The sequence below is a fragment of the Rousettus aegyptiacus genome, unplaced genomic scaffold (assembly GCF_014176215.1).
Source record: "Rousettus aegyptiacus isolate mRouAeg1 unplaced genomic scaffold, mRouAeg1.p scaffold_m13_p_5, whole genome shotgun sequence".
NCBI classification, from domain to species: domain Eukaryota; kingdom Metazoa; phylum Chordata; class Mammalia; order Chiroptera; family Pteropodidae; genus Rousettus; species Rousettus aegyptiacus.
In genome coordinates, this window is record NW_023416308.1 from 101519431 (window position 1) to 101639145 (window position 119715).

At 45.2% G+C, this 119715-nt stretch overlaps 1 protein-coding gene across 10 annotated transcripts; it reads left to right on the plus strand.

Annotated features, from left to right (window-relative positions):
* The first annotated feature begins 46733 nt into the window (after positions 1-46733).
* PRR5L (proline rich 5 like) lies at positions 46734-111367 on the plus strand. 10 transcript variants are annotated; one of them, XM_016123235.2, is made up of 10 exons: positions 46760-46840; positions 64608-64792; positions 65709-65984; positions 67333-67413; positions 80502-80550; positions 91941-91998; positions 96463-96554; positions 99594-99734; positions 102672-102798; positions 108578-111367. In XM_016123235.2, exons 3-10 carry the CDS (start codon positions 65821-65823, stop codon positions 108970-108972), a joined length of 1107 nt encoding a protein of 368 aa, XP_015978721.1. In that variant the 5' UTR covers positions 46760-46840; positions 64608-64792; positions 65709-65820; the 3' UTR covers positions 108973-111367. The 10 variants fall into 10 exon arrangements, with proteins under 10 accessions (XP_015978720.1, XP_015978721.1, XP_015978728.1 ...); XM_036220384.1 differs by lacking the exon at positions 46760-46840 and adding an exon at positions 47025-47217; XM_016123234.2 differs by lacking the exon at positions 64608-64792 and having other exon boundaries at positions 46734-46840.
* The last annotated feature ends 8348 nt before the right edge of the window (positions 111368-119715 follow it).

Below are 119715 nucleotides of genomic sequence, written 5' to 3' on the forward strand. Positions count from 1 at the left end.
CCATTACAGATGCTCAGTAGCTTTTTGTGTTTATTTTTACTAGCTTAGTCATTTACTTTTGTGGTCAGGAGCACAGCCCCTGACTCAGTACTTAAGACAGAGAAGAATCTACATTTTGTCACCTGGGCAGGGCAACCTGTGCCTTCCTGACTCTGCTGGCTGATGTGGCCTTTCCACTCCAGCTTCTAAGGGCCCGGTGTGAGCCTCTCTGGAAGAGCTGCTCTGCTGGCAGACATGTCCTCTAAGACTCCAGAGGTGATGCCAGATGTTGACATGCAGCTGTGCTCACAGAACATCCTTTCAAAGTTTACTACCTGCATAATTGCAAAGTAAATGGCTTAAGTTATTGTGAAAATGACTCTAAAAGTTAATAGTTTCCCCAATAGAAGCACCCTTCTCCCATCTCCCGGCCACACCAGTTTGTTAGTTCTCTGTCTTCTTTCTGTCTCACAGAAAGAAACAATGGACCCTGACTATACCCTGGGCTAGAAACTTACTCGGCGTTCTGTCTGTGATGATCTTACCTTGGTCAGGGTGAGAAAAAGTAAAGCAGGTGTTAGCTGTGTAATTGGGGATTTCTAACTCTTAATATAATTATGTTTTTCTACCCCCTTTGTGGAAGAAGTTTTAAGCCACATCAATGTCCAAGGTTCAAAGAGTTAAGTATATTTCAGGTTTTAAAAATGCTTAATACATCAAAGATAGTTTTGTCCTGGTCCCCATGTCCTGGTTAGAGAAAAGCTTTGCTTTGTTGTGTTGCCAAATGCTGTCTCTAATAGAAGCAGCAGGTGAGCCAATGACAGACAAACCTGCCCTTCAGATGTAATCAGAGAAGGCTGTGCTCAGAGCAGGCAGGGACCTGGGGATCAGACATCTGGCTAGAGTCTTATCTCATTTCCAGTGTCTTTTCCTGTGTGAAAAAGCTGTACACCTCAAAATAGGAGCCCAGCAGCAGCAAGCATCGTTGCCCTTACCTGCAGAGCCAATTAAATCTACCAAGAGGAAGAATAGGAGATAGAGTATTGACACTGTCAACTCAGAAACTAGAGATTGGAGGTTAGAGGGCCCTGCAGTTACTACCCTAACTGAATTCTCCTCAGTGCACTCAGCTCGAGGCAACATGCATTGTGCGGTCTAATGTGTAGGCATACCTTGGAGATATTGCAGGTTCATTTCCAGACCATCTTAACAAAGCAAATATCGCAATAAAGCAAGTATCACAATAGAGTCATAATCTTTTTTCCAGTGGAGAGTCTTGCCTTCAATTAAAAAAAAAATGCAACATCTGTGAATCACAATAAAATGAGGTGTGCCTGTAGGCTTCAGACCATGGGCTTTGAGGCTGGACTGCCTGAGTTGAAATCCCAGCTATGTTTTTCACTAACAAATGTGTGGTTTTAGTTCAATTGCTTAACTTCTCTGTGCCTCAATTTCTCTTCTGTAAAACGGTCACAACAGCACCTACGTTATAGGGCCGTCGTGAGGGGTAAATGAGTTAATGTGGACAAAGTGCCTGTTTCATCATGGGTGATACAGAAGTTTAGTCTCAAATAGCCTGTTATGAGTCTTTCTTTTTCTTGTTTAGTACCTAGTGCTAAAGAGTACTTAATTCCATTGAATAGTGTGTTTGGCAAGAAAGAACTGAAATAAGCTCCATGTAAATAATTTACGTAGCTTGGATGAATCTCCTCACACATCAGTGAGCAAGATAGACTTTACTGACAATATTCTGGCAAGATTTGAGAAAGGGATATAAGGGTATATATGGTAGTGCGTACACACACACACACACACACATACACACGCACACGCGTACACATGACCAAACTTTTAACCCTTCTTTTGGATTTCTTCCCTCCAAAGTCCCTGCTTGGCTATGCTTTGGGGGCATCCTTCAGTATCCTTTGCCCCATGCCAGCCTCCAATGTTGCTCTTCTCCCTGCCCCTTCGGAAATTTGTATTCCTTGCTCTTTTTAGTAAGTAGAGCCATTTGGCCCCACCCCCACCCCCAGCTCCAGCACACTAACTTACCCAATCAAACGCATCATAGCCCAACATCTCCAACTTGATTTATTTGATGTGTCAAGAGGGTGCTTTCTTGAAGGGCATCAAAGAGCTTTGCGGTCGCCCATTCCTCTATTGAACACCTATTGATCTGTTGTTTACTAACTCTGTGATGGCGGGTAAATTACTCAACCTTTCTGAGCCCCGGGTTACTCATCTGAAAAGTGAAAATAATGATAAGACTGTTGGGGCTGTTATGGAGACAAAATGAGATATGCCTGAAAAACGCAAAACAGTGCTTGATGTTTAATAAGAATCCTTTCTGTGCTTTTTGAATAAATAGTAGCTAAATCTCTCAAAGAAACAAAAATGGGATTTTCCTCAATAGAAAATGGGCACTGATAACTTTTTATATGAAGTGTATAAGGCTCAATAAGGCACAAAGGAGTGAACAGGTAGATCTGTCTAGATGGCGATGAGAACTTTTGCAAGCTGCTTAATCACTCTGCACATTAGTTTTTTCCACTGTAAAATGGGGAGAATAATAGTATTTCTTTATATGACTGTTGAGAAGATTAAATGAGATAATGCATGTAAAAAAACAGAGCCAAGTCCAATTTAAAAGTTTAGAAAACCGTAGCTATTATTATTGGATAATAATGCCTTGAATCAAACTATTAGGAGAGGAAAATATATTTGCCTCCTTTCCAGGAATAAAATTCAAATTTGCAAAATTCAGATGTGTTTAGGAAACTTCAGTGTTATTTTAATGAAGACCTTAGTCAAGACAGAAATTATTTAATTTAAGCTGGTAGCTTCGGCTTTAGAAATTTTAAATTACTACACAATTCGTAAACCTACTAATGATTCTCTCTTGATATTTAGTTTAGGGAATCTTAACTTCTTTTTGGGCCGTTAACTTTGTAGCAATTTTCTTTCATCAGCTACACATTAAGAATTAATTTGGAGTATGAGCTAATAGCCCAGCACTTCTGACCAGTGTTCCCTTTGATTTTGTGTAAATCGTGAGCAATTGGCCATATTCCGTGAGCAACTAGTTATGACGATGGAATATGCGTGAGCAGAGTTTAGCGTTGGGATCAAATAAAGCTTGCAACGAATTTAATATGTACAGGTTATGCAAAATCAGTATTGTTATGGGGTGAGTACACACACATGCAGTGCACACAGATGACAGTAGTTTCCTTGCCCCAAACGAGTCCTTCCAGCATTAGCTCCCAGAGGAAGGGGGTGGGCCTGTTGGGAGCAGAAAGCATCCAGATGTTTCTCTTCTGGGATGGTGCCTAGGTGACCAGGAGACTTGTTGTGTAGGATCAGGACATGATGAAATCAACCTCCTCTTAATCCTTATAGAGGTTTGACTTCAGAGAAAGTTTATTAGTCTAGGCCAGGAATTGGCACTTTTTTTTTTATAAAGAGCAAGATAGTAAATATTTTAGGCACTGAAGGCCATATGGTCTGTGTTGCCCCTACTCGACTCTGACATTGTAGGGCAAAAGCAGCCATATACTATACATAGACTAATGGGTCTAGCTATGTTCCGATAAAACTTTATTTAAGAAAACGGGTGGTGGCCTGAATTGGCCCACGAGTTGTAGTTTGCACACTCAGTCTGGGCGAAGGTTCTGAATGGGAAACTAGCATCTGAGTTAATGGATGAAATAGAGATGAGGGGAATTGAGGTACAAGCGAGATTCAAACCCCCTTTTCTTCTGATTCTAACCTCGTTTACATGGTTCACCTATCTTTATGAAGGCAACTAGCTGGAAAGATGGTACACGATGGGTAAGAATGTGGGGACCAACAGATCAGGCTTAACCCCTAGAGCTCTTCCAATTTAGCCGTGTGATCTTTGGCAAGTTTTTCTACCCCTCTGAGCCCATCTATAAAATAAGGATGATAGAACCTGTCTCAGAAAGTTGTGAGGATTAGATGAACTTTGTTATATAAACTATTTAATACACATTGAATTGTGGACATAGTGTGTTATAGGCGATCTAAGGCAAGTTCAAGAGTAATTTTGCCTTTAAGATCTTTTTACCTCTCCTTCAGACTTTAGAATGCCACTCCCAATAAGCTGGGTCTGTGTTCAGATTTATTTGACTAGTTCCATGATAGACCCAGGAGTGGAATGGTTGAGTTATAGGTTTTGCATGTTCAGCTTTAGTAGCTACTAAACACTAAGTGGTTTTATAAAATGGTTATACCTATTTGCATTCCCATGAGCTATATTATGAGAGTCCCTCCTGTTTCATCATTCTGGTGTCTGGTGGTTTTCACTGGTGTCTTCGAAGGGAGTAATGAGTTTGTGCACTTCCTCATATGTTTATTAGCCATACGAATATTCTCTTCTGTGAAGTGCCTGTTCAAGTATCGAGTTTTTTTTTTTTAAATTGATTTGTAAAAGTTCTTTATATAATCTGGATATGAGAACTTAAGCTGTTATAGATGTTTTCTGATAAACAGAAGTCATGATTTTAATATATAGTTCCATTTATCTATCTTTGTTTTACTTTTTAAAGTTCAATGATTTAGTAAGTTATTTGATGTTATTTACACCTCACTGTTTGTTAACGCTTCACACAGCTGATCAGTTAGATCATTGGATTAGCTAATTTATTTTCTTCCAATCCTGAGATCTGATGAATCCATGAAACCCAGCCAACTGGTGCTCATTTGGGTTCATTTTTAGTGTGGAGGTGCTGTCAGCTATGAATGATTATGTAGGCTGAGGGTGGAAATTTTAGAGTGCATAAGCCTGCATTAGGTCAGGACTGCAGGGGCGAGGTTAAGTGGTATAGTGACATGGAGCTTTGAGTATAGCCAGGGAAGGTCCTGGATGTCTGGAAAAGGGAGCATGAGTTAAGAGTGGGTGGGTCACAGGTTAGGTTAGGAAAGAAAGAGAGAAGAGAAAAAGGCAGAAAGGTTTAAATTTGGTAGCAAATGTCAGAGACTCAAATATAACAAAAGAAAGTGTTTGTGGGAGTTTGCCCTGATGACAGCTAGTTTCCTTGACTTTATACATTTAAAAATTTTTTTACTGGAGAGCCCCTTATAGTTCAAATCCTGTAGCAATGATTTTTTAATAATAGAGGCACTTAATAACCGCCACATTTTTTTCTCCTGATGGGAAATAAAATAGGTTATTAACTTTCAAATAGGTACTGTGTGAAATAAAGGGAATAAAGGAAATTTAGAATCAGAAGAAAGCACTGTGAAAAGTATATACTCCGTGTCAAGATTATAGAACTGGCTCAGCCCGAATTCCTCCTCTTCTTTGAGGATTCTGTGTAGGTCATGTTGGCAGGCTCATTCAATCAGATAGAAATTTTGTTTGCAAGTGACCGAAAACCCCGTTTGGAGGCCTCAATGATAAAAAAAGTTTTTGACTCTCATAATTGAAAAGTCTAGAGTGAATATTAGCCTCAGGTGAGACTTTTTCCAGCAGCTCAAACAACATCACCAAGGATTGGGATTTTCTCCATATCTTCACTTTGCCTTCATTCCTACTTACCTCATCCTTTGCTTATACGCATGGTACACCTCTGTCTTTTGGTAGCTTCTCACTACTCCTTTATGGGAGCAAAATAACTAAAATATTTGTAGCCCTCATCCCATACTGGACACAGGAAGATGGGGCATCTCCTGCTGAAGACCTGGGGTTTATGACCTCTTATTGGCCCAGAATGGGTCACATGTCCGTGCCTCACCCAATCACATGGCCAAGAGTCTAAGGCAGGCTAACCATACTAGATAGTCGGAATCCAACATGGAGCTGAGTATGAGGTGGTCTTGCCAATCTACGTGGCTGAGAATGGGAGTGAAGTGAATTCTCCAATTAAGGGAAGGGTGTTGATTCCAGAGAGGGATCAAACAAGGCCATGATATCTAGCAAGGGAACTTGGAGCATCAGGGAATCTTTCATGAACAGTGTTATGATTTAGAAGCCAAAAGGCTAACAGAGTGTAGCTTCCTGAGGTAACTGCTGGGTCTGGAGACCTGGCTAGACTGGGGCTTCAATGCTTATTAAGTTTGCCAACATTTCTGAGTCTCAGATCCCTTACCTGTCTAGTGGGAAAATGATTCCAGGCCTCTAGTTATTGGAGAATATTTTCAGAAAGGCTTTGAACAATATAAAAAATAAAGGGTTATGAATTATAGTGTTTTTGCTACTGAAGACCATAGCAGGAATAAACAAATCCCAAATGCACTGTTTCCATTTAAAGATGGATTTCTGGAGCTAATATTCATGCAAAGTAAAATTTTAGTTGGATTATCAATAATAATCAGAATCATAATGTTGAGTATGATAAAAGTACTGAGCACTAATATCTATCAGGAGCTTATTATGTGCCAGGCACTGTTCTACATGTTCTTCATATATAATTTATTTAATCTTTAAACAACCTTATGAATTAAACACCATTATTATCTTAATTTTATAGATGAGGAAACTATGCCACAGAGGGGTTAAGAAACTTGCCCAATACCCCCAGCTAACAATGGTAGACTTGGGGTTCAAATCTAGGCAGCCTGTCTCTGGAACCTCAACTCAATCACTCTATTATCCATAGCTACAGTGTTAAATCTACTGTTTTGCAAGTCAAACGATGGAGCCAAATTTATCTCCACCATTTTGTGCACTAATGTATCTAATGAACGCAGAATACATTAATGAACTCATTCACCTGTGAAAATAAATAGCTAAATAGAAGCATTTATTATGTTGGTATTTTTTCTTGTAGTGACTTGGTTCTTTGGCTTTGGTCGTTGGGTGTGTGGACACAGCCCACGGCAAAAGCGTGTTATTTGTGGGATTACAGTTTGTATAGCAGAAAAAGTTTGGAATCAAAAGACCTGAATTACAGGCACAGCTCAATGAATTACCAGCTATAACTGCTTCACATTTCTATTTTCTCATTTGTAAAGTAGAGATGGTGTCTACTTCAGAGTGAGCGCAGGGCCAAAATCAAATGGTGCATAAAACTGTGCTTGGAGAGCTCAAGCACTATATAGATGTAAGACATGTATGAATTTCTTATTAATAATGCTCTCAGAGACCATTTGTGCTATTAATGAATTATGTTCCATAGGAACAGATTTTAATACTGTATTTCCATATTAATGGAACAGATTTTAATACTCTATTTCCATGGGATTGTGCTTTTAAATTTCCCTGGAGTCTGGCCCTCCTAAGTGGCCTGATTTCTTTCTATGGAGCTGCCTGGACCAGCCATCACTATGAGGTAAGAGATTACTTTCCCTACTTTGGGGTTCCCCTGAAATCAGCATAAACCAATGCCTCATGGAGGTCCTTGAGGGGTGATGGTAGCTTGTATAAGTACACAAATATCTAGCCTCTCGGGCCGAGACTCCTGGTTAACACCACTGCTGGATTCACGTATGGGTATCAATCTTTCATCCTCTGAAAACCACATGCTGTTTCCCATCTTACCTGGTTTATCAGTTGGTGTGTTCCATAGTGGATATTTGAGTAAGGTTTTGTTTGTGTTACCATCTAAATTCTGTTTATTTTTATTCTGGTAAAAGAAGTTCCCATAATGGTTTGGGAAAGTTTAACCCAGTGCTCTGCCAGACCTGGTGAGTAATAGCCATTAAGTTAAGTATAAGCCAGTTGTTAAACGTGGCCATTAGTAAAAATTAAATTACATAAGCACAGTTCAATAACATACTAAGAGAAAAACGTTGATGGCTTGAAATCAGCCATACTAGAAGTATTTACGCTAGAGAATTCAGCAAATGCAGCAAATCAGGGTTTTTCTTCCCAGAATCTTAGTTTAGCTCTCTCTCAGCTCCGGGGGTAAGTCCTGACTGAAACCAATCAGTAAGTTCCATCCCTCTGACCACAGTGAAAGGCTGATTTGGGCCAATGAGTATTTGAGCCAAGATTTTATTTGCCTGTGGGGAAGATGAAGCTGTTGTCCCCACTTGGGCTGTAACCACCAGGGCAAAGCCAGTCCTAGAATCGATCTAACACATGGAGAATCGCAGACAGAACCCGAGAGATGGGAGGCCTGGGTTTCGGACATGTCACTTGAGCCCCCTGGATCAAGCCGCACTTGACTGTCCTGCATGGTCAGGAATCCGAGAACTTTTCCTGTAGGGCCAATAGCAAAGGTTTTAAACTTTCTATGTCATATTGTTTGTCATAGCTACTCATCTCTGCTATTGCAGCACAGAAGCCATAAATGGTACATAAACCCATGGGCGAAGTTGTGTTCTAATAGAACTATTTACACAGGATTTGGCTCAAGAGCAATAGTTTACAGATTCCTCATTTAAGGCACTTAAAAAAGAAGAAACGTATTTGGCTTGGGTTTTCTAACACTTGTAACTGAAAAAGGCTTAATTGATCCAGTTGCTTGGGTTGTGGACAGTAGAAATTACCTCTGAATTCCTTAAGGAAAAACAGAGATTTATTATCATAATAAAGGGTAGCCAAAATTCAGATTCCTAGGACAGGGAGTCCCATTATACTAGCTCAGGTCATATGTCTAGGGGAGGGAGGTTTGCCAGTCCTTCTGAGATCATGTGCAGAGGGAAGGATTGTTTCTATAGGGAAAATGAGGGGCTATTATCTGAAGATCTGGCACTAGGGGCTGTATTTACCCCATGAAGACAGGGAAAAAAGTTCCCAAATCAAGTACATTCAGCAGATATCCTATACAAGAAGCTCATCAAAGCCAGTTTTGTGTGTTAGAGAAAAGCTCTCTTTGACAGAGGATCTGCATCCCAGTTGTTCCTGCCACAAACATGCTGTATTGCCCTGGGCAAGACAGGAAATTTCTCTGGGCCTTAGTCCTTTAAAAGAAGATGGTGAATCTTTAAGGCCCCCTTGAGCGGCAGGTTTTCAAGGTTGTTTCTGTATATTATTTATCTTGCCTGTTAATCTCTAAGATTTCTCACTCTGTGCCCTATGGTTCATCTTTCTGCATAATCACTGGCTAGGGAGCTCTCTCCCTCCTGGTACTTAATTTCAGTGAGTACGAATTTCCTCATCTGTTAATGGCCCTTTGTCTGGAAAGTGAGGATGAGAATTATGTTTTCTACATGCTTAGAAAGGCAGTGCGTGTACTGGTTCAGAGTAGGGGTTTTGGAGTTAGGTTAGAGGAACTCGATCTTTGTTTAACCTTTTTCTTCTGTATACCATTGAGCAGTTTATATAAACTCTTAGAATCTTTGTTTCCTTATCTGTAAAATGTAAATATTTATAGAACCCTCTCCATGGCATTTTCGTGTGAATTAAATGAGACACTGCATATAATATGCTGAGCATAGAGCCTGGCGCATTGTAGGTAATCTGTAAGGGGTAATCGTTTATTATAATTGCTTGTAATGATTTTATTTGGTTTTTAGAAATGGGGTTCCTGATAGAAAGTTTCTCCTGTTTTTTACTGTTCTTATTATGAAATATTTCAAAAGTAATTCTTTGGGTTTTGATGATTTTGATTGCTTTTAGTTATTTCTCTAAAACTGTAAAAGTAATAATGCCTATTTTAAAAAAAAAAATTTGATTTTCTAATCATTATAGTAGGATGCTTTCAGTTAAAGTGACAGATTTATATAAGAAAGGGCATTTATTGGCCTATATAATTGCAAAGTCATCTAAAGCTTAATACACCACTCGGTAATGTCACCAAAGATTGTTTTCTTCCTTCCTCGCTCCACTCTGCCTCCCAGGGGACCGTTTCATGGTAAAACCATCTCAAGGCATGGCCATCGATGGTTACCCGTAGATGCAGGGGCTGCCTGCTTCCTCTTTCACATCCTAAAGAAAGAAAAAACGTCTCTCCCAGTGGCTCTTTGAGAAAAGCAGAAAGCTTCTTTCCCATAAGCCTCCAACAAATGTCGTTACAAGCCTCATTTGCCTAGGTTAGGTCATGAATTCATTCCTGAAAGAAACTGTGCCCACAGAGGTTGTGTATCACCAATGTGATGAACTTTTTGAGTGTCCCCACTGTCTTGGAGAGTCATGGAAAGGACTATGACGGATATTCTCGAGTATAGTCCTCTGATGACATTGTCTAAATAACTTTAAGATCATACTTCTGGACTGAGTAAGGATTTCCAGAACTAATGAAGAAGCTGACAGATTTGCCACAGATGAAGCTGGAGTAATTGCTGGTTCTCTTAGAGGTGACTTTGACGTCTAGGGGGCAGAGAACAGTGGTTGAGAATATCCTCTGGCATTGAACGAGCCTGGGTCTGAGACCCAGATCCTCTCCAGTGTAACCTGAGTGATATTCTTAACCCTCCATACTTAATATATTGTAGATTCTAAATTCATTATCTCCTAAATATACTGCCAACCCATCCATTTCTCTCCATTGCCATTGCCCTTTCTTACTTTGATCCACCACCATCTCTCATCTAAACCACAAGAATCTTCTGACTGGTCTTTCTCCTTACGTTCTTGCTTTCTGTGTTCGATAGGATTAGCTTTGGTTGGGAGTGACAGAGCATACAAAATAACGTGGCTTAAACCCAACTAAGAAGGTAATTTTTTCTCTCATAAAATCTAGGTAGCCCACTGTACATCCATGAGAATACCTAAAATGTTAAACATTAACAACACCAAGTATTAGCAAGGATGTGGAGCAACTGACACCCTCATTCACTGCTCGTTGGAGTATAAAATGCTATACCCGCTTTGAAAAATTGGCTGTTTCTCATATGTTAAATAGACACCTACTGTATGACCCAGACATTCCACTCCTTGATATTTACCTAGAGAAATGAATCGTGTGTCTACACAAAGATTAGTACATAAATGTTCATAAAAACAGCTTTGTTCGTAATAGCCCCAAACAGTCAACAACACAAACGTTGACTGGTGAACGGATTAAACAAGGTGTGGTATATTCACAAAATGGAATACTACTCAGCAGTAAAAAGGAAAGAACCATTGATAACAACATGGATGAATCTCTAAATAATTATGCTGAATAAAAGAAGCTAGACAAAAAAAGTAAGTATATACTGTATGATTCCATTTATATAAAGTTCTAGAACATTAAAACTAGTCTATAGTGACAGAGAGCAGGTCTGTGGTTGTCTCATGCTGGGAGCAGAGGCAAAGGGCATGGAAATCATTTGGGGATGATAGAAGTGTTCTGAATCTTGGTTCTGTTGGTGGTTACACGGACATATACAACTGTCAGAACACACCGAATAGTATACTTTAAATGAATGCAGGTTGCTTTTTTTTTTCATATATAAAACTGTCTATAAATTATATCTCAATTAATTAGAAAGTCAAAGGAGCAGTCCAGGGCTGGTAAAGCTCTCCGCAGTGTCAGGAACCCAGGCTCCTTTTTTCTCCTTGCTCCATCATGCATGGCTTCTCCTTCATGGTCTAAGATGGCAGCATCTGGTTTCCAGGCTGCAGGGCGGAGGAAGAGAAAAGAAGGCGGCAAAGAACACATGCAGTTTGCTTCTTAAAAAGAGGGTCTTAAATGCTCCTCCCACTTGACAATTCTGCTTGCATGCGCATTGGCCATAATTTAGTCACATGGACATACCTAGTTGCAAAGGATGTTGCGAAAGATAGTCTTCGTCCCAGATGGTCCCATAGACAAAAGGAAAAGCAGATATTGAAAGACAATTAGCTAAGTCAAAACTGTTCAATGGCCTTTTCACTGCTCTCAGAGTGAAGTCCGAAGAGGTTCCTTGCCAGGGCCTCCCAAGTCCTATATGATCTGGTCCTTGCCTGCATTTGTACCTTACTCTCTTCTATTTTGGAACTCCAGCCTCTAGCTCCTCTAGCCCACCAGCAGGGTTTCATATGCCATTTCCCTCTGCGTGGAACACTTTGCCTTCCCTCTTGGCCTAGTTCGCTGCTCTTTATCCTTCAGCTCCCGGTTCATCCTGACTCCTGAGCTTAGGTCAGATTCCTTGTTCGTTTCACTCTTCCCTTCCTCACACAGCACTCCTCACAGCTGGGAATTTCGTATTCGTGTGACATTTTGATCACTATCTTTTCTCACACACTAGACTGTAAGCTTCTTTTTGCTCACCTTTGTATTTCAGTGTCTAACAAGGCAGAAGGAGTTAGATACACCTTCACTGAGTGAATGAATGAACTTTATCTAGTACCGTTGATTGAAGTGAGGATGCTAAGAAGTTTTGTGGTTCCATTGAGCCCTGTCTGCAAAACAGCTCAATCACCTTTGTTAGGGGTCGGTTTTGAAAGACTCAGCAGTTCTTAATTTAATCACTTACTCTGTCTCTCCACCTTAATTTTCATTTCAGTCACCATTTACATTTGAATGGAGATTTTTATGTAAATATTGTCTGCTTGGGTGGTAGGGTAGGGGTTTGGCAGCAATGTAAAATGAGTAAAATTTGTGGAAATAAAAGTTACTGTGCAGTTCATTAACTCCTGTTTCTCTATGGAGGAAATTTAAATTATTTAAGGTAGGAACAGAAGTGGTGTGAAAAAGGCTCAGGTGAAGGTAGCCACATGCTGTGATATATTTATGTTGTTCATTTAACTTGGAAGGCAGCTCTCTGTTGATTTATCTGAGGGACAAATTATTCTCAAGTACATGGTAGTCATTTAGATGCAGATACAGCATGGTCTACTTAAGTGAGAATTTTGCCAATATATTAATGGATTCAGAAAAACAGGTTTTTCATAATGTAACTTGTGGTTTGCCAACTATATAATAAGCAAAAGTGAAAAACACTCTTCTTTATAAATATTTTCTTATTCAGAGTTTCCTTAATTTACAAAGCTTTGTCACAGTTAACACAGTTAGTGGGTTTTCTTATCATTTCAGTAGAAATACCCTGATTTAATCTTGCATATTCCTCAGAACAAGGTCAGGAAATAAATAGAAGACTCGAGATATAAACAGAAGGGGAGAAGGGAGGGGGGGTTGGGGATGAGGCTGGGTGGTCCTTGGTGAGAGTGTCAGTCTGGAAACACCTTTCTGTGGGTGCTGGATAAGTCGCCACTGGCCCAGGGCCTCCCAGATGTGCATCCCAGATGTGGTTCACTTTGTACCACCTTCATCATTTTGGCCACGTCAGCCAACCAATCAGGCATCGTTAACTTCAATAAGATGGATTCTGGTTTTCAAACTTAAATTTGCTTAGAAAGGCAAACTAAATGTATTGTAAAGGAAAATGTATAATGCCAACTCCAGCAGGTCGGGAGACTTTCCTGTTCTGCTTTCTGCTGTATTCTCCCAGAGCATAATATAGTACCTCATAAGTACTCAAGGAATGTTTGTTGAATGAATAATTGTCATTATCATCAATAGGAACTCAAGTATTTCTCGAAGATAAGTTGTCAATATGTAGCTACTACAAACAATTAAAGTGGTCATCTACTTCCCACGTAGAGTCCTCTTGCATGCCACCAGCGCCATATGCTATGCACCACAGTTTTCTAGGCCACATAGCAAGTACACTGCAAAAATGATCTCATTTCACCATTTTCTTATGGTTTTTCTCACTCTCTAGATAGGTAACTCCATTCTTAAAAGTTTTGTCTACCTCAGTATCCTCAGCACTTAGCACAGTATCTATATGTATGTAATGGTATATATAATCATTATTATATTGCTTGACTACTCATGTATATATATATGTATATAAAATCTTGAACCTGCACACAGAACTTTCTCTTAAGTCCCGTTGGTCTTAACTAAATCAGAACCCAGTCACGTGGTTGCACCCGGCTACAAGTGAGGCTGAGAAGTATAGTCAATTCTGGGCAAATAAATTAGATGTTCTGTTAAAGAAGAAAGGAAGACATCTAGTAGTCTCTACTGTAACCTGACGATGAAGGCCTTTTTCAATCAAGTATCAACCTAGATTTCAAGATTTTCCTCACCTGCTAGCTGTTCTAAACACCTGGTCCCTCTGCTCACTGTGCCTGAAACGCACCTGCTGCTCGTCACCGTCTTCTCGTTTATTCAGCCCTCCTGGAATGCCTTTCTGCTTTCTATCCAAGCCACACCTATGTTTCCATGAGACCCACTGACCGCTGGCATCTGAGAGGATTCTTTCTAAAGCTGATCTCGTCCAGCCACGACCGTGTGTGTGATTTGTTCACATGGACACTCTCTTCTGCCTTGGACGGCTCTTCTTTCGGTGACTCAACTAGCGTAAATCTTTTGTTGTTAATTCCTTACACATTCGGGTCTTGTCCCCACCCCCACCCCACATTCTGGTTTCCCTGAGGACAGGAGCCCTTCACTCGACGCACATTCCTTGGCCTCTTACTTCACATTTGGCTCTGTGCCTGACGTTTGGGACTAGTAGTGACTAAGACACGGGGCCTCTCCTCAAAGTCCTAATATTTCCCATGGAATCTGGTTTTAAAACTTGCACGTGTTAACTGCTTTATACATTTCTGTTCCTTTGTTGAGCAAAAAGAGCTGACATTTATTTAAATGAATATCACATTCATAATAACATTATTTTGAGGAATTACTATGTGTTAGGCACTATGCTAGCCTTTCACATGTATCATTTCATTTCTTTCTTATGACAACTATGATATAGGCACAATTAATTTTTACAAATAAAAACCGAGGCACAGAGAGGTTATGTTACTTGTTCGAAGTCACACAGCTGGTAGGGGGTGGAGACAGGATTTAATCCAGGCAGCTTGACTCCTGAGCTATTAGTTATGGGAAGTAAGAAGTTATTGGAAAGTAGGGATCATCTCCTGATTAGAAGATTTAGTGGCATCATTCAAAACAGCCATGCACAATTCGGACTTTGCCTGCACTGTGTCTCAACAGGAAGCTTTCCTCGGCTGGGGTGCCCTTTCCCTGCGGAGTGCTCCCAGGCTGGGCACTGCCAACCTCCTGCTCCCCATTTGAATCTCGGCTGTGCTCCTTCTCTTCCCTTTTGATTAGTAGATCAGACTTTGGATACACCAAAGTCAGTTCACGCACCTCTGTATTTCATGGCAGCTGCGTAGCTTGGATCTCGTCCATTCTGCGGTGACAGGAGGGAGTATCGGAGCAGACACTGCAGTCTGGAGGCTCCCAGCTGGATCAGGATGACCGACTTCTGTTTTCCCCAGTGTTTAACATTTTAAAAAAATTTATTGTCGGTATTTACAAATTAGAAGATGTCATGCAAAATCTGGAATTTGGGCTTCTTCGGAAACACTGGAAGATCTGGCAGACACTGAGTCTGTATGTCTACAGGCTCAGGCTGCCAACTTCGATGGAGAATGTTCTGTCTGAAGGGACAGTGCCTTTTTCCCTGCTATCTGGGTAACTATAGTCACGTTCATTTTTCTTAACAGCTTGCAGCAAATAGTAATAGTGCAAAGTGCGCATGTCCATAGAGCTATGTGTCAGACACCATTCTAAGTGCTTTGGCTTTCATTGCCACAGCCACCTGTGGAAGAGGTGCTGTTACTGTCCTACCTTACAGGTGGGGAAATTAAAGTTCATACGAATAACAGTGGAAGGGCTGGGACTTTCACCCAGGTGCTCTGGCTTCACAGTCTTTGCTTTTAAGCACTGCCCAGCTACCTTTCAATGTGGTGCCGGAATTTGAGTCCCTGCCCTAAAGGAAGAGGAAAGGAGGGAGGAGACCTGGCTTTTCCCTTGTGCTGCCTAAAGCTGACTCATTGAAAACACAAAACTACAGAGCTGTTTTCCCATATGAATAGCATGCAAGCAGGGAAAGGACGCTTTTCCACATCTCTCTGAACAAAGTTGAACCTGCACCAGGGAAAATCGAGGCAGTGAAAGGACCCTGGGTGAACACCTGGCAGTGTCTTCGGGTCACCTCAGAGCCAGCTGTGGTGGAAGTTTTCCCTTTTCTCTCTTTCTCTTCCCTCTTGGAACAGAGGGAATTAATCCTACTGCATCTCCATCCAACTCTCACTTGAAACATTAGCCCATAAACAAGTGTAATCCATCTCCACCCTGATTCTCTCCCAGGGAGGTGGGTGGGGATGAAATACGGTGCCAGGCTGAGCGAGCATCTCAGGCTTCACCCTGGTGTCCAAGGTGGTCGTCCAGCCTGCCTGAGTCCCCCTTGGGCTGCGAAGCCTGAGCATGCGAGAGTGATTCATTTGGTCAGGTTACCTGTCTGCCAGCCTCTGGAAACGAAGCCCTCTCCATGCACTCTGAGGCAGAGGGAGTATAGCTAGTTCAGGCGGGAGACAGCTGTCGCAACACCCAATGGGGACAAGCGTCTCTAAAGCTATTCACTGAGCGCTTCAGTGTGCCAGGTGCTGCGGATGCTAAGGCAGATAAGCCTGCGGCATAGCTAAGAAAATCGGAAGATTCTAGACCAGGGCTCTTTGGAGGGTGAACACGGGCTTGAACTGAAACCGTCTGGGCCTAACTGGGGCATACGGTCACTATACGAGCGCTGATGGCTCTGAAACTGGCCAACTGACCTTGAACAAATTTACCTCCGAGCCTGTTTCCTTTTGTGTAAAATGGGGGTGCTAACAGTCCCAAGTTCTTACCTCTCAAGAATGCTGTGGGGATTATATCCAATAATGTACTGGCTGGAAGGGCTGAGAACCCCTTTCCCTCAAGGGACATGCTTGAGGCCAATTAGCAGGGACTACCTGGTGGGCTTTGCCAAGGTGAGAGATAGTGTTTAATGGCTCTGGGAAATCAGGAGAATTATGGAGGCTGAGGGTGGGGAAGAGAAAGAGGAGAAACAAAGAGACAACTGGAAGAAGAAATTTTAGGGGAGTGGCGGGAGGAGAAAAGTAATGGGGAATTTTAAGTTACTGGTTTGCGTTAAACACTATGATTTCAAGACTGCATGCCCACCTCTGCGTAAGGCCTTCGGCGGAAGAGCGATTGCTCAGGAATGCCTTCTAGAAGGGGGAGCTCTTGGAAGATGGAACAAGCTCAAGGTGTGTGGGTGGTGAGAGCTGAGACCTCGGGTGATGACAGCTCACTCCCTGTGCAGTTCATGAACGACAAGGACTTAGCCTCCTTCTGGTCCATGTGGAAGAGCTCCATAAATGTTAGCTCCTTCTGGTCCATGTGGAAGAGCTCCATAAATGTTAGCTCCTTCTGGTCCATGTGGAAGAGCTCCATAAATGTTAGCTCCTTCTGGTCCATGTGGAAGAGCTCCATAAATGTTAGCTCTTGTTACCCCAATCGTTCTTATGTAGGCCATGTTCTGTCTGTCAGCGCTAACCTGGAAATACAAAGCAGTGGGGCAGATGGGATGGGAAAAAATGGCCCATGAGAATGAAGGGGAGTTTTATGGCAATGCAGCATTCCTAGAGAAGCCTAGTGCTCAGCAGAACCGGCTTCAGGAAATCCTAGACCGGCCTTGAGCAGCTCCAAGACTGGGGAGGCCCACCTCGGTAAGAATCTGGTGGCACTCTTCCCAGATTGGCTGTTCGCAGAATGAGAAGAATGTTAATTAATCCTGTTATCTGAGCTGAATACTTTCTGGTTTAATTTCTGTGATAAAACCACCCTGAATGGAGAGCTCTCAGAATACCAAAGGAGCCCTTATTATGGGATTCCTGAGGTGCAATGAGACCTGGCCGGAGTGGGGGTGGGGAAGGTAAACACCCTGGGCCCAGGAACCTTGGGTTCAGCACTGACTCTTTCCTCTCAGTGTTCTGACTGGAGACCCTTTACCATTCAGTCTTCTTGCCCCATTCAACATGGCCACACTTCAAAAAAGAGTAGGAAAGTATAAATTCATTGAGAGAAAGAAAGAGAGAGAGAGAAAGAGAAGAAGGGAGGAAGGGAGGCAGGGAGAGAGGGAGGGAGGAAGGAAGGAAGGAAGGAAGGAAGGCAGGAAGGAAGGAAAGAAGGAAGGAAGGAAATAAAGAAAGAAAAAAACACTAGTTCAAAATCTGTAAGGACATACTTGTAGGAAATGCAAAATTTAGAACACGGAGTTACCTAGAATTTTTGCACCAGATTTAATAATCATGTAATTGGTGTGTGCGCATACACGTGCCAGGGACTATCTTTATTCTTTATAGCACTACGTCTGTAATTTACTCAAACACTTCAGCATAGACAGTGTGATTTTTATGTATATTATTCGAAGTGACACCCCTTGGCAGCTACCATTCTAATGATGCATCTGCTCACCTAGGGTGGTTAGCTAGAATTACATCAGAAAAGTCTCCCTCCAAAAGAGGCTTTGGCTATCTTGAACTCTGAGAAATGCCAAAGGTTTTACCAGTTAGTGAACTAAGTTTCAGAAATGGGTTTTTATTGGTGAAATTATTAGCATGTTGACAGGTGTAATGGATATTAGAAAAAGGACTCTCAATTACTATCAGTGAGTGCTATTCAAGATTTGTAGATTGCCTAAAATGTTTTATTATCGATACTCCCCCTTTGTGTGAAAAGTACTATATATAAGAATTTAACTCTTGACTCCTAACTGGTCCTCTATCTAACTATTTGGAGAATTTCTTCATTGTCTGAGGCTAACTATAAGCATTCCATAATCCTGCCTCTGAACTTTTGGGGACCCTTTCATGTGTTTAAAAACAAGACAACAGGCCCAAAATGGAGTTGCTTATGCTAAGCCCTGCATCACCATACCGAAACTTAATTATGGTTTTAGCTCTTCCAGAAATGGAACCTTAAAGCAGTCAATCAGGAATCACTTGATCAGCACTAGTTAGGTCATCTGCCTGATAGAACCCTGCATCCCCTAAAGGAACGTGACCTCGAAATCACGAACCCAATTTTTTGCCTAGTGTGACTTCTTTATTCCTGCTCCCTTCTGCCTATAAAAGTTTTTCATTTCATACAGCTCCTCATAGCTCCTTCCTATATGCTCAATTGGATTCAGCCTGATTCGAGTAAATTTTTGCTCAAATAAACTCTTAGAATTTTTAATATGTCTCAGTTTATCCTTTAACACATGCAAGGTGGCGGTTGGTCTGAGCAGGAGGGACATCATCTGAACATATATAGCACAGTTGTAGAAGCTCCATTATTCCTATTCACTAACAAGATTTTAGCAAATGTTGGTACTGTAGGGAAAGAAAACAATTTTCCTCTGTCTTGTTAGGCTCAGCATCTGGGACATGTAAATTAAATTGACCAAAGACAGATTAATAGGAAAAAAATGTTTGTTTTATATGCACGTAGGGCGTTTCACAGAAAAGGTTGGTCCTGGGAGCTCACACGCCGCCATTTTAACAATGGTTGATAAATCGTAGAGAAGCGACAAGACAAAGGAAAATGAGTTTGGGCTCTGAGGGGTGGTAAACTGTGAGGAGGTAAATATATGAAGGGGAACTCGTAGAACAGAAGGGTTGTTATGCAGACTCCAGTCTCACAATAATTCTGGGCCCAAGTGTTATTACTACCTCCTCTTACTGTTGAGGAAGCAGGTCTGGAGAGATTGAGTCTTTCATCCAAGGACACAGGGTCAGAATAAAATCTAGGTCACTTGGTTTTAAAGCCTGTGCTCTTTCTCCCATGCAAAAATAAGGTTTTTTGGCCTTTTCCCTTGATTTTACAAATATCTCATGCTCACAGAAAAATTGGAAAACATAAATGTGTAAAATAGCCGAATCCTGCTACTCAGAGAAAACTACACTAAGCTTTGGTGTACCACTTCCAGACCTGTTTCAATGCATATTTAGTTGAGATTGTATGGTGCTTATGGTTCTGCGTCCTGCTTACTTAATATTTCTTCATGTCTTTAACAGTTCTTCACTAACATCATTTTAAGGTGAACATAATATTCCATCCTATGGCTGTGTCATACCACCTGTTGTTGGAAATTTAACTTTGTTCTGATTTTCTTAACTACCATCAATAACAAGATGACCGTTTCTGAAGGTAATCTCTTGTTTACATTTCTTACTATTTCTCCAGAGCGGATTCCTGGAAAGGAAATTTCTGGGTCAACGGGCAGGAACTTTTAATGAACATTCTGAGGCATTAAAATAGATTGCAGTGTACTCCGCCTCTGTAAATAAGAAAAGGCACCATTACTTTCTAAGACAGATTAAAAATCAAGATAAATTAAAATAAGTGTTTTGACTAAAAATCGATTGACAAGCAATCAGGGTTTTTTTGAGCTACTTTTCTCACCAGTAGGGGGCAGCACAAATACCACTGGAGAGCTTCCTTGGCTATTGAACTTGACATTTCTGTAGCGATTTTTTCCCCCCAAACTTCCTTTATTAAAATTTAGCAGCGACAAAGTCATCAATTTACAGGCAAGGGCCAGAGAGAAAAATCTAGTTTGCTTGAAAGATTTACAGCTTTCTGAAATGTTCTGGAAGATTGATTCAGAAGGCAAAGGGCTAGAGAGAAAAGGGTCTTTCCAATGTGGGCTCGTGCTGGAGGCTAAGAAAGCAGGCCAGGGTGAAGCGGCAGCAGGAGAGTGGGGTTGATGGTGGCATTCGGTGCCCAGGGAGAGGTGCCCGAGGGCTGCGAATTGGGTTTCTCTTCCCAAACAGGATAGCCGGAGGAAGAAGGAAGCACATGGCAGCCAGCCTGAGGAAGACCTTTGTAATGACAGGCACAAGGTCGATGATGCAAGAAAGGGAAGTGTTAATGAATCACAGAGAAATATGCTGTGTCTTGAACTAACGACAAGGGGCTGGTAAGCCTTAGTAAGGAATATCACTGCATTTCACTGTACCTGGAGCCAGGGTTGCTGGCCTAAGGATTGTGTGCCATGGATAGCATCTAAGGGAGTCTGTGCATTCCCTGAATTTATGCAGAATTCATACAGAAAAATAAAAAGACACTCTTTTTTTTTTCTGTGAAAAAAAGATCTATAGTTTTCAGGAGTCTGTGACTCCAAAAAGATTAGGAAGAAGTGATCTGTGTATATTCCCTCGATCTCCAGGATCAAAAAATTCTCTCCCTGAGCAGAACTGTTTCTGTCCTGTTCCGAAGATACCTCTTGCCCTGCAAGTGGCAGAAAACCCTACCTGGATGGAGTGGCGGAGTGCCCCTGCCTAACGCCTGGGTGATGGTGGGCTTTGCAGGTGGTGCGGGTAGGCCAGGTAACAGAGCCCAATGCTCAGGGAGGAGCTCTAGGGCACAGCAGAAAGCTGGGAAGCATCCAGGTGAATTTATCAGACCGAGATTTTCACTTGGAGACATATTCTCTCTTCTAAAAGGTAAATTCCTCCCTCAAGAGCTGGGCAACTCCCAGGGCTGGCTGCAACAGTTGTTCAGAGAGGCTTACTGGCACAGTGGGAGCTTCTCTTTTGATCTCTTCTTTGACAAAATCAAGCCGATACTGGCTTGGCTGCTTGGTTTTTGCTGGGTCCCAGTTTTGTCATCTGTAAAACAGACTTCCTGTTGTCCTTATCGCATAAGGCAGATGATACACGAAAGACCCCAGGATGTGCCCTGGGAGAGTCAGTTCAATGCAGGATACAAACAGAAGGTGACATGGTACCCAAAGCCTGGAGCTCCCCATCTCACCTTTCTTTGTACCCAAAATCCTGCTCCTCCTCCAACCGACTCAAGTCCTGCTTCTTCTGACCACTTGGGTATCTGCCCTCTCAGAATTTTGGGGCACGTCTATCCACCTTGCCTGTTTAGGCTGCTAATGCTACACCATATGGTCTCTCATCACGTGCACATGTCACGGCTGCAACAGAGAGTGAGATCTGGAAGAGTTGGGACTTCACCTTATATATTTCCAAGTGAATAATTATTAATAAGAAATTAATTAAAAACTAGTAATAGATGCTCAATTCAAGGAGACTGTTGTGTATCAGAGAGGGTGCTGAATGTCTTCACATAGAATTAAAGTTTAATAATATCGGAACATCTTTATAAGGTGGGTATCAATGTTCCCAGTCTACTGGTGAAAAATGAGGTTCAGCAAAGTAAATAAGTAGCTCTAGTAATTAAGTAATTAAATACCGTCCAAATATATTAAGAGGCTGACTCCTAGTCTCTCAGTGCCAAGCAGAGTGCCAAGCACAGGATAAATATGAAGCAAAATACCTTTGGCACCCCAAGCTGATGAATTTTAGACTTTAAAAATTGTTGTTTCTAAAAGCGACAAAGTTTTAAAAGTAGCGAGAAAAAAAACCAAACTACATGAGCTTTCATTTGGCCCTTGCTGGCATCCGTTTACCAAACAAGCAGAGTGATCACCTGCAATTGAACCAGGGCCAGCGGGGGAGGGGTAGCAGGAGGCCCTGGTAGGTTTCCTGCGGGGAAATCCAGAGGCTGAGCGTCCTGCTTCCTTCTGGTCGATTGTTCATGAGAAGGAAAGCACGGGGCCTTCTGTTCTGTCTCCAGAATCCTGTGATACCCACTCTTTAAGCAAGCAAAAAAAAAAAAAAAAAAAAAAAAAGGAGCCTCCCTCCCCTCCCAAAGAACTCTCCACATCTTTCATCCCCCAGGGGGATCATGAAGGAGGGTGCCGGGAGGGTGGTGACTTCCTTTATTTCCTCCTTGAGAGCAAGCACGTGCTTTTAAAAAAGACATCTTGGTGCGGTCCACATGTAACCGGGCTCACTCTTTCATTTAATAACCAGACAAAAAGAAAAAAAAAAAAATACTCTGAGACTTTCTCAACCCCACAGAGGGTTCAGCAGAGGAGATCAACACCATCTCCGGCTCGGAGCCCCTGCCATCTGCTTTCTCTCCGACGTGGCGGGGAGATGCTGGGCGCTACTTTCAGCTCTCTGTACCATTTAAGCCCCCAGAGTAAAGAGGACATATTTTCTCTCCATGTTACTTCCCATATTTTTTTCTGGGCTAACAATATGCTATCAGAGAACAAGCACACTCACCTGTAAAGTGGTTAAAAGCACAGATTTTTAAGTCGGACTGCTCAGTTTCAAATTCCACCTATGCCTCCCCCTATGCCTCCCCCTGTGATGTTAAGAAAGTCACTTAACTTCTCTGTGCCTCAGTGTCCTCACCTGTAAAATGGAGATGGTAAGTAATACCCACGGGATTGTTGCGAGGTTTAAATGACCTGATACTTGTAAGGTGCTTAGACCCATGCCTGGCACATAGGAAGCACTGGATAAGCAATCGTTGAATTAGTACTATAGCATCCAAGACGTCTCTGCCTTTGACCTAGTCCGTTTCTGTGTTGTTGGTGCCTGTGCCCGCCCTTACCCTGAAGAGCAGCTACTTTCATTTCCTTTCCTTATTAGAATTTTTGGGCCTTTCCAATACACCTATGACTCAGTCTACAAGGGGGAAAACAGAGAATTCGTGTACTTTATTATGGAGAGCACTTTTAGCTTCTTTTCTTTCTGCTTTCTCATTCCAGTCTGAGGCAGAGAACATTTCTTGCCTAGAGGCCAAACATCATGTTTTTCCAAACAGAACATCAGTCCTCTCCTTTCCCCTCCCCACCATGGGAGTGATAGACAATGCCCCTAAATGCACTTATGATGCAGAAGGAGCTGCGGCCAGTAGTTCATTTAAGAATACTTTTTTGCCTTCGTGGGGGAAGAAAACCTTTTTCTCTACCCTCTTAGGTTCTGTGACTCAGGACAGTGAATTCAGCTGACAAACAACAGAGTAAAAAACACGCAAGTTTTATTCGATGTTAATAGTTTTACATGGCAGGGGGGCTTCATAGAAAAGAAGAGTGCTAATCTCAAAGGAGTTAGATTCAGGGGTTTAGATACCATTTTAATAAAGACGAGAAACTGCGGGGAAGTGACTAGGCAGAGGAAAGGGTTGTAGGGTTCTAGGGATGGAAAACTGTGGTAAAGTGACTAAGAAATACACAAGGGAAACTAATCAAGATGAAAGTTATTTCAGTGAGCTTTGTTGGTGCTGGCTCATCTTGGTGTCGACTCCCCGTCTTGAGTAATAAGAACGTTCATTCCTTCCTAGTACCAGGAGGGCACCTTGCTCACGAGAAATTTATGCCCTGCCTTTAGGCAGAAAGGGGTACTAGACTGTGAGCAAAGAGGCAATTCTGTTGACTTCGGGGGAACCTCCATGAAGAAGGATTCCGAAGCATCAGTCGCTCTCTGGGGAAGATGGGGAAAGCATGAGGAGGAGAGAGAACGGGCCTCAGGCCACATATTAGGGGCTGCTGGGAATCCAGGTCAAGCTCCTGAATCTCTCAAGGATTTAGCCCTGGCAAGAAGGAGGTAGATTAGGAATTTCATCCTGTAATTCAGGTGGTGATAATGAGGGCCTAGGTGGAGGAAGTGTGTGCGTGTGGGTTGGGGAGGAGGAGGTGGCAGAGGAGTGAGAGGGCAATTACAAGAGGTTCTTACTACTACGCGTAAAGCTCGACTTGAGATTGGAAATGAATCAGAAGGAGAAGGATGAGACGGGGCAGGGGGGAGACAGAGAGAGAGACAGAGAGAGAGACAGAGGGACAGACAGAGAAAGGAAAGTTCAACTCTCAAAATTCATCAAAACTAGAGAATTTTAGAGCTAAAAGGGGCTCACCCTTTCACGATAGACCTTTTATAGATGAATAGTTGAGCCCAACAGCAGCAAATCATGTTATTTCCAGGTTTCGGGGCCAGAATTTAGATCTCTAGATCCTCAAGCTGGATCCCTAACTTTCCCCTTTTCTGTCCATTCAAATAAGAAGGCAATGCTGACCCAGGGGTACAGTACTTGCCATTCAGTTAAACAGTAAATCTTTTCTTACTTGGTCCATCTCAGCCATCATACACCAGTTTTAGGAAGAACAAACCCTTATATCAGTTTTCTGAAACTTAACACTATTGACATTATGGGCCAGATAGTTCTTTGTTGTGGGTGACTATCCTATGCATTGTGGGATGTTTAGTGGCATCCTTGCCACGACATGTATTATGCCATTAGCATCCCCCCCGACTCCCAGTCATGAGAATCAAAAATGTTTCTAGACGTTGCTAAGCGCCCCTGGTGGGGAGAAGGTGGGGTTACAAAATCGCCCCTGGTTGAGAACTAATGCCTCACGATGAGCTCCAGCAACACATGAACCAAAAACCATAGTCTTAAAGGTTGAAGCTCTTAGGTCATTCAATGAGAATTAAATGATTGTTTTCAAATAATCTTTAGAAAGGTGATTTGTATTATTTATGAACTATGTACCAGGAGCTGCGGAAGTGTTTAGAGAGACAGGGGTGAACGAGAGGGCTTTCAATGGTTTAATAAAAGATCAGTGATGTGAAAATGAATGGTCACCCCTAGGATTTAAAGAGTCTCCCAGGGAATGGGGGAAGGGAGAGAAGTCAGAGAAGACATCCACGGTCAGACGTGGATGGAGAACCAGAGCAAACGTACTGCTGCCAAAGTCAACCCAGGAACTGGGCTGCAGAGAATAAGAACTTCAAAGTCAGATGCATCTGGGTCTGAATCTGGGCTTAATATGACTTGGCAGATTATTTTCTTAACCTCAGTTTCCTCATCTGTAGAATAGAGGCAATAACACTATTCTGCTCACGATTGTTTTATAGATTCAATAGGATAATGCATGTTAAGCTCTTAGCCCAGAACCTGGGATCTGGTAAACATTCAACGATCCTACAGGAGCTTCTCTAATGATCTTTTAGCTTATACTATTTTGTAGCTAGGAACACAGTCAGGCCCTGGACAAAAGCACACCTACTGCCACCAAAGAGAGGAGCAAGTCATTGGAGCAGTTACTTTAGTTTCGGTCATCTGATGGTCCCTTGTTTATGGCTTGTTGGTTGTGTGTGTGCTTGGTTTTGAGGTGTCTTCTGAGTATTACTGAATCCTTTATTTCCTATATGCACAAAAGCAGTGAGAGTGTTGAACATGCTACTTAAAAGAAATGTTTGTCATAATGGAAATGAAAGTAGAGGTCATTTTTTAAAATTGAAAGTGAGAAAATGCAGAATTCTGCGTGTGCCTGAAGCAAAGCATTGTACAGTGGGATGACAATACACTTAAAGTGTTTAGAAACAAGCTTGGCACATAGTGAGCACTCAAGAAATATCTTCCATCATCGGCATCATCACCCTCATCAGCCTCATCATTATGCAGAATAAAGAGGGAATCATAAAGTACGTGGAAAATGTTGAGCTTATACACTCTGCAGTTGCCAACATGAGGCAAGGAAAAGTGAAGAGTAAATTGGAAAAAATCTCGAATATGTGGCTAGAGCTGAGAATGAACCTCAGCAGCCTCATACCAATTTGGGAGCCAGCTGGGGATTGGAGGAGAAAAAGGCTTAGCTTGCAGAAAGTGGGAAGTGTCTCTTGGAGATGTTTGTTGCAAGTCACGGGTGTTTCATGAATTTAAGTTTCATTGGAATCTGTTCCTCATTAAAATGAATCTTGAGTGATTAGGTTATGGACCCCATTGATCTCTGAGATACTTATAGAGACCATCTGGGGAGGGAGTGTCATTTGCCTCAAACGATTTCCAAATTGATCTATTTTAAGGAAATATGCCCAAGTGTGACAGCAGGGAGGAGAAACATTAACCCCAGAGCATAAACTAACACCTTCTATTCAGTGGATATGTAGACAGGGTCTGCAAACTTAGACTCCTCTTGGTCACCTTAGATTTACAACTCATGTTTATTGAACATGTAATAAGTGTCAGTGTTCTAAGCATATTTCATGGACTTTCACCAAAACTCCGTGAGCCAGGTACTGTTATGTTCCCATTTTGCACCTACGGAGGCTGGGGCGCAACTTGCTTAACGGATCCAGCTAAGAAATTGTGCAAGTGATGAACCAGGCAGTCTGGCTCCGAAGCCCACGCTCTTAACTACCTAACTTACAAATAGCCCTTTAATACTAGACCTACTTTCCAGTATAAAAGCTTCTGTATTATCATGACGACTGTCACTATCAGGGAAGCATGGGCCTTGATGTCAGGGAGAATTAAGACCAAGTCAAAGCCATTTGATTTAGAAACAAGCACATCATTGACCCTTGAGTGGGTGGTTTCTGCAAAGCACCGGGATGGCAGCCAGATTGCAAGGGCTTACAGAAGTCGAGGGAGATGAGAAAAGGGAGGGGAGGCCTCCCTGTGCCTGTCATTTCCAAGAGTTTCACAGTAACGGGAGAGAAAGACATAGAATTATAACTCCATGGAGCAGCCAGCCACATGAAGGCTTGTGTTTTCTTCTCCTCAAGGTGATGAATAAACATCGGAAGGAAGGAAAAGGGGCTAGTGGAAGGAAAGTGAATGAAGATGCTGAAAAGGGAGGAAAGGTGTTTCAAAGAAACATCTGGGAAGGGATGGTACTCAGGGCGCGGGTGGAAGGTTTGATGTCTAACTGGATTTGGAGATGTTTTTGCACTTTACTTGTTAACGATCCCCTGACGAATCAGCGATTAAATTTTCAGTAATGTAGACCCACACAGAACTGAAAACCCACCTTCTCCTGGTGTGAATGGTTCGTTATCTAATGGTTAGGAGAACTGGATGTGTGTCCCAGAGCTGCTGTTAAATAGCTGTATGATCTTGGACAAATAAGTCACTTCTCGTCTCTGAGCCTCAATTTCCCAGTCTATAAATGGCAGATTTGAACTAAAGATCCTGGGCCCCTTGCAGTAGTGGTGACTTCTAATATGAATAAAAGAATGCCCTGCCATTTTAAGTGAAGGATTAATACCCTTATTGTGCGATTGTGGTCTAGAGTGGGAAAGAGGCCTCATTCACTTTCCTTTGTGCCGGGGAGAGAGGAGATTTGACCAGCATTACACACAGGCCTGCATTAAATTTATAAATGTGTATCATGTTCATTGAAAATGTCCAACTTGTCACCAGGATTCTAAGGACATTCTAAATATTGTAAAAACTTATGACCTTTATTAAGCCATACACATATCTGAGGAACATCGTGAAATATTGCTAGCTTGTTGCTGGAGGATTACGTGCTGTCATTTGACTAGACAAGTCCACCAATTAGCAGTGAGATCGCTGATTTCCCTAAGACTTTCAGTTCTCAGACCAAACGATGTATTTGCGTTGCCAACCATCGGTTGTTAACAGCATTTAATAAGTAGAATTTCCCCTAACCACTAGAACTGTAAGATTCAGCTCAGCAAATGCAGAGTACCTACTGTGTGTCAGGCACCAAACAGGAAAGTGGGGACTATAGATAACAGTTTTGCTGATCAAAGTCTGTAACCACAATAAAAACACAAAACAGGAAACCATGACAAGCACCTGACTATCTGATGTGCGGCCATTTGGAACACAAGGGGTGCAACCCGACGGCTAGAAGGATGTGTGTTTGTATGTGTGCGTATGTGGTGTGTGGTCAGTGGGGAATAATAGGCTGATAGGGTAGAAGGGTCTGTGGCAGGCGCCCACAGAGAAAACTGTGCAGGTTACGATTTTATCTTGTTATGGATATGTTATTGCTCAAGACCATTTACACCCGGTGTTCCAGCAGCTCAGATAACAGACACACACACTCGCTCTTGCCTCTGTAGTGCCTTGGTGGATACTAATGGCCCCAAGCTGGCCATTTGATTCAAGATGCAGGCCGTACGCTACAGTAGCAATTCTCAAAGCGTGGCACAGACGTTTGAAGTTGTCCTCGGAACCTGTGCGGTCACACAGGGCCCATGGCTCAGTTTAGTGCTCTGTGGTGGCTGCCTTTAAATTCTTGATAACTCTGGAACGAAGGACCCCACATTTTCAGTTTGCATTGCAAATTATGTAGCTGGTCTTAGTTGCTTGAGACCTTTTTATAGGGTCTTTGCGCTCAAAACTATTTTAATAATAATAATAGTTATGATTATTAATTAATTAATTAATTAATGGTCTTGAGCAATCACATATCCATAACAAGATAAAATCATAACTTGTATTATTATTATCATTTGCCTTTTCCATTCTCATTCTCACACGAGTACACCGTGGAGTTTCCCAGAGGTTACGCGACATTGGGATTGCAATGGATTGAATGCAGAAGCAGATAGATAGGAGAATCTAGCTATTTTTTCTTCAGCCAGGCATTAAAGAGATTTACAGAAATAAAAACAGTGCCATTCTTCTCACTGTATATATTTTGCTTCTAGAAAATAGAGTCAGTTTTCACAAAACTATGTTACTTATGTTAACATGAAATGGGTTTTAAGAATTGTTTTTAAATGAATTAATGCATAACCTGAAATTTTTTCCCAGTTCTCATTTTTAATACATTAAATATTGCTAGCTACAACTCACAAACACCCCAATTTTTTTTTTTTGGGAGGGGGTCATCGATGAGTTTTTAGGCGTATAAAAGGATGTTGAGTCCAAAAAGTATGAGAACCACTCTTTGAGAAATTGTAAATAGTATTTTTATTAGGGGAAAAAATCCATTAAGAGAATGCAATCAAAACATACAGCATGTTTGTTTACACTTATAGTAGTCCAGAGAAACAGAACCATTAGGATATGTATATAAATGGAGATATATTATAAGAATCAGCTCATGTGATTATGGAAGCTGAGGCGTCCCACGCTCTGCCATCTGCAAGCTGGAGACCCAGGAAAGCCAGTGGGGGTGATTTCATCTGAGTCTGAAGGCCGAGGACCAGGAGCACCAACATCCAAAGGCAGGAGAAGTTGGATGTTCCCACTTGAACAAAGAGCAAATCCACCCTTCCTTTGCCTTTTTGTTCTATTCGTGCCTTCAACACATTGGATGCCACCCACCCACCCTGGCGAAGGTGACTTCTTTACTCAGTGTACTAATTCAAATGCTGATCCTTTCTAGAACACCCCCCACAGACATACCCAGAAATCATGCGTTACTTGATTTCTGGGTATCCCACAGCCCAATATAGCTGACATAAAAATTAACGGCCATACCTGTTTATTTATGTAGGTAACTCTGTGTCTATTAAAAAATGAGGCAAAGACACAACCCTTTTCTTATCCTTGAACTTTGCAGGATTTCCTCAAGCGTCACCTAACACAAACCACTTGTCTTTCTCCTTCACAGACTTTTCAGAATGGCAGATTCTGGATTATACTTCGCCATTGGAGCTTTCCAAAATGAAATGACTGCTTCACGAGACAGTGAATACCTCTTCTCTCAAAGGGTTCAAACAGGAGCCAGCTGCTTACTTTCTGGAAGGGGTGCTGTCTGCTTTTGAAGGGGTTATTGGAGAGGATTCTGACATGAGGCAGTGAATTAGACAAAGTGACCTCAGAGGTTGCTGGCACTTCTGGAATGTTAGCAAATTAGTCTTTTCCCTTACCATGTTCAAACTCACGGGGCTGAAGCAATAATGAATGGCTACATACCTTAAAAGGAAAGGAAGAGAGAGAGAGAGAGAGAGAGACAGAGACAGAGAGACAGAGAGAGACAGAGACAGAGAGAGACAGAGACACAGAGAGACAGAGAGGGACAGAGATAGAGAGAGACAGAGAGACAGAGAGAGAGAGGCTATTCTGTCAGCGGAAGCAGTGGAGTAGACACTAGAGATTCTGGTCTTGCATATGAGAAGCGGGGCACCAGCCGGAGCCTGGAAAGAACCTTCTCCAAGGAATGTGCATGAAGGAGAAAGAGGCGGGCAGGGCAGGGCACGGTGGAAATGTGAATTGAGTGTTCCCATTCTTATGACTCTGACTCATTGAGATTGACATTTTTAAAAGTCACTGATCCCTCCCTTCCCTTTTGGGGGCCCCTTTCCTCTACATTTAGCATAGAAGTGCTGACATGCTTACCCCTCACTTGTATTTGAAAATCCATCTTGTAAAGGAATGCTGAGGTGTTTGGCTGTTGCTAGTTTAACACGTTACCCTTGGGAAAGACGCAAGGAGATCTGTGAGACAGTGTCTTTACCCCTAGGAACCACTTTCCCAAGGATGAAATTTTAGACACTGGGCAGGCAGAATAAACATGTTGGGGAGAGAACGTTTTTCTATCACTTCTCCAACCTCGACTATTCTGAATGAGTCATCCACTTTGTCTGCTCTCCCAGCCTCTTCGTATTTGTCTTTCCTTCTTCATTTCCACTTTTCCTCTTCCGTAAAAGCCTCTGTGGGTGGAGCTTCTTGTAACATCCCAGGCATCGCCCAGGTATCGGGGATTCAGAGACAGATAACACGGCGTCATTGATTTTGTAATCTGGGAACGAAGACAGACATGTGAACTGATGACAGCAACAGACTGAGCAGACACCCTAGGGAAAGGGGTACCCAGTGCTAGGGAAGCCTGCCTGGGATGGAGGACAAGGACGATCCTGACCTGACTCCTGGAAGGGGAAGTGGGTGCATTTAAGGAGAACAAACGAACAAGGCACTCCAGGCCCAGAGAAGTTAAATAATGCGTCCAAATTCACACCGGTATGTTGCTGAAACCGGGTCCCATAGTCTGCACCCTTGACCCCCAGACATAAGCACCTCAGCGTGACATGACATAGGTGAGGCGGAAGAAAAGAAAAGAGCGCAGGGAATGAGGCTTCGCATAGCGTCCCTTTCGTCACCCCGGTAAACAGAAAAGGGAGGCAAACATTTACGGACCAGAGCAAAGCGAAGTCTAATTCCTTGAGGTGCCCTTAACTTACATTCGAGTCACAAGGTGTTTGACGTATATATCCATGGAGCGCCTGCCCTGTGCCAGGACACACGTCACTCTCTTCCGGAGCTCACGTGTGTCCAGAGTAGCTGGGGGCAGACACTGTGCTGCGCAGGATTCGCTGGTAATGGCTCAACGTCATTTCTATAGATGCTGTGGTTGCAGTTTCCTACCACTTCCTTAGGAGACCTTCTGCCCCCTGTCTTACCAGAAAAAAACAAAAACAAAAACAAAAACAGCCTCACATCTTTTCTTTTCTCCCGTCCTTCCTCCAGCTCCCTCTGTAAGAGGTGCGGAAGAGCTGTGAACTGACCCCACAGCAGGTTTCCTGCAAAGAGGGAAGGAAGGGGGCAGCTCCTAGTTGAGCAGAATAAGCAAGAGTTGACTCATCTTTGAGAGGTTCGCGTGACAAAAGGGATTTGGTCCCCTACACCTATCAGCTTTTACCTGCCTGATGCTGGCCAACAGCTCACTCTTCTATAAACCACGGGCATAGGGAGAATGGCCCACCCTTCCTACAAGGATGCAAACAAAGAATTGGTTATTAATTTAATGTAGGGATGAACAGGAATCCATTCAGCCAGGGAATCTAAATTGAACAGTGATTAAGTCACTCAAGCTCCCTGGCCCCAGTTAACTTCCTGGACTTGCAGATGTCTCTGCATTTTCCTTAGAGACCATTTTAGCCACTTGTCTTGGGAAGCTATTTCATTTTTAAATGAGGTGCCTACTTATGCTTATCGGGCAGCTCTTTGTGGGGTTCAGCTAAGGACTAAGGAGCCAGACTACGTGGGTTCGAATCCCAGCTCTGCCGTGTGACTGTGGGCAAGTTAAATTTAACTCTCTGTGCCCCGGTTTCTTCATTAATGAAATGGAAACAATGGTATTGGCCTCATGCTGTTGTGCTGCGGTATGAGAATTACATGAATTGATAGGTATGCCATACTTTTAACTATGTAAACACTTTTAAGAGTTAAATTAACAAAATAAATATATTTAATCATCCAGCTGCAGGTAGTACTTGCTTCTGTCTTTTCCTTCTCCTAGGATCTCTGTCACTGGACGGAGAGAACAGATTTAGCAAAGAGGCCAGGAGCAGGAATTTTGAGGTCAAACTGCTTCAGTTCACATCCCGACTTCACTACATAATTAGAGGTTGTCAGCTAATCTGTAAAGTGCGGGCTTTACTTGTACCCATTTCTTAGGATGCTCACAGTTGAGTGCCTGGTACATAGGAAGTATTCACTAAATTTTAGTGAAAAATAAGGACTGTATAAAACACAAACATTTTGATTGCGCAAGCTACAATAATGCCAAAGCTAACGTCCTGAGCAAAAGTGACCAGAGCCGCGAGCCAGGTCCTAGAAGCTGGTTGTGTGCTGGTTAACAAAGAGCTTGGCAGCTCGGTGAGGAGGCGTGGAGGCGCCAAGCTGTTCTGCCTTTGAGTCCTGGCTCTCCTGCTTGCTGAAGGTGTCATGTCGTTGGGCAAGTTAACATCTGCAGACCTCAATTTGCTTCCTTCCTTCCACCCTTCCTTCCTTCACTAAAGATTTATTGAGTGTCTGCTCAGCGGAGGCATGGTGCCAGGCTCTGGGTCTTCCTCAGATGGACAGGTCAATGACACATCACAGGCGGGCTGTAAGGATGAACAGTCACTGCCTCCGGTTCTAGCCTGGGGCCTGGGACCTAGTGTCTGCCCTGCTCATGCTAATTTACTCTCAGATGTCCTTAGATCACGTCTATATTTGGTCTCATCATCCCTTCTCGTGAAGGAGGTGGCTGGTTCTTATTCTTTTCTTCAGCCCAGATGAGGTTTTTAAGAAGGTCAGGGGAAATAATTGTTCACGGTTACTTACTGTGTTTCTGCAGTGGAAAGTGAGCAGGGATATTTTTTTCCCTCAGTAAATTTAGGATACTATCAGTAGATTAGTCATCCAAGAAATTAAAAAGCAGAAAGCTCAGTCTATCGAGTAGACTCAATTAAGATCTCCCCTTGATCTTATTTAGTCCTGGACCCTTTTCAAAGTAAATTTGACTGACATGCAATTCTTCTGTCTGGGATAGCATTTCCCCATTTGTAGTCTGTTGAATACTGTATCTTAAACTGTAAATAGTATTCCATGGAAAGAAATTAAATTTTTGAATGTTTCTTTCCTGCAGACCACCTCCAAGTTCTTAGAGTCCTGATGCACATTATGCTATTATATACAGTTCTTCCAAAAATTATTTGACTAGGAGCTTTTCTTTAGTAACACTAGCCACATCTTGCGGTATCATCTTTCCTCAGAGAACAGTTTAAGAAATGTCCATCTAGGAGATAGATCTAAGCTAGACTTCATTGATGAAAGTCATGCTGAAACACCCAAACTCTGATAACGTGCATATCATATTTATGAAAAGTGAAAGAGGAGTTGAGTGATGGGCTGGTCTGTGTTCTTGTCGTACCAGAACTGCCCCAGTTAATACTAGGGGGCAGAACGGAGACTTCTTTATGAAGGGCAGCCATGTGCATGCTGGCTTGGCTTATCTTGACTGGGTGAGACACTCAAGCACTGCCAGGTACGGTCGTCCTAGGGGACAGGGCTTCGTTCTTCCACTCACTTCCTACCACTGCAGAATTCTCCTCATTTCGCACATCCAGCAGAAAACCTTCCTCTAGTTGGTGTTTTGAATGAGAATATTTATCTTCCCCAAACAGCTCTGCAACTTTCTCTTCCTAAATTGGGAGGTCGAGATGACTAAAAGTAGGGAAGAGCTTACAATGGAAAACAGAACCTTATAATTTGTGGTTATTTCTACCTCTGAAGAACTGTGTGACCTTGGGAAAGGACTAAACCATTTATTCCAGCCTTAATTTCTTTATCTGTAAAATGGAACTAAAAACAGCACCATGCCATCGTGTTGTCTGAGGAATAAGTGATACTGCTTGCAAAGCACCTGGTACAGAATCAACACATCATATGTGTGCAATTTAAATTAATGTTAGTTGTAATTGTTGTTATTATAGATTCCACATTTGTGTGAGGGAGGAGGAGAAGGGAACAGGGAGGCGCATGCAATGCTTAGGTATAATGGGAATTCTGTCTCCGAAGGAAGATTTAAATTAAAATGAAAAGTGAATGTATTTTCTATTAACGCTGACTTTTTCACCTAAAGAAATAATTTATAAATGTGATTCTAGGTAATAACCAATGTTATTGCTTATATGTTAATTAGTATCTTAGTTTATAAATCAGTCTCTGGAGAATTTAGTTAGCATGAGTCGATCCCCAAAAGCTTGCTTTATGTGAGTGTATCCTGGTGTCCAGGGGACTGAGTTGGTAGTTAGAGGTTGGTGTGGTAAGCATCGGCTCTGAGAAAAGGGGCCCAGATTGCCTCAAGGGATTTTTCATCCGACTTCTTTACCATAGCCTAGATGAACTGTCTTGACGAGAATTCTTTCAATGCCCGAACCTCCTATTTCTCCCTTTCTTTCTCTTCCCTCCCTTTCCCACCCTTTCAACAAAAATGAATAAACACATTCTTGCTTATTCCATTTGCCTTCGTGTATATTCAGTGAAGACTACCTTTCTCATGTCGTTATGTTTATATGATTAAGCTCCTTATTTTATTTTTGCTGGAGAGGGTATGAATGTCATACCTTTATTTTTAGATTTACCATTTTATTTACATATTCTTGGACTCATTATTGATGTCTCCTTTACATTCAACAGCATTTTTGAATATAAAAATATTTTTGTATATTTGTATTGCAATAATACAGTAAATATTAGAGTATAAAAGAAAGCTAAAACATATGTGAACCCAACTGGAAATCGAGCATAATACTAGGCTTTACCATAACTGGGATTAATTATATAGGGAAACAACCATTATGGACAATAGACACACAAAAATCTCTTATTTCGAATGTAATGCCTCATTACTTTTCTATTGCTACAAAAAACTTCACTGCAGTATGTCAAGCACTCTGCCAAATATTTCCCATAACTTTCATAAACCTCACTTAGACCTTATAAAATCCTGAACACCAAGTCGTGTCTCTGCAGCTGAGACTCTTATGGATAAAGGAGCTGCCCCAAACAGCACCACTAGGTTTAAACCAAAGTTGAGGCTTCCCTACAAGGAAATATTTCTTGACTGTGAGATTTGGGTTATACGAGAAGGGATGACTGTTCCGGTCAAGATTATCGTGGTGCAAAGGACAGCCTTACTCGTACCCCATACCCTGTACTCCACTATCTCAAATAAAAGGGGCCTCTCACAGAACGCAAAGCCGAGCTGAAGCCAGGAAGTTTTCTCTCTCCCTCTCCCTCTCCGTGCATGTGTCCGTGTGCGTCGCCTGTGTGTGCACGTGTGCACACATGTGGGGCTTTTCTATTATGAGAACCTCATTATCTGGGGATCATTCCTTCATTTCAACAAGTATTTTCTGAGTTCCTGTGTGACATGAGATCATCAGTAACACTGACAAGCAGTTTCAGCAGAATGGAGATGATGAAAGTCTGATTGGAGAGTCAAAGAAAGAAAAAGGGAAGAAATATGAAGGACAACAAAGATGGAAAACTCTTTCAAGGCGTTTTGCAGGACATGAACTGGAAGCGTAGGGGTGGGGGAATGTTCTACCTGCTCTCCTAGGAGATGGGGAGGTGAGGGAGGGACAGGATCCGTTTCCTAGTGGAGGAGGGTTTAGACCCAGTTCCCGCCCTGGAAGTTCATTCCCAGGAACAGGAGGGAGGCAGAAAAAGGCTACAGATTCCAGCAAACGGGTAGGCATGGCCATGGTAGTACACATTTCTTAGTCAGCTTAAACCGCTATAACAAATACCATAGACTGGGAGCATACACATCAGACATCCATTTTCTCACAGTTGTGGAGGCTGGCAAGTCCAAGATCGAGGTATCGGCAGATTTAGTTCTTGGTGCGGGCCCTCTTCACAGCTTGCTGATGCCACTTTCTTGCTGTGTGCTCACATGACCTTTCCTTGGGTGAGTGGTGGAGGGGAGGGAGAGAGAGAGAGAGAGATCTGCACCTCTTTCTTTTCTTATAGGGGCACTAATCCCATCATGAAGACCCCATCCTCATGACCCCATGTAGCCCTAATTACTTTCCAAAGGTCCTACCTCCAAATGCCACCCCACTGGGGACTAAGGGTTCAACATATGAGCTGAGGGAAGGAATGCTAATGCTCAGTCCATAGCATGATGGAAATTATTATTAGACGTTCCTATGTTCTCATGCAAAGAGGGAAGGAAAATTATCAGGTGAGAGTGAAAATGTAGGAAATTTTTAAAAAAATTTTATTCATTTTATTGAGGCAACATTGGTTAATACAATTATATAATTTTCAGGTGTACGTTATAATTTGACATTTGTATATTCTATTGTGTGTTTACCACTCAAAGTCCAGTTTCCTTCAGCTACCATATATTTGATCCTCTTTACTTACTTCACCCTTCCCCTACTCCCCTATATTTAACCACCTTTAAACACCTACCTACCCCCTCCTCCTCCACCCCGTACCTTCTGGTAACCACTAGTCTATAGTCCATGTCCATGAGTCTCTGTTTATTTGTCCTATTTTTGTGTTGTTGTTGCTTTTAGGTTTACACCCCACATATAAGTGATATCATGTAATTTTCAACTTTTCTGTCTGCCTTATTTCGCTTAGCATGATTATCTTGAGGTCCATCCACGTGGTCACAAATGGCAGCATTTCATCTCTTCTTATGGCTGAGTAATATTCCATTGTATATATGCATCACAGCTTCTTTAGCCAATCATCTATTGTAGGACACTTTGGTTGCTTCCATGTCTTGGCCATGGTGAATAATGTTGCTATGAACATCGGTGTGCAAATATCTTTTCGGATATGGGTTTTCAAGCCTTTGGAGTTAATACCCAATAGAGGGATTGCTGGATCATATGGTAGATCAATTCTTAGTTTTTTGAGGAATCTCCATACTGTTTTCCATAGTGGCTGTACTAATTGCAGTCCCACCAGCAGTGTATGAGGGTTCCTTTTTCTTCGCATCCTCTCCAACATTTGTTATTACTTTTCCTATTGATTATAGCTATCTTCACACATGTGAGATGTTATCTCATTGTGGTTTTGATTTGCATTTCCCTAATAGCTAGCGATGTTGAGCATCTTTTCAAATATTTGTTGGCCATTTGTATGTCCTCCAGGGGGAAGTGTCTGTTCAGATCCTCTGCCCAAATGATTGTATCATTTGCTTTTTTGTTGTTATTGAGTTGTATGAGTTCTTTGTATATTTTAGATATCAGGCCCTTATCAGAGGTGTTGCTTGCAGATACATTTTCCCATTCGGATGGTGTCTCTTTACCTTGTTGATGATTTCTTTTGCTGAGCAGCAGCTTTTTAGTTTAATGTAGTCCCATTCATTTATTTTAGCGTTTACTTGCCTTGCTTTTGAGGTCAAATTCATAAAATCCTCTTTAAGTCCAAGGTCCTTGAGTTTCATTCCTATGTTTTCTTCTATGCGTTTTATTGTTTCAGGTCTTATATTCAGGTCCTTAATCCATTTTGAGTTAATTTTGGTGTGTAGCGATAGACAACAGTCTAGTTTCATTCTTTTGCAGGTGGCTTTCCAGTTTCCCCACACTACTTATTGAAGAGGATTTCCTTGCCCCTCTGTCTGTTGTCGAAAATTATTTGCCCATAAAATATGAACCCATAAATATGGGTTTACTTCTGAGCTCTCGATTCTGTTGCACTGGTCTGTGTGTCTGGTTTGCTGCCAATACCATACCATATTGATTACTGTCACTTTGTAGTATAATTTAAAGTCAAGCAGAGTGATGCCTCCAGTCTCGTCTGTTTTCTCAGGATGGCTTTGGCAATTTGGGGTATTTTGTGCTTCCATACAAATCTGATGAATTTTTTGTTCTATTTCTTTAAAAAATGCTGATGGGATTTTGATGGGATTGCATTAAATCTGTATAATGCTTTAGGTAATATGGTCATTTTAACTATGTTGATTCTTCCAACCCAAGAACATGAAATATCTTTCCATTTCTTTGTATCTTTTTCGATTTCTTTTAATAGGGTCTTGTAGTTTTCATTATATAGGTCCTTCACATGTTTCATTAAACTTATTCCTAGGTATTTTATTCTTTTTGTTGCAATTGCAAAAGGCATTAATTTTTCCACTTCTTTTTCTGACACTTCATTATTAGAGTATAGGAACGCTATGGATTTTCTAACATTGATTTTGTATCCAGAGACTTTACTGTATTTGCTTATTGTTTCTAGTAGTGTTCTTGTAGAGTCGTTAGGGTAGAAAAAAATTTGGAATGTTGGAGATGGCAGGAGAATGAATAGACTAGAGACTTTTATTTGGTTTGGGTGGCAAGCAGCATGGTTGTATTTCTCCAGCCATGTTTCTACTGATGAACGACTGAGTCAGAGGAGAATCAGACTGAACGACTTTGACTTAGCAAAGCAATCACAGCGAAGTGAGAAAAGGACAAGGGAGTCCAGGATGTACGCAAGGAAGTTAACATAATAATAGAATCCAATCTGGGCGAGGAGGGAAATGAAGACGTGAAGGGAATGAGAGGCCATAAAAAGGCAGTATATCTCAGGGAGCTGAAGAATTATGCGAATCAGGCTACTGAAGGGAGAAAACTGGAAAATTAAGAGAGCAGAAGAGGATGGTAATAGGAAATGACAAGGCGAAGGCTGACCATGAGAGTGAGAGGCCCTGGTAGAGTGGAGGACAAGGTCATTGGAGCAGATGTCAAGGAACTGAGCTGCCAGGATATTGGACAGGATTTTTTTTCTATAGTCTTGAAATCACCAGGAATCATGACAGGAGCAGTAGCTCATAAAGTGACCGTGAACCAGGAATTAAAGCTTCAAAGAAAGATGGGGATAACTCAGGAGCCTGAGACGGTAGTCACAAGGAGTGGGAGTGAGTAGAAGAGTCTGATGACTTGATGGGGATTGTTAGGGAGGAACTGTGGTCTCAGAGTGACACAAAGGGCAAAGAAAACAACCACCCTGCCTCACAATCCAGTGATACAAGGAGTGTTGAGGAGAAACCACACCATCTGAGTGTTTTTCAGGGGAGGGAGGGTCCTTGGAGAGCCAGGGTTCAGTTAGAACAGTGATTTCCAAAGTGTGGTTTGGGAACCCCAGGGAGACTCCAAGACCCTGTCAGAGATCCACAAGTCTAAAAATATTTTCGTGGTAATACTAAGATATCATTTGCCTTCCATTCTCATTCTCCCACGAATGTACAGTGGAATTTTCCAGAGGCTACGCAATGTGATAACGCAACAGATTGAATGCAGAAGTGGATAGGAGAATCCAGCTGTCTTCTATTAAGCCAGAAGTTAAAGAGGCCTGCAGAAATGTAAAACAATGCCTTTCTTCCCATGACTTAAAAACACAGTTATAAATTAATTTTTGTTTAATTTCAAATCTACCAAGTATTGATAGATATAATCCACACAAACAAAAGCTCTTTGGAGTCTCCAATAATTTTTAAGCATACTCTGAGACCAAAATGTTTGAGAACCATTGAGTTAAAACATAAAGGCTAATGGAACATTCAGAAAAGAAGGTGAAGATATAGGAGATTTTGCTGATGATGGACTATGAGTTCCAGAACATACAACAGGTGGCTCTGGAGAATGGAGAAGGGCTGTGAGACAGATCAAAACTGGGAATTAAGAAGGCCACGTGGTGATGACAATCTGGATGGTGAAGGGTAACCTTGAACCGTGGCTTCTTGTGGGGAAGGCAGAGAGTGGAGTGCGTTGTCAGGAAGCCAGGAAAATCAGACTGAGCCAGCTCCTGCTGGGGAGGTATAAAGCCAGGACATTGGCCAACTTATATAGTAACTGGGTCCATTAGTTAGAACTCATAAAGGGCAGTCTGATTGGCACTGCTTATCTGCCTACTCCCAGGATCAGTCACCTGTCACAAGTCACAGGATGATCTGCTGCCCCATCCTTCAGAATTTGAGGTGTGTGATAGTTCCTAAAAAAGGGGATATGGTCTGGGCTACGATGACAAAGAAGAATAAAAAAAGTTTTTTTGGAACAACTGTGAGTATTTATTTGGAATGTTTCCCATTCGGCCCTCCCTTATGTGCAGAGATAAATTGAGTGTGTGCTTATCTTACATTATGACACAAAAATTGGGATACGTAGTTTGCCGTGAATGCTGTCCATCATTTCTGGAAGGAAAAGGCCTTCTGAGAGATGAATCAGGCAATGCAATGTCAACATCTTAGGATGTGGCAGTAGCAGGTGAGTTGATATATATAGCCAGATTCTTACATCAGTGAAGAAAGTCTGGAGATGGATCTGCACCAATAGTTGGTTGATGGAAGAGCTAGCCCCAAAAATCTTTTAGGCCAAATCCGCCATATTGCACAACTCCAGGAGATACCACTCACACTGTGATCCAAGTAGCTGGTGTTACTTGCAGTTATGTGATGCAGAAGCTCTAAAATGAGAACCTGCTCTGTATGTGTCAATATCTTACTTCCATGCTGTTTTGTGTAACATCTTTTTATCATAGTTTCGACATGTCAATTCGTTACATTTAAAAATGTGTTTAGATGTGCCACATTCGGGGAATGTGCTCAACGAGAGCACTTATTTCCTCCACCTCCTCCCACAAACTGTGAGTAGGTACATAAATCGACTTCTCTCTCTACTGAATAATTCCTACCAGGCTTCAACACATGCTTTATATTTACCACCCAATTAAAAATAATCAAGCAAATAATCAAATCGACAGATTTTCTCCTGACCTTGCGCTCCTCTCCAGGGATAGCCCCATTTCTCTGCTTCCCTTCACAGCAAAACTCTTGAAAGAGTTGTTTATATTTTTTGTCTCCATTTCTTCAACTCTCTTTCTCTTCTCAGCCCACCCTGGTGGATTTCCTCCCACACTACTCCACTGAAGAGACCTTTACCAAGTCATCAATGACCTACATTTTGCCAAAGAATAGTTAATTCTCTGTCCTCATTTTACTTGACCTTTTGACAGCTTTGGATATACTCGATCAATCCTCCGTTTTTGGAACACCTTCTTCTCTAGGTGTCTATATCTCACTCCCTTGGATTTCCCAGTCTCATTAGTAACTCTTTTCTTTTTATTCCTCTATTGGTTCCTCTTCTTTTATGAGACTCCTCTCTTCTTCCTGGTATCTCTTCCTCTTCATATTTATTGTCTAAGGCATCACACTTAGTCCCTTCATTTAAATACTATATCTATGTCTGAAATTTATCTCTGCACCCCTCAAGGTCATTTCGTATATTCAAATATCTATTTGACGTCTCTCATTGACTTTCAATCAGGCATTTGAGCTTAACATAGCTAAAGCAAACTATTGATTCTCCTCCTAACTTTACTTGTGAACCTATCTTTCCCATCTCAGTAAATGGCACCACTATCCATACCATTGCTCAAACAAAAAACACCACAGCATCATCCCTATCTTTTCTTAACACATCCAATTCATCAGAAAGTCTCATCATTTCTAGTTCCATAATGTTTTACAAGTATATTTGTTCCAAATACGATCCAAGCATCATCGACTCTTCCTTGCTCTTTTGCGGCCACCTCCTTAAAAGGACTGCCAGTCCTCACTTCTGCCCTTTTTCGAGTTCATCCACCACATATCAGCCAGAGAGATCTTTCTAACACAGAAATCAGATCACCTTACTTCCTACCTAAAACCCTCTGATTACTTCCCACCGTGACCAAACTCTTACCATGACTTATCATTTCTTGTATGATCTGACTTCGATCTATTTCTCGGACTTCATCTCGTTAGCCTCTCCACCTGTTTGCTGTCTTCAACCCCACTGGCTGCCTTTTTATCCCTCAAATTTGCTAAGCTTCTTCTTGCCTCAAGGCCTCTTCTTCCATTTGGAATTTTCCTCTGTTCCCACAGATGCCTCTTTTCATTATTTAAATCTCAACTCCTAAGCTATCTTCCCTGGGAGGCCATTCCTGATGACCCTAAATAAACCACTTCCCTTCTTCCCTCTGGTCACACTAGTGTCCCATTTTATCCTTGTCACAGTACAGATCAGTACTTTGAATTATCTCCTTTATGTTTATTAGTTTCCACGTTGATTGTTTGCCTGCTGCCTGTTGGTGCTAGAGACTCTGTCTTTCTTATTCATTGTGGCATCTCCATTACTTGACACCAATAAGTGACCAGTCAATAGTTGTCGACAGAGAAACAGACTTGAAATTCTGGGGAGGAATAATTGAAATCTGGATAATTCAGAGGAAATTCATAAGGATTGTTACAATTCTTTTCTTTTTGAGATTTGCTCATTCAAGTCACTCTCAAAATACTTTCATATTTAATTAAATACCAGCCCCTTTAGAGTGGAGGGCAGACACTTTCCAATACCAAAGACAAAAAAGAGTTAAAGACCAACATACCAGAAATACCCCCATTGCTAACAAGAAAAGGATGAAAAATATGAAGACGATGTTTTGTTTGTATTATCCAAAATTCTTCCAAAAAAAAAAAAAACCAACCTTCAAGTTTCTCCATTTTTTTCTATTGTGGAAGTTAGAGAGAAGAAGGAGGTTAAACTTTTTTTCATTTTGCGTATTAAGTCTTCCTGCTTTATCAAAGGTCACTGATTTTACACCCTGGTGTTAGATCAGATGCTGAGCTTATTTCTCAAATGGTTCTTTTTTTATGGATGGTGCAATACTGTTGATATATTGAGTGCTCATGCAAGTTTGATATCTAGATTAGTATTTCTCATGAGTAACTACATTAACTTATTTTATGACTGGCACTCTGAGAACCCGAAAAGCTGTGTATTTTAACACTGCACATTCCTATGAGGCCTACCTGTGCTCCTCACAATTTCTGTATCAGGCATTAGCAAAGGATCTTTTCAGGGCCTCCGTTTTACATCTATTAAAAGGAGAAAACTCATGGACATGATGCGTTTCCTCGTTAGAAAACTTTTATGCCGTGGTATGAGACATTGAAGTATCATGGAAGGAGGTGCAAACTGGAGGTTAGACCTTCAAAACCTAAATTCAACAGACATTTATTTCATACCCATTGGAGACCAGATCCTTAAGGCATTAAATGCTATGATTCTGTAAATGGAAGTGATTTTCATTAGTATTCAGAGATGGAAGCAGTTAATCAGACCAAGAGAGGGTATAGTGTGGTAAAAGAGCACTGAATTGGGATCATGAATCCTTGCCCCTTCCTTTCTTGCTTGTATATAACTTTAGCCAAGCACCTAACCCACCCGGAACTTAGTTTGATTAGGCTTTGGGTATAGAGACCAGCAATGGGATGGGGCGGGCAGGCGTTATGGGAACACAGGGAAAGTAGAACAGGCCTCTGGAAGAGCAGAAAGTGGATGGTGGTTTCCACCCCAACGTATCCCCGAGGAGGACCTCTGATTCTCCCTGTCCTGATGCCCACTTTGCCTCATTTCTTCCCAGTAGCTTCCTTTACCTCAGCAGTGCTCAAATATGTGAGGCCAAGCAAATTCTGATTAAAAAACCTGTTCCCATGGAGCTGGGGAGAAAAATGGTTTGAACCTATGCCATCCTATTGCAAAATTTCTGCTTACTCATATCTCCGGACCCTCCTAACTATGTGCCAGCATCCCTTCTCTAGCTGCATCAGCATGGCAGGGAAACGGGTGAAGCAGGCTGGGAACAGAAGAAGGGAGTAGGGAGTGGCTAGGATTGTGGCCAAACCCGGAAGCTACACGCACTAAGGGGAGAGAGCTCTAGCTAATTGTGGCTACGTGGGCCTGCAGCACCATCAGGGCCAGATTTTCCAGATTTTTCAAGGCGAGCTGAAAACCTGTAATTTTGCATGAAGTTTTCTGAATGTTACATGTTAGCACTTATTAATTTTTGAAATGTTGACAACATGGGGTTCAAACAATATACATCTAATATATATCGAGCTGGTCCATGGGGCAGCAGCCAATTTGCAGCTTCTAGAATCTAGAGTTCAGAGAAAGTCATGACCTTTCAAACTTTGTTCTGGATTTTTGCTACATGGTGTTTGTGTGCATGTGTGTGTGTGTGTGTGTGTGTGTGTGTGTGTGTGTGTTTTCATTCCTGAAATAGGATCTGATTGGCTCAGTGTACCTTTTTCGTGCCTGAGTTTGTCACAGAATTTGGCTGCGGTTGGGTCAGGTGTCAGCAGAGACCCTGACTGGGCCAACTTCTATTTCAGAGGCTGTGGCCTTGGTAAGCTGTATACCTGATATATCTACTGAAGACCTAGGATTTCCTCCTCCATAAATGAATGTTTCAGTAGAATGAACCTTATTGGTTTCTCCTAACACAATTCTGTTTCTTGATCAGAAAAGGCCATGTTCCATTGACATTTAGTTAGAATCTTGGTAAAAATTTGGGTGGTGACAAGTATACTATATTGGAATTAATGGCCCTCAGAAGGAAGCTTTGATTTATACCAAAATGTTGGCTACTTCTTATTAAAAAAAAAAAAAATTCTGTTTACATATTACAAGCCCCAGAGTTAGAAGAGGCTTTAACCTCTTTAAGCCTCCCTTTCTGTCCTTGAATACTCCTTTATGGCATCCCTAGCATGCTGGCATAGCCGATATTGTGAATGCTTCTCTTTACCAGGGAATGCACTTCTTCCAAAGGGAGCCTCTTATATCCTGAGATAGGCCTGGTGATTTCTTTTCTTTTTTTCTTTTCTTTTTTTTTTTTTTTTATCACACAGTAACCAATCCACCATAGGCCATCAATACAGCATACACTTGCGAAATGAATCCACTTACAGTTTCATTCTTATGATATTTACTGGGTGCATATGATGTGCCGGGCACTGCTCTTGAACTTGGGACAATATCAGTGAACAGAACAAATCCATGTTCTTGTAGAGCTCAGGTGGCCTGGAGGTAAGGTGTGGTGAGAGAGAGATAATCATTTTTTTAAGTAAATTATGTAACATGTTACAAGTGATAGAGGCAATGAAAAAAGAAAAAGTAGAGTTGAATGAAGGGGATTGGGAGGGAGGAGTGAGCAACAATTTTAAAAAGACCCAATAGGGTGGACCTCATTTTGAACAAAGACTTGATGTCAGCAGCATAAAATGTTTCCCAATACATCTTCCTACAGCCTGTAGAAATAGCTCCCTTTTCACCTCCCAGACCTGCATAATAACAGTAATAATAACAGCTTAACAGCTGTTGAATCCTAGCAGAGATTCTAAGCACTTTCTCTGTAGGAATTCATTAAATCCTCATAACAACTTTAAAAGATAGCTACTATGTTTATCCCATTTTCATAGGAGTAAAATGAATCATAGCAAAGTTAAGTTGGCTCCTATCCTAAAACTAGTAAGAGAAGGAGGTGGTACACAAACCTTGACCTTCTGACTCCAGGCTTTGGCTCTTAAGCTCTCAGCACAGCTGCCTTGAAGACTTAGCTCAAGCCCCCTTCCAGAAGACTGCCCTCACAAGCTTTTCTTTCCCAGGCACGTGCCTGGGCCCAGGTCCTTTCATTGTCTGTTGATTCCTAGGAGGAGAGTTAAAATCTCTTGATCGAGGCGTTTGTAGGAAGAATACTCTAGCTTTCTGTAATGTCACTGGACAATTGAGGCACCCAGAGCTTCGCCACCTCCCCCCCACCGCAAGCATTCTGACCAATGCCACTTACATAGGTTTTGTAAGGTTACAGTGATCAAAATACATGCGAATTTTTTTCTCAGTTTTGACATAAAAAGACATACATACCTCTTTTCTTCAGCAAATGTCACTGTGGTTTCAAAGCCTAAGTGTGATGTGTGAGCAGGCAGCATTTTTAAAGTATTTCCTGCTCAACCATAGGGTGAAATTATGCAAGCCAGTGAGTCCTGAAAACAGCTGCATCAAATTTTTAACACCTGCAAAAAAAAAGTTTTGAAAATAATTTTACATTGTTTTTAATTTGGGCATTGGTTGGTTTTCTGTTGTTTCAAACTCTGAAGGGCTATCCAATTCACGAAACCTTCGGTTGGAAAAAGAATTCGGGAGCTTTAAAAGAGTTTTGCAAATCTAAGGGAGAGACTTCACTGGAATTCTATTTCCTTGAACGCACTTAAAACAACTTCTCTCGGAACGGGCCTGGGGACTGTTCCTTAAAATAATAACAAAAGTCCGGGGCTCTAGTTCTCTAGTGAGCCTAAGAATCACCCCCTTGGCTTTTTGGTGGTTTCCCCGTTGTGGAGGGGTGGGGTGGGAGGGGAGGTAATCCCATTTGGGGTGGGGGTGGGGATTGTCTCGTCTTGGGTGAGGGAAACGCAGCCAAGAGCTCCCTTGACCTGTTGCATCCTCCCGGGCTTTTCAAGTTAAAGAGTTGGATTTCCTGAAATTGTTGAACTGGATGTAAGTGCAGGCGCCCCCTTCCCCTCCTTCCCGCTCCCCAGCAGCGTGAGGGTAGCTGCTGGGGAAGGGGAGTGGAATAGGGGGAGGTGGGATGGGGTGGGGGCCGCTGGAGAGATACCGAAGCTTTGAAAACAGGACAGGAAAAGTGGGAGGAGGAGGAGGGGAGGGAGGAGGAGGAGGCTGTAAGACGAGAGAGGAGGGAAACGTGTCACCAGCCCGACTCCGGGAGCTCCGCCGCCGCCTCGTTTGTTGACTCGCGCTGGAGAGGACTTGAGGCTGGACCCGACCCGTGGAGGGCAGAGCTGCGAGAGAACCGAGGAGGGACGGCTGGGCGGAGTGCGGTGGCGAGAGCCATCCAGGTCGCTCTTTTCTCTCGGGTGAGAAAACTTTCTCGGGAAGACCGGAAAGTTTTTCCTGCGCGCGCGGAGTCTGGGGAGGAGGCGAGCTGCGGGTGTGCACAACGCGAGGTGACTCACTCTCGGGACCCCAAGGGGGTGAGTGGGGAAGTCCCAGGGAGGGGCTGAAGTTGTCGGCTCAGCAGTGGTACAGGATTGAGAATAAAATCGCCAGGCAAGTCGGGGACAATCCGGTGGGGCACGGGAAGGGGTGGGGGGTGGGGCTTGACGAAAGTGTCACATCTTGGGGTAACCGGCTGGGGACCCCCGCGAAGTTGAAGATTCTAGGATCGGACGCTGCGGGCAGGAGTAGAGGACCGGACTTGAGACCCCCCCCCCCCACACACACACCCGGGCGGGGAGGGGTGTAGCCGCGCCCCGCGTCCGCGACTTAGGGTGGGCGAGGCCCCGCTGCAGGGTGGCATGTGGGATGCTGACGATGGTGGAACGCAGGCTGAACCAAGAGATCGAAAAAGAAAGTTTGCTTGTCTCTCTTGTTCTCCCTCCACCTGAGGGGCGAGTCTAAAGAGCTGCCCCACTCGGGCGAGGGGGATTCGGCACCCCGAAACAGCCCATCTTTCCCTGCCGTCCTCTTTCTCCGGAGGGAGGCGTGGGAGGGGACGGCAGGGAAGGCAGCCGCTTTGTCTCGCGCGCAGCTCCGCGGGCTGGGGCGGGCTGGCTGGGGCGCAGCCCGTGGGACAGCGGGCCGGGGCGGGCGGCTCTCCGCGCCTGCCGCATCTCCTTTCCGCTTCGTATTTCCCGCCCGCCCTCCATTTGGCAAGGCTTTCTCTCCTGCGCGCCTACTGTGCGCGCGGGGTGCTCACTGAGCACAGGGGGCGCTCTAGAGCGCCCCCTTCCCCCGTCTCCAACCCCTTCCCCCCCTCTCGCCTGCGGTCCTCCCACCCCAGCCCTTCTTCCTAAGGGAGCTGCCCCGAATCAAACCTGATTGTGTACTTGCAAACAGTGCTTTAGGAATCAGCCCTGGGGTTCCTCTCTGGTTGTCAGTAGGGTTTTCCCCCTGTTTTACCCAGCCCCTGCCCTCAGTCACATGCCGCCGCTCTTCCCCCGCGGTGCCGGGAGCCCGCGTTTTGTTCGTCAGCAGTAAGGCGGTGAGTATTTATAGATTGCCACTGTAATCTTGCGGCAGGCAAGGTTTCAATTACTGCGATGCGCCCTACGAGGCGGAGGGCTTGCGCGTCGGCTCAGTGGCACGTCTGTTGCGCGGACCCGCATGGAAAAAGCTCTGGGCTGGAGTCTCTGGGCATCTCTCCTGGGGCGGAGATCTGGGCCTGTTGCCCAGACGAGACGTGCAAATTCAAATGACCCATGCAAAGGATCAAAGCAGTCCAGGACACTCATGGTCCAGATTGTCCCCATCCCGTGCCACCCACCCACCAAAAGGTGCTCACTGATCAAGCCTTGGAGACTGCCCTTTTTGACCGAAGGGTAATCTTGCCCACCGCGTGTTGCGGTCTTGACATTTCATTAGCCTACATGCTCCAAATGTCACAGTGCCGCGCTCTGGTAAATTGTTCTCGGTATGGAAGGTGCTATTATTGACAACGTGAAGCAGGGGAAATGGAGCTTGCAGAAACCACCTTAGCCACATTTTAAATTTAGTGCCTAGTGAGCTTCCTAGTGCGACTGAGAACATTGCAGAGCTCCTGCATGGAACCTGGCTGCCCGGCCTTCTCTGGCTGCAGGCTTGGGCCCTAAAATTCGACCAACGGTGCTGTGCAGAGCGTTTTCTCTAGAATGTTGCAGATAAGGGAAACAATGTTCGGTCAGTCCACATAGTTGGCTTTGGTTTTTCCAACCCCAACCGTTGTCCTTTCTGTATTTTATTGATAGTTCTAACAGCCAGAATCATTAATGGTGTAAAAAAGAAAGGCATTAGAAATAAGCTAGTTTAATTGGCTTATTTCTCAAGGGCTTTGTTTAGACTAGCTTGTTTCTCAATCAGGAGACCTCATTTCTTTCAGATTCAATGGGTCATGGATGTATATTTATTTCAGTGGGTGAGATTTCAATAATGGTCTCTGTGTAAACATTACAAAAATGTTCCCTTTGTTTGATTTTATTATTATTTTTTACAGAGCTAGACCGATGCAGAATTGATTTGAGAAAATAGAACGTGAGCCCCTCTGAAAGTTCCCTAATATGTTTAACATTCATCATTAAAAAAGTTTGTTTCCTAGAGTTGCCACTCTATATGCTTGTTAAAAGCAATGCTTACAGAAACTATTGTTTGTTAACAAGTCAGTGTCAGTTAATATCTCAGTTGCTGAAAGCTGGAAATAAAATATTTGGGGGGTTTGTATGGGAGATGGTGTCAGGAATTTGGGAACAGAGAGAGTAGTGCCCTGTTAGGCAGAAAGCACTGTTTTACAAGGGAAGATTCCACTTTGGAGCCAAGAGGGAGAATGGGAATATAGGTGAGGCAAGGTGATGGGGCATCAGAGGTGAACTTGAGTTAATTCACATTTTGTTCAAGGGTTGGGATCAAGGTTTACTTTGAAAATTGTGCAGTTAAAACAAATGAGCCAACTTATTTATTTGGCAACTACTGTGAACCAGGTACAGCCGTGGTCATGTTATTTGAGTTTCCCAACAACCTGAGTAGGTAGATGTTCTCCTCTGTATTTTAAGATGTCAAAATGGAGGCTCAGAGAGGTTAATTACCTTCCTGATATCACACAGCCATGAACTTAAGTCCCTTGTTCTTTTTAGTACATTTCGATATCTAACCTGGAAGGCCTTCCATGAAGAACCCAGGGTCCCAAATACTCAAGAAGGTCCTAATGGTCCACGTGGAAGTTTCTAGATCAGAAGTTGGTACCAGAGCAGTGTCAACTAAAAGGAGTGGACAGGATGGAACCGAAGGGACTTTCTAGATAATTCTGACAGTAGTTATTTATTTCATGGAAGAAAAAGAGAAGCCCTGTAGATATTGTGAATGTAGAGAATTACTAGCATTGGTCTGGCCGGGGATGGCTATGATATTGCAGAGCGAGACCTGGTGAATGGCATGCCAGACCAGGTGCCCAGAGGGGATGAGTGAGTAGGAAGTACCTTCACCTCTCTCTGCATGCTTTCTGTTGTGATTCTATTAGAATCCCCAGGTTATAGTCGCTATAAATTAGGGATCCTGAGCTCATGAGACTTGTTTTTATTTTAATTGGACTTGGCCCTTTGAGGTAACATCTGCCCAATCTCTCTCTTTAAATATTTTCTTATGCTTTGCCAGTTTATGGTCTTTGTAGATTAGCCCTTATATTTCATTTAGAGGAGAGAGGGAGAGGGGGAGAGGGGGAGAGGGAGAGAGAGAGAAAGGGAGAGAGGGAGAGAGGGAAAGAGGGGGAGAGAGAGAGAGAGAGAGAGAGAGAGAGAGAGAGAGAGAGAGAGAGAGAGAGAGAGAGAGAGAGAGAGAGAGAGAGAGAGAGGTGGATGTGGGGGAGGGGCACGGAATGAGAACATGCAAAGGTTAATGATTACCTAAATTGGATTAAGTTCTGTCTAGCAAGGTTTAAAGAAATACTTGCTCTCTAATTACCATCAACTAGGAATTTAAATGGCCTATTAAATTTGACTTTTTTTTTTTTTTTTTTTTTTAACTCGGGATAGTTCCAGCTCTAACATTCTGGGATTTGAGAGGTTTTTTCCTATTCTTCAAATATGTAAAGAACATCCCCTGCCTCTCCTTCTCCCCTCTTTTAAAAATACTACAGGATAATTAATGATATTATTACATACTGACTTCATGGAAAAAAAGCAGAAGCTCACAGCCAGGTTCAGCCAGCTCTGTCAGCCTCTGAACCAAGTTCTTTATCAGAAATTTAGGGACACCTCGTGAAGCTTTTAGGATGGAGCAGGACTTGTTCCTTTTTCTCTGCAGTAGAAGGATAGGCCTATAATGAAAACCGGCCACCTTTACTCTTGTATGAATAAAAAATGAGTGTTCTTTATTAAAGTGGGTGGCGTGTGCACTGAAGGGATGAGACTAGGGGAAGGCAAGTTGAGCCTTCAAGGGTGTAAACCTTACGACCCTGAAAGGATGCCTCACTTGCCAAACCCCCTTCCCCACCCTGGCGTGCTTACAGATGAACTATGCCCAGAAGGGTTTTGGAGAGCAGTGGAACTCACCCAATGATTTCTCTCCCTCTTTTGGCTGGAACCTAGGGCAAAACCTGGTTGACATCTACCCCTGCTATTGGCTAGACAACCTATCATAATTATGTGTTTAATTAATTCTGCATATAATTGTATGTTAAATAAAAGCATGTATTTACCTCTCTAAGCTTTCATTCTCTTTCCCTCGCCTCAGTTTTGAGGTGTAAAGATTTCTGTCACGCACTCATCAGTGCTCTGGTTTCACTTTAGCTGGTTGCCAAATGCCAGCAACACCTCCAGTTTCTCACTTCTCTCTTTACTGGTTACAGGACTTTCTCCTAACTCTGCTGGTTCTTTTTGACACAGGCATCTGTGTCAGCAGTTAGGTTCCTAGCCAATACTAGGGTTAAGGGACCACTATGGGCTCCCTCAGCCATTTGAGAACTAGAATATGTGTCACCTTAAGCTGAGTCTGGGAGAATACCTGAGAGAATTTGTTTTTGCTTTTTTTTTTTTTTTGCCCCCAAGGACTAGGGCAAAAGTCCAGCAAGAGCTGTAATGTGTCTGTGTTATTCCAAACTAAGCCGCCTCAGACCCTGTCACAACCTGCTCATGACCTCAGTTACATAAATCCTCTGCATAAACCCTTTTGCACTTGCTAATTCTAAGTACTCCTTCGAAACTGGTTCTTCATCACTCCCCAGATGTCTTTTGGGGAGGCCACGTCAACTGCTGCTGCCATTTTGGAGAACTCAGCTACAGCTTGCCGGCTGCTGGAGTCCACCACTGTGGGAGCTGTATGGCTGCTTTTTTTTGGTAAAATCCCTGAAGGCAGAATTAATGGGCACCTATGGTAATCCTTTGTGGTGTTCTGAGATAATCCTTTAAAGAAATTTTTGACCAACAGGACAATCGATTCCTTTCAGGCTTCACACAAGACTCCCGAACGCGCCTCAAAGGGTGGTATCAACTTGGCAGTGAGGAGAGTTGTTGAAAGGGTTTGGGTGTTGGCCCCAACTGGCATCTTGGGGACAGCACAGATCTGGGAACTGAGATCTGGAATCTGATTTCATCTCTGCCATGGGCAAGCTGTGCGTCCAGGGGCGAGTTGCTCCGTTGTTCTGGGCCCGAGTTGTGTCATCTACAAAATAATGAGATTGGCTTGCTGCTCAAGTTCCCTTCTGTTCTAAAATTCTGTGATGGCCACGGAAGCATGATCTATAGCAGTGCTTCTCAAGGTGCATCTGAATCACTTTGGGATCTTGTTAAACCACAGAATCTCATTCAGTGGCTCTGGGTCGGGGCCTGAATCTCTAACAAGCTCTGAGGTGATGTGAACTCTGCTGATTCTCAGATCACAGTTTAAAGAGCCAGGCATAGAGTCAAGACCTTCTCCGCCTTGGCCCTGTTCATGTTTCTATCCTGATAATTTGTTGGGCGGCGCTGTCCTGTGTGTTGCAGAATGTTTAACAGCATCCGTGACCTCTTCCCACCAGCAGTCTATAGCATCTTCCATCCTCACTCCCTGCAGTTAGGACAACCAAAAATGTCTCCACACATGGCTGAGTGTCTCCTGCTGGGTGGGAGGGGGCAGAATCACACCTGGTTGAGAACGTGGGCCTAGACCTGTGTTCTCAGGCATGGTCGTACTTTGGAATCACTTAGAAGATGTCTAGAAAGTACAATAGCCTGGAGTTCTCTTTGAAATTCTGGAAAGGCACATGAGTCCTTGCGCTGTTTCTCATAGCTCTGAGACCAGAGGCAAGTTGCTTACATGCTCTGACTCAGAAATTCTCCACTTCTAAAATCGGGGTGATAATGATGCCTACTTCCTAGGGTTGTTGGGGAGACCAAATGAGATGACTTGAGCACGAGCTTTGGAAACTGTAAAGTGCTGTGGAGATGTTAGTGGTGAATGTTATACCACTGGCCTCTGTGGTTTTATTTTATTGGTTTAGTTACTTTAATTACCTTGTTTATTTTGTGCTGTCCTTCCTCCTCATTTCCTCCAGCCCTCTCGGTTACAAGCTATGCACATTTTCCTTCCAGTCACCCTAACGGAAGGGCCTCAGACCGACAGCCGGTGGGCCATACTTTGGAGTCAGATGCGTTTGGTTTGGTCTGAATCGTGTTTTTCAGTTTGCCACAGTGCGCACTCAGCCCTGTGGCCGGCGTTGTTTCTCTACCTCGACTGACCAGGCGTCGAGTTTGCCATCCCTGCTTTAGGCTTTCCTCTCATTTTCCTTAATCAGGTCCAGTTACTCTTCCCTTTTCATTTCTTCGTGGCCTTGCTGGCTCATCTTGGTGTCTAGGGTAGTAGGCGCTCACCAGATATTTGTTGGAATGTGATATTTTCATCCCGTCCCTGCCTGTCACTGATTTAAAAAACAAAAGCAAAAACAAATAGTTTTTGAGCTTTACTTATGAAATCTTGTTTTTCCCACCCCAGATTTTCTTTTCAGTCTTCAGTGTTCCCATGCTTTAGCAGAATGGACAAGAAAACGGAGAATTCTGCATGTTGCAGTTGACCTTCCATTAGCCTTGCCTTTGAACTGGAGAAGGTGATTTAACCTTTCTGTCTAGATCTTGTCTCAGCTGTTATCTTTGGTTACAGCCCATGGTGGTGTTGAGTTGCATTTATAACATTACTTCTGAGTATTTCCTGCTAGACCCTGAGCCTCTTGGGGGCAGATACTCTATTCTCTTTTGCCCCATAGGCTTCTTCCCCTTAGATCCTGGGGCAACATTTGGTGTTGACTGGACCTGAGTTGAATTCATGACCTCAGTGAAATGATCAGATCCTAGAGACCCTCAGGCTTTCTGACCCTCTATTCACGGCTCTTTTCACCTGACTACATGACATGGGGAGAAGTTTCCTTTCCCTTCATCTCCTTTTCTTATGAAAAAGTATTTCATCGTCTTCCTGCAACTGAGAAAGTGCAGCTAATTTTTAATAAGTAGCACATGTGGGTCTAGAACACATTTCCCCCTAGTTAAAACTCTTGCTAGCTTCCAGACAGTAGCTTCTGACCGCTCTTGGTCTTATATACATTACATGTCAGAAATACACTTGCCCCCATAGTGGTCAGTCTCAGCTACGGCTTGTGTCTAGACTTTTTGGTTTATCATCTGGGAGGCACTGCAGAATCACTCTGGATGGCATTTTCAGGTCACACCCAAACAATTTGCACTCCAAGTAACACGATACTTAAAGTGAGGCTTATAGATGAGTAAATAAGGTGTGCGGTTATTCCCCACAGTTTTGCTTGACTGGTACCAAAGGAGAGGATTTTTCTGATTACACAGTGGTTTGCAGTCCTGGGTGATGATGATGATGATGATGATGATGATACTGATGCTACAATGAAATAATTACTACTAGGTAGATCTAAATTGTCAGTGCTCTGAGTCTTCTCGGTGGACATTTAGCAAATACCGTTCATCAGAGATAAACACTTGAGTTTGCATCCTGTTTGTGCTGATAGTCACAAAATAGGACTTTTGTCCACACTCGTTTCCAGTGGAGTGCTGAGAAAGTTGTCTTGTTCTTCCTGTTGAGCCTTTTCCATTGTCCAAACTTGACACGACACAACATTTTCTGCTTCTGTAGGAGTGTCTCTGTCCCTTGGCCGGCTTTTGTTTCCTCAGAGTTGCGAAATTGAGTCCTTAGTCAAAACAAACGTGCTGCTATGCTACAGGCACCCCTCCTCTGCCATGTTTGTAGGCTCCACTGACCAACAAACAGACCCGGGGTCCCCTGCCCATGCGACCCCGCCCATGCGACCCTGTCCATGTCCAATAATGCTTATGGGGGCCTGAGTTCAATCAACTATGAAGGGAATATTTCTGGTCCCTCAGAAATGGGAAGACTGTCCTTCCCAATGGCTTGGAAGTCCACATTTCATTCCAGCGTTCAAGAACATTTCATGGGTGTCTTTTACCTGGTCAGTACTGCACTCGTGGGATACAGCAGTGAATGAGACAGGCAAAGTCTTTGACTTTGAGGAACTTACATGCCATCAGGGACTAGTCAGGCAGTGAACAAGTAAACAGATACGATGACTTCAGCTTGCTTGCTAAGCAGCATGAAGAAACAAAGTCTCCTTCCTGTAGGGACGGAGTGCATTCGCTCCCTGGTCAAGGTAAGAAGCTGTTGGTGATGTTCAAGAAAGGAAGCCAGGGCCAGTGTTCTGCTCTCATCTCTGCATTTGGCAGACGTGAGTGCTGTTTAACAGAGGGGTTATGAACTCAGGCACCAAAATCAGGTAGTATTTGACTCTGGATTTCTGACTTTGAGAAGGTTAATTCCCATGCTTTAGTTTCTTCATCTGCACAATGAGAATAATAAAACCAACCTTATTGGTTGAAGGTAGAAATGAACTGAGATGACAGATGCAAATACAGGCTTAACACTATGCTGGCCATCGTGGCCTGCCTCTGATGGTGGATGGTGTATTCTTATCAGCAATAAGTACAGTAAAATATTCATGATAAGCGTTTGATTTGCAAAATGGCCTCGCTGGTCTTCAAACCCGACTTCTGACTTGATTTCTATCCAGAGAGCAGGGTGGGATGTGTGGAGATCTGGTTTCCTAGATGGGTTCTGTTTGGTGGATTCTGTTTGCTGTGTGTTTCTTTGAGCCGTACCCTGAGTGCTTCTGGCTTTCCCTGTTTGATGAGTGGATCTGGGTGTCTATACAATGCAAAGGGGAATTGCAGGCTCAGTGATGGGGTAAGAGTGAGATAAGGCAGTTCTGTAGGGCTCTCAAGGTCGGGGCTGAATGCATAGCTGGCAGTGCTGAGAGAGAATTATGGCCATCAGCTAGGCCACACTCTTAACCGATAAGGCAGCGGACCTAGGGAAGTGACTTGCCTAAGCCCACAGTGGCCGGCTCGTGCAGACTTACATTACGCATGGCTTAGGTCCTGGGTAAAAGGTGTGATAAGGCTGGTGGCCATAGCTGTGATGAGATAAAACCAAGATCACAAACCTAAAGTACTAGTTGGCTTGATGAATTCGTTGCCAACACTTATGAATTCGGTGATTTCATATTTTTAAAAATCTGGATTTTTTGGTTTCTCTTGGAAAATTCAGGTCTAACAAAACTGATCTTATATCATGAGATAGTGGCAAAACCCAGACTGGATTGAGTGGCGACTGCCTTCTTTAGCCTGGGCAGGTTCCGCCTACGCTTCGAGATGTTCCAGGCCTGGACCTCTTGGCAAGGGTATGATGCACGGTGCAAAAAAGGAAAGAAACCAGGTCTTCCTTTCATCTTTTCTTCCCAGGGTTTCTTTTCTGGCCCATGTGTCACCACACAAGGCACCTCCTATTGTAGGATTAGTGTTGAAGAAAATAAATTTGTGTCGAATGCATGAATTTATTCTGTAATGGATAGAGCTTGACTGTGCTTGGAATCAGAAGCCAAGTCTGAATCCTGACTTCCTTTGACCAGCTTGAGTGACTTAGAACAAATCACATAACCTTTATTTTTTTTGTCTTTCCTTTTTGGGGGAGCGGGGAGGGTGTCCCTGCCGTTCTTGTTTAAAAAAGTAATACGTTTTCATATTTCAAAATTCAAAGGTACCGAAGGGTTAATAGAGACAAGTCTTCCCCACTGTGTCTCTGCCACCCAGCTCCCTCCGTGGGGGAAACTGGTGTGGTCAGTTTCAGGTGTGTCCCTTCAGAGGTGCTTTAGGCAGGTGCAGTGGAATATGTAAATGCTCTCTTTAATCTTTCGCATATAGATGGTAGCATCACATACACGTGATTCTGTGTGCAGCTTTTCAGCACACTTTCATCGAGAGTGTCCCCGGGAGAGCACCCCAGTCAGGGCATAGGGTTCGCCTCTCCTTTCTTAGAGCCGCATAGGATTCCAGAATATGGGACACTGTGGTTTGCATGGCCAGACCTCTGTCGCTCAGCGTGTCGGTTTTTTCCCAACCCGTTGCTGTTATAAAGAAGGCGGCAGTAAAAACCCTTGTTGCGTAAGTCACTTGACGTGCCTAAAGTAACATTCCTGGAAGTAGAATTACTGGGTCAGAGGCTATAGACTTTGTCATTTTGATTGGTCTTGTCAAATTTCCTTCTGGAGCAGCTGTTCTTCCAGAAATGTGTGAGAGTGCCCCTTGCCCCACACCCTGGTCATATGCCACCTTTTGGAGCATGAGGGTTTTGTGAAGAACACAGTGTTTTATAAAAACATTAATGCCAGCTGTAATTTTTTTTGGGCTCGTATAAATAGATGATCTAGGTCATCTATTTAATCTTAACGACATTGAGATAAGTATCACACTCATTTAACACATGAGGAAACTGAAGTTTAGAGAGTTTGAGTCATTTACCCAGGTCTCCCAGCTAACATATTGTAGAGGATGGATTTAAACCCAGGTTTGTCAGATTCCAGTACCAGGATGTTTTCGTATGGTAAAGCCCTACATGATTTAAGGTGTTGGTATTCTCAGGTGGCACTTGCTTACAGTTTCTGTGTCTCCCAATAATACTGCCTCTCAGATGGCTGGTTCATTTGCTCATTCATCAGATATCTGTGAATTCCTACACTAAGCCCTGGGAATGCACCTGAGAACAAGGTAGACATAGTCCCTGCCCTTATGGACCTCACAAAGACAATAAGAAATAATTCTGTAATCATGTATTGGGGTAGATTGTGACAGGACAACAAAGGAGGTGAGGAGGGTGCTCTGTGGGGTGATGTGATCTAATCAGGGGTGAGGTGGAAGGGCGAGCGAAGGATAGGCAGTAACGGGTGTGTGGGTTTGAGCCTAAAGAAGTGGGTGGGAAGTATTTTAAACAGAGGGAGCAGCACATGCAAAGGTCCTGGAGCAGGGAAGAGCAGGTGCTGTTTGAGGAAATGAAAAAAGGCCAGTGAGCGGGCATGCATTGGCGGGAAGTGAGATAGGGTTTGGGGATTTATTCTGAGAGCCATGGGGAGCCTTTGAAGGCATCGAAGCACAGGGCGGCGTGAGCGTGGTGGGCTCTGGACTGTGAGCTTCTGCCTCAGCACCACCTGCCGTAAACCGTGTGACCTCAGACGACTTAAACACGTGGCACCTCCATTTCCTTCTCTGTAAGCTGGGTAGGGTAATGGCATTTTGGAGGTTGTAAAGATCAGATCAGATGCTGGGGCTTTCACATGTTTTGACTGCCACATACAGTATGAAATTTGTGATACATTGCGACTTGGTACACATGAATAGACATGGAATATGTGTGTTTCCCCCAACTATGATACACTCTGATGTTTTTTGTTCTAATCTATTTCATTAAAGGTTCTCAGTCGAGAGCCCCTAAATTCATTTTAAAACACTGATAATACATGTCAAGTGCCCGTCCCACAGTCGGCACTCAGTAAATGGTGCTGTCATTACCATCATTGCCATTATAAGGATAATTCTGGCTGCAGTTAGAGAGTGGATGGGTCAAGTTAAATGACAGTGTCCAAGTCCTGACAGTGCTGAAGGATGCTGGTTTTCCATTTCCGGGTTCATGTCCCAAGGAAGAGTTCCAGGCTGGCCTCCCTGGCTGCTGGAGCTCCTAAAGGGGGCGTGCAAAAGGTTCAGGTCTCTCTGGTTTCCCTGGAAACTGGTGTCTCCTCCTTCGGGTAGGCCAATCAGGTTGTTGTGCTCAGTTTTCTCAGACTTCTTTGTTATTTATTCTCAGAATGGCTTTTTCCTGGAAGCCTCAGGGTCATTGCAAGCCACCCACTTCTTTAAGTTGTGCCATAATTCTACTTCCCTTTTCAGAGTCAAGGGTGTGTGCCTCAGTGGAATTCATTTGCATTTTCCACTAAGTACACCACCTTGGCCGGCCTAAAGGCTGTGGCCCCTCCCTGTGTCATTCCCTGGAAGCTGGAATGGGAGAGCAAGACCCCACCTTTTTTTTCTCCAGTAAACACAGCGTGGATCCTGAGTGTGGAGGTTCTCAAAGAAACCCCTGTGAGGTATACCTGGGAGAGTGAAGCCAGTGATAAGCCCCAATAACCCTGTAACTGCCACAACACTTCACGTATCCAGGACCCCAGCTTTCCAGATAATGGCAGTGAACCCTTTAAGCACCACAAACTTCACCATTTAAATCATTTTAGGAGCACATTTTTCTACATGTAAACCACATCGGTCCTTCAGAAGATAGCACCTCCTAAAACACAGTGGTTTCTGTAACTCAGGACCTTAGTCAGGCAAAGAACTTTTTGTGACGATGGTGGTGGTGGTGGTGGTGGTGGTTGTGATTGAATTGTATGCCTCTAAAATCATATGTGGAAGACCTAGTCCCCAGTACCTTAAAATGTGACTGCATTGGGACATAGGACCTTTAAAGAGGTGATTAAGTCAAAATGAGGTCATTATTGTGGGCCCTAATCCAGTCTGACTGGTGTCCTTATAAGAAGAGGAAATTTGGACGTATAGAGAGACACACCGGGATTGTTGGGGCACAGAGAAAAGGCCGTGTGAAGACACAGTGAGAAGGCGGCCACTTGCAAGCTAAGGAGAGGGGCCTCAGCAGAAGCCAAACCTGCTGACGCCTTGATCTTGAACTGCTAGCCTCCAGAACTGTGAGAAAATTAATGTCTGTCGTTTAAGTCATCTAGTTTGTAATGTTTGGTTATGGCAGTCTGAGCAGACTACATAGTGCTGATGGTGGTAATATAAATACTAGGTAGCATTTACCAAGCACTTACTGTATACCAGGACTATTTTAAACCTTACTTGGATCATCTCATCCAAGCCTTACACCAATCCTACATCACCTGCCCAGGTCACATACTAAGTGGTGACACCAAGCCTAACTCTGGCATCTTTGCTCTGAACCTCCACTGCACCTGTGTCTAGCAACTGCACAGTTCCAGGAACCATGCCAAGCACTTTGTAGGCAGTCTTTCTCATCACTGCAGCAACTTTCCTAGGTTACACTTCCTATTCCCATTTTTCAGAATTAGAGTCTGCAGTTCAGAGTGGCCCAAGGCCTCACAGTGAGTGTATTCATTTCTTGTGGCTGCAGTAACACATTCCCACAACTTTTGGTGCTTAAAAGCAATGGCGATTTATTCTCTCACAATTCTGGAGGTTAAAAGTCCAGAATCAGGGTGTCACAGGGCCATATCATCTCCAGAGGCTCTAGAGTAGAATGTATTTCTTTTTCTGTTTTCTTTTTTTCCCCCACCACATACCAGTTTGTAGCCGACATCGGGGTAGCTATTTCTTCTCTCTTCTGGCTTCTTCTGGCGGCCGAAGCTGTTCCTTGGCTTGTGGCCGCATCCTTCTGGTCTCTGCCTCCATCTTCGCGGCGCCTTCTCCTCTTCGTATATCTGTGTCTTCTCTTCTGTCTCCAGTCTCCTCCTGCATCCCTCTTACAGAGATGCATGTGATTGTATTTATTGTATTCGGGATTATGGATAATCCCGAATAAGCACCTTCCAGAAAAATCCTTAAATTAATCACATGTTTTGCCTTTTAAGATAACATTCAGAGGTTCTGGGGACTAAGAAGTGAATATATCTTTGGGGGCCAGTTTTTCTGCCTCTCACGGTCAGTGAATGGCAGAATGAGCATCGATGCCAGGGTCTGTCTGATTCCGAAGCCTCTCATGGCCACTCGTCCTTTGGAAGTACAGGCCTCATGCCCCTCCTTTCTGGAGTGCTCTGTCTGGGCTGCAGTGGGAGCTGGTGTTAGTCACAGAGTGAAGCTAGCTTAAAATTATCTGGCCCTTTTACCCGGTAGTTCCACTTCTGAAAATGCACCCTACACAAACAGTCATGCGGTTGCTAAGACGGGCAGATAAGCTCATTCTTTGTAGTAACAAAAACTACTGAAATTATCCAGCCGTGCAGGACCGGTTAAATCAAGTATGGTGTCCCTTAAACGGAAGTGTTAACAAACTGTTAAAAATAATGAAGTAGATAAATACATAGTGGTATGAGAAGACGTCCATGATACATTATTAAAAGAAAAGAACAAATTATCCATTTTTATTAAATAGTGCATGCGTATGGCTATTAAAAAATTAAATAATTAAATTAAAATTCAGTTCCTCAACCAAGAAAATCACTTTTCAAGGGCTCAGTAGCCACATGTGGCTCATGGCTACCATATTGGACAACCCAGATGGAGCATGTGACGGTCATCTCAGAGAGTTCCCAGCAGAGTGTCCCTCCCTTGTTAAGTGGCCAGGGGGAGGCCTTTCATTTTGTACGTTATAGACGTCTGTGAAAGTTTACATTTTTTTTTTTAATAATAAATAAGCAGGTATGCTCTTATCAGAAAAAAATAGAAGCACATGTGATTTCTAAGGTAACATTCTATTTTTTAAGCAGGTGGTAGTTTATTATTATTGAAGAGATGTGTTTGTATATATATATATATATATATAAACTCCTTTTTAAGTATGTGTCATATTGAAAATATTTTAAAACGTATTGGGAGAAAAAGAGAGCTGCCCGGCCGGGCATGCATGGGCCACGTGGCAGGCCAGGTTGAGGTTTCTCCTGAGTCCGGTTCCCTGACCCAAAGCTGTCCAGCTTTGGCCACTTCACTTAGCCTCTGTGAGATTCGGTTTCCTCACCTGACAGAGTTCCTGCCTGACCTGCCTTATAGGGTTAGAGTGCAATTTAGAAGTGCGAGGATGTGTGGGAAAACTCTGAAACCCAGGAACGTGCTGCATGGAGGTGAAGGGTCAGTAAACGACATCGTGAGCTACCGAAGGCCTAAGGAGGACAGGCCCCAATGCCCTGTGTGCCCCACCACTGGGACTAGAGACCTCGCCCGCTCCCAAGTATTTTCTGGGTGTTACTGAGGTCGTCATAAGCAGGAGCAGGGGTTGCTGTCTTCTTACCACTCTCCTCCTGGGTATTTATTTAACAAGCACTGATGTAGCATTTGCTGTTGCCATGCACTGTTCTAAGCGCTGTACAAATATGTGCTCATCTCATCCCCACGCAGCCCTGAGGTCGTCACTGTAGGCATGCTCATTTCATGCAGAAGGAAATCGAGCCTCAGGGAGGCCAAGTAACTCAGCTTAGGTCACACAGCCAGTGAGGAGTGGGGTGTCTTAAGGCAATCAGCCCATGCTTTCTCCTTCCATCTTGCTCGTTTTGTTCCCATCGAATGTGGCCAGAGAGCTCCTTATGTCAGTTTTTCTGTCTCAGGGGCATGAGATTTAAATTTTGGTATGAAATTTCATGACTGGATGTTCCTGACTAACTTGGTCGGTTCGATTCTAATTCTCTGCGTTTGGTAGCATGGTTAAAGGGGGATGGGCTGTAGAATAAGGCCAAACTGGGCACCTGTCAGTGATTTGCCACTTACTAGCTATTTGACTTCTGGCGGGTTACTTAACTTCTCTGATCTCCCAAATGGGGTTTGTGAGGGTCGAGTAAGTTTACCTACTGTGGCAGGCGGGCAGTCAATACCTCATTAGTTGCTATCTTTTCCCTCACTTTTATTTTAAGCAGTGAGCTCGGGCCTGAGGATACAGAGGTGAGTCCCTATGCCTGTTTTAAAGTTTACAGAATGACTTAGGTGGGGGCTGGAGAGCTTTCTAGATCAGGAGTCAGGGAACCTGAATTCTAGCCCGTACTGGCTCTCTCCTGCCTCGGTGACAAGTTTCTCTGCTCCTCTGGGCTTCACTTTTGTCGCCTGTAAATGGGGGCCTGGGTTGGCAACACTCCAAGGCCCCATCCATCTTGTTGTTTTCTGATTAGTCATATTTAGGTCAGGACAAGCCCGAGCCTGAGGGGCCGGCGCCGTAGCAGGTGGATGTGTCAGTGTTTCCCTTTAGGCCACGTCTTGTCAGCGCCGTGGCGGCTTCCTCTCTGTGCTGCTCTGTGGAGGCCTCCTGACTGTGCAGAAGTTGGAATGCTGGAAACGAAGATGGCTTTGGGTTGCCTCCAGACTGTCAGGATTTGAGGGTGGCAGATTCTGCAGGTGACAAATGAGTCAGAGGCAGCTCCTTGTTGTGTGTGTTCCTCTTCAGCCAATGCGAGGCCGTGGGAGCGGTAGTTACCATCCTTTTGGCTGAAAATTATTCTTCCGTGAATGGGGCGGCCCATGCACCTCGCTGGACATGCACATGGCTTGGAGTGGGAGGCCTGGGGGGCGCTGAGAAGTGGGGGGAGATGGGAGCCAGTCCCGTGATCTTCAGTGTCGCACAGACTCCTGGAGAAGTGGTTGTTTTGGCAGGGAGCCGGAAGGTAAACACCTGGAATGATCCATTCAGCTCACCTTTCTGCTTTCCCGTACAAAAGCCACTGAGTGGGAGGCAGCTCCATCACCTCGAGTTTAAGAACCTCATAAAAGGAGTTAATATCCTGTAATTACACAGATGAATTGCACTTTGCAGGCGCATTTAAAGAAGGGCAGCGAAATAGATCCTCTCTTAATGGTGACCCTTACCAGGCGAGTTAAATCCTAAAGCCAGCCTCTGAGGGGGCTTCTGTGGTTTTATTACTTCTTTGCCTCACTGATTGATTTGCATAGATCTTTCCAAATTCCGGTGGCACCGTGGAGTTAACTGAGACCCTCTGACGTTGAGCAGGCATGTTATGACTTCCCCGGCATTCATTGATAAGTTTTAGTTGCTGTTGACTCGTTCTGAGAATGGGGGGAAGAGGCAGAAGGCTAAAAGAAAATGGTACAAAACTCTGATTTCCTTTTAACATTTTTTCAGAGGTGTAGGACAAGCCATTCCTTTTTTGGCTCTTGGTCTTAGAAGTTCATTTTCACTGTGCCCACTGCCTGCAGACAGCTGCCGGCGCCTCCCAGGCCCCCTGCGTGGATGGCCTCAGTGCCTGCCTTACAGCCTCGGCTCCTCCTTCTTCAAACGCTATAGCTGGGGTTGCAAAACCCACTCCCCCTCTCATCGTGAGGATGGACATTTATGGCGGGAGTAGCTTTTTCTTTCAACGTTGTTTTTTGGGACATAGCAGAATTAGCAGGTGGCAGTGAGAGGTGGCAGTGAGGATACTCCTGGGCCGACCTGTAAATCCTGGAGAAAGACGCGACTGTAACCTCCGTGGTGTTTCCTTTTGTTCTTCACTCTCGCCAGCTCCGAAACTCACTTTAAGTCAGTGACTGAATCTTTAGGTTCACTGAAGAGTAAGAGACTGAAATGGCAGGGCCAGAGGTGCCGAGGAAAGAGTGCAATCGGCAAGCATGGGAACGGGCATCGCCTTGCTGGGGTGGGGGTGCGGTCGCCTGTCTGCTGTTCCGCTGAGCATGCCACATAGTTGTGTTTCTTGTCTCATCAGTGCTGTGAAGTTGGCAGTGCTGACAGGCAGCTGAGGACTCAGTGTGCCCAAAGTCACACGACTTGGGAGTGGCCTCGTTAAGACTCGACCAAGTTTCACTCCAAAGCTATTGCTATTAACCAGGAAGCCATAAAGTGTCCCAGGAACTGCTCATAGGACAGTATACTTGAACCCAATCCTGCAGGGTAAGTCAGATTTAAATAAGGGGAGAGGAAAAGAAAGGGAATTCTGGGAAAGGAAAGCAGTAGATACTATCAAAAAGCCTGAGAGAAGGCTTTTTGTGGAACAGTGTCTGCTGGTCGTAAGCTCCACAGGATGGGGACCACATTCTCTAGGGCTGCTGTTATATATCCCCAATGCCTGAGTGAGTGCCTGGTGCACAGTAGGTGCTCAACAGATATTTATTATGAGAATGAATACACAACAGACAGTTGTCTTCATAGACCATGAGCCTCTTAAGGGCAGAGACTAGGTCTTAGAAATCTTTGCATGCCGTGTAGCTTCCAGTAGTTAATAAATAGTAAACGCTCATTAAATCTTCTGAGGGAATGAATGAGTGAATGGCATGGCAGGTAAGTGATGGTGGGGAGCTGTGTCTACGTGAAGAGGCGCTGATACCGTCGGGAAATATGGGCAATATGCATGGGCCGGTGTGGGAAGCGCGTATTGTGGAAGGTCTTCAGTGTCAGGACTAGACGCTGTTGGGTTCTCCATGAGGCTTTTTTTTTTTTTTTTTAACTAAAAAAAGAGAGGCTCTTAATGCACAACATTGCAGGGTCTACAGAAACCCAGCCAGTGCCCAGACTTTGATGGGTGAGCTCGGGAACCACGGTCAAGCACAGCTGAGAAGTTACTTTTCTGTAGGGCTGGCCTCAACCAGTCCCATTGTCACTGGGTTTCCCACTTCGGGGTGACCATACTGTTTAAACCAAAAAGAGACCTGTAAAAACTTGTGCATGGCAACCCACAGAATAGAAATGTTATTGCGGGGCCTTGGAGTTGTTTTTAAGATGGTTTGGCTAGAAAGTCCCAGCCAACTTCCTCCAATGTGTGGTCCGCTCAGCCTAGGTGTTTTTAATAAAACCTGCTCTCTCTTTTCAGGTGTCGGCTAAATTTGTGGTTTTAAGAAAGCCTGAGAGCTCTGGGAGAAGCCCTTCCGTGGGCAGTCGGAACCTTCTGGTCCAGAGGAGAAGCTGCCCCCTCACCTGGACTTATGACCCGCGGCTTCGCTCCCAGCCTGCCTGTCGAGCTCCACAAGATGGGCTCCTTCCGCAGGCCTAGGCCGCGCTTCATGAGCTCCCCAGTGCTCAGCGACCTGCCCCGGTTCCAAGCTGCCCGGCAGGCTTTGCAGCTGAGCTCCAACTCAGCCTGGAACAGGTAAAGGAGGCTAGGTGTGCAGTGAGGGGCTGCCAAAGGCCAGAGCAGGTCAGGGGACTGGCTTAGCTTCTCCCGCTTCTGAGATCTCTGCTTCAGAAGGTCATGATTACAGCGACCATTGATGAAGAGAGGATGTTTTCCTATAGAGAATGTATTTGTGAGCTTCCCCTGTTTTAGTGGAGGCAGAGGAGACCACTAGGGAGGCCTCTGGGCTATCAGAATCAGTTAACCAGCCCAGGACAGTTGGATTGGAACTCATAGTTACTGTTTGTGCTCAAAGTACCCAAAGGTGAGATATATAAGTAACCTCAAGTCACCTTCTACCTATTTGGGAAGATAAGGCATGCATCTGTGGAAAGCTAAATGAGCAGCATAAACCAGGGATTATCACATGACCAGTGAGCCACAGGTGGTTGGGAGAGGAGACGCTGAACTTCTGTAACATGTCTTGCCAACCTTTTACGCACCAAGCACTGAGTAGAGACTGAATCAATATTGTCTTGTGCTTCTATGGGCCACTGTTTTTCCAATCTGGGCACTTACTCTTCGGATAAATTAAATGCATCATTGTTTGCAAGCATTACTGAATTCTTTGTAGTTTGGATCATTATGAATTTTCTTAATGAATGCACAACTCTTATGGGGAGGGAGAGGGGGCTCTGAAATGTTTTGATGTTAATTGGATCCTTAGTAAAGACAAGATGTAATCAGCTTCTTGCTGAAATATTGGGTTGGGGTCCCAGAGAAGATAGAATCAAGACTTAACTGTGGCCCCTCAAGGGACTAACTTTATTTGCCTGTGAACCTCTCAGGAGTGAGAATGGAAGGGGCAAGTGAGACCAGCCCCAGTGAAATTCTTCCAAGGAAAGTACTGTTGAAAAGAAGACAATGGGTTATCATTTTCTATTAGCCCCAGGCTGCCTTCTGAAGACAGGGCCTGTAGGTGGAAGAACCCCAGGCCAAGGTCAGCTGCTGCTTGTAGTAAACACCATTTCCGATGCTTCTAGGCCAGTGATGCTGGCCTGGCTGTTTCCTCAGAGCAGATCCCGTTGCCTGCCCTTTATTATTGCTACTCAGCAGCAGGGTTGCCAGGGAGGTAGAGGAAGACCACCAGCCTGTGAGAAAGTGTGGGGGAGAGGGGCTGCTTTGGGTCCTCTTGACCCCATTCATTCTTCCTTCCTCTCCAAGGACCATGAGAAAGAAACGATGGGTTCTGGGGATGGAAAACATTGTCGTGTTCGCGCCATGTTCTTGGCCCTTCCAGCTGCCTTCAGCCCCGAGCCATTTATTGAGGTGGCCCTGGAGAGGCGGATCTTCTAACGAGGGGTTGTTTTCTGTCTCCTGACAGCGTTCAGACTGCTGTGATCAACGTCTTCAAAGGTGGAGGCTTGCAAAGCAACGAGCTCTATGTGCTGAACGAAAGCATCAGGTGTGTGCAGGCCAGCCCCGGGGCCTGAGCCGGGCAGGGGAGGCTACCCCACCAGGAGCCTTATTTTATGTTCTGTTTTCTGCTTGGTTCTTGTTGCACTTCTGTTGGCTTTTATGTGCCTCCTACAGCTATTAAGTTCCAAGACCGTTATCTGTCTAGACTTCTGCTCCAGAGGGGATGCATCCATTTGTTCACGCATGTAGTTTGCGTGTGATGGGGGTAGGGAGATGGTAGTTGTCATCCATTCTGTAAGCATTGATCGTGCCTTGCTTAACCATTGGGAACCATACTAGGCAAAATGCCTAGATGTCGGAACCAGTCCGCTTGAGATTTTATTGCTATTACCCTCTTTACTGACTGACTCACCAACTTCTTTGTGCCTCAGTTTCCTCTTACGTGAAGGAATGTGTCTACTTCCATAGGAGTCTTGGGTAGGTGAAATTGAGTTGTTACAGAAATGATCTGTTTGTACAGATTTGGGGCACGATAAGTGCTTGGTCCTTGTAGCTCTTTACACTGTTATCAGTATTGTCACTATCATTCCTGTTAGGTTTTAGAGATGCAGCCCTCAATAAGACATGGTCCTTGAGGAGCTAATTATCTTTCAGGATCTTCCCAGTAGAGTGGTGTCAGCTTTCCATTCATTCATCAAATATTTGAGTTTCCCTATTGGCCAGGCACTGGAGAGACAAGCATGGACCCTGCTCTCCTGGAATTTGTATTCAGTCAGGGAGGTAATTGTTAATCAACTAATTACACTTGTAAAATGTAGAGCACAGCTGGACAGCACAGCCAGTGTGATGAAAGCATGGAGCTGACCTTGCCAGGGAGGCCGGGAATGGCGGCGCGATGCTTATACTGTGTCCTGAAGCATCAGCGAGGATTTCCTAGGTGAAGAGGGCTCCAGGTGGTGGAGACTGCAGGCGCAAAGGTCCTGTGGTGGCAATGAGCAGAGAACTGAAAGAAGGCCCACGAGCATAGAGCACCAGAGGTTGGGTGGTGGCATGAAGTGAAGGTGGAAAGGCAGGCAGGGCCTTGAGCCCTGGGAACAGGAGGTTAAACATCAGGTGTTTTGATGCCCTGGTGTTCATTCCTTTCTGGTGTGTTAAGTGCAAAACATCAAGGCTAAAGACCTAACCTTGGAGTGGGCAGAACAATAAACAAGGCCATTATTTGAATCCTGTTTACTTTTAGTCAAGACCTGTGTTAGGGCTCAATGAGGTGTTTTAAGAGCTCTGCTTTCGTTAAAACCTTTGGAGCTCAGAAGTAAACAGAGTTGTTAAATTTCTACCCAGGTGCTTGAATGTCACATAATAACTACACAAATATGGAAAGAGACAATAGAGATCATTTAGCCCAAGGCCTCTTTTGACAGAGGAAGAAACTGAAGCCCCAGGAAGTTAAGTGACAGGGGCAAAGCTAGGTCAGCCACACCCACACCCCCCAGTTGCAAGAGCTCAATTCTATTCTAAAAATTAGGCCCCTGGCCTCTCCATGAGGGTTCTTTAGCTCACAGTAGAAGTATAAATAAATAAAATGGTGACTCAGGAACATGCTAATTGTTCCTCACTTCAGGAGGCCAGTCCTGAAATTGTATGTAAAATCTTTGTTAGCGGGCAGCTAGGAAAAGTACAGGCCACGCCAGATTTCACCAGCCTTGTTAGCTCAGGGGCTGCTGAGTCAGAAGCCTTCAGGTGCTCAGCACTTCTTCTCAGTGGGTGACCCTCGCCTGGGTGCACAGAGGCGAGAGCTCACCCTCCACAGAAAGGGGGTTATCCCGGCAGACTACAGGTCCAAGGACATGTCTTATTTCTCAAGAACAGGAAATTGAGATTTTTATGTGAAATTTCCTGGCTTTTTAATGTTGATAAATAATCCACATTTCCCCAAACATTGGGACAGGCCAAACAAAACACATCTGTGGGCTGAATTTGACCAACAGGCTACCTATTTTTAAGGTCAGCTGTAACACGCTTGGGCGAAGCACTGCTAACGGGTGGTGTTGCAGCCCAGATTTTAGCACTAAGGCCCTACGAGTGGGGGCCATGGGAGCCAGGAAAAGCTCCAGGCACTTTTGACATACATCCACGCATGTATTTATGCCTCCTCGCAGCCCTGTGAGGCAACCATTGTCATCAGTAGTTTATCTACAAAATTGTGGACAAGAAAAATGAAATCACTTGTCCAGGGTCATGCAGCTATGAACGGTGGAATCAGGATTTGAAGTCCTGTCCGGCTTAGACACCTGTATTAGTTTGCTCAGGCTTCCATAGCAAATACCACGGACTGCTTGGCCTAAACAATAGACATTTTTTCTCACTGTTCTGCAAGCTGGGAAGTGTGAGATCAGGGTGCCCACAAATTTGGTTCCTGGTGAGAGCTCTCTTACTGGCCGCCATCTTGCTGTGTTCTCATGTGGCCTCTTCTCTGTGTACGTGAAAGGACAGAGCAAGCTCTCCGGTGTCCCTTCTTATGAGGACACTAATCCCTCATCACGGGGGAAGGGAAGGGCTCATGACCTCATCTAAACCTAATTACTTTCCAAAGACCCCATCTCCAATACCATCATGTTGGGGTGGGGGGTAGGGCTTCAACATATGAATTGGGGGGGACACAATTCAATTTATAGCAACGTCTATGCTCTCTGTGCTATATTGCAGTGTCAGAGGGCGAGGTTTTAGGTTGGAGGAAGGCTTAAGGCAATGGCCTTGGTCTCTTTCTGCCAATTTCCCTTTCATGAACCTCTGAGCCCATCTCTTATCATGTGCTGTGATTCTTAACACCCCTCAGAGGAACAGGACACTCCCCCAATCCTCCTTTCCAGTGCTGGGTTTTAGGGGGCTGCTGGATGTTCCTTTCTATGTTTCGAGTGATTTTTCAGGCTAATGGGAAATACATATGATTGGGGTTTGAAACTGATTTCTCAGATATGAATTGAACCCAGAATAAGTCAAAGCTGTCAAAAACCAGAGCTTCTGTTACCCATGTTCTGTACCGTCCATCTGGCTTTCTCTGAGGGTGGTAGTCAGAATGGAGATGGGCTTTCACGTCGCAGAGACAGCTCAGAGTGTAACTGAGAACATGGACCACGTCCCAGGAATGTATGTGATCTGGTCGTCCACATGGAATAAAGGGGACGGACCTGCACGTGCTCCCACATCTGCAAGCGCCTGCGTGGAAATAAACACAGCTGCCCTTGTTTCAGTAATTAAAGGCCAAAGCAGGCATGGACCCTCTGATTACATTAGGAGAGACAATTGGGTTTTGATTCACCTTTTTCTATTTTGGACAACCTGTTTGCAGAATAGATCCATGCACTCCACAGAGCTGAGGCATGGCCAGTGGGGGTGGGTGTGCAGGAAGTAGGTCACAGGACGGTAGGGATATAAGATGTGGAAGGAGAGGAGTTATTTTCAAGCCCATTTTCCAATCAGTGTGACAGTTTTATGTGCACGAAGACCCGTGCCAGGTTCAATAGAATTTTTTAACTTGTTAAGAGAGTAGCTTTTGGATTTGGAGAAATGGGGGATCAAAAAGACTAGCTGTGGGACCTTGAGCCAAACACTTTGTTTTTCTAAGTCTGTTTTTTCTTTCATAAAATGTGGGTAATAATAGCATCAATCTCATGGGGGTTGGGAGGATTGAGATAATGCTAAAAATGTCATTAGTATAGCATCCAACGCATAACGAACGTCAGTCATTATTATCCTGTTATTGTGAAAGTTTAGCAATACTAACGTGAGAAACGATGGTGAGTACCATGCTTGGGAGCACAGGGCAATGTTATGTATTTGTCCATGAACGGTTTACAGATTTTCCTAGCAGTTTGGATGAGATGAGCTCACTTTGAACTAGAGAAGACCAGGACGGGTCTTATAAGAATGTGCTGGACTTGACATTTGGGTGAGGCCCGGTTATTGCAAGGAGAGCCAGCTGTCCGTCTCCTTTCCGCAAAGAAAACAAGAGGAAATGACTCTTCTAGTACTTCATTCTACTCAAGCCAAATAGTAATAAACGTTGTTGGATTGTCCAAGTCCAGTGTCAAAAGCTTCAGTCAGCCAGCTTCTCTGGATCACCCCAGCCAGCACTGACCATCTTCCTAACTGCAGGATTAGTGTATTCTCTGGGAAATGTGACTTCATTTAAATATTAGCCAACCCAAAGGATGATCTGGAAGGTAGAAGTTTTTTGTAACTGGGTCCTGAAACATAGTTGTTATAAACAATTTGTCCTTTCTTTTAAGACATGTCACTGAAAAGGAACCCCAGTTTAAATTTTAGCAGGTAGACTTAGGGGTAGCTATGAGGAAGAACTTTGAACTAAGGACAGTTGAGTTCTAAAGCACGTTATTATCAAGAGACCTTTTAGGAACAAATTCATCAGAAATATCACCCTTGATCAAGTAGCAAATTTTCCCCACATAAAAATCAGGATACGTGGTTTGTCAATACGAAGACCATAAATCCAAATATTTTCTATTGAAACTGCCTTAGAAAGTGGGGCTTACACATGGTTATGCCCTCAAAGGCAAGAGAAAAAATGACCTTTCAGAATAGGTATAGTCTAGCGAGACCCCTAGTCATCACAGTCTACCGGAATTTCTTGCCCTGAATTTCCATCTGCCCTGGCCTGGCCTGGTCCCGTGGGTCTTCCAGGTTTAAATTCTCTAAGGGAGGCTGATGTGGTTTCTAATGACCCTCTCCAGCCTCGGTCCTGACATGGCTGTGTTCTGGCAGTGGGGATGAGTCTCGGTCAGAGGTTTGGGTTTCATTTCCTCCAGGAACAGGAATGGCCAAACTCTGTGACACGGGAGCGCGCTCTTCCTGAACGTTGTTTCAGCCAACACTTCTGCTGATTGTCTGCTGATTGTATGTAACCAAGAAGAGTTAGAAAAGTGTGAGAAACCTATGGTTTATGTTTACCGGTTCCTGTAAGAACCTGTGCATGTAGGTCCTGGAAAGTGCTTTCGCTTTTTCGATTGGCTGGAGTGTGTGTGTAGAGGGAGAGGTCATTGATTCTTTTGTTCGTTTCTTCAATGAATATTTGTGGAGCCCTCCGCCAGGTGCTGGGCCAGGTTCTGGGGGAGCCGTTTGAGATAGGTGATTCCAGCACTTGGAGAGCTTACTGCACCGTGAGAGAGGGGAACTGAGCAAGCGGTTCTCATGTGATGCGATAAGTGGGGTGATGGCCGAATCCAGAGTGCCGGGGAAGTATAGAGGGCAGGCCCACATTTAGATTTGGGAGGATGTGATGCCTCCGTTGAAATCTTAAGGACGAGCAGGTGAGAGTCAGGTGGAGAAGGTAGGTGAGGCTGTAGCTATCTTGCCACCCCTCTCTCCATCCCCTCCCACCCCCTGCTTCTTTCTAGCAGGATTTTGTTTCTCTGCAGAAATAAATGCTCAGAGACGAGGTTTCCGGAAACCAGAGATGAGTTATCTGCAGCTGGCCTGAGGCAGGAAACTCACATTTTCCTTCTCTCTCCAACCACCCTGCTTCTGTTCTTGTTGGGAGGGAGGTGTAGTGAAGGAAACCCCAGAGATTTTCAAGGAAAGAGGAGGTTCCCAGAATCGATCGTTGACAAGTCTGAGTTGAAACGGCCTCCTTCTGAGTCAGTTGGTTACCTGAGCCCCCGAAGGGAAATCCACCCCAGATTTTCCCATCTCTGTAAGGGAGCCTACGGGACCCACAGCTGGGGGAAGGGCTGGGAGGAGAGGAGAAGGAGAGCATGGATGCAGCCCACAGGCTGACGGAGTAGACCTGTCTGGGGCGCGATTCTGTGAGGTAATGACAATAGCAGGCACTGTGTAGCACTCAGGGGGACACAGGTTCCGTTCTAAATGCTCTGTATATGTTAACTCTTTTAAAACCCACCGTGCCTCTATGAGACAGTTACTACATCCCCGTCTTACAGATGAGGAAGTAGAGGCACAGAGAGGTGAACTAAGTTGCCCAGAGTTGTATAGCCAGTTAGTAGCTGAGCTGAGATTTGAACTGGAGCCCGCTGTTTCTTAAACACACAGTAAGTAGGCTGCAAGGGGTACACAGAGCTGGCGTTGTCCGTATTTAGGCCTGACGGGCCCAGATGTCGAGGCATTAATGAGATACATGGAGCATTGTCTTCTGAGGACCCTATTTCGGGAAGGCCGAAGTGAGGTCTTCTTTTATTTTGGCCTAGCTGACTATGTGTTGACACCTTTTGTCTGCTCTGGTCAAGAAACAGACTTGACTTTGGGGGTGAGCCGAGTAGTTAGAGGGAAGTGGCAAATCTGAAACCTCCAGGGCTGGCCCATGTGGTGGTTGGCCTGCGTGGTGTTTAGAAATCTGGATGTCCTCCCTAAAAATCCAGACGTCTCTGGGAAGTTCACACCGGGCAACTCTGGACCCATAGTCTGGCCTGGAACTGGTCAGTGGGAGCCGAAGCCTGGTTGCTGGTTGTAGAGGAGTTTGCCACAGCCCCCAGTGTCGTGCCCACCTGTCCCCGTAGTATTGGGGTACTCCTGGCTAATGTTCAGGTTGGCCTCAGTTCGAGTTGGGATCTTCCAGCATCTGGCCACAGGCAAGGCTCTGAGCATCGGTCTCCTTACCTGCAAAACAAGGATAAATCTCTCTCTAAAGGCTGTTGGAGGACTCGAGATGCTGTGTGCCAATGGCTTGGCATCGCATCTGCGATATAATTAGGAGCTCAGTAAATGCTCTTTGTTGTTTTTCTCCATCTTTTTCACTGTCCTCCACTGCTACCCACCGAGGTACAGGAAATAGAGAGGTGTCCTAGCATTTTACCTGAGTTATGGATACCAACTCCAATAGATCCTCAGAGGATGGACTCAAGGAAGAAAGAGGCATTTCCATATGTTAACTGCTTAAACGATGTCCTGCTGAAGAAGTGAGGTGGGTCATCTTCGGAGGGTTTAACGATCAGGTTGGGCAGGTACTGACCAGCTACAGATCAGACACTGGGTCCCAGAGGCCCCTTGCTGTTCCTGGATTTGTGAGGAAGTCTGGCAGGATGCTACCAAGGGGTCAGGGCAGAGGGTCTGGGTACTTGTAGCAGCCCCTAACTGCCAAATGGCACAGAAATATTTAACAGCACCGGTAGGCTGTCCCAACTCATGCTGGCTAAACGTTAGCTCTGTGGCACCCGTCTCCAAGCCACTTCATCATCCTTTGAGGTTTTGCTGCCTTGGGTCTTTCTCTGTGCAAAGGAGATCGTGGTTCGTGTCCAAGGTGATTTCTCTACGTCATTTCTGCCATTCCTGTCAGCCCTGTGCCTCTCAACCAGCTAGACTCCAGCTCCTGCAGTGCCTTCATTAGCTTCAGGCCCACAGAAGTGGGAAGTTGAGCCGACAAGACGGTGAGGGGCGAGATGATGGGTCTGTGTAATAACAGGAAATCCTGTCATCTGGGGTGGTGGCTCACCCGGTCAGCCTGGGAGGGAGAGGGGCTGAGATACTACAGAGCAGTGACTGCTTCCCCATTTTTTTCTCTTATGGCTCTTTTGGCTTCTGACTGAACTTCATGCCCCATTTCCCTTTTTGGCTAGGTCCCATATAAGCGTTCCCTTCCCATTCCTCTCAGGTCCCGGCTTCCTTCTCCTAGTTCAATGGCTGTTGCCAGTGCTGCTTGTGGTGATTAGCAGCAGATTGGCTTTCAAAGGAAACCTGGCGTGGGGATCCAACACGTGAAACAGACAAAGCGGGAGCTGCTTTAGCTGGAATATTACTTCCATCACGGTCTTCCTTCAAGTCCTTGCAAACTTTTCCCCAAGCCCTGCCTCTGTTGTCTTAACCTCCACCTTTTATCGGGGTGCTGTGGTCCTACTCTGTGGCCCCCTTCACTGGGGTCTTTCATAATGCCATGTTCAATGCTCGACTGGTGGTACTTTTAAGAAGATGCCGCGAAGCTTAGAATGGAGTTCTTAGCAGAGTGTGGGCTTCGGGGTCAGACGACCCGGGTAGGATCGTAGTAACTGACACTTGTTGAGCCTTGCCGTGTGCCAGGCACTGTTCTAGGAACTCATCATTCTAGGATTAACACCTTTAGCCCTTGGAATGATCCCGTGGGATAGTATGTTGTTATCCCCAAATTCCACCTGAGGAAATAGGTATGAGGGACTCACCTGTAAAGTAAACTTGCAAAGGTTATCACTCACAGCAGCTCCTAAGCATCATGGTCAGATGTCAGACCCAGGCAGCTGCCTCCAGACCCTTGCACTCAGTGAGGCTCCTTTTTTGTCATGTGCTTGTTGCGCGTCCTCCTCAGTGACCGTGAGGGTCCATTTCCTTCAGTAAGAAAAGTGGAGATATACTACTACCTTATCGTTTTGTGTTAGGCGTAGATGAGGAGACACATGCATGTTGTTGACAACAGTGCCCGCTACTTAGTAAGTGCTCAGTAAACCTTAACTGGAAAAAGAAAGTCTGTCTCCATCCTAAGAGCAATTCATTATTCGTTTCCTCTATCTATCCATCTATCTCTATTTATCATCTATCATCTCTATACCTACCTACCTATTATCTGTCTATCAATCATCTATCGTCTATCTATCTTTGCTCTAGTAAGTCATTCCTCTCCTACTTCTTGGGAAGAACCCTGAGGTAAGGGTGAAAGAGTGGAAGGGAGCCTGCAGGACCCTAGGCCTCTGTGAACACGTCCTAGGTCGTGGGAATCAGGATTATCATCTATTCACATCTCAGGAGCCACAAACCACAGGCTTTTTAATTCTGTTGTGTTTCTCCTGCTTTTCTCTTCCTTGTGCTTTACAAGCTAAACCCACAAACTTAATGAGGAACGTTGCAGGGTGAGTTGTCCCTCTGTGAATTTTGGTCTGCGTATCTCCAGTGCCTGGCTACTTTCACTCCCAGTTTTTGGAGAAGACGGTGCTCCTGTGCCTCCTGAGACAGTGGCCACCATGGGAAGAAGTCATCGTCTGAGCTCTGTTTCATCCCTTTCCTCTAGCACATCACAGGTTTTTAGTACAGGGCTGTGATTTGATGAATTAGTTCACAGGGTCCTTCTTCTCTGTCAGTCACTCTTTGCTTTTTCGGAGGGAAGTTACTGCCCAGTTCCCCTTGGAGATGGTGCATCAAGACAGAGGGGTAGAAAATCCCTCTTCTCTCAGTTCAGCTAAGACCAGTGTAGAAAGGTAGCATTTTTCAGAAGTACCCTTTCCTTTTAAGCCAAGTGCAAGCAGAATAAACACAGAGCATTATAGAAGTAGAAAGTGGATTTTACAGTATGACTCAGCTGCAGTCTGTTCTCAGCGTGGCTTGGCCAGCTCTGCCCTCTCCTCGCCCCTTCCCTCTCTGAGGTAAATTCTTAGGTAACCAGCCTGAGGGGGTTTTGGGCTGGCAGGTTCTCAGGCTTGTAGGATTCTCTGATACCCCAGGATGATCTGCTTCAGATAGTGGGAACTCACTCCCACAACGTCTTCTCAGCTTCAAGCCATCCAAGTAACCTTGGTGGTGGTTATTATTTGTTAAAAACAATTTTTAAAATAGTTTAAAATAGGATTGTGGCCACAGTGTACAAAACTTTTAAATACATAATGAGATAATGCAATGAAGAATCACCCTTTCCTGTACCCCAGAAACCCAGTTCCCATTTGCCCCCACAAAGATAGTAAAACAATAGATTGTTGTCTATTCTTCAAGAGCTTCTTTATGCCTATATAAGGAATATTTATGAAAAAGCAGCTGGGGGTCCTCAACACGTTCTACAAGGTCTGAGGTCTGACCAGGTGGTACGACAGCTGCAGGCCAGGGACTCCTAACTTCAGGGCATAAAGTTCGCGCTGGGGTTTTGTTGGCCTCCCTCGTTTTCAGCAGCAGCTACGAACTTCTCCAGCCTCTTACTTGGGGAGATGGCGAGGAGGAGACAAAACCCAGTGCATTTAAACATATAATTTTTAAAGTGCGTGTGCGTTGCATGTGTTTAAAAATCAGGGTGCTATATGTATCGGTTCCAAGGGCCTCCTGGGAACCAAATCTTGGCTCTTACAGATCAGCAGGTGAGAGTAGATTTGACAGATGAATTTGTTAGTATTGTGTAAATAAAAGTGTTTTTTTTTTCTCTTCTTTACAAGGTACCATGTTATATACACTGTTCTGCATCTTGCATTTTTCTTTTTACCTCATCTAATTTATATTTTTTTCATAGCAATCCTTAGGGTACTTCATTTCCTTTTGTTTTTGTTTTTTTTTTAAGTTACAGATGACAGTCAGTATTATTTTATATTATTTACAGGTGTACAGCCTAGTGGTTAGACATTTATATCATTTCTTTTGTTTTCTTACAATTGCATAGAATTCCATTGTCGAAATGAACCATAATTTTTCTGTGAGCACTTTATCGATGCACATTTATGTTAATTCCTGTATTTCGCTGCAGCAAAAACTACACTTTGCCTCCCACTGACATAAGACAGGATTTGGTTAGGAATGGAGGAGCTTACTGATTTGCCCACCCAAGACAAGAGAGTAGTGACTTAAATGATCAGATCAGATCAACGCTGTTCAGATGATTCTATGTGACGACACCTAGGGGAGAGGGTTTTGAACTCAGGACTTAATAGAAGGACAAATAAATGTACGGTTTTCTTACCAAACCTGGTTATAGTCCACTGCATCTGAAGTATGTGAAGCAGATGCCCACACCTGTGTCTGGTCCCTTTTCAGTAAGAGATGAGGCTCACCCTATCTTTGAGGTGGAAGCATCTCTGTTTTCCTGCTCGATTGTTATCCCACCATCTCGCCACCCCAGGTGTGGCTGCTTCTACTTCAGAGTCCTTTTTTTCATGCCTCTGTTTGGCCAGTTGCATCAGGTTTGCTCGTTAGCCTCTGTTCCTTTATCAAGCTGGTTTCTACCTCAAGCTTAGTCTTCCTATAACACTCGGCAGAATTCTGGCCATGGCCGTGGCTTGCTGCAGCTCTGGCTGTACCGTAACAGTGCCATACCTTTCCCCTTGGCCTTTCCACCCTTCCTGAGAGGTAGGAGAGGAGAGCTTTTGGATTTTTCAGTTGGGTAGGATCATGATGCTCTCAGAGTGCCACTGTGAAATGTCCCTGGGCAATAACTATCTGTGTAATCATGTCCTGCTCCACTTAACAATCGCTACACTTATAGATCCCTCCTCCACCTTGTTCCAAGAGGGTCTCCATAGTTCTCGACCTTGAAGTCTGACCTTGCCACTGACCTCTTTCTCTTTCCATTTCACCTGAAGCATCTTCATGAGCAGTGTTTTCCCAATGTAGGTTCCTCGAGACACCAGATCCACAGTGTGTCATTTGGCCCCAGAGCTGTGTGAGTCCCTCCGTGTCGTGAGTACCCAAGATACGCTGGGGAAACTGTTTGAAGTAGCTCATGAAAAAGATTAGTTTTTCCACTTTTTGATGAAGCTTGGCTTCTTTACCTCTGGTTTTGAGACTTCCCAATGGCCGTGAAGTCTTTGTTGGGAGGTGTTTTTCCTCCAACAGCAGAAGCAGCCTCCGTTTGGGGCTGCCCACTAGGTTTCTGTTTCTTTTCTGAGAGAAGCCTCTAGACTCAAAAAGCCCCGATGCCCTACTCATTCTTGGTCCAGTGGCTGATGAAGTCTTCTAGCTCTGTCAGACCCGCACACATCTGGGGGAACCTCTGGGTTACACAGATGAGGTGGCCTTCCAGGAGCCTGCCACTGAATTGGATCTCAAAACGTGATACCCACCACAGACACATCTTCTGTCACAAGAAAAGGAAGGTATTTTCCTTGCTCAGCACGTGTGTGCAGCTCTCTAGGGCTCTTTCTGGTACAGAAATTTAGATCATGGATGTCTCTTCTATTCCTGTCTCATTCCTATCATGTCTGTTCTGCGGAGAATGGTATCTTGCTGCAACTTCCTACTTATCCTACAGCAACATGTGAGAACACATTTTTGGGGGGCAGTTAATACTCAGCAGGCGTTGTCAAAAGCTGGAGTGTTTTGCTCCATAATAACCATTGCTGGTGAGATGAGTAAAGGAAATTATTCAAAATCACGAAGAGTGTACTCCCCAGGGGACTCACTGGACCTGGGAACCGGTTCTTCTTGTTTTTAGCTCCCTTGTCTTCTTTGGGTCAAATTAAAGAAAGAGCGGTAGGGATGGTGATTTGTCACAGGGAAAAGAGAGATCTGGTGCCCAAATCCCTATTGTTAATTTTCTTTCTTTCTTTCTTTTTTTTTTTTTTAGCACTTAAGACTCTTTAAACTTATCTTGTGACCATCTATTGACATGCTGTCTTTCCACACCCTTCCCCCCAAGAGTAGAAGCTCCATGAGAACAGAGGCCTCATCTGTCTCATTCACTCAGGTGCACCTTGTACTAGGACAGCCTCTAGCACATAAGAGACAGCTCAGCAAACTGCTGACCCAGGCAAACAAACTCCGTCCTCTCCATTGTGGTCCCCTTTGGAGGACTGCCTCAGTCCCTGGAGGATGGGTGGTAAGACCACCCAAACCATGGTACCAAATTGAATGTCTGTGATGGATTTGGAAGAGAGACGGGGTGGGGTGATGGGAAAAGATGTTGAATTTGCAGAAGGGCTCTGGGTTTGGATCTTAACTGACTGACTTAGGGAATGCCTCTCAGCTTCAATTTTTTTTATCTGCATAGAAAGGATAATAATTGCCCCCCAATACATATATACTAAGAATGTATGAGAAATGTGTTTTAAACCATAACATCTGCAAATGTAAGGGATTACAATATTAAGGTCTTTCTCTTCCTTGCTTTTTTTTGTTTGTTTGTTTTCGGTTTTTGGCTTCACATGAAACCAGGTGCCCTGGTCTGCCTCCACCAACTCTATTGGAAGTAGGATCTCTGGTGGCTGCCCCTTTGAGATGGTTGTCTTTGTAGAATGAACTAAGGAGTGGTTTCCCCTCTAGGATTTCCATCACCCCAATTCCCTAATAACATTGGTGGAGGGATATTACAAGGGCCGAGGAAAGTGCACCCTTCTGAGGCCTGGCCTCAGTCCCTGTCATTGGTCAGCACTCCATCATTGTCATGTGTCCGTGAACTGGACACCAGGAGCTGTACCATCGAGGGCTGCTTGACGGATGTTTCTCTCTCCCCAGGCGGCTGCTGAAGAGTGAACTTGGATCATTCATTACGGACTATTTCCAGGTGAGCTGTGTGGTTCTGAGCATCATCATTATTGAGCATGTGGGGACAGGTATCTAAAGGGACGGCTGATGCTATACACTTGGGCATTCCTTCCACATTTAAATGATGTATACCCAGTTCCTATGGTGTGCTGGGCATACCGAGGAGCAGAAGGCAAGTGTGGTCCCTGTCCTACAGAGATTATGGTCTTCCATAGGCTTTTTGGTCTCAGGACACCTTTCTGCTCTAAAAAATTATATCTTATTTGGATTATCTCTATCTTCACCATATTGGAAATTAAACCTGAGAAACTTTAAAATATGTCTTAATTTGTTTTAGTAATAAACCTATTATATGTCAACATAAACAACATTTTTATGAAAAATAACTTTCAGAATAAAAAAAAAAATAGAAGAATGGCATTGTTTTATATGTTTGCAAAACCTCTGCATGATTTGGCTTCTTGGAATGATAGCTAAGTCCTCAGATATGCTTCCCATTCAATCTGCTGTGATGTCACACGTCATGTCATTTCTGGAAAACTCCACAGAACACTCATGGAGGACGCAAGGTAAATAGCAATCTGGGGTCATTAAGGGAATGGTTTTGACCATGTGGAAAAGGTCTGGTGGATCCCTAAACCACACTGTGAGAACTGCTTCTCTAGCGACATTCCCTCCCACCTCTATGAATGCAGGGTATGTAATTGATATAATTATATGTACCCTTCAGCCAAGTTATTTCTTGTCCATAGCCTTTTGGCCTATTCTGTTAAAGATAGAATTGTATCAGATGAACTAACATGCCTAAACACTATTGTTATGAGGCGAATGAGTGCAAGGTTCCAGGTTTAATTAGAGGACAGTTTCTAACCCACTGACAAAGCTGCCTTGCTGACTCTGTCCAAAGGCATGTGGGGGGAGGGCGTGGGGAGGTGTCTTATAACACCTTGGTGACGGCTATGCCCACTTTTCACTTACTAGCTGAGTGGTCTTGGACAATCTCCTTTCACCTCTCTGTGCTTTGGTTTCCCCATCTATAAAATGGGAATAAAAATATGACCTACATTATAGGTCATTGTGTGGTTTACATGAAATAACACATGTAAAGTACTTAGCACATAATGTGTGTGTGCGTGCATGCATGCGTGCGTGCTCACACACACGTGAGAGAGTATAGGGTAGTGGTCAAGAGTGTGGTCCTCATAGTCAGACTACATGGGTTCAACTGCTACCATAGCCACTTAACGAGCTGTGTGACCTTGAGCAAGTTGCTTCACCTTTGCATTTTAGTTTCTGTTCTGTAAAAATAGGGGTTATTGGGTTGCTGCGAGGACTAAATAATTATTTGTAAAGTGCTTAGAATAGTGACTAGCACAGAGTACGAAAGCGATGTGTTCATTAAATTTATATATATGCATGTTTGTTACTCTGAAGTATAATCTATGTCTTTTAATGAGAAAGTAACATAAAAATACATAATATCTTGGTTTCAGGTTGGTGGTATTATTCTGTATCCAAGGAGAACATACTTTTAAGACAGTATAAAGAATTTTTAGGTTATAAAAACAATACTGGCATCCTTATATTTTTTTCTTTACATGATCCAAGAAGCTTAAACTTTTATAGGCACTTTAAAAGAATGACAAATGTCAGTCATTTAAAACACACACACACACACACACACACGCACGCACGCACGCACGAAAACAACCACTTAAGTGTGGACAAAGCAAGACCCTACAGAAGCCAGGAATTCAGCTCCTGTCCAGGGAGAGATGAACAGAAAGATTAAGAAAGAGATAATTAGTCACAAATGTGAATCATTTCAGTTGCCCTTGATTCAAAGGTTAGTCTTGTCCTCACTTCCTTCTCTTGCTGCCTCTAATGATTGATTTTTAAATCCAGCTACAGAGAAGTGGTTTTTCAATCAGTCTTGGAGAAGCCTGACTGCCCAGCTGCCTTCCTCATTGACATTTAAAATAGACAGGGTTTGGTGTGGTTTCAATAAGGTTTTAAATGTCGATTGTCTTTTGGCATTGGGGGCTACCCTTATGACGGGTGAGGAAGGGCATTTGGGTGGGGACTTGTTTACCTGAGAGGCCCTGAGGTTTTTGGGGGTGGTTAATGCTGCTTGCAAAGTATGTCAGACACTTAACAACTAATAATAACTACATGCCATTTTCTACTGAGAGCTTAATCAGAGAAACTGCTTGGTGAATACTGAATCTCTTCTGAGGGTGTGGATTGGGAACTGGTTTTCACAATTTCAAACTTGGGTTTTTTTCTTAGCTTAAGGTACTAGACTGAAGAGAATCCTGTCCTAGATTATTTAAATGAAGGTTTTATGTCAGTGCAAAGCCTTTAAAAATATATATATATATATTTATATATATAAAAATATATATAAATATATATTTATATATTTATATATGGTTTTTTATATATATATATATATATATATGGTTCTTAAGTCCTTAGGAAGTACCCGGTACATAATAGATGCCCAATAAACCTTCTTAGGGGTGAGGGAGGAGTTGTCCACCACAGATATGTGAGAAATTTTAGGTGGTACATGAAAACATCAGCCCTCGTGGTCATTTTTTAACTAAATGGATTGAGGTGACATTGGTTAATAAAATTATATAGGTTTCAAGTATATAATTCAATAATGCAGCTTATGTACATTGCATTGTGTGTTCACCGCCCAAAGTTAAACCTTGTGGTTAGAAAGTGTTTCCCTCCCTTATTTCCCTTGAGCGCTTCTGTTTGCGCCAGGGAGAGTCTCGGTTTGTGCCACTGTCCTTCCCACTTCTGCAGGACTAGGCAGAGAGCAGGCGTCAAGCTTACTGTCTCCAGCTGGGCACACTGTCTAATTAGGATTTCATAACACCTTGTCGTCTGCATTGAGTTGATCATTGAGGTGAATTTTATTTATGGCAAATGATGTTGCTATAGTTTAATTTTTAAATATTAATGCTCCAAAAAAGTAGATCAATTTAAGAAAAAATAGCACGCAAAGAATAATAGTGTAAGTGGCCCTGCCTATGGCCACATTGTGAAGGTAGTTGAAGAGAAACTCGGGTTTGGAAAGCCCCGTGCTAGGTAGGCGTTATTTGAAAATGGGCTGGTTCCAAAGCTGTGTGAAAAAGCAAAACAAAACAAACTATCCACATGAACAGGAAATCCAGGAGAGAAGGCTTATAGAAACCAGGCTTCACATTCAACTACCAGATGTAGTTTCAAGAAGGAAAGTCGGCGGGTTCCAAAAAGTACATTCCTCCTCAAGGAGGAGGGAAGATGGTCTGGGGACAAATGAGGAGCAGAACTCAGGGTGGACAGGTAAGACCCCAGAGCCGTGGACGTGGTTGTTAGACAAGGTCATGAGTGGACTGCTTGGCACTGGGCTTCTCAAATCAGGGCGAGGGTCAGACGGTGGCTTCCCGCCATCTGTATTCAGCGGCAAAGTCTGTCTCCTCCCAGACCTCCAACCCGATACCACCCAGCATTTGTAAAACCATCTCTGTGTCTGCTTGTGAAGGCGAACATGTTATTTTTGCAGCTTTACAGAAAGACTCACAGAAAGAATATCTTCATAGAAGAATAATGAAAATGCCCCGAGGCGAGGGCAGGGGGTGAGCAGGTGGAAACAGTGCTTATCTCCTGTCAGCACACAGAGGAGACAGACTGTTTGATCCGCAGAAGCACAGAGAGGTTCTGTAAGATGCTGGCCAGAAAAATCTTTGACATTTCCAACACTGATTTTTCTTTTCCCTCTGTCTGTTTTGAATTGTGCCCGGAAGGAAAATTGGTGTTTCTAAGAGGAACTCTATTATCCTGGCGGACAGCTCTGAGGGATAATTGGTTCCTTATAACTTTGGAAACTGATGATATGAAATGCTCTACATTTTTCTGTCGCCTAATTAAATATCTTGGTGGTTCACAGCCTGGGTATAGGAGGGGCTGCATTTCTGTCCTTCTGCATCTGCTGGCTGCATTGCATTTGTTAAAAATTTTTCCCTGAACCCAGAAAGTTAAATTCCTTTTGGTTGGAACTAGAGTTTTGCTTGATACAGAAACTCAGTCTATAGTCAATGGTTCTGAACAAGCTAGTACTTACAAAAAGGGAAGATCAGTCACCATGATTGCCAATAGGTCATGGATGGCCTGGTAGGGTTTGATATAAATACTTCCATTAGCTGTTCATATCTTTGAGAGTTCCAGGAGGTCAGTATACCCTTAACTCATCGTTGTCAGAGAAGATTCATTATGCTTATGACATATGGCAGAAAGCCAAAGGAGGAGACCCATGAAAGTGTCCTGGTCACCATGGAGTTTGAAATTAAAGATAGTGCAGAGATACAGATGCATCCATATGGGAAACACACAGTGTAGTGTTAGCTGAATGGATGGTAAAAACAAGCCCAGAATAAATGTATTTTGTAGGGACAAAGATGAGACTTATAAGAATCCAGAGGAAGTTGCATAGAGAGATGATAAAGAGTGGGGGAATTTTTTTTTTTTTTGCATTTTCCAAATCCAAATTAAGTAGGGGAGAAAACTTCCTGCTCTACTTTGATCAGCCCAGGAAGGCTTCTAAAACGAGTAGAATCCCCGCAAAAGGGATAATTTGGTGGACAGAAGGTAGCAAAGGGCAATCCATATATACTCTGCTTTGAAAATAAAGTTGGGGCAGTTTACAAAGGGGCTTTGAACAAGTGAGGCTGGGAAAAGACAAGAAAGAGGATAAAGGATGATGGATTTTAGGGAGAAGGTCATTTAGAGATTGTATTTCGGATTTGACCAGTAGTCAGAAGAAAGGCATTGCGGGCTTTGTAAACATTGTGGTGGCCTGGAAGCATCTCTTGACCGCGATGAGGAGAGGGAACAGGGTGGGGCTTGTCTGGGGGCTGCGAGCAGGACCCCTGGATTTTTCAGGCTCCAGTCTGTGGGACTGCTCACCAGCCAAGTGGTTACCTTTCAGCGGCTTTGCCACACTGAATCTCCCTGGCAATTCTATACAATTTGAGTATTTTTATTGTACCCTTCTCAGATTTTATGAAGATAAATTGAGAAACGAATCTTGAAATTGATAACCATAAGGCTTAATATAATCAAGATCAAGATGAAAATCCATCGGCATGCTGAAATGGCAGATCTTTAGCCTCGTTGGACTTAGGTTATTGCACATTCAGTTGTTAAAGAGGGAACATGAAGGTACCAAATGCTGAACATACATCACCCAAAGATGAGGTTAATTAGGGATTTTATAATCCTTAGCATTATGGGAACAGAACACCTCCATATATCCTGGAAGCATGTTGTTCCACATGAGTACGTGTTTTCAGGAACCCATTATGTGTGAAATTGGGTGACTTCCTATAGACTAGGTGAGGAATCCAGGAGCCAGGTTTACGGCCCCTGGGGGAGGGGTGGAAGGTAGGGTAGATGCTTAAAACGTGATATTCAAATAAATGTAAACATGCAGCGGCTCAGTGGCCACGAGAAGTAAAGATTGAATGGGGAGGGCTGAGAAGTATTTGTTAGACATGAAAAGCAACAGGACAGCTTTTTCTGAGGTGGTTTAGGAGCTATAAAGAGGACCAAAATAAGGATAACAGTAACAGTGGCTAACACTTGGGAGCATTTATGTGCCAGGCGTTGTTCTCAGCCGGCGGCTTTCAAAGTGTGGTCCCTGAACCGGCATCTTCAGCATTACCCAGAAACGTGTCAGAAAAGCAGACTCTCAGACTCCACCTCAGACTAATGGAATCAGAAACACTGTGGGCTCAGGGCCTAGCAGTTGGTTTCAGTAAGTCCTCCATGGTTGGTTCTGATGCACACTCAAGTCAAAGAATCGCTCCGAGCATTTTTCCTGTGCTAAGTCATTTATTCCTCCTGACAGCCCATGGGAAAGGTTTTCTTAATACCATTTCTGCAGATACTGTAACTGAAGCTCGGAGAAGAGAGGTTATTCAAGATCATATAGCTGATAAAAGATAGAACAAAGATCAAACCCTGGTCATCTGGCCACAGAAGGAAAATTTTTGGATTCTACTTTAAACATTAAAATGCCCTTAAGATATCCCCTGAAAACCCCTAGAGGAGAATGATTCAGTGTTTTTCTTTTTTTGAAGGGGGTGGTGGGGAGGGAGTCCAGCAAGAGACATGGATCATTTTCTTGCTACCTTGTAAAGTAATTTTTAAAAAGCTGATGTTCACCGTTTAATTATGACTGAGATGGTGCTAACTGAAGAATTAGCATTCATACCAAGTTTCCAGTCTTCTTCATTCTCCATCTGGGGATTTCTCTCTGGTCTCATCACACCCCCACACATACACCAGGACCGGTTTATTAGGGACTCTCTGGGCCTGGGGGTGAGTTGTATTTTTAAGACTTTTTGTTGCTCATCCAGGAAGGCTTCCAAGTTCACAGGAAATGCAGACGTTCTTAGAAATGATGATTGTACTTTCAAAGTCACAGAGGGGAAAAAAATGGAGGTGGCCCATGATTTTCATCACTGGCTTGGTGCCAACAACAGGAACCTTTGTAGACACTGATTTCCCTGGAGACAATTGCCTGGAGTTGTCGGTTCATACAAGTCCTTGGTGGGCAGGAAGACATGCTGCTGTACCCCTCGGCAGGAAAGAATGTCTCATTTGGGAATAGAATCTGCCTAGGAACAAGGTCTTCACCTTGCTAGACACTGACCGTGGATAGTGGAGAGGAAGGCCCCGGAAAAGTACTTTTGGAGAGCTGCAAGTTGGGAAGCTGGTAGCTGGATTGGGCAGCAGAAATGACCCAGCTGGATGGAAGGTTGGTGGTAGAACGCAGTTACATGGCCTGAGATTGCCAAGCCAGCTGCCCCAGTGTCTGTGACCGTGAAATGGATCTCATCTACTTTCCCCAGTGGGCAAGGAACTAAGAAAGCTCTCCAATTGACAGGGTGGGAGAGCACTGTGGCTAAAAGCACCAGCCCTTCTGCTGGGTAGGGCTGGATTCCACTCGTTGTTAGAACACTTATTGGCTGTGTGACTATAGGCATGTTGCTTAACCTCTCTGAGCCTGTTTTCTTAGTAATCTAAGTATAATCCTGGAACCTCCTTCAAAAGGTTGATGTGGTTACTAGATTAGATAACATATGCAAAGTGCTGGGTACATAGTGAGCAGTCAACAAATGATAGCTGTTCATACCTTGGTATTTATTATTATTATTATTATTATTATTATCATTATTCTTCCTCCTCCTCCTCCTCCTCCTCCTCCTCCTCCTCCTCCTCCTCCTCCTCCTCCTCCTCCTCCTCCTCCTCCTCAAGTCAGTCTATAGTCAATGTGGGTGCAAATTCTCACATGTGCTTGTTGCTTCTCTGAGCATCAGTTTCTTCATTTGTAAAAAGGAGATAGGAACGTGGCAAATGTACAATGAGACAATGCATGAACAGGATATAATTCAGTGGCTGACAAAGAGTCAAAACACGTACGTCTACTGTCATTCTTACTATCGTTATCGTCATTAGTGCGAAAGCATTAGAAGCGACAGGAGGCTAGCAGCTTGGCATTACAGAATGCCTGCCGTGTGGAAAGCACTTTTTTGGGGGAAGATGGAGGTGGGTGGCATCTCTCTCTGCCCCTAGCTCGTTGGTTCCCTGTTCCCCTGAGTCCCTGTGGCTGGGTTTGAGGAGGTGCCTGCTTGATAAGAGGCGAGTGCTGTTGACAGGCCCTTGCCCTACAACCACACCCCCTCTCTGCTGGTCTCCCCTGCCTCCTCCTGCCCACCCTCTGTGATTACCCAGGAAGAACTGGGTCTTTCCAACCCACTGAAGACTGGGTGGTTTTGGATGCTTTCCCCAGACATCCTTGTTTTTTTGCATTTTTTCCTAGCTGAACCTCATTTTTCTGTTGGCAGCCCATTTTTCGATGTCTTAGAAAAAGTAGATATGTCAGCTGTTTTTCATTTCCACGCTCCTCTGCCACTTCATAAAAGTGCTGTGTATTCCATGTCTAAGTTCATTTATGGGGTGGGGGGGGGTACTGCCTTAAGTAACAACGGGCCAGGTCCAAGTCCCAAATCATTTTCTAGGTGGCTGCTACTTAATGTAACTGTTTTTTTTTGGTTTGAAGCCTTCAAGTTGGGGAGGTGATGGGGTTGATACCATCGGGCAGGAAGTGGGACAAGAAAAAAGTCATTTCTTCTCCAGCTCTGTTAGAATACAGCCCCGTCCCCTCTGGCCCACAGCAGGCATTGTCCGGCCCCATCCAGAGTCAGGCATTTGCTGGGCTGGGATACTGTGAGATGAGGTCTGGAGAGAACGGATGCCTAGAAAGACGATGCAAAATAGGTGCTTGAGCCAAGGCTGGTTTTCTTTCTTCTTTCTTTTTTTTAGGTTTCAGCAGCCTTAAGTCCCCGAGATATCCAGTTGGTATGTCCTTAGGTGAAGTGACCAGCAGGCAGGGCCCGGTGCAAAACGAAAATGTGGCCCCTTCCCATGGGCCTGCTTCCCACTCCCCACGGTGAATGGGAAACCCCCCAGGAGAGTGTAACTTCCACACTCTGGGTACATAGATTGGGTGGTCGAGAAGCCCCCACTGAAGGACCAGCACATGCACCAGGGTACTCTCAGTCCAGGGTGGGGGGGGGGCTGCACCACGCCTTTCCCCAGGAAGCTCAGGGCTCACGCCCAAACCCCTCCCTCCCCCACCCCCACCCCGCTCTAGAGCCTGCCCGCCCCCCACTCCCCACCCCCGCCAACACAACCCTGTCACCACCTCGGGATTAGGATGACTGCAGTAGTAGGCCAAGATGGGGGAGACCCCACAGAGCCAGGCATCAGGGGGTGTGGAACAGGTGCCTGAAAACCTTCCTGGGGAGGGGGTGGGAGGCATGCCCATGAGTAAACTGAGGCCCCAAGCCCACAGTGCATGTTCTCTTGCCCCATCAGACTTACAAAACATAAAGTCAGAGGCAGTACTAAGACGTGAAGATGGCAGCTGCAGAACATTAAACCCCACATGCAGGGCCCTTAGGAATGCAGGACCTTTTGGAACATAGTGACTGTTGATTCCTAGGAGGGAAGATTATTGGCTCTGTTTGAGAACCAGGTCAGTAGCAGGTAGGAACCAGGCCAATCAGCTAAGAGGGGAAAGGCAGTCAAGGGTTTGAGCATGCAAGAAGGGGCACAGCTCCATTGGGTAGATGGTGGGGCTGTGGGCTCAGCTGACCCAAAAGATCCTTCTCTGACAGTATGTGCTCCATCAATAAGACAGAGACCCCACTTCTAGCCATAGTTTATTCACCTGTAAAATAAGAACAAAATCTACAAAATCCCAGGAGTCTTAAGAATTTTCAAGATGCTTTTGAAAGGTGCCGTAGCTCCTTGGAAAATGGGTTCACCCAGGTATCACCAAAACTGTGAGTGACCATTTAATTTTGACCATAGGACTGGGGAGAGGGGAGAAGGACTAGATGATCATTAAGGGCCCTTTTAACCCCAAGTTTTCGTTACTCTTACTTTGGTCCAAGCTATAGAATTTTGATGCTGTGTATCATGAGAACTTTAAAAAGAATGTTTTCTTTTTTATTTCTCCATAATACACAAATATCTCCTCTTCTTTGAAAAAAAATTTTTCCCCAAATGTCTCCTTGAAGTGGGAAGAACTAGAAAGAAGGAAGAAGAGCCTAGGCCATTTTTTAAAGCTTACCCCTTAAGATATATACAAAGTAATTTTTGTCAAATGAAGAAAATGTCAACGGATTTCGAAACTCTCAACGTCTTGATTTCGATAGTCTAAATTGGATGCTGTGGTGTTTTCTTGCTTTCTGAGCCAGAAGCTGCTGCAATTCATTCGCTTGGCCAGATGGTGGAAAACACAGGGTTCCACCTTAATTACTTGTCCATTCCATAATTCTTTGTAAAGGAATTGATTTTTCTTTAACCAAGTTAGTGTACTCCTATGAGATGTCATTCTCACTTTGATTTGAGATTCCGTCTGCCATCTTGAAACTAAATGATGACCATTATTTAAAAATAGATCATATCTTGTGAATTTTAGTAGGACCTATGAAATTTGCTTTACGTGTATTAGTCACAGAAATGTGACAGTACATTTGACGAAATATGTTAATATTTTTGATGTAGGCCCATGCGTTACAAGTTCTACCTCCCACTCCTTTTATGAAGATAGGCAAAGAGAGTAGCTATTGTCATCAGTACCCACCACCACTGATCACCGAGGACATACAATACTGTGTGTGGTTATAATGACTAATTCTTTTAAGAACTTTGTGATATTGCTGGTATGATACCATTTTACAAATGAGGAACTCAAGATGCAGGGAAATTAAGTTCGAGATCACACAGCTAGAATGTGGCTGAACTGGGGACTTGAACCCCTCTCCCCTGTCTGATACCCAGTTTTTTCCACTCTACAAAACATGCTCTGTTCATCACTGCATAACAGGGTTTTAGGGTTTTATAAAGGAGAACACTAAGAAATGCATAGAATACTTTTGTAGGATATATATCACCTTAGCCTCCCTACCCCATAAGCATAGGCCTTTGATAATCTAACGGTGTGAGGTGAGTGAAGAGGCACTCGTGTTCTCTGAGCTTCTGTGACTCACAGAGGGGCTGCTCTGTGCCTTGTGGGACCAGATGTAGCCTTTCGAGGGAAGGAAGGGGACTGGGTGGGAAGACTTGTCAGAGGGCAGCAAAGGAGTATAGAAAGAACATGGCTTCTGGAGTCATGAAGACCTGCTCTGTCTCCTGTGAGCAAAACTCTTCACTGAGCATCACTAAAGTAAGGGTAATGGCATCGACCTGATAGGATTATTGGGAGGTTTGGGATTAAATGAGATGAAGAATATAAACCCTCGGATATCCGCAGAGTGCTTACAATCATGAGCTGCAGTTGCGGAAGGACTTAATCTTGCTGTTCCCATGTCTTTCATGTGCACAGGCCACTGACTGACACATGCTCACTGCTGCTTACGGTTTTGCACGCAATCTCTTACATGCCAGTGTGAGGAACCCTGAATTTATCTTTAAAAAAAAAAAAAATCTATTATTTCTGTATAATTTCCCATCTCCTCAGCGCTTCCACTTCTGAGTTTAGATTAAGGGCTTAAAGGAATCAGGTATCAATGTCCATCCAATGTTCATGCGTCTTCCATGGCTGGGGACCCGGGGGTGAGTGCCGGGTTTGGCTCTTGTCTCACTCTTTTCCTATGGGTTGTCTCGCTGTCTTCTCCTGAAGCTGGCCTTCCAAGAGGACAAACATCTTCTTACGCTCGGAGGCATGACGAGCCTGCGAGTGCCCAGAACTCTGTGCTCTCTCCCGCTGGAAGTGGAATTGGGTTGTCACGCTGTGAAGTGGCCCAACTCTTGTGTTTTTTTTTTGTTCTCTTTTGGCAGAACCAGCTTCTTGCAAAAGGACTGCTCTTTGTGGAGGAGAAGATTAAGCTGTGTGAAGGCAAGTACGAGGCTGCCCTCACAGAACGGGGTCCCTGTGACTCAGCCTTTGATGTTTGGGCAGCTGAAGTGCTTCTGTCCTAAAGCGACAGGCTCCAAGTGGCTGATTCACCCCGTCCGTTTCTTCTCCAGCTAGGCGGCGGCATTTCGATTTGAGTCGGCCGTTCACGGCATTGCAAGTTATAATTGTATTTTGAAAAGCGAAGTGGAATTGGGGTGGTTTTTTTGGAGACCTCACTAAGGGTTTCCCCCCGCCATGGGGTATATGCTGGTGGTCTCCTTCACAGGGATAAATTATATTGCAGATCCTGCCATGGTATTATTCCCTCTGGTCTGTTCAGATCCAGGCTGTTTCCTCCTGGCCTCTGTCATATTCTTGTGGTCATACATGACAGGGGAACATTAGGCTAAGCAGACACCCACTTAAGAGTGTATGATTTGATAGGCAAAGGAAAATTTCCTGGCTTTAAAAGATCTTAGAGCCCATACGACAAGATAAAAAGGCAATGAGTGGAGATGGGAGATGGACCAGAGGCCAGAATCAGCCAACCTTGTGAGTCTATCAGGGGCTACTGTCAGCTCCCATCCAAGTGGATCCTGATCTGAGCTGCTGCCTAACTTCCTCAGTGACTTTGGTCAAGTTTCTAGTTTCTCTGAGTCTTGGTTTTTATCATCTTTAAAGTAATAAAATGAGGGTAGGGATTATAGGGAGGGTAAAGTGTATAAGTGACATAGCACCATACCCAGCACGTAGTAGGTCTGCAAACTGGTTCTGTCTTTATGTTTTTCTACTCTGGCCTAGAGACCTCTCTATCTGTAGGTCAAACTTACTTCTAGACTGAGACTTAACAGGCATTAGGTCATCCCTTTCTAACTGCATTCCCTGGGAAAGAGACTGGCGTCTAGTGAAGTGGCTTCTAGAAAGACAAAGTCAGAAGAAAAAGGAGAAACTGACCCCGGAAAGTTCAGCAGCACACAGTAAGTGCTCACCAAACCTTTGGGAGAATACAGGTTAGACATTAACCTCTATTTGAGAGCTGACTGAACCTGTAGTCTTGTTTCCTTGGAATAGATCTATGCTTAGACTTTCCAACCTTATAAGTGTCCACTAACTCGAGGCCTTATTTGTAAGTAATTTGCTTTGGTGAGAACTAAGTGGCCCTTTTGCTTTTGGTGGTAGGCTAAGATGGTGGTAGACGGCGGTGGCCCAGGAAAGGGAACAAAAAGAAAAGAAACTTGGTCCCTGGCTACATGATTTGTCTGTAAGTCATTTGGGCAATTATTACATGTTCCTGGAAATGTGGGAAAAAATCAGCTTTATGAAAAAGATACTGAGCAAAGCCAGAGATTCGAATGCCCTTAAAAAGGGAAGTTGAATGTCTCTCACCCAAGTGACACGCAGCATACATACATACACTCAGAGCGAAAACTCAGAAATGGAGCTAGATGGGTAAACAGGGGTTGTCCAAGATTCTGTGCCTTGGCGCCCAGATGTGGCTGGAGCGTGTGGGGCTGGGCGTTGTCTCTGGTCCCTCTAGTTCTGGGGTCTGGGTGTCAGGGCCCTTTGTGCACAGTGGAGGGGCATGTAGGGAACCTTTAAGCGTCTTTCATGTCTTCAGCCAGAACATTAGTACTTTATTTTGTGTATTACAGCTCCAAGGAAGATTTTGTTTGGATAAAAGCATTCTTTTGCTATAAAATCTAGTTTGGAAACAACTGATATGATCCATCCTTTCGCTGAACAAACTTTATTGACCTGTTTGCTGATGTACACACCCCTCCCCCCATGTCACCTTTATGGCTGCAGAAAAGGCAGAGGCAGCTCATATCCATGCGCTGCTCTTTTGTGGGATGTGCCATGTGCTCTCAGTCATCTTTTCTATAGCTTTAGTGACCTTGACTTTAAAGAAGTTTCTTGTACCTAATCTATATACTTCTAGTGATCTAAACTCTCACGGCACAGTAGTGGAGAGTTTTATAAGATAGTCATCTAGAGCCTTCCATCCAAACTGCCTTTGTCTTTGCAGGGAGCTTCATCTTCTGGAAGTGAAGTCACCTCCTTCCTTTAACTCTTCCTTCCCTGGGGTTACCCTGTTTTGTTAGCCTATGTCTGTCTGATGTTCTTCTCTGAACATGTTCCAAACCTCCATCACTCTCTGAAGTTCGCAGCCAGCAATTAGACCTCGGTTCCCAGGGGAGGCGCCTTCCTGCTGCCCGGTTGAAGAATTACCTCATGTGCCAATGATCTTTCTATCTTGGTAGTGAAAGGGAGTACATAGGTACCAGCACTGCCCTGCAGAATTCTCCTTCCCTTCCTTCAGGCCCCTTGGGCCTCTGCTTATCTTTATAATAGAAGACTTAGGCTAAGGGCCATCAATAAAGGAGCTGGAATAGCCTTTTCTCCTTTGAGGTCCATTATCCAAGTGTCAGGGTTCACCTTAGTTTGAGGTCTCAGGATGACCTAACATGTCAGATGGTCCTTTTGACTCTCCCAACTCCTCCCTGCAGTGAATTAGCATAGCCTGCGTTTGAAAACAGGATGGTGAATGATTCATTCAAACATTTATTCCCTACTGTATATCAGGTACTTTGTTAGGTGCTAGGGACACAGTGGTGAACAAAACCATCATAGAAGTAAAAGCCCTTGTGGAGCTTGACACCTGGTAGTAGGGACAGATATCAATCAAATCATCACCCAATATACAACTGCAAAGAGGACACATACTAAGAATACCATCCATAGTAGGAGGAGACTTTCCTGTGGAAGTGATGCTGGAGCTGAAATAGGAAAGATAAACAGATTTAGGTAGGCAAAGAGGGGAGGCAAATTACAGTCTGGGCGAAGGGACTAGCACATGAAAAGGCCCTGTGGCATGGATAAGCATTGCGAGTGCGAGGGACTGAAATAAAATTCACATGATGAGGTCCCGAAAGCTGAGGGGAACACAGAATAAGATGAAGACATAGAAGGAAACAGACTTTCACTGGCCAGTTTGCCCTCATTATGGAGGTTTTCATTATCTAAACAAAAGAGAATGTGAGAACTAACTGTTAAGTCCTGCTCTGTCTGTCCTGTCCCGTATTTGGATTAAGTGGTAACCTCCTTCCACTCCCCAGCCCTAGCATCTGCAAAAACCTATACACTTAATACTTGCCATTCATTCACTCAGAGAGCTCCAAAAATTTATTTAGCAATGTGTCTGGCACCCTGCTAAGCACTAGAGATGTAATGATGAGCAGGACAGACAGAGCTCATGCACTCACTGCCGTTCGAGTGGAGACGGAGAAGTAAAATAAACAATTCCAACAAAGTGTAATTAGTGTTTTATGGGGGAAAGGAGAGGATGCTATGGGTTCGCCCTTTCCTCCAGTGTATTTTACTCTGATCTTTCAAAATCTGCCAGTCATGCCCTTGCTCTGTTCTCTCTCCCAGCCACTGCTTTTAGCGTCCATTAAATTAACGGAAGATGCTAAATGAATCTTTCTGTGTCCATTCGGCAGAACAGACGCTGCTCTGCGAGATGCGTTGCTCAGTGTCTGCTCTATGCTGACCCAGTTTCTCTGCCTCAGATGAGCACAGTGCCCGATCAGCTCTGTTATCTAGGTCATTACACAGGAGCCACCGTGTGGGCCCCTCTCTGCCAGCGCCTGCCTTTGCTGCCGCTGCAGAGTCCCTCACACAGCCTTTGGGGGGGCATTGGGTGACCCCTGCACATCTAGCCTGAGGGTGACGCTTAGCCATGGCTCCCGATTCTAGAGGTGCCTGATCCTCAGCACCGCGTCGGGAGATGGGTCCTGTGTTTTGCAGGTGCCATGTCAGAGGAGGCTGCCTTCGCCGTTACCATAAAGAAGTGGGTAGAGGTGACAAGTTTCCAGGCTCTCTTTCCACCTCCCTCAACAGACAGCTCAAATCCAGAATAAAAAGCAAGTGTCATCGTGATTTAAAAAAAAAAAAAAAAAAAAAAAAAAAGAAACCAATACATAACTGTGCACATGATCTTCCTGGATTATGTTGGTCAAGAGCATGGGTTCTGGAATCCCAGCTCTGACTTCTAGCTATGTGACTTTGAGCCAGATACTGGGCCTCTCTGAGCCTGTCCTGGGGTAATAGTCTACACATGAGGTGTCTTACAGATAAGTAGTTTAGCACAGTGACTGATCATGCTGTAGCCATCCTCGTGATGATAGCAATTATGTGATTTTCAAAATTCAGCTTCCTTTTCTGGATTGGGGGATAGCAAGCATATTTTCAGCTGAGTCTTCTCATCCAATTCCATTTTTCCTGTAGTAACACCTTACAGACCAAACAAATGTAGATGTCGAGCTTCCTTCGCCTGCACCGCTCCCCCCAGCTCCCCCCTCCCCCATGACCCATTTGACATGGAACTGCCTTCTGGCCTTTCCTGCAAGTAATGACAAGTTCTTTTCTTTCTTTCTCCCCTCCCACCTTTTCGCCCTTGTGTAGGTGAAAATCGCATTGAGGTTCTGGCTGAAGTCTGGGACCACTTCTTCACTGAGACTCTCCCCACCCTGCAGGCAATATTTTATCCAGTTCAGGTCAGTCTCACTGGAATGGCTTTCTGCCAGCCTCAGCAATCTGTCTTACCGCTTGCCCTGTGCCACCTGGGGCTTCCTGGTGAATGGGGGAGAACCAAGAGGTTGGGCACTTGAGTTGGCTAAGGACCTCAGAGATCTTTGGGGGGCTCTCTGGTTCTACATTTAGCGTCTAATCTCAAGTCAAGAAGAGGCCCCACATAAGTAACACTTTGTAGGCCCTCATCACACTCTTGGTTTAGAGCATGTCTGTATATTCTCGGAGTGGTTTGTTTCTTACTTTTTGGAAGTAGAGAAGGCGGGGGAAGGAGACCTCCTTCTTTTCCTTTTCTTCTCCCTCCCCCTTTCTTTGTCAGTTTTTAAGTAAACACAGTTTTTAAGTAAGTTTCCTGTTGCTCCAAGATTGTGGGAAAGGGAAAATGTCCCTTGCCTTCCATAAGGGATTCTCGAAGACAGTGTAGCAGAGTCCTGGACTTGGAATCCATAGCTGGGTTTGGATAAACTCATCTCGCTTCTCTGAGTGTAGCTCCCATTCATCTCCTGCAAAATGAGGGATTTAGACTAAAAGGTGAGCGGCATCTCTTTTGTGTCTGTGACCTCAGCTCATCCTACCACTTGTGTTGATTTCCTTCTACCCTCCTGCAGGACTGGTCAGCGCCAGGTCAGAATGGGCACCCCCTACGGCAGGTTGACCAGGAGGCCTTTCTCTCCAAACTATGTGTGTCAGTCACACACCTGTGCTGCCGTGTGCTCCCTGTCCCCCGGCTCTGTCTGGGGTTAAGGTCTTGTATCTAATCGGGCTTTGTTGAAGTGTGGGCATGGGGCACAGCAGTAACAGTCATTAGCAACTGTAGGAATTCCCTTGTATGGAGGGACTTTGTTTACTCTGAATGGTGTTTTAAAGGAATTCAGAATTCTTTTAAATATATGTCCAAGGTTTGAAAATTGGGAGCTTATGCCTACAGAGTTCATTTTCCATTTCAGGTCTGCCCCGAACAATTCTGGTAGAAGCCCCTGGTCTGTGGCCCACTGCTCTTTTTGTCCCATCCTCAGCTCCATCCTGCATCCCTGCGAGAGGACCGATAGCGCGTATGTGGACAGTGCAGCCCCCGGGCCCACAGGCTTCTCCCTGCCCTATTATAGTCATTCCTCAGCCAGCAGTGTGTCTCAAGAAGACAGGCCTGGGAGGTAGGGTTGCCAGATTTAGCAAATGAAAATACAGGATGCTGAGTTAAATTTGGATTTCAGATAAACATGAATAATGCAGTATTTGGGACCTAAACTTTAAAATGATTTAAATTTAACTGGCTATCTTGTGTTTTATTTGGCAACCCTGCTGGAGGAGGGTGTGCAGTGCCCGGTCTCTCGTAAGACCATTCGGGCAGGGAATTCCCAGGTGTGGGTACCTAGATGGGTTTAGAATGGGGAGTAGGGGTCTGGGTGGGACAGTCATCGGAGGGATAAGAGGGGCCCTCTTAGGCTCTGGTCCAGGCATAAGCCCATGCAGGTCTGAGGATGGTGCTGCCTGGCTCCCCTTGAAACACTGTAAAATCTGACAATAATCGTTATCACGCCTGTCCACTCCCACCCCAATTTCCCAAGTGCTGTTGCCGCTGCCGGTCCAGACACCTCACACTGAGAACCCCTGACTTAGGAGGAGTTCTCGCTACTGCTGGTAACATCCCCTGAGGTGTCTGTTAGTCCGGCTTGATCCATCTCACAGCTCCTCGCGTGTTTAAGCGTCTATGTGAGACCTACTTCCTTGTTGGACAGATGTGGTTTTGAGCGCCTCCTGTGTTCAGGGGATGGAACTTCTGCCTTTATTTTTCTGCCTTATACAATGAGATGAAGTGAGGGCATAGATTCTTATGAGATGGGCAGTCAGTGCCAAGAGCTGCGGCGTGGTGCGAAAACTAGAAACTGTAGGACCTTGGAAAATTCGGAATGGCAGAGGAACCACTGACACTGGAGGCGGCCACGGAAGGCACACAGGGGGACGGGTTGAACTGAGCCCGAAAGGTGTAGGTTGTACTGTGTGCGCCTCTTGGGACTGGAGGGGTGGGGAGGACGCAGAGATGGCCGAGCCATTCTTGCCCTTGTTTCTAAGGAGTTATAGGAAAGGCAAGACTTCTTTAAATCTTGGTAGCCGTGAAGGATGGGAACCTGAGTCCTATTTGGTAGGGTATTCCCTGATGATATCTTTGACTCTGCCAAGAGCATCCTATTTTTGGCGCGTGCAAAGGAAGGTCTGGGAAATGGCCCTCCTTTCCATTTCTGTTTTGGGGAACTTTGGGAGCTCTAAAATCAAATAGTTTAAGTTTCCAATCCGGCTCTACCTTGGGCAAAATACTGTCACTCCGGGCTTCTGAGTTTTCACCTGTGAAGTGCATTTCATAATAGCACCCTCTCAAAAGGTGGCTGTGGGGACTCAATGTGTTACATCGAGAGTGTTTAAGATCATGCGTAGCACATAGTCAGAGCTTAATAAGTGTCAGCTCTTAAGATTATTGGTTATTCTTTTCTTTGTCCCTACCCTACGTGGTTGAACGATCTACTTTCCTTCTACTTTCCCAGCTATTTTCCTTCCTAACTTACTTGCGTTTATCTGAGAGTCTAACAGGTCCCATGTTTTCCTCCTTTGCCTGGCACGTGATAGGTGCTCAACTATTTAAAGGATGAAGTGAGGAAGCAGCCTTGAATGTGGGGCGGTGGAGTTGATCTTTTCTCCTGTTTCTCCCCATCTTCCTCTCTCTTCCTTTTTCCTGACCACTCACGGCACTCGTGACAGCCTTGCCCCCATTGTATAAGTTTTGTATCATCTTTGGTTCATTCAGGCAGGTTGAGTTACACCTCATCTTAAATGAAGCTGTCATTCTCAAAGATAGTGGCCAAGTCTTTGACTCTGACAGCCTCCCCGCCCCATCCCCGCCCCAGGCCTCGAGACTCCTCGTCCTGTCCCGTCCTAGGTGCTCTGAACCCTATGTGCTTGGCGGCAGATCCAGTGAACTCTTGCCTCTCGACCCTGCCTCTTCTGTCCTCCAGGGCCAGGAGCTCACCATCCGCCAGATCTCCCTGCTGGGCTTCCGTGACCTGGTCCTGCTGAAGGTGAGGCTGGGCGACTTGCTGCTGCTGGCCCAGTCCCAGCTGCCCTCATCCATTGTCCAGATGTTGCTCATCCTGCAGGTAAGGCCACAGTAGAGACATGACCCCAAGGCCAAGGGAAGAAAAGAGGGAGATGCCACTGTGGGATGAGGGGGAAGGGACCAAATGACCAGAGCACCTTCGCTTAGTTGAGTCGTCTATGTTTCTTAGTTCATTTGTTCACCTGCTGTATGTCCACTGAGGTCCTTTCAGGTCCCTAGTGCCATGCTTGGTCCTGGTGTCCCAGAGGAGGGTGAGAGAAGCAAAGTCCTGTCATTCAGGGTGTGGACACCCATCTCTCTTCTCCCGTTCTGTCAGGGAGTCACAAGTTAAAGTAACAGTAACCTATTGCGGCCTAGCTCAAGCCAGACCAGGAACTCTCTGGAAGGTTCCCAGGGCAGATGGGCTTCCTAAAGGACGACAGCCAGAAGGGAGACCGTTTCAGACCACGAGGCCACCAGCCTTTCTCCGCATATTGGTCTCTACTTTTATCTGCTTTGGTTCTCCCTGATGCTGCCTCTCTTGGCCTTGCCTGGTCTTTCTTGGACTTGGTCTCCCTCTTTCTTTTTCTCTCTCCGCAGAATTTCATTCAGAACTGCTTTGATTTGCACCTAATCAAACATGGCATCTCATAGCTCATGTATTTCCGCCAAGAGATGACCCCGAATGGTTGCCTAGTGTCTCTTCATCCCAATCCAAATTCAACAATAGGAAGATGAGCTAACATTTACTGGGTCCTGCCAGGCATGGACCAAAGACTTGAAGTGTGTTGCTTTCTGAATCAGATAATCCAAGCAACCACATGATGAGGTGGGCACTGTCGTTCCCATTTTGCAGGTGAAGAAACTGAAACCCAGGAAGCTTATGTGCTTGCCCGAAGTCCCTCAGCAAGAAGTAGTAAGATTCAGAACCATGTACACTCAAGGGGAGCACCTTGATTGGTCCAGCTTGGGCTCCATGACTCCCCTCTACCCAATCAACTGTGACCTAGAATGGGATCAAGGAGTGTAAGCATGGCCTCAGTGATCCCAGTGCAGTAGATGTAGGTACACAATTCTCAAGAAACAGGGCCTGTTGGCTAGGGACACTCCCATAAGGAGGCTGCTGCACATCCCTCACCTCTGTTCCAAGCTCAGATCCCGCAGTATCAGCTGTGAGCTTGTCGCCAGCTTGTCAGGGAAGATCCTTCGGTCCTCAATCAGGCTGGCGGTGACCCCAGGCTGCCCTCTCAGCAGCGGGGAGAATGTCAGGCTTGGGGCCCTGGTCTCTCCCTCCCCTAGATGGCGGTTCAGAGAGGTGGCTGACCAGCTCGGGGTCATGCACTGATTTGTAAGAGATCTGGATTTGTCACCCATTCCTCGGCTCTTGCTTTTTCTACCTTCCCGCTCAGCTTGGTGCTTATAAATTGTAATGGGAGAAAGGCTTAAGGTAGAAGTCAGAAGAAAAAAAATACCATGGAGGAAAAAAAATTGAAAAAAAACAATTCCCTTGGCTCTGAAACCCAATCAGGGCGGTTGGGGCTGAAACTGTTCCACTCTGGAGGCCTGGGGTGGATCCTGGGGGTGTGAACAAGGCTCTTCGCTCCCTTCTCCGGCCTGCAGATTCCCTTCCCTTTGGGCAGAGGTGTGCGCTTCTTCCTCAGAGAAGCACCCCCTCAGCTTTCCCCCTTTATTTCTGCTGCCAGCTTTTCCGATGCTTTGGCTTGGGCTGAGCAGAATTAGAGCCTGGGGCCATGAAGAACAATCGTGCCTCTCCCCATCGCCTCCTTCAAGCACCAGGCAGCCTCAGCCGAAGCGCCGTGCAGGCCACTCGCATTCTCTCTGCACCTCCTCCCTTCCGACCCCCTCCCGGCTCCAACCTGCACGTCTTCTGCACCATAGCCCCCTCCTCAGCCTCCCCGGCGTTTCCTTAGGTGACCCCCTCTCTCCCAGCACCCCAACCACCCCATCTCAGTGTGATGGAGCTTTCTCAGGAGTGTCCATCTCATCCAGTGACCCCCAAGTGGGGTTGGGCCTTCCGGCTTCATTGCCCGACCGTCTTCCCTTTCAATCCCCCAAAACTCCAGTGCATGGTGGAAAGATTCAACTTTTAAGTGTAGGTGATTTAAGATCTATTTTGTTTGGAGAATTTGACAGGACAGCCTTCTCTCGGCTCCCCTGCAGCCGCCCAACCCAAGGGCATGGCTTGGAGTCCTTTCCAGTGGTAAATTGAGTCCCCTAGGCAGCTGCTGGTTTTTTAGAAAACTTTGGTTACTTCCTGGCTCCTTTCCGGTGTTGACTGTTGTGGTCATTGTTTTAGTTGCTGTGTGTTCTGGGCTTGGCTCTGAGGATGCCGGTCATGCTGGGCTTTTGAACTGATGCTTCATTTTGTTGCTGAACAGATATCTCATTGCAGGATGAGTCTCCCTTTCTTCTGCTGTTCTGGACTTTTTCATATTCTGTCCTTCTTTCTTTTCTAGCATGCTCACAAGTGGCAGTAAAATGTGCGTGGAGCCAGAAAGTCTGGGTCCGAGTCCCAAATTTTTGCCACTTACCAAAGCTGTGTTTTCCTGGGCCAGTTGCTTAAGTTCTCTGGGTCTTAATTTCCTCGTCTGTCTAAGGGAGATGATGAGAATGTCACCTTCCTTGGGATGCTGGGAGGCCTCCGTGCTTCGACACATTATAGGGCTTGTATAAAGTGACTGCATGCTGAGTATGAAGCAGTCATTGTGACAGTGGTTGTGTCCGATCAGACCTCAACCCTGGAGCTGGACAGTCCCACTTGCACTGCATCAGCAGGGCCCACGGGAGAGGCAGCCGCCGTACACAGTTCTGATCACGGTGACCCACGACAAATGACTCGGGCTTCAGGCCTCAGTTTCCTTTGCTCCAGCCATGAAGATGCCGCCTTCCCATATTAACTGCCTCGAACATAGTAGGAGGGCCAGCTGGCCATGGTGACCTTGACTGACCTTTGCTTCTCTTGGCTGCTTGTTTCCAGAGTGTTCATGAGCCCACAGGCCCAAGTGAGGGTTATCTGCAGCTGGAGGAGCTGGTGAAGCAGGTGGTTTCTCCTTTCCTGGGCGTCAGCGAGGACCGAGGCGTGTCAGGCCCCACGTACACACTGGGTAAGGGGCACAGCTCGTGAGCTGCCAGGAACCTAGACGATAACGCTACCAGCTACGTTTTACTGAGCCCCAATTTGTACCAAGCCTTTTGCTTCCAACGCAGGTCTTTGCAAACGTGTGCATGTTAATCGCACGTTTCCCAGCTGGCCCGTGTCTTGGAAAGCTTCTCCCCACTCTGTGACTCCTCCCCGGGGCCTGATACTGTGTCTCTGTGGTGGTGCTTGTCGGATCCACATCTTTGATCAGTGGCTTTGATCTTTTGCTTGTGCCTGCGATGTTAATTTTCCTGTATCTGATACCAGAAACTGCGTAACACACTTCCCATCCCCCTTCCCCCCTTGAGAGGAAAAAGTCCCGTGGTGGATTTCCTTTTGAAAGCAGCTGGACATGCGAAGCCAACTTTTTATGTGTGTGGCCAGATGAGAGGCAGCTGCCGCTGCTCCCCACTCTGTTTCTGTAGATACTGCCAGGGCCTTCACACCAAGGAAAGGGGCTCCTGGATTTGGGGACAAGTCCCGCTTGGGGGCCTGTTGTCGATGGCTGTACAGCCTAGCATTAGCGAGTGTCAGGCTCTGTACCAGACACCTGGAGAGTCTAGACATGACTAGGATCTGCCCTCCTCTCAGTGAGGCCTCTGTCTAGATGGGGAAATAGCTCTATAATGAGGCTTATCCTAAAAGATATTCCTCAGTGACCCTCTGAAATGAAAGCCCCCCAAATGCAGGAATTTTTTACTTGTTATTCTGCCTCCGGCAGCTGGAACGGTGCCTGGCATACGGTAGGGACGCAAACATATCTGTTAGATGGATGACAGGCATCTGTACCCGGAGGCCAGGGTGACCAGCCCCCATGGAGAGGTGCAGGGATGGAAACGGAGTCCCTGCGTTTAGAAACCTTTGCCCACGCCCCCCTTTGCTTGAATGGAGTTGGAGCTGAACTTCAAAGAAAGAGGGAGAAGAACAGCCTGCAGCGAGGGTCCGCCCCTTCCTGGGCCTCTGTGCTGCAGGAGAGGGCAGGGCCGGCCACAGTCTTCGCGGCCCCTTCATGTTTCTCTGGAGACATCAGCTTAACCACAGCCACCACAAATCTGAGGGTGCTGGCCCCAGCCTGCTGCCTGCCAGGTCCTCCCCTCTCACTCATTCCACCCGGGAGCTGGAACGAGCCAGAGTAGAAACAACAGCCGGAGGAAAGCAGTCTCCTGCCCTCCCCGGCTGTGAGCGGGGCGCCATGGTGCCGTGCCCTCCCCGCAGCCCACTGGCCACCTCGCTGAGGCTCACAGAGTGTGGGGCGGGAGGATCCAGGCAGTTGTTAGGACGCTAGCAGGTTAGCTGGGTCTCAGGAGGGACTCCTCCATCATTGGGCTAGAGCCAGGAACAAGGGTAGATATGAGGACAAACTCTAGGAGGGGTACCTTCAGCTCTCCAGCTAACATGAGAAGAATACATACTTTTGTCAAATGATAAAGCAAAGGCCTGAGGTTTTATTCTTGTACCAAGGACAATCCTTGCCTCTGGGGCGTTGGGGCAGAGAGGAAAGGAAATGACCCTGTTTCGATTATTGTTTTAATTATTAGTTCAGCAATGCGTGCTGAGACCCTGTCCTGGGCATCTCGTGAGGTGCTGCAAGTGCCTCCTTGGACTGCCCTGACCTGTCCCTGCCCTCTGCCACGCATGGTTCTCTGAGGAAGCCACAAACGACAGTGAATGACTCACTGGGGTGCAAGTGCTCTGAGCGGGGAAGTATGGGGGCCACAGGCTCTCATGACAGGGGAACTTCACCTGAACTGGGAAATCAGAGAAGGCTCCCTGGAGGAAGTGATACTCTGTGGTGGGACCAGTAAAATGAATGGCAGACTGACCCAGAAGCAAAGGGAAAGATCCTTGGGAGGGCTTTGGAGCAGGGGGAGTGGTAAACAGGAGGGCGAGGCGTTTGAGGAGCTGAAGGAGTGTCAGAGTTGCAAAGTGATTGGCGGCAAGGGAAGCCGGACACACGGCGTCCTGGGCACTGTGCTGGGTGGGCCGGATGTCATGCCGCCACGCCGCGGAGTAGGCACCGTCGTTCCCGTTTCACAGGTGAGGAGAACGTGGATTGCGGTCACTCGGCCATCGGAGCCAGGCTTCCAAGGCCCCACGCTGTTCGCACTGTACCCCCCTGCTCCACCCTCTCCCCACCCGACCCCTGTCAACTCCTGGGAGGTGACTGTGACTTTTGCTGAGGGACAGCTGGGGAAGGGGGGTGGTCCTTCCCTCTTATTTCTTAGCCCGAGAGGTATCTGAGGCCAGACATTTCCCCCTCAACCCTCTGGATACTAAAAATCTAAAATTGCCCCAATAGCACCCTTTCTTATCAAGGACACTTCTTTCTAGATTAAGACGGGACTCTCTGAGCCTCGGTCTTCCCGTCAGTAAAATGGGGACAGTAACATTTATGCAGCCCATGGGAGAGGAACGTCGAAATGACCGTCTGTCATAAAGACTATGGAGATGCCGCGGGCGTGAGAAACCCCTGTGCCCACGAGAGGGCTTCGCCATGGTCCACTGGGGCCTGACCAGGGGCGGGAGTGCTCAGAGCAGCTGGGACGAACACCTCAAAAGCCAGCGCTTATCCAGTGACCATCACATTCCAGGTGCTGACCAGGCCTTGGTGTGCATTCGTTTTATCCTGGCACAGCCAGAGTCCTGCTGGGGATGGGCACTGTGGTGCCTACCACACCGTCCCCTGAGGGGTCGCAGGAGGGGTGTAGGTGACCAGAGCCAGAGAAGTGGTTTTTCTAGGAAGCATCTCATCTGTTTGACCCTAGGATCCATGGAGACTCTCTCTCTCTCTCCCCCTGCCAACCAGGCGTGTGGGCTTGAGGAATAAGCCTCCTTCCCTGGATATGCAAGGCTTGCTTCGGAAAGAAAAGATGAGTCTGAGGCCGAGATGGAGTGAGCGTGTGCATGTCCCCTCCAAAGCCGTCACTTTTCTAGGGCAGTGGGGGTGAGGAGGAAGATAATGAAATCTGAAATAGGCAGATTTGTCAGAGGCCTGGCCCACTTCCTACCTTTCTAGTTCCCATAGTTTCCAAGCCACCACCTCGGCTGCTTACAAGGCCCTGCAGGCGAACAGTGGGCACGCTCGCTGTCTCCCACACAGAAGCCCCGGCCTCCCACACCCCACACGTCTCTCCCCATTGTGTATCCCGGGGGAGGGTCTTTCGCCTCTAGATACTGTAACTCCTCCTCCTGACAAGTAGGTATTCATGGGCTTTCAGGTGCTGGAGCCTGGACAGAGACACCCACAAAGGGCTCGGTGTGAGGGGCCACAATGCCCGCACTATGGCGGCCACTCCGGTGGAGCCCGGCCGGTGAGCCTGGGAGATCAAAGGCCTGGGAACTGAGTCCCCCAACAAAAGGCCAGAGGACTGCCTCACCCAGGCTTTCTTCTCTCTGGAGGTTTGAAAAGAGCTGCCATTGCTGGCCGCACTGCAGGCGCATGGATGAGTGCCAGAGCTCAGCAGGCCGCCCGGGGAGTGAGGAAGGGACAAAGGCCCCCCTCACCCCACACCGTGTGAAAGGCAGGAGGAGGCCTTGAAGGTAGGCGCCAGCTGAGGGGGCAGGGCCCAGCCCCTCTCCCCGCTCAAAGGGCAAAGGAGGGACCAGTTTTTAGGCCCACAGCTTAATCAGTCTCGTATTGGGAGGTTTCCTCTCTGAGTGGCAGGACTCAGCCTTCCCTGGTGTGAAGAAGAGTGGGGAGCTGACTGTCAGCTCCAGGCCTGGCCCCAGTTTTAAGGCCTCCCAGAGGGGGCTGACCACACTGGGGACGGAGCCGACATGCTTGTCTGGGGGTTGTCTGGAGTCCTGTGGAAGCTTAGTGAGGAAATACTGTCTGCCCAGGGGACCTGACACTGCCCGCCCCTGTGGTCTTGGCTCTGCCCACACCCAGCCTTGGGAACCAAAACATTCTGCCCAGAAAGCAGAAGGAAGAGCTGTAGGCCTCTCCTGTGAGATGAGTCATTGCAGGGAAGGCAGGGAACGGCCGTAAGGAGAGAGGCAGGGCCAGCCTTAGAAGAGGCTTGGAAACTGCAAGGTCCCAGCTTCAGCTGTGTGGCCTGGAGTAAGTTACTTAACGTCTCTGAGCTGCAGAGGACTGAGCACAGAGGAGGAAGAAGCTGCCCTGTCTCAGGGTAGGACGTTGGCAGAGCTGCCACCTGCCATGTTATGGGCCCCAGCTAGAGGTGGCCTGGCCCCGATGAACCATTCCAGCTGAGGTGTGGTGCATGCCTCCCCCTCCCCAGCTGGGACCCCAAACCACATCCTGGCCCTTGCCATAATGTGCAGTCACGGCATGGTTATATGTCAGTCACTCCTTTACACTGTGAGCACACCGAGGGCAGGGGGCATGTGGTTCACTTTGTAATCCAGGCCCCAGCATAGACCGCTCCGAGTGAGTGAGTGCGTGGCCAGTCTGGGTTCTGTGTGTCAGCCACTCTCAGGGGAGTAGGCCATCTGAGATAAGCCCTCTGCCTGACTTCTCTGAACCCCCAGAGTACTTTTGTCTGTACCTCTGCCCTGGCATTTGCCATGTTGAGCTGTGATAACAGTTATTTGTGTATGGGTCTCCCAGCTGTCAGAAGCAGGGCCTTTGCTGGTGGCCCTGGGCTTGAGTCCCGGTTTCATCGCTGTGACTGTAAAGTTACTTAGCATCTCAAGTGCAAGTTCCTTTTTTTACAAAACGATCTGAAGGAAATCATGTCAGTGAAGCACCTCCTTTTTTGCTGCAGTACCTGACACATAGTAGATGCTCAGTTAATGATCGCTCCTAAGATACCTCCCCACCATGCACACGCACACACACACACACACTCACACTCACACTCACTCACTGGGCTCCAGTCCCTGTGGCAGACCCTATATCAGATTTACATTCCTCTTTCTCAGCAGTGAGTGCAGTATTTTGCATGTGGTGGCTCAAGAAGTGCTTGTTGAAGGACCGGGCGGCATCCTCCCGATCGCCTGCCCTCAGCCCGGATCCAGCTCTCCACGGCAGCCCAGCTGGCCTCTCTTACCGCGTCGCTGCCTCTTGGACCCTTAGAGGTCTTTGAACTGCTGGACTAACAATGTGAGAGAGGCGGACGACTTCTGGGCACCTGTTCGAACACCTCTGCTGGCTCAGTCTACTGGGTTGGGGCCCATGGAAATCGTTCAGTGAATTCTCATTTCCTCTGGAGATGCTGCATGTGTCCACCATGCACATCTGTCTCTTGTGGCTTCAACGAACCTTGTGTCCTGGGCTTGGCCGTTGTTCTAGATCTTTCTTCTTCCTGCACCTGCCCATAGTAAATGCTCACCAAACAGCCTACCCCCATCTCCTGCCAGGCTGGTTGTGGCCTCTGGGCCACAACATGGGTTTGGCAACCACCATTCTCAAGTGCTTGCTTTTAACAGCAGCGTCACAGAAAGGAATTCTTTTCAAGGGCATTTTAAAAGGATGGTTCTTTAATGGGGTCCTTGCTTCTTTGAACTCTTCCGGTGCTTCTGTTTTAAAATTATTGATTTTTCTGATCATAAAGGTAATGCATGGTTATTGTGAACATGTGGGGACATTACAGAAATGTGTGACTTGCAGGGTACGAGCACCCATGCTTCAGAGAAGACCTCTGCCACGGTTTGGCGTAGATTCTCCTGACTTGGGTGCTTCTTGGCATTTGTCTCCTGTCCATTCTTCTTCATCGATTGGGAGTTTTCGACCCTCACCATTTCCTCCTGAATTACAGCCTTTACTGGTTTTTCTCTTGCAGCGAGGCGCCACTCCAGGGTCCGGCCCAAAGTCACTCTTTTGAGCTATGCCTCCCCGATGACCACCGTCAGCCGGCCACTGAATGAGATGGCCCTGACCCCTCTGACGGAGCAAGAAGGGGAAGCCTACCTAGAGAAATGTGGCAGTGTCCGGCGGCACACAGTGGCCAATGCCCACTCAGACATCCAGCTGCTGGCCATGGCCACCATGATGCACTCAGGCCTAGGCGAGGAGCCTGGCGGGGAGGACAAGTGCCTGCTCCTGCCGCCCAGCTTCTCCCCGCCTCACCGGCAGTGCTCCAGTGAGCCCAGCATCACCGACGGCCCTGATGAGCTGGAGGAGGTGGCAGGGGACGGCCAGGAAGACTCGGAGCTGAACTGTGCCTCCCTCAGCTGAGCGTCCACCTGCCAGACTTCCCAGCTCCTGCCCAGCAACCAGGATGAGGACGGCTCCATCCTGTGGGTCACCAGGGGGCTTCCTTTGGGCTGTGCTACCGTACATCTTTCCAGGCACCGGCCTAGCCTGAGTGCCCTAGGGGAAGTCCTCTTGTAAACCTGCATTTTCGTGACCGTGACCACCTCTTCACAGCCATACAGGCCCGGTTGCCTAATATTCACTTTCTGACTTTAAGCCTTGCCTGCCTGCTTGGATCCTCATCTCTGGGCTTTTCCCCATCAGATATTGGACTGTCCAGTGCTCCCAGCCGTATGTCCCAGTGCTCATGGCGTTACTGTAGCAGCAGGTTGTCTGAGCCACACACAAAGCCAGCATGGATGTGTTGGCTTTTGGAGTTCCCCTGTAGGTCCGGTGATGCAGAGTCTTATGGGTAAAAAGATACCTCTCCTCCCCTAGTGTGTGTAGAGGGAAAGTAGGCTGCAGGCCCTACCAGGCATGACTCCGGGAAAGTGCCTTCCTTATTCTAATTTCAGAATTACTGGGAAACAGCTGCCCCTCTGGCTGGCGAGGGTCCATCCTCACCTGTATCCAGATCCTACCTACTGCCTTTGGCTTTTGGCTTGGGGTCCACAAGGCTGGAAAAACCCTGTTTTTGATAAAGCCTCAGCATTTCCCCCTCACACTTTTTCCCAAGCTCAAGGAACTAACCTCCCCAGTGGAGTAGCTGCATCCCTCTCTTATTTCAGAAACTGACTGTTTTCCTAGTGTGGGTTGAGTGGCCAGCTGATACCAACCGATTAGTCTGTTCCTGGATTTGACTTGAATTTTTTAAATGGGCATCATTCCCCCCACCCCACCCCCAAAAAAGTTGATTTGCAAGTATTTGCACGTAGGGTCTTGCACTGCTCCTTTCCAATGTGGCGTCTTCATACTAAGAAATTAACAAACCCTCCAGCAAAGGAGACTGGAAGTGGTTCCGGGTGAAAGTGATGTGTGGTGGGCAGGGCTCATAGGCTGCAATGCTCTGGAAGCAGCTGGATTTGAATCCAGGATGTGTTTGTGGGTGTCAGGGTTTATAGGAGAAGCTGCCATGAGGTAAGGAGGTTCTGCTTGCCTCGTGCGCACAGAGCTGTAGCAAATGGAATGTCTCAGTGCTTTTCAGTGGGGGAAGTTGGAGGGAGATGTAGGCAGGACCTTTTGGAGAGATTTTCGTTCTCTGTGACTAAAGCAGTGCCTGGGATTTCTAACGCGTGAGGTCTCAGAGTGCTGTGGGGGCAGCAGGCTTTGGTACTGTGCTGTCTCCGGGTCTGGGGTTTTTAACTACTGCTGTTTTTGTATTTGCCAGTTGGCCACACTCATAACAGCTCCGGGAAAAAAAAAGAGAAACCTCCCCTGGCACCTTCTAGGTATCCTGTTAGTCTTTGGAAACTGTGTTTATGAAATCTCAGAGACGTGAGCCAGCTTAACTTCCGATGTGGCAGAATGTGGCTGGAGAGGACAAGGACAGTTGAAGCTGTTAGCAGGGGACGGGACCTGCTAAGCTCATTTAAGTCTTGACAGCATTTCCCGTCTGGGCGAAGATATGAAATATGACCAGTCGTGCTTTTGACGGCCTATAATTTGGAAATTGTGTTTAAACAAGTTGTTTCATGTCCATCCTTCTAAGAGAGTGATGGAAGAGAAATGTCTGAAGATCTGAGAATTTCAAATGAAAAATAATCTCTGTGTATGTGTTGGATGAAGTCCACAAATTGACTAACGTGCATTAACGAATGGAGCAACATGATGATTTATTTACTCGAAGGCTTCTGTCCTTCAGTACACTTACTTAGCCTTTGGGACTAGTATTTATTGATCCAGGCAAAGTAATTAATCATGCTTGGGTTTTCTTTTTTAGTTTACATCATTAACAATATAAGTGTTTTTAAATGACTTTTCCACATACTAGATGCCCCTGATGAGGATAGCAGTCATCAGTTAAATATGTGAGGTCTTGGATGGAGAATGGGGGTTTCAGGCTGAACCAAGGGAACTGAATTTGCTGATGACTGTTAACCAGTTTACAACTTCACCTCTGAAGTAAACACCTGCTATTTGTACAGTAAATATTTTTAGACTGTACACATACAAATTTTGTTGATGCTTATGGGCATTTTAGCCATCAGAGCTATTGCAAAAATGATAGCTGTTGTGTTTTTAACCACTCTTTCTCCCCTTTATGAGATGAAGATTCATTTTTGTTATCGAAGCTAGGATCTTCCTGTGGCTGAGGTTTAATGACAGGAAGCGATCAGGACTCTGAACTGAGTGATCTCACAAACCAAAAACCTTTCATGTTGTCTGTTTCCAAAACGGATTCAATAAACATCATTTTGTACATGTTACCTGCCCTGTACCCATGCTGTGTGCCTTGATTGAATTTGCAAGTCCGGCAGTCCATTAAATCTTTATGTGTGTCCGGTCTTCACACCCTCTGTGCCCGCTTTTCCTGCCCGCACTCCAGGGTTAGGCAACAGCCTACCTCAGCCAATCTCCCGTGGGTTTTCTTTGCCATCCTTGCCTGGTTTGCCAGTCATTTCCAGGAGGAACAGCCTGTCTACAGCACGTGGAAAACACCAAACAAAGTCTGCGAAGGCAAAGCCTCTTCTAAAACCAGCTTGGTGGTTCCTGGAGTGTTTGAGTTAGAGGGAACGCTTACCGTATTTACTCTTGGACTCTCATATATTCCCATACGGTTCTGTTTGGCTGAAAGAATTTTTGGTATTTTACTTTTTTAGGAGGGCTGGAGCAGCATAAACCTGAGACCTCCGAAGGCATTGTAAGCACATTTAAAGAGGTGTGACCTGAACGGATTGAAGATTCTGGTGGCTGTAAAGGGGAGCGTGTACATTTCTGTTGCGTCTTCAGAGCCTGCCACTCTGGGAATTAGCCATGGAGCGTTCAGCACCCCTGTTTTCACTCATCCATCCATCCGTCTTCTGCACCTCACGCATTTGCAGAGCTGCCGCTGTGTACGGGCACTGTTGTTGGTGCTGGGGTTACAGTGATGGACAAACAACCAAGGCGCCTGCGCTCTTGGAGCTTATAATCGAACGAGGTGTCAGGGGCACTGGCAGTCAGGTCGACACAGGCATTTCAAATACTGAACAAGACCAGATGAAATAAAATGGCAAAATGCAGTGACTAGAGGGTGGTGAGAGGGTGACCTTAGGTATGAGGTGGCCAGAGAAGTTCTCTCCAACACTGACTTGAGCTGAGACCTAAATGATAAGGAACAAGTCTTATAATCTTTCATTTTCTATCACCGCCTAACAAATTACCACAGATTAGTAGCTTATTATCTCACTGGGACATGGGCTGGAAGTCTGACGTGGGTCTCGTGGGTCTTGTATTGACAGGGCTATGTCCCTTTCTGGAGGCTTTTTGGGAGAAGCCACTTCCTCGCCTTTGCCAGCCCTTAGAAGCTGCCATGTTCCTTGGCTCCTGGCTCTTTATCTTCAGAACCAGCAGTGGTGGTTTGAATCCGTCTTATATCATGTCACACCTATATTAGGCCTCCCTCTTCCACTTTTAAGGGCCCTTGTGATTTTATCCAGCTCACCCAGATAATCCAGGATAATCTTTACCTCCAGATTTCTGTGGGTGCTGTGTCTGCTGCCCCCTCTTCTGACATCTCTCTCAGAGAAAGTCCAGCCGCATGATGTGCTGGGGACCCAGGGAAGATGGGACTGTATCAGGCGGGTGGGTGCTGGCCTCAGTGTCCAGGGCAGACTGGCTGGCCCGGCCCAGAGGCCTTGGAACCTGACCTCCATCCACCGTGGCCTAGACTCTTGCAGTGACTACGATTCTTGAGTCCCTTACTCAAATCTTTCTCTTGTTTCCCATCTCACATGCCTGTCAGGCTCTCATCATCCCCTGTCTGGACTTCTACAACTTGGTACCACCTGAATTTCTCTGCAGACTTCATCTCTCCCTACAGATGTCCCTAACTGATTTTTCTAAAATGCAATCCCTGCTTAAAATTTCTCCCTGTCTCCCAATAAAATTTACATATCTGAACTTGACATCCAGGTCCTTCCCAAGCCGACCACCCTCCTCCCCCCTGCGTTTCCAGCCCCCTTTGCTGCTCGGCTGACTGCTCATTGTTCCAGAGAGCTGCCTTCCGCCGCCACGCCCTCCCTCCCTGCTCCTGCTGCTCACTCTCCCTTCTCTGGGTAGAAGGAGCCACTTCTGCCTCTACACATTTCAGGTGCTGTCCCAGGAAAACAAGGCCATGTAAGGTTTCTGTTGGCGTGCCTGGGGCCTAGCCATACAGGGAAAATTCAAAGTCATGTACACTGAACAAATTAATGAGATGGTAATGATTCTGATCTTCACTTCTTTCCTCCCAGGTATTTACAAAAAGGACCTTCACTTTTTTTCCCTCCTCCATAACCAGGGACCTTCCCCATGCTACTCTCCAAGCTTATTCCAACCGAAGCTCTGCGGCCAGGTGACCCCGTGCACACAGTGGTGGCTAGGTCCGAGCCCTTCTTGGAGCCCCTCCCCTTTCTGCTCCAGACAGTGGCTGGCATGTCCCTGCAGAGAGCCATCCCCTTCGCAGGGCTGCTGCTTTGCTCCTGAGTCAGCAGCCCTTTTCTGGGCCACTGCCCTTCCTGAAAAATTCCTTTGGGGCCTGGAACATGTGCCTGAGGGAAGGAAAGAGAGCCCTATTGTTTGCAGCAGGGCTATCTCTTTGAAGAAATCCCCCAGCCAAGAAGTAAGAGGGAGTGTCTTGGGCCATGTGCTCAGGCCTGAACCTCCTTGTCCTCACAGCCTGCTGCTTCTCAAGGCAGATTCAGATTCTGCTGTCCCAGTATTCCAAGCCCTGTGGGGGTGATCCTCACAACAGCCTTGTCAGGCAGGTATCACGCCCATTTGGCAGATGGGGAAACTGAGGCTTGGGCTCTTTAAATGATGGAGCTAGGACTTAACCCCAGGTTCTTTAATTCCAAGTCCAGTGGTCAGTCCTCTCTGTTCCATGAGGGATCCTGGCTTGGTAGAAAATGCTATGGCAGCACAGATCAGCCAGGGGCACAGTCTCCTCAGCCTACTAGGAAGTGAGCCAATTTCAGGGTTTCCAGAAAAGTGGAGGAATGAAACTGCCTCTCTGCTCTTCTCCAGACGCTTCTAGAAAAACTCGTGGGGTAGAGAAGAGGGGGCGACTCTCGTGTCCTGGACAGCAGATTTCTTAATGTAGAAAAGGTTTCAGTGGTTCCCCCCCCCCCTTTTAAAATGATTATGTTTAAATTTGGCTTTAAAAAGTGATAATTTAATAAGTTAAATAACCATTTAACAAATAATACAATTAATACACTTATTATTAGAATCAATATTCAATTTAAGATACAAATTAAAGTTTTTTTAGGCTTTTAAGTTCAGCTTAAAATTTTATTATTTATAAGTCTAGTTGATTTTAGCAATAATTTTGGAGGAGACTTGAATAATACTTGGACCTAGTTACAAACTTAGCACTTCGAATACTTTTCAATGCATTTATAAATTTAATATATTCATTTCATTTTTAAGTACTTCAGTGTGTCTAACAGCATGCCAAATCTTCCCAAATCCTAAATTCTTAAACTAATAAATTAAACTTATACCTAAGAGAAACTTTAAATGTTCTTATGTTCTACTTAAACTTAGATGTCACTATTTAAAAAAAAAAATTCACAAGTCTGAATTAATTACTCAACTATACACTTTAAAGTGGAGTTATAAAACTGACACTCTGTAGGCCTTATTGTCTTAAATATCATGTCTAAAACATCAGATATGCACAAATTCCTTTCTAACATAAAAACATTAGTGCTGTAGCTTTGTTTCTTTTAGACCTTTCTACACTTCCGCTTAAGCTTTCTGGTGTGTTGGTTGTTAAACTGTTGTCACTCAGCTCCAAGCTGCCTCTGTATCTGGGGACGCCGGGGCTGGGATTCTACACAGCACATTGCTGGTTCGTTAACTGGGTCCCTGTTAGCTCTTCCAGTGGTGGGAAGGTAGGGGGCGCTCAAGGAAGCCTGAGAGGCTGATGGCGTGGGAGGAGCCCCGTGTTTGTCATCATGACCTGGCAGGGATCCTTGGGGTCCAGGAGCAGCAGCTAGCTCCGATTTGCAGTTTTCCACCCTCCCAGAGCCAGTGACATCTCCGCTGGGAGAGAGTAGCACCAGCTGGCCTGGGCCCCGCCTGAGAGTCTGAAGCCCGGCTCTCAGACCCCTCCTCCGACCCTTCAAATTTCAATCACTCACAGCTCTTCCTTTTTAACCCCTACTCTGCAGTGGCAGCTACTCCTTATAGTACCGCTCCCGTGATTCCTCTGTGTCCCCTCTTCACCGTTTGTCCAATACCTGATTAGTATTTCCAGATGTTAAAGTCTCTCTATTAAAATGATGGATGTGGCTTTTGCCCCCTGACTAGACTCTAAGTGACGAACCAGGGTTGAAAACTGCACACCTGCTAAAGAAGACAATAACTAGGCCAGTTAACCAGGGTTGCTATTACCAGAAATTCCTTCGGATGTGAGACCCAGAGCTGCAGACATTCAGAGTGATTCTTCTCACCCTGACCCATCTAAGGAAACAGTCTATTTCAAGTAATGTTGGCGGTTGTTGCTTGGCGTCTGTGAGGTTACTGGACACTTGATGCTTGCCAGTGTCCCCAGAAGACACTGGATACTATTTACAATTGCTTTGTCAATGACTTAATAACCTAAAAAAGTGATCCTGTAGACAATTGTCTTCAGTCTACCTTCAGAAGTATGCCTTTCTCATCAAGTCGCTCATGAAATTGGTTCTTAATTTCCTTGGTCTTTTGGCCTACATTTAATAATCTTTGAGAAGAATCCTAAGCAATGTAAATATCTGGACCCTAATAGGTCCCTGGATTCTTTCATATTCTCAGGACCACATAACTTTTAACAAACACCTAAACTTCAGTAGGAGATCAGTTAAATGTCTCAGGTAGCTTTGTCCAGGGTTCAACTGAAGAAGTCACTTTATCCTCTGTAGGCTGAACCGGGATCCAGTCAACAGGAACTTTTGCTGCCCACTCTAAGGGCTCGGAAAATGGAAATAGCATAAGGCTCTGCTTCTGGCCATAGGAGAATGGCTTGTCTCAGATTAATCTTCCCGCCAAAATAATTATTAGAGGCGGACGAACTATAAAAAGCAACTGTTTGAAGGAATTGGAGAGTGCAGTGCAGGCGAGATCTGAGTGGCTGTGATCGCTAAGAGGAGGAAAATGTTCTAGGCAAGCTTCACATTCGTCCTGGTTTTTCCTGAGGGCATTTTTCCAAATCACTGGTGTGGGAAGAGGGTGGGAAGAACGGTGATAGCAGAGAGCAGCAGTCTTGCTGAGATGAGAACAGAGTTTAAGGCTGCCAGAGTAGCCGGAAATTGAAGGGAGAGTGATGGAGAGGAGAAATGATGAATGAGAAAGCTACTCGTCAAGATGCTGGCTGACTCCCAAGGTGAGCATCCAGTGAGGACTCCAGGAGACCCAGCAGAAGACAGCAGCTGGGAGCTAAAGAGCCGAACAGGTTTCAGCTATTGCGTAATGGTGTAGAGACAGAGATTCAAGTCCCACTGAGGTAGGTAGAGGAGGAGCTTTGGCAAACACACTGGTCTTTGGATTGAGACCCCAAAAGGGCCACACTCTAGGAGTAAAGGGTGTGCCCAGTAACAACATGGTAGACTAAAACACAACTACATCAGTAATTACATTAAAGGTAAGTGGCCTAAACGTTCCAGTGAAAAGACAAAAATGGTCAAATTAGGTTTAACAATAACAATATGCTGTTTATCAGAGACACTTTAAATATTGGGACCCATAAAAATTGAAATAAAAAGGTAGAAAAAGATATAATATATAAATGTTAGCAAAAGAAATTTGCCGCTTCTAATTTAGAGTCATGCAAATTTCATAATGATAAGGAGTTGATCCGAAAGAAAGCTAGAAATTATAATACACAAATTGTCATTTATTGGTCATCAATTATATGCTGAACACCACCCTAAGTATTTCATATTCATTGCTTTGTGTACTCTAAGCAATTTTATGAAGGAAATTTTATCATCCCCATAAGATGAGAAAATCAAAGCTCTGAGAGATGGAGCAATTCACCTACGATCACACAACTAGGAAACGACAGGCAAGATGCAAACCTAGTTCTGTCTGACCTCTTGCCGAAGAGGGTTTAATCACTGCTCTGCTTTTTAAGCATCATACTGCCAATGGTGAGCTTGCCTGAATCAACGAGAGGACCCCTGAGGGCACAGAAGAAGATAGTCTGTGGGGACCCCAGGAAATCCAGACTGGAAATCCTTCGGGAACGAAGATTGCCTGTCTGACTCCCTCTGTCACACACACACACACACACACACACTCTCTCTCTCTCTCTCTCTCTCTCTCTCTCTCTCTCTCTCTCTCTCTCTCTCTCTCTCTCTCTCTCTCCTGTGTAAATGTTCTGCTCTCCCATATATATGACCCCCAAAGGCACAGAGACCTTCCAGTTCATGGACTTCTGCAGCCTGACTTCTTGGAATTTCTCAGTCCGAGAGAGAGAGAAAGAGAGAGAGAGAGAGAGAGAGAGAGAGAGAGAGAGAGAGAGAGAGAGAGAGACACGAAGGGAGGTGGGGGAAGAAAGGGAGGGAGGGAGGAAGGAGGGAGGGAGAGAGAGGCCATGTCATTAGGGTGGGCGGGGGAACCTGAAGGAAACCATGAAATTTCCTAAGGGGGTCAGTTTGGGGCTGGAGTCCTCTCTGCCCTTGAGCTATGGAGAGTTTGGGGTTGCGGGCGGGGGTGGGGCGGACACTTTCAGGCAGAATTGCTGTCAACTGTCACTCCTCTTAGTACCTAGGCTGGTGTAACTGAAAAAACCTAGAGGGAAAATATGCTCAAGTTTGTGGCATATGCGCTGTGGTGCTGGACAGTCAGGACGAGGTAGGGACCCTGTGTGTCTTCCAAGGTTCTGGGACCCCCGAGGATAATTCTGTAGGGAGTAACTGTGATAACCTTTAATAATTATTCACAGCTTGTTATGTCCAGGTGCCAGTGTAATCTTTCCTTTCTCTATATTGTGTCGTTTGAACTTCATAACAAACCAGCAAAGTAAACACCATTATTATTAACGTTTTACACGGGAAGAAACTGAGGCACGGAGAGAGTAGTTAACTTGTCCAGAGCCACAGAGCTAATGATTGGCAGCACCAGAGTGTGAACCAGGTACTCCCGCCCTAGAGACCTTGCCTCTAACCACTGTGGTAAACTCCTCTTCCATTCTTTGGGAAATGTAATCTAAATTACCAAGCGGAATTACAGTCAATGAGAAAAGCAAGAGCTTGCTGGGCGGCCCCTTGGAGCCCCTGCTTTCCCATAGGGAAGCTGCAGTGCTTGAGAGAAATGCCCTCTGTGAGGCTCCCCACCAGTGTGCAAGGATTGCCGTGAGGCTCACCCCCAAACCTGCTACCAGAGAGCCAGGGAGTACCAGGTAGAGGTGAACTCCACAGAGAAGCCAGGGGTCACTATTTATAATTTAATCTCTTTCTCTTCCATCACCCTGCTGCCACTGCAGTCAGTCGGACCCTTTTCCATGCCTAGTGAGCTTTACTAAGTAACTTAACCTCTCTTTTCTTCTTCTGCAAAATGCAGTTAATTATGCTTACCTCCCAGGATAGAGAAACACACACACACACACACACACACACACACACACACACACACACAAAACTTACATACACTCACGTATGCGTATATATAGGTTAGTTTAGGTTGTCTCTGGGTAGTAAAATCATGAGTGTTCATTGCAGCATTATGTGTAATAGCCAGAAGTTGAAACCGGCACAGCCATCGACTGATTAATGCGCAGACAAAACGAGGTATGTCCACACAGGGAAGTTGTATTTGGCAATAAAAAAGGAGCAGACTGTGGAGATGTGACATGCTACATCATGGACAGATTTCGAAAAACGTTATACCGAATGAAAGAAGCCAGGAGATCACGTATCGTGGAATTCTATACATATGAAATGTCCAAAAAGGCAACGAATTTATAGAGACAGAAGGTAGTTTAGTGCTTGCCTGGGACTAGGGGCGGGAATGGGGATTAACCCTAAATAGGCTTCAGGGGTCTTCTTGCAGGGATGGAAATGTTCTGAAACGAATTTATGATGGCGACTGCACCACTTGGTAAAGTTACCTAAAATTGCATTTTTTTATTGTGGTAAAAAATACATAACAAAGTTTGCCCTTTTAATCACTTTTAGGTGTGTAGTTTAGTGGCGTTAAGGACACGTACATTTTGCAGCCATCACCACCATCCATCTCCAGGACGTTCTCGTCACCCCCCAGTGAAAATTCTGCACACATTAAGCATCTCCCGTCTCCCTCTCACCTCATCCCTGGAAATCCTCATCTCCATTCTGTATCTATGAATTTGACTATTCTCATGTAAGTGGAATCGCACAATTTGTCCTTTCATGACTGGCTAATTTTGCTTAGAACGATGTCTTCAAGGTTCATCTATAGTGAAGCATGTATCAAAGTTCCTCCTTTTTAGACTGAATAATATCCCATTGTAGGTATACACCACATTTTGTTTATCCATTCCTCCACTGATGGACATTTGTGTTGTTTTCACTTTTTGGTTATTGTGAATAATACTGCCGTGAATATTGGTGTACAATACCTTAAAATTGGTGGATTTTATGA

Bases quoted from the DNA above. Each gene is read 5' to 3' on its own strand.
- PRR5L (XM_016123234.2), top strand. From the start codon at position 65,821: ATGACCCGCGGCTTCGCTCCCAGCCTGCCTGTCGAGCTCCACAAGATG. The intron at 91,999-96,462 runs GCAAGTACGAGG...GCCCTTGTGTAG, and splicing joins GAAGATTAAGCTGTGTGAAG to GTGAAAATCGCATTGAGGTT. The intron at 102,799-108,577 runs GTAAGGGGCACA...TTTCTCTTGCAG, and splicing joins AGGCCCCACGTACACACTGG to CGAGGCGCCACTCCAGGGTC.